The sequence below is a fragment of the Mus musculus genome, chromosome 1 (assembly GCF_000001635.26).
Source record: "Mus musculus strain C57BL/6J chromosome 1, GRCm38.p6 C57BL/6J".
Lineage (NCBI taxonomy): Eukaryota > Metazoa > Chordata > Mammalia > Rodentia > Muridae > Mus > Mus musculus.
In genome coordinates, this window is record NC_000067.6 from 107,470,125 (window position 1) to 107,578,180 (window position 108,056).

At 38.5% G+C, this 108,056-nt stretch overlaps 2 protein-coding genes and 1 pseudogene across 8 annotated transcripts; 2 read left to right on the top strand and 1 right to left on the bottom strand.

The window, feature by feature from the left end:
* The first annotated feature begins 30,767 nt into the window (after positions 1-30,767).
* Positions 30,768-55,476, top strand: Serpinb2 (serine (or cysteine) peptidase inhibitor, clade B, member 2). 3 transcript variants are annotated; one of them, XM_011247942.1, is made up of 8 exons: positions 30,768-30,949; positions 45,340-45,516; positions 49,528-49,647; positions 52,023-52,151; positions 52,568-52,685; positions 52,941-53,083; positions 53,673-53,837; positions 54,413-55,476. In XM_011247942.1, the coding sequence occupies exons 1-8, from the start codon at positions 30,914-30,916 to the stop codon at positions 54,815-54,817; spliced, it is 1,293 nt and encodes a 430-aa protein (XP_011246244.1). In that variant the 5' UTR covers positions 30,768-30,913; the 3' UTR covers positions 54,818-55,476. The 3 variants fall into 3 exon arrangements, with proteins under 3 accessions (XP_011246244.1, NP_001167641.1, NP_035241.1); NM_001174170.1 differs by lacking the exon at positions 30,768-30,949 and adding an exon at positions 41,299-41,354; NM_011111.4 differs by lacking the exon at positions 30,768-30,949 and adding an exon at positions 41,386-41,460.
* Positions 55,477-58,869: 3,393 nt separating this feature from the next.
* Positions 58,870-90,618, top strand: Serpinb10 (serine (or cysteine) peptidase inhibitor, clade B (ovalbumin), member 10). 5 transcript variants are annotated; one of them, XM_006529597.3, is made up of 9 exons: positions 58,870-58,967; positions 62,239-62,414; positions 65,321-65,386; positions 65,869-66,006; positions 68,303-68,420; positions 70,764-70,906; positions 72,068-72,223; positions 76,544-76,676; positions 88,799-90,618. In XM_006529597.3, exons 2-9 carry the CDS (start codon positions 62,367-62,369, stop codon positions 89,143-89,145), a joined length of 1,149 nt encoding a protein of 382 aa, XP_006529660.1. In that variant the 5' UTR covers positions 58,870-58,967; positions 62,239-62,366; the 3' UTR covers positions 89,146-90,618. The 5 variants fall into 5 exon arrangements, with proteins under 5 accessions (XP_006529660.1, XP_006529662.1, XP_006529661.1 ...); XM_006529599.1 differs by lacking the exon at positions 88,799-90,618 and adding an exon at positions 77,193-77,985; XM_006529598.3 differs by lacking the exon at positions 62,239-62,414.
* Gm18249 (predicted gene, 18249) lies at positions 88,775-90,549 on the bottom strand (annotated as a pseudogene).

Here is a 108,056-nt window from a genome sequence, read left to right on the forward strand (position 1 = left end):
CTGAGTCCCGCTGTTCCTGGGATTATGGACAGTTTTGGACTGACCAAGAAGAATGCTGCATAACTCCTGATGAAAAACATCTGAAGGTATTAACTGGCCACTTGACACAGTTTGGGAGCCAACAGTGATTTTGTGGCTTGTGTATGGCATTGGGGAAATATTTGCACGTAACCCAAATAGAAGATCCACGAAAGGCACAAGGGTGTGAAGATGGTGAGGGCCAGGAAGCTAAAACTGGTAATAAGGCAACATGATTCTCTTCCCAGTCATGACTTCTGAATGAGCCTTTCAAATGGATTCTTTCTAGTGTTACAGAGAACATGTCTATCATTGTCTATATTCCTAGAATAAAGCAAGGGTTCTATGGGGGCAGAACTAAGACCAGCTGAGGAACATGCAAGTACTGAAAGCACTTTCCACCTCTTCTTTTCAGGTTAGGTTTTGTCTAGTAAATTAGGAAGAATAACGCTAGGTAGTGAATCTGGAAATTAAGATTTTGATTCGGATTTGGGACTTTTCTAGCTGTCCAGACCCAAGCAACTCTGTAGTCCTGCCAATAACTAGTGCCATCTCTGTTTTTCCACTTGCAGAACATACATGGAGATAGATCTGAGACTAGATGACACAGAGACCAAGAGTAAAACCAAGTATTATTACTCAAAAAAAAAAAAAAACCCAGCAAATAAAGCATAGCAATAAAATGACCCTTAATGACATCCATCTACACATATAGATCAGTGCCTTGTTCAGGCATCACCAGAGGAGCTTCCTCCCATATCAGATCATAACAAATACAAATACCTTTGGCCAGGTATTATGTGAGAGTGACTTCCTTGTATGTTTCTCCAGCAGTAACTAGAGGCCCAGAAGTCAGAAAATACCAGCTTCAGCTTCTCCCCCATCTCAGACTGCATTTTCTCATCCCTGGAGCCATGTTTTGGCACTTCCCTGAAGCTCAGCTGCAGTGTGAGATAAGCGCAGTCAAACTCCCCATGTTTTTCCTCCCCAGTGGCCATGCTCAATGGAGAGGCAAACGTGGGTCCACATCCCATAACTTGTGTGCTTGTAGATCTCATCACTTTGTCAGGTGAGTCATTCCAAGGGTACCTGTTCCCTATAATGCAGTAATTTCTCAGTCTCCACCATCTCATAATTCAGATGTATTCATAATAACTTTAGGTAGGATACAGTAATAACATTTTGATAGAACTGAAAAATAGTGGTATAGAATAAAGTACATAGTGTGCAATTAAACACTTACTAGTCACTTGGAGATTTCCCATTCATTATTTTGCATGTTCTTTGTCTTACAAGGCACACCCAGAATTTATTATACATTCCTTCCATTGCCTTAGCTGACATCTGAGTCATTAGTTTCCAAATTAAGTAATGCTGAGAACAGCTAAAGAAGTACAGAAGACAAGAAATGCTGGTCCAGCCAAGGCATTAAAGATGAATGAATGAATGAATGAATGAATGAATGAATCGATGAACCAATGGAGTGAGGTGGGAAGCAGGGATGATGTACACTTTGTTGTACTAGTCTATGTTGTTCAAAGATTTAAACTCTCTGATTCTCATTTCAGCATTTAGCGTGTTTTTCCTCTTGGTCCTGTTTTAAAATCCTTTCACCTGGTAACCCTTAGTTGGTGGCAGAGGGGCAATAGAAGGAAGGGAGACATCCATTTACAAACTACTTTCCATAAGAGTAATATTTCAAGGTTCTAAGGTTATTTTTTTTAGATGGCACACACAGAAGCCATGCATCAAAGCACCCTGCTTCAATTCAAGTGGATCATACAAAAAAAACAGTCTCAGGAGCTGAAAGCTATTAGCAAGTTCCCCTCCCTAAGCTGTCCTTGCCAGGTACATACTTGTGGAGGGTGTGTCAATCAGAGCTGCTGAAGGGAAGATTGCTGGCCATGAAACGTCATCTCTGCTGCTTACCAACCAGTAAAATGATGAACTTTAATTCGCTTCAATGTTTTATGGTGCCTTGGGAATCACAAGGAACACATACTCTTGGTAAAAGAAACCTACTAGAATAATTTTTAAGTCTTTTCACAAATTAATTTAGTAAATGTATGGATTTGTCTCTGAGAAATTACATAGATTATGGTGTTTCTTGAAGTCAACAATGGATTATGCCAACATGTGTGTGGTCAACTTGTTTCTTCCACTAGGATTTTTTCTTCCTAAAATTCAATTCTGATTCTGACATTGTCCCTGTACTTGAAGTTCAGTGTTATTTGGACAATGTGGAGTTTTAATTTTGTCTAGCCACTTACTACTTTATTGCTCCAGTTCTGTATTGATACTCCAAACATTATGTCACCTTACCCTGTGATCATACTCAAGTCTGTCTTCTGACTGGGTCCCTCTGCCATGTATCACTTTCCTATTCTATTTCCTTCACCGGGGTTATTTCTGCTTCTCCTTGAAGGGAAAATGTGTTCTGAGCACAATCAAAATTTACTGTTTACACATACTGTTACACATCCGTTGAAATGTTGCTCAACTATACTGAGTAGCACTTAGCTTATTGAAGAATAAAGACACATTGTTTTTCCTATAATATGGTAGAGCCTAGCTTTAATTATAAAATGTTTGTTGGATATGTAAGCACACTAAAATCTATAAAATAGCTGCTAAATGTATGGCCACATTTGAATGTTTTGTTAATGTATTTTGTTTTAAAGAGCATAGAATCTGGCTTAATAGAAGAAAATACAATAGAATTAAAAATTGGGTTAGCATTTCTACTTCCTCAAAACTGATTCACATGTGAGCTGTATATAGATGAGCCAAAAGTCCAGTGTCTTAACCACCATCTACCACAATACAACATTTTCTAACATCCAAAGACTGACATTATAAATAGAATTATATTTGTCTAGTAAAGAAAAGGAAAATACCAAGTGAGGGAAAGTGATAAACAGAGGCTGGGAGACATGAATGAGAGAAAGAGTGAGATGGAAGATGGTAGGGAGGGTGGAAAGACAAGAAATAGTAATGTGTCTGTGTGAAACACAAAAGAATTTAGCCCCAAAACAATTGAAAAAGCAAAAAAGAAATTATAATTTTCAATAAGATTATAATTATCCCTAAAAAACTGTTTTTTTTTAAAACAGCAACAACAAAACAACAATAGATTCTAGGAGATAGCATAAAGACAGATATATTCATTTCAAATAAAAGTTATATATTTTAAAATTCTAAAATATATGGAGACTACATAGAGATGTACAAGCACCATAAAAAGAAATAATAGCATATTTTCATATTTTTTGCACGATTGGTTTCAAAATTTATTTCTTTTTACTTAAGAAATATTACTATTTACCAACATTTACATTTTGAATGCTAAATCTTGTACATCATTTACACTGCAAAGTGAATTTATTTTTATTTCTATCACCTATGTGTATCTGGTGTGTCTGCATATAGTTCTTGTGAGGGCCAGAAGGGGCTGCCAGATCTGTTGGTGCTGAATTCAGTCAGTAGTGAACCACCTGATGTGGGTGCTAGGACCCTGATTCAGGTCCTTTGAAAAAACAAGAAGTAATCTTTACTGAGCCACCACTTCTCCATTATTTATTTTAATTTGTCACATACCTGAATCATTACAAGAGTAAATGAAAGAATCCTGGAGTGATGGAAAACATCTGTAGTTCCAGGGGTGCAGAGGCAGGAAGATTGAGAACTCTAGGCCAGCCTTGAGCATATATTAAAACACCAAAACCAAATCCAACTCAACCCAATCAAATCAAACCACTAAGTATCAAACCAAATCAAACAAAACCAAATAAATAGATAAATAAGTAAATAGTTTAAAATATAGAAAACAAACAAATTAAACAAACCATAACCAAAGTAGAAAGCACACTGATAAAATCAGAAAGTTGATAAGCAGGATCCGCTCTCGGGGTGGAAAAAACCCAGCACCATCCACAGAGTCCAGCCTCCAACCCTACAGCGAAGAGTTCCATTGCTAAGGGGAGCTTGGCTCCCTTACCCAGCCATCATTACTCAGGAAATGTGGAGGCTGCCCCAGGCTGGTTCTGTACAGTCCTGTCCTGGCAGAGGTATGCTGAATCTCTGTTTTAAGAAAATGTTGGCAAAAGATGAAAATAAAATTTTGACATGAGATGTTATGAATTAATCTTTTTGATCTTCACATTTAAAAACTGACAAGGGGTGATGTAGAAAATATGCCAAAAATAATGAATAGAACATTAAATTGAACCCATAACGTTCCCACCTGGAGCTCTTTCAGATTGAAATACTTTAGAGACCAAAGGATCTGGAGAAAACCTTTCTAGTACATTTTTTTCTTTCCTGAATAACTAAGCGATCACAGCAAGAGAGAGGTAGGGTACAATACAGTCAGGACACAGTAGTAAAGTTTCCCTCTGGGATGGGTATTCTACTTAAGATGCTTTCATCATACTTCTCAATGATCAATCACCTTGTCTCATGAAGATGGCCATCACTCTACCTCATAATCAGAAAGATTGGGGAGAAAGATCATGATGCGTCTGAATAAACTGTGCATTTCTCCTGAGTAACATATTCTTATTGAGTCTATGTCAGAAAAAGAGGAGATTATTTGTGTGTGTGAGATATGTTTTGGCTTTCTTAGTCTCTAGTTACATCACCATGCACAGAAGTGAAGACTTTCTAAAGACCCAGCTATTTATTTATTTATTTATTTACATTCCAAATGTTGACCCCCTTTCCAGTCTAGAGGTGATACCTTCAGGTTTCATCTCCCTGTATTGGGCATTTGGGCTAAAGCCATCTCCATTGAGTCCTGTGGACCTCTTACATCCCAGGTCTCTGGGACTTTCTAGCAGCCTCTGTTCTCCCTCCCCCACAACTGTTCTCCCTCCCCCACAACTGCATATTTTCATTCATTCTCTTGGCCCTCTGGGCTTCTTTCCCATACCTGATCCTGCCAGAATCCTTTTGGATGATGCTGGCTTGTGTATTCCTTCTTCTTTTTTCTTTTTCTTTTTCTTTTTCTTTTTCTTTTTCTTTTTCTTTTTCTTTTTCTTTTTCTTTTTCTTTTTCTTTTTCTTTTTCTTTTTCTTTTTCTTTTTCTTTTTCTTTTTCTTTTTCTTTTCTTTTTCTTTTTCTTTTTCTTTTTCTTTTTCTTTTTCTTTTTCTTTTTCTTTTTCTTTTTCCCTTTCTCTTTTTCTTTCTTTTCTTTCTTTCTTTCTTTCTTTCTTTTTCTTCTTTTTTTCTTTCTTTTTTTTGTTTTTTTGTTTTTTGTTTTTTGTTTTTTGATACAGGATTTCTCTGTGTAGTCCTGGATGTCCTGGAACTTACTCTGTAGACCAAGCTGGCCTTGAACTCAGAAATCCACCTGCCTCTGCCTCCCAAGTGCTGGGATTAAAGGCATTTGCCACTTGTTAAGACAGTTGTACTATTTCTGATTTTTTTAACTGTAGGTATTTAGAGCTATAAGCAAGACAGCCATTGATTTACTAAATCAGAATAATCCCTACCAACAACCTAAAAATGTTTCTTCTCACACCCACAGATATATATAATGATCACCCTCACCATGAAAAATTCTCTTTTCAATAGAGACCACAGCAATCAAAATGCAGAGTTGTGGAGCCCAGTCCCTTTGGCTTCATCTTCAAAACACTTCCTCACATAAGGCTTAAGGATCACTGCAGGAGATGGCGCACAAAGATTGTAAGAGCCAGAGGATCATGTAGTTTGTTTGTTGAGATTGTGTCTCCTAGCAATGTCAGAAGCTACATCTATAAAGTCTCAACAACATGACTGCCCAAACATGAACTGAACAAGAATGAGAACAGGGGACATACGAAGGGAGATGGGGAAAAGTCTACAAGACTACATAAAGAACTATAGGAAACTGCATAAAGCTGGAGGAGAATCAGGGTCTTCCCTAGGGAAGAGCACACCAATTGGTTGTCTATTGCTAAATGGTCAGCCCTAAATGCCTTCATAAAATAACATTATATGAATTCAACAGATTATAGCAATATCTATGCATGTAACAACAACTAGTGAGAGAAGACCATTAATTTGTTGGAGAGAAAAGAAGGGTATATGAAAGTGTTTGAAGGGAACAAAGTTAAAGAGAGATATTGTAATTAAATTATAATTTCAAAAAGAAAAGGAAAAAGAAAAATGTTTGTTTGCTGGAAGATAGACAAATAGAAGAATAGAGACCAGAATCTTAAAATGTTTCTGTTGTGGGGAGAGCAAAAGGCAAAAGGACTTAATATTAGTAAACACCAACAGTTTCTGAGAATTAAATACTGCACTCAGGCTTCATGAAGTAAATGTTTAAACTCAAAAAAGACACATAGCACAAAACAAATGTCTCTGTTCTGAAAGAATATCCTTTTTCCAGTGTACTTTCTCTGCGGGCTTTTGTTAGAGACCCATGAAGGCTGTTCACCCTTCCCTATAAAGGACACACAGCACATACATACATGCATAAACACATATACACAGACACACATGCATGAATACACATGTACAAATATATACAGAGAAATACACATGCATGGATACATGTATGTACACATACATGTGCAAATGTGCGCCTAGGCACACGCACCTTTTCAGATTTTGACCTTCCATATATCTTTAAACTGCTCATGATTCCCAGTAGTAGTGGCTCTCAAACTTGTCCTAGTGTCAGGGCACCTGAACATGAAGATCTTCTGTGTAACATATCCTGTGTTTAATCCAGTATACACTCCAGGAAAACCAGATACAGAGGGATGTTTGTGCTTACCCAGATACCATACACCATATTTGTAAGGGGAGATTCTGTCGATAAGGTCTTGTTCCCCAGTTGATTCTTGACTTCTCAATAAATAAGGCCAGGGAGCAATTGCTGGACCGAAGGTACAGGTGGGATTTCCGGGTTTCAGGAGGCAAAGGAGATGCAGGGAGGGTGAGAGCCTTTCCTGTTATGCTTTGGACCGAGTAGAAAGCAGCAGTCATGCAAGGTTTCGGGCAGCTAGGTCCTAACCTCTGCTACAGGAGGAGGGCTAGGGATGTTGACAGAGGCTACCTGATGCAAGTCATTAAGTTTAGGATGGAGGGAGGAGAGACACAGGTGTAAATTGGTATGGCATGCCTTTCCAGGTGGGAGGTATCTGTGCCTAGAAATTGTGCCATGAAAGGTGAGCTATAAAGTGACTAGCTGAGTGTGTGCCCTTTATCTGCAGATTCAAGGGTCTCAGATAAGGCTGGTAACACAACAGCTCCCAGAGCAAGGGTCTCAGGAGTATGCTGGTGAATTGGTTAACTCGTGAAGCAAAGGCAGGTAGAAAGAAAGGCCAGGTTGGGTCTGGCAGCAGCTGATCCGGGAACCAAGCCTGAGCAATAAGCCAGGTGGAACAAAACGAAGCTGGGAGGGGCCAGAGCAGAGTAGCTTCTGGGCAAGGCTGTAGCATGAGTTTTAAAAATACAAACAACACATATTAGCATACATGACCAGCATGTATGGCATTACATACATTACATATGATATGGCTGTATTATATGACTATAGTATATGTAGTTATGTAATATGAAGATGTGTTGTGACTCTATACACCTTTGTCCTTTATTAAACAGCAATAGAGTTAAATATAATAAACTGCCCCACATCCCTCTCTTAGTACATATTGGATGCTTGTTTAGACTTTCAAAAAATGCTTAGAATATGTGTTGTTATATGAAAAAGATTAAGAGGATAGCTTTTATTTGTAATTTAGAGTGTTTACTAGTTTGTTTTCTGAAGTTTTGAAGAAAGAGTTTCAATTTCTGGCCAGCATGCTGGTCTAGTGTTAAGTGATACAGTTTGCGGGAGCCTGGCCGAGGGAAGGCTAACAAACGTGGAGTGGGCTCATGAGGAGGAACTGGTTAGAATGGCACATAAAATCATGTTATTTTGTTGTCCACCCTTGACTTTTAGCTGTTTTACCTGCTTCCAGTGGCTTAGTTACCTGACTGGGCTTCTCTATTTGGGAGTGTGTGTGTGTGTGTGTGTGTGTGTGTGAGAGAGAGAGAGAGAGAGAGAGAGAGAGAGAGAGAGAGAGAGAGAGAGAGAGATTGATTTGAGCATTGATCTCTTGTCACTTGGATCTGAGATGCAGAGCTTGCACTGGTTACAGCCAGCAGAAGGCTGCATCCCAGGCATTGTCTGGTACTGAACACAAAACCAAGCAGATCCAGCCCCTTCCTGGTGGAGCTCCAAACATAAAAGAAGCAAGTACAGAAGTGTGCACACAATTATGTATTTTTGAGGATGCCCGTGAAGTAAAATATGAGGAAATTTTCATTTGGTTAAAAAGCTCACTTTTAAATGTTAAAAAGTTTCACAAATGTGTAGAATAGGTGAAAGAACTATAAAGCTAACATCTGCACACACCACACAAATTGATCAATTACTAGTATTCATTAAATATGTTACTTGATCTATCTTTCATCTACCTACCTCTTACCTAACATTTTAATGTAAGATGCATATCTCAAGATATCTCTCTAAATGCCTTTACTTTATACTACTACCTTTTTACTTGAGAAAATAGATCTTATTTCTACATACATTATATGATACAGATTTTAAATTTGCAAAATAACTTAAGCTATCATTTGTAGCTATTTTGTGTGGACCCAGGACCCAACAAAAGTTTCCATGTTGCATTTGGCTACAGATTCCATCTGATCTCTTTGAACTAGATATTTTGGGTTTATTATTTGACCTTGACAATTGGATTTAATATGAATTTCTAACCTTGACTGGTTTATAGAGTCCAAGATAAAGTCTTGTACAAAGCCACAAATATCTTTAATGGTCAGAGGTTGTAGGACTAAGATATTTTGGTGATGATCATATGAGTGACATGTCTTTCTCAGAGTGTCACATGAGAGATAAGAGATTTTTTTTTCCTCCAGTGCTGCCTGAATTATGTGGCATTCTGTGTGCCAGCCAAGTATTCTGCCTGCCACTGAGTAACATCCTTAGCCCTTGGATTTTAGACACAAGATGGTGTGATGTAGCCCAGGCTGACCTGAAACTTCCTGCCCTCTCTGCATCCCCAAACACTGTTATTAGCCTACATAACACCTGACCGTGTGCTCTCCTTTCCAAGTACAGATGAGTTGGAGACCCTCCTACAGGATTGATTGGTACTTCTCTGTGTAGAATACATTTTATTTTTGCTGTGGTAATAAATCCTGAAGTTCTCTGAGATAGTACACATCTCTTCCCCAACGTTCTTTTATTAGTGCTTTTCCTATGTGGTGATGGTCTTTACTGGAAGAAACAGCCCTGTTTGGGATTAAAATTCTTCAAGTCATATGACAAATTCTTTGTTTATTTGACTAGCTTGCTCCAGCAAATAATGGCCTGTTTACTTCTCACTAATCTATACTTTTTATTAGATCAAGATTAACTTTGTTTTTGTGCATTGATTGTCTTTCTTAAATGGGGTCATTGAGAATTGTAGAACCAGATGGCCCATATGTGCTCAATACCTCCATATGGTTTTGTGGGTATTTCTATTCTTTGGTCCAGTACTTCTTTCTCATACTTGATATTGTGAAGTTCTTTGAGAAACCCTACTTTTATTTAATAGAGAAGGGGATTATGTAGAGAATAAAATTTAGATATCATTCTTTGTTATGGTTGTTTCTAGGCTTATTCTATGAGAAAAGACAGGAAGGTAACATACAATATCACAGTATTTGAAATGCTACATACTACAACATAAAATATACCTATGTGTTTAGACTCATCACCTGCAAATAAAATCTCACCTCACAGCTTTCTACTTACACTGCTGCTTTCAATTTTCTGTCATCCTTCTACAACAGTTACCACAACTATTCCTACTGTCAATATAGTTGTCTTGTCCTACAAGAGATACAGAGATTTGATAATCAATGATTTCTTTTGGACAGGTGTATGATAACCAGGGAAGTGACATTTCATGTTATCTTACTGACCTCTAGTGTTTTCTTGGTTGCTTTTGCTGTGTCCTAAAGGCCATCTCTATTAGGGCTGCTTGTTTCTCAGGTTTTCTCTGTGTCAACACAACCATGTTGTGTCAGGTTTTCAGATGTCCAGAGAACTGCATGATGCCTGGTAGCATCCTCAGAATGTCTCCATAGAGTTCCCCATGGGGTAAGAGTGGGGAGCAACTATCCCTGACTGAGTACCACTACTCAACCTAGACAGAGGAGACAAGAATTATTGGCTGAATGTTTTTAAAATATGACTATACAACTGTTCAAGGAAGAAAAGGCTCATTAGAATTTCTCATTTTGATTAATTTCTACTGTCTTTTGTTTCCTTAGGTTTGCAGGATTATAGGGGTTGTTACTGCTGAGTTTTGTTACTTGGCACACAATTTTCAGATTTGAAAAATTAAAATAGAAAAATATGTGCTTATATGAATATGCTTTGAAAATATTTTATCACCAGAATAAACAGGAAATATAGGTAGACCTGTATTTGGTTGTAAGGAAAATCAGATTGATCAATTATTATATTCTCCAGTGTGAGTCTGTTTGGCTAGTCTTTAAAGGATATGTCAAAACCCCTTGTTTAGTTTACAAAGTACACCATAGTTATACACCTGTTGAATTGATGCTGGGCACTGAACACAGAGCTTCATCCATCCTACATAAGTAAGCATGTTGCTTACTTATTGAGTTATACCCTTAACTAATCTTTTTACTTAAAAAATTTTTTTGAGATGAAAATCTCATTAATCCCAGGCTTACATCCAACTTGCTATTCCCTATAACAGCCATTCTAGTAGCTGATATTATAGGGCACCAGGCCTAGCTGCATCCTAATACTTTGTTGTAGCTATTCTGATATTCTAAAACCAGGCCAAACTTTTCAAGAATCTAAGCATACAATGCTATAGAGGACAAATTCAGGAGAAGGTATGAAGAGTCATGTCCACAACCTACAGAACTGAATAATACCTCCTAGACAGGCACGGAATACAAGCTCAGCTGAGGGAAGATTACTGCATGGCAGGGGACAGGACGGTGAAGCCACAAAGTTAGTCGGAGAAACATTAGGAAGTGCCTATGTGAAAAGCACCTTGGAGTCCAAAGGCGTGGAAGTGATCCTATTTCTAAAGAATGACTCTGTTTGGAGAAGCAAGTGTTCTGAAGTGCTGTCAAGTAAAATAACCGGGAAGGAGAGATCAGATCTAAGTTAAGGACGTAGAATGATGATGACTTCATGGAGAAATAAAGAGAGAGGCCATCAAAACAACAGGATTCAGCCGAACCTTGGTGGACAAGCAGAATTTGTAGAAGCAGATAAAAACTAACAAACCACACTCAGCATTGACCTATGGCTTCCGTGCTCACAAATGCCCATGTGGACTCATACCACAATCCCACCCACCCAATATGCACATGCACACGCACGCACGCACGCACGCACGCACGCACGCGCACACACACACAAGCAAACAAACAAGACTTCCTCAGAATAATAAAGGTTGTTTCCCAGAGTAAGCCTGAGTCTATTTCTAGCTTCCTGCACTCTTTTACTGGAGACGCCTGCCCTCTAGTGGAAACAACTTGCATGGCACCCAGCTGGTAGATGATGGTGTACAGGACATATATTGCCAGGGAAGAATTTATTGTACTCCTAATTTCAAATTGATATCCTGAAACTCTCTTAAGACATAGATTATATATAATAAGCTGTTTGTACTTGTATTGAACATTTTATCTAGTTGACAATTGAAAAATGAAGACTGTAAATGTAAAAACTTCCCATCTGCTCGTTACTTTCTAGATTGATCTGAATTTTATGATGTTTTATTGGTAATTTTACAGGATATGCTTTGATTGTCTCACCTTCTTTTATGGGTATGTATGCATATGTGTGCATGCACATGTGTGGAGCTCAGAGGCCAATGCCAAATGTCTTCCTCAACCACTCTCCATGTTAGCTTCTGAGGAAGACTTCCTCGATAAATCAGGAGTTCACCAGTTTGCCTAAACTGAGTTGACAGGAACCCCCAGTGCCCTTTCTGTCTCCACTGCTCTGGAACTGGGTTATAGGAATGTGTCCTTTAAAAGTGAGTTCTGGGAATCAAAGACGTTACCAGTTGAGCCATTCCCAGATCTTGTACCCAACTTTTTAAACTCAGCATAATAATTTTTAAATTAGTCTAAACTGCCTGCATCAGCGATTTATTTCTTTTTATTGCTGAGTAATATTCTATTGTCCAAGTAAAGCTTAAAGATTCATTGACTTACTTGAAGGAGATGTTAACAGCTTCAACTTCTAGGAGAAAAAACTGCAAGTTTGGGATAAGTAGGTTCCCTAGAACAGCAAGATCAGAGGTAAAAATGGGTGAGCAGTCTACACATTTGAGAGTTTATATAATGCGTACACACACACACACACACACACACACTTGATCATGTTTGCCCAGAATATTCCTTTTTTAGCCTCAACATTATGATCTGCTTTTAACTCTGCCAGACCAATATATGCTGCCCAGATATTCCTGTATGTGCAGTCTTCCACTAAAGCATGGTCTGATAATGCTCTCAAAGAAAGATTTCTTTCCCTTTCCTAGTAATGAACAAGTGAGATGTGCTCTGGGATTGGACGTTGAATCCTCCCCTCCGTCCTGGGATTTGGTCTGCCCTGCTTTTACATGTGCTCTGTGAATGTTGTGAGAAATTTTGTGAATTCCTATGTGCAGCTGCCCTGCTGTGTCTGGAAAATGGTGAATCTTCGTAGTCATTCACTGCTCTTGGCTAGATTACACTTTTGCCTTCTTTTCCAGAATGGTCCCATTGGGAATGGTGGTGTGGTATTTATGTTCCATTTGGGGCTGAGTATTCCAGCCTCTTATACTCTTGCCAAGCTGTGGGTCTCTGGGTAATCACCATGAACTATTGATAGAAGCTTTTCAGGTGATGAGTGAGAGATGCGTTTATCTGTGGGTACAAAAATTAGTCTCTATGGGTCAATTTAATCTATATCTACTTAGCAGCCTAATAGTAGTATATGATCCCTTAGGGTCTATGACTTCTCTAGGAATAGATTCTGGCACCAATAATGGTGCCAGGTACGGGTTTCATCCTGTGGAGGGAGACTTTAAATCCAATCAAAAATTGTTCTCTCACATTTTGTTTTGTCTGCTGTTGAACAGTGGGCAGGTATCAGATCAGTCACTAGAATAGCTTGAAGAAGTAACAGCTGAGTGTAGCTGATGATTCTTCTACTCCAGTAGCTTGCCTTACACCTTCCAGCACTATGAAAACTAGCCAGTAGGAATAAAAACTCCAGCTCAACAGCAGCTTGGTTTCGCTGTGATTTATGCCTGAAGTATGTAGTGTTTTCAACAATAGGGCCTTATCGTCTGTCTTTGACACTGTTTCTGGAAGACCAACAACAGACTAAAGTGTACATACCAACAAAGTCCAACTCAGTAAACCAATAAGATTTTTAGTCTTACTTATAGAGACCATACTTACATACAGATAAGCCAAGCACCTGGCAACATTAAAACATTCAATAACAACAACAACACCTTCAACAACTAGTGCTGGTCTAAGTGGGTGTCTGCATGTAGAAGAACGCAAATAGACCCATATTTATCACCCCACACAAACCCTAAGCCCAAGTACATCAAAGACCTCAACATAAAACAGAATACATTAAATCTGATAGAAGATAAACTGTAGAATAGCCTTGAACACATTGTTGCAGGAGGCAACTTCCTGAATAGAACATCAATAGCTCAGGCACTAAGATCACCAATTGATAAATGAGACCTCATGAACGTGAAGGAAAAAACAGCAGCCTATAGATTGGGAAAAGATCTTCACCAACCCTATATCCAAAAGAGGGCTAATGTCCACAATGTATAAAGAACTCAAGAGTTAGATACCAACAAATCAAATATCCCAATATTTAAAAAGGGGGCCCAGAGCTAAAAAGAATTCTCAACTGAAGAATCTCAAATGTCCTAGAAGCACTTAAAGTGCTCAACATCCTTATTCATCAAGGAAATGCAAATCAAAACAACTCTGAGATTCCACCTTACACTGATAAGAATGGCTAAGATCAGCCGGTCAATGGTAGCACACGCCTTTAATCCCAGCACTCAGGAGGCAGAGGTAGGAAGATTTCTGAGTTCGAGGCTAGGCTGGTCTACAGAGTGAGTTCCAGGAGAGCCAGGGCTACACAGAGAAACCCTGTCTTGAAAACCAATAAAATAAAATAAAATAAATAAAATAAAATAAAATAAAATAAATGGCTAAGATCAAAAACTCAAGAGACCACATATACAGGTGAGGATGTGGAGCAAGGGGAACATTCCTCCATTGCTTATGGGAGTGGAAACTTGTACAACCACTTTGGAACTCAATTTGGTGGTTTCTAAGAAAATTTGGATTGGTTCAACCTCAAGACCAGCTATACTACTTCTAGGGATATACACAATAGTTGCTCAACTATGCCACAGGGACACTTGATCAACTATGTTCATAGCAGCTTTATTTATAATAGCCAGAAACTGGAAACAACATAGATGTCCCTCAAATGAAGAATGGATAAAGAATATGTGATACCTCTACACAATAGAATACTACCTGGCTATTAAAAACAAAGACATCATGAAATTTGAAGTCAAATGGATGGAACTGGAGACTATCTATCATCCAGAGTGAGGTAACACAGATCCAGAAAGAAACATTGTATCTACTTTCTCATAATTGGATATTAGCCATAATGCGCAGGATAATTCCATTATGCTACGACCCACATACCCACAGAAACTGGGTTGTAAGGAGGGCCTAAGGGAGAGGTTGTGTGAATCTCACTCAGAAGGGGAAACAAAATAGTCACCAGAGGTGTATGGAAAGAAGGAACTGAGTGGCAGTTAGGGTGAGTATGGGGATGGTGATCAGGTTTGTGTGTGTGTGTGTGTGTGTGTGTGTGTGTGTGTGTGTGCACGCGTGCTCAAACAGGGTCATCAATAGGACAAAACAGCATCCTCCAGATTGGGAGAGAGAATGGAAATCAGTGAGGGGCATCTTTAGAACTAGCTGGAGCACTGGGATGGTGGTGATCTTAGCTAAGGTTTCTACCAGCAGGAGATATAGAGACTGAAGTTGCTACCTCCTGTAACCAGGCAGGAAGGAATGGGACATCAACTCACCCATAAAACCTTCAACCCTAATTTTATTCTTCCTACAAGATGCACAGAGATAAGGATGGATGGATCAGAGACTGGGGCTGGTATGTAGTATAACTGTCTCTTCATCCAGCAGTGGATAGAAACAGATGCAGAGAACCATTGCAGAACGTCATATGGAGCTCAGGGATTCTTCTGGAAGAGTCGGGGGTAGAATTGATTGTGCTGGAGGGGTCAAGGACACCACAAGAAGACCTACAGAGTTGAATAGCCTAGGCCCACATGGGCTCACCGAGACTGAACCACTAACCAAAAAGCATGTAGCAACTGAACATAGGTATCCCAAGTATTTGTAGCAGATATACAGCATGGTTTTCATATGTGTCTGTTGAGAGTTGTTCTTTTTCTATGTATTGTAATGCTAATTGTCTGCGTCCCCTATACCTGGTTGCCCAGAGAATAGAGAGTCCACATGTAGTCCCAAGTGACACTATACGTCCTTGCCCTAAACTCACTTCTGATTGGTAAATAAAGATGCCGACAGCCTATAGCTGGGCAGAATTGAGATAGGTGGGGCTTGGTGCTCCCAGGCTTGGTCTTTCCAGCCTTGGGGTTGGAGGAGACCATGATGGGGAGAAGAAAGTGAAGTGAGGAGTAAGATGCCATTGGTTAGGAGTTGAGAAAGCATGGCACAGAGGACTGGCCAGTTGAGAGTTAAGAGCAGCCCAGATGAAACATGGTAAGTAATAATGTGGTGTTATCAATAGGAAATGGATTTTAATAGCATAGAGGGTAGCTATCTGCCTAGCTCTAGTTCTGATTAAGGCTTATTGTAAATATAAAACTTGTGTATGAGTTTTATCTGGTGAAAGGTGGGGTAGAAACCCTGGGTTGTGATTAATTATTTCACAGCATGTGTTCACTAACACTGCCTGTGACTCTGTTGCCTGTCATTGGACTTCCTCTCCATACCTGGATTGCCTGAATTGACCTCAGTGGGAAAGGAGGTATTTAGACCTGCTGAGATTAGATGTCCCAGGGTAGGGCAGTACCGAAGGGGGCCTTCTACCTCTCTGAGGATAAGGGGAAGGGGTAATGGGAACTGAGACTTGTAAGGGTAGGATTGGAAAGAGAGAAAGGACAGAGCAGAATGCAATGTTGTTGAGGTTTTGTTTTTTACTGTTTATTGTAATGCTAAGTGTGGGTCCCCAAAACCTAGAGTCTGCATATAGTCCCTAGGACCCTTCCTCCAAGTTAATTCTGATTGGTGAATAAATATAACATCAGCCAACATAGGTGGGGAGAAGGTTTTTGTCAGGTTTAGAGAGAAGAGACCATAAGGAGGGGAGAAAAGAGGAAAGAAGCTGTCATGGAAGAGTGACCAGGAGGGATAGTAAAGAAAATGTGGCCATGTGGTCTGGCCAATTCGAACTAAGAGCAGCCCAGATTGAACATAGTAAACAGTGAGTGATGGCTTGGGATCATTGATGGGAAGAAAGATTCTAGCAGCATGGAAGGTAGGCAAGCTGCCCAGCTATTGTGATGTCTAAGGTATAGCTAAAAATATAAAGGTTGTGTGTGCGTGCTTTCCTCTTAAAACATAAATGGTTAAAGGTGAGTGGTAACCCCATGCCAGGATTTTAATATTTTTAGTATTTTTTTACTACAGATATAATATCAATAAAAGAATTATGGAAAGAAATGGTTGTTCTTCATAGTGATAAAATGACTTCTAATGATATTCTTCTATACTCAGATCAGTGTGGTTTTTAGTCATCATCACAGAAGCTTCTTTTTGCAATAGACAGAAACAATTACATAGACTTCCTGTGGCGTGTGTGTGTGTGTGTGTGTGCGTGTACTTTCAGTTTAATGTTTTTATGGGAATTCTGAGTGTGTGAGTGACTGAGTCTCTGATTTTTTCTCTTAAGCTTATTTCCTTCTGTTGGTTTTCTTTTATTATATTTCGTTTATTATTTTTAAAAGCATGTTCTTTTATAAAGAGAGGGGTAAAGAAATTGTATCTGGGTAGAAGGGGAGGTGGAGATGAACTTGGAGGAATAGAAGGAGGGGAAACCATAATCAGGATATATTTTGTGAGAAAGGAAAGTGTTTCATTTTCAGTAAAAGAAAAAAAGGTACTTAAAATGTTATATATCTTCCTTACTAAGAATAAAATTCATAGTTGCATTGCCAAAAAAATGGTTATCTTCCTGGGGTTGAAGGCAGGCCCTTTATTCATTCCTCATTCATTTTCTCCCCTTCTCTAAGGTAGGAGTGGTGTCTCTACTACACGTGTCACAAATAGAGACCTCTGAATCTCTCTGTCAGCTTGTATAGAAATGTTAGCCCCTCTCTACTTATCCAAAACCCCTTTATGACTACTCCATTTCCTTTGTGAGCAGCTCCTTCTCCAATTGATCCACATTCCAGGTGATGATTCTCTGTCTCTTACAATAAGAGTCAGGTACACTGTGACTCCAGAGTATTATCAGAATGAAAGACACACTATAAATGATATTCCAGCTATAAGAAAGACAGACAGACGGAAAGAATTAAAAACTAGCATGGTGGTGCAAGTCTTCAATCACAGCACTCTAGAGAATGAGGCAGGTGAATCTCTGTGAGCTTGAGACCATCCTGGTCTCTGTAGCCAGTTTGAGGCCAGCCATGGATATACAGTGAGACCCTGCCAAGAAAAGGAATAACGAAATGTTAACCCCCATCAGATATACACTGTAAGGAATGAGTGCAGCTGAAGGACAAAAGTTGATGTCAATCCCAGGAAGTGTCAGACAGGATCAAGGACTCAAGATAACAGGTCTGAGCCAAGAGTCTAGCAGTAGGGGAAAATAGGCAGAAATCATCACATTGAAGGAGCTATAGGGCTAATGTTGGGAGCCATTTCACACTTAATTTTTCTATTTTAAACTAATAAATAACTATTCTATAAAGTTTGGAAGTTTTAAAAACTTATGAAGAAAATAAAAATTTGTAGGGCTGGGGGGCCATGTTACCAGCCACACATAAGAGCTGGCTGGTAGAGGTTAAGTGAGCTCAGACCCTGGGAATCTGGGGCCCTGTACCAGGCAGACACTAGAGCTGCTGAGGTTGAGTGAGCTCAGATGCTGGGAATCTCAGAGATCTCAGGCTGAAAGGAGTGGAGCCACTCCCTACCTGTCTCTGTACCTGTTCTGGAATGTAACCACAACACCCCACTGAGAGCACTCTGGGCACTCAGTCAGGTAAACTAACACCTGGAGTTCTTCTTCATGCTAATGAGGTATCTAGGTAGCCCCAGGAGACTTCAGCCAATGAGTTTCCCTTCCTGGGCATTCCTTACTTAAGCAAGATGTATAATCCATGGCTCACCCCAAATAAAGTGTATACATTTACATCCTCCATCAAATACACCAGTATGAACAGCAAGGATCATCTCAGAGGCCTTCAACTAAAGAGCTGTCCTAAGACTGCTGAGGAAAGCTTTCTCCCCTCCAGACCCTCTGCTACTCTTGGCACTCTCCACTACTCTGACCAGATTCTGCTCACCTTAGGGGGAAAGGCAGACCTTGGACCTCCTGTTCCTGACTCCCCACCCCAGGCCTTATACCAGTGATACCCAGTTACCCATGGTGTGCTGGTGCACCCAAGACCTCCCCAGCTGAGAAGCAGGAAACAGTACTACAAAAGTTAGCCATCATCGTACATGAGTGTCCCCACCACATGGTGCACATACTTAAGGGTTCATATTTATCAGGTATTAGAGGTGGTCATATATAAATGAAAGACCAACCTGTAAAAGATGAAGATCAAGTAAAAGATGAAGCTTTTATTTGTGTTATTTCGTGTTCTGCCTTCCTATGAAAATTTTGCTTTCATTTTAGCAACTGAATTGCCACTCTCTTGTTCGTGATAATATTTTAGGTATTTAAGGGCAATTGATGTGACTTATCTGTCTTCCTTGCTAAATATTGGATTATATAATGAGATACACATCCCTCATAGCTTTCTCAGCCACACCTGTATTCTCATCCTCAAGTGCATCTGCTCATGCCCCAACCTGGCCCAGAGACCACATCCAGATCTGACCTACTATCCCATGGGCAACTATCAGGCTAGCACTGGTGTAACACATTTACCTTTGAGCTTCTAGAGTTTTCTTTTTTTTTTTTTCAATGTAATTCTTTAAAAGTCACTCAAAATCAGCCCAGTCACCAAAATAATTACCAAAAAGTCAAAGAGGTTAATGAAAAACATTGAGAAAGCCAATGGACTTCTAAGATCTGGGTGGGGCAGAGCTTTCCATGTCTCGTAATTAGCTTCAGCTGTCAGCTTGACACAGCTGGTCTGAAATTATCGAGAGAACCTCATTTGAGAAACAGCCTTGGCTGACTTGGGTTGGACCGTGGGAATGTCCACGAGGGCATTTTCTTGATTGTTGATTGCTGTGAAGGGCCTAACCTATGTGGGAAGTTCTGTCCTCGGCGGGTCAGTCTGAGTTGTGTAAGAAAGCTGTCTCTGCGAGTGTAGGAGAAAGCTGGCCAGTCCGCAGCTTTTCTCCACAGTTTTGATTTCAGTTTCTGCTTGAGCTCCTTTGATTGCTCTCAGTGGCTGATTGTGACATGGAAGTGTAAGCCAAATAATGCCCTTCCTCCCCAGGTTGCTTTTGGACATTGTGTTTATTTAAGCAATGGGGTGCAAACAAGAACACCACAAGAGCCTAGGAAATGTGAAAAGATAGAAGCTCAAGTCCCTACAATATTTGTCAGCTATACATCTGAGATAGGATTCATTTCTAGAATATAGAAAGAACTCAAGAACTCATCAAGAAAAACAAACAAACAAACAAACAAACAAACAACCTAGCCCAAAAATGGGGCTAAACAGTTGAACTGAGGACTCTCAGAAGAAGAAATACAATTGGTCATGCTTTAAACTGTGTTCAGCTTCTTTAGTTTTTGCAGAAATACAAATTGAAATTGTACTGAGAGTCTATCCCATGCTCCTAAGAATATCTATTATCAAGAAAACACTATGTGTGTGCGTGTGTGTGTTTGTGTGTGTGTACATGCATACATACATACATACATACATGGTGGCCTATGGAGATGGCTCAGCAATTAAACACATTGCCTCTTCTTCACAGGACCACCTTATAATCATCTGTTACCTTGGCACTAAGAACACATAAGGTACATAGATATGCATACCACAAAACATCACATACATGAAATAAGCAAAAAATTTAAAAAGGAAATGGATAAATGGAGCCAAGGTGGCTGAGGTACATAAGACTCCTGCAATAGACTAGAGACAGAGGTAGGGGCAGAGCCAAGTCTATTCCATACCTGGCAGCTACTCTATCCCTGTAACAGGCAGGGCTCTGTGCATGCATGAAAGATGCAGCCACCAAGCTGGAGATGTATCTGTATCTGTATCTGTATCTGTATCTGTATCTGTATCTGTATCTGTATCTGTATCTGTATCTGTATCTGTATCTGTATCTGTATCTATCTATCTGTACCTGTACCTGTACCTGTACCTGTACCTGTACCTGTACCTGTACCTGTACCTGTACCTGTACCTGTACCTGTACCTATCTGTAGGGTAGGCAAGGTAGTGAGTAGCACCCTAGCGCTCCTTCAGGCTCTGTCCCTGAATGTGTTACCTATTTTCATTATTGCTCTGGGTCTGAGCAACTGCAGGATGTGTAACATGGAGATGGGAGTCACATGATCATTGCTGTTCCCAGAGGAATGTTGCCACACATGGTCTGTGAGGGATGAGCAGGGCTAGGCTGTTGTTAGTGGACTGTGCTTCTGAACAAGACCATGTTAATATCCATGGACTGTACTGCCCACTGAGAATTTGGTAGTGTCCATGGTCTATCCTGCTGCTGGGGGCCATGTTGGTGTTTGTGGTTGTGTTGTCACCAGAGGCCATTTGGATGCCTGTGTTCCATGTTGTCCCTGGAGACCATGTTGATATCTCCGATCCATGCTGCAGCAGGGGCCTGTGTTGATGTCTGAAGTCTGTGCTAGACCTTGTAGACGCCCACGGGCATCTGTCACTGGCTGTTATGAGCAAAGGAAATTCTCTTTCGGTAGTATCAGTGACTCCAGACTCATGATTGGGACTGAGAGACATTGAAGGCCTTTACAATAATCCTCCCCCACATACTCATTGGAGTATGGTCAAATTTCCAGTGGCCAAGCTCCTTAAAGAAAATTGAGTCCTTCCCTACTCCATATCCACCAGAAACCATCAACCGTATGTATGTCACCGTTTCTAGACATGAAGCAACTGAAGGGAGTCCTTAAAAGCTATGATGGAAATAGTATATGGGCAACACAAATTGTACTTGGTATTTTTGGGGGGTAGGGGCACAAGTGTGGGAGAGTGAACCTGTGAGGAATGAGAAGTGAGGAGTGTGCTGTGGTGATTGTATGAAATTCCCAAGTAATAACACTACTCAATAAAATTTCTCAATAAAAACACTGCTTTGGAAAAAAATAAAGTAAAAAAGGAGTAAGTATGGAACTGAAAAATATATTAAGTGAGGTAACCCAGTTTCAGAAAGATAAATGCCACATCATCTCTCTCATGTATGATATCTACTTTTAGGTTTTGTATACCCATATGTTGAACTGAATCAGTATAGATGCCAAGAAACTAGAAGGGGGATGATAAAGGAAGAGATTTTAAGGAAGAAGGGTAGAGAGGGAATTAGAATTCATGCCATTTAACAGTGAAAGGGGGATGGCTGAAGGCAGCAAAGGAGCATAGTGGGGAGTGTGCGTACTTGAGACAGAGAGCCAAGAGGGTGGTGGGAAGGCCAGCCCCAAAATAGAAAGCATGCGAATACCTTCAGGAAGCTTGCTGCTTTCCATGCTACAAAATTATATATATATATATATATAACAAAATGTGTTAAATAGCTGAATGGAATGGTAGTTTCTATGGATAAAATATCAAGGGGAAGAAATAGTTACATACAGAAAACAAAATGGAAATTTCAGAGTATTTTGAAACAGCAAAGCAAAAATCACACTTGATCTTATCCAAAAGGCCAAGAAGTGATGCAAAAATGAAAAATCAAACCCAAGGAAATGTGTGCCATAAAATAGCAGACAAAAATCTCATGCATTTTCCCTGAAAAGAGTACATAAAAATTACTCTATTTTTGAAAATTCAAGGATACAAGATAAAAGCCTCCAACAGATAGAATGTACAAAAAACAAGCAAATGGTCAGTCTGCTGGCTGTTCTTCTCATGGTGCTACAAAATGTCTGACTAAAGCACTTAAGAGAGGGAGGGATGAACTGATTTTACAGCCGAGGAGATGTTGTCCATCTTGGCAATTGGTTACATCACAGCCAAAACAGGAACCTGCAAGCAACCAATGCTGGTACTCAGCCCACACTTTGTTTTTATGCATCCCTGAGATCCCTGTGGTTATAGAATGGCACTGGGCACATTTAGGGTGGTTTTTCTACTTCAATTAATCTAATCAAGACTTCCCCTCATATTCAGAAATAGGGCTCAGAGGCCCTTAAGCTAGAATCTACCTGGATGCCTCTTTGGGGACTAGTTTTATGGCACTAGAACATGTCAGACAAGCTTCTAAAGTATGGAATCAATCAACAGTCCTACCCAACTATGAAGCCTATGAATCACAATAGCCACTAGCATGGAATAATAACCCCAAGGGTACAGTAGTGGTATGCACACTTTGGCTATAACAAACAGCTCTGTTATTGGATTTAAGACCTGATCAACTTGGAAAATCATTCCTCATACTCAAAAAACCTAGCAACCTGTCTAGAGCTAAAGAATTTATATATCTTGGAAGAGAACCTACAACTACCAATTTTATTAAATCAGCATAACACCTAGATAAATTCTAAAGATTTGCCTTTATCCTCACAGAGACTACCAGAGAAAACCACAATCAATCTAAATCCAGAGTTGTAAAGCCAAGTCCCAATAGATATATCTATAAAACAGATCCCACCCTCAAGGCTCAAGGATTACTGCAAAAGAAGGCATGAAGAGATCATAAGAACCATGGAAGCAGACATTTGCTGTGAGATTGTGTCTCCTAGTAATGTCAGAAGCTATACGAGTAAAGTCTCCTCAATGCAAGTGCCTAAACAGGAGCTGAACAAGGGCCACAACAGGCATACTAGAGTGGATATGGGAAAGCCTGTGAAGTAAAACTTCAACCCCACACAAAGGGCTTCAGGCAATTGAGGAGTGCTAAGATCAGGAGCAATAGTCTTCTACAAAGAAGGGTACACCAACTGGCTATACAATATCAAATGGTTGGCCATAAACTCACATATGAGTAACTTTATACAGACTAAGCAGGCTATCTATAGGGATGTATAGGTAGATAGATAGATAGATAGATAGATAGATAGATAGATAGATAGGTGTGATAAAAAGTAATGAATTTGAAAGAGAACAAGGAGGAGTATGTGGAAGAGATTCAAGGGAGGAAAGGGTAAAAGGAAGTATTTCCTAACCCAAAAATTAAAAAAAAAAAATTGAAACTACATGGATACTCATTAAACTTTATTTTACAAACAAAGATATGGAAATAACTCTATAACTTTTCAGAGTTTATTCAAGTAGTGCAGGAAGGGCACTTAAACCTGTGTGGAGTTATTTCATGATGTCTGTTTGAGAACTAGATTTGAGGAATGGAGCTGCATTCTCAGGCTGACTTACACTAGCAGTCTTGCCTGAAGTAAATGTCACTGTCACTATGCTATTCAATTTCATTTCCTTTATTCTGAAATGGGGGTTATGATACTACAGTAATATGGTTACTGTGTAAATGGATTTAGATGATAAATGTAAAATACTATGTACATCATTACCATTGTATTAATTCAGTCAAAAGTTATATCTTGTTCTCAACATCTTTTAATTTGTCTGTATTTGAGTGTTTGCCTGCTTGTATACATGTATACCTTGTGAATGTAATACAAGAGAAATCCAGGAGATGTTGTTGAATGTCATGCAACTAGAATTATAGACTGCTGTGAGCCTCCATATCAATACTGGGAACTGAACCCAGATCCTCTCAAAGAATATGCTTTTAACCAATGAATCATCTTTTTGGACTGTATCATTTACCCTACTAAAATATGTTTTAGCATAAGTGCAAGCATAGAGGAACCCAGAGGTCTTTACTTACGAGTAGTCCTACTTGAACATGTTTCTTAGGGACAGGAGAAAGAAGGAGGAGACTAAGTGCTTCACAGAGTAGATTACTAGAATGGAGGTGTAAAGGATTAAGAAAAGTGGGAGTTGGGAATTGGGATGATCAGGAGGTTTACACATTACTGTGGAAATAACTCAGTTCAACCTGATTTCTGTAACATCTGTTAAATGCTTGCATTCCTTAAAAAAAAAAAAAAAGATAAATATGGTTTCTTGTCATGGCTCGGTGAGCAAGATAGGCATGCCGATAACGACCTGTTAAGACTTGGCAAGAAGAATATAGAAATTTGTGGTTATTGGCTTGGAGGAGTGTTTACTCTAGAACTGGTATGAAGAAGAAGAAGAAGAAGAAGAAGAAGAAGAAGAAGAAGGAGGAGGAGGAGGAGGAGGAGGAGGAGGAGGGAGAGGGGGGAGGGGGAGGGGGAAGAGGAGGAGGGTGAGAGGGAGGGGAGGGAGGAGGGGAGGGGGAGGGGGAAGAGAAAAGGGAGAGGGAAAAGGGGAGGGAGAGGGAGAGGGAGAGGGAGAAGAAGAAGGAGGAGAAGGAGGAGGAGGAGGAGGAGGAGGAGGAGAAGGAGAAGAAGAAGAAGAAGAAGAAGAAGAAGAAGAAGAAGAAGAAGAAGAAGAAGAAGAAGAAGAAGAAGAAGAAGAAGAAGAAAGAAGAAAGAAGAAAGAAGAAAATCAAATTATAAACAGAAGGAGAAGTTTAAGAACTGATAAAGTAAGAGGATAAAAAAGAAGCATCAAATCTCTGATTTCTAAGAAATTAGAAGTCTTTGAATAGAAGTATTTTGAAACATCTTGATGGCTTACTGGGTAGGGTACTGAGTAGTGAGCATGGTTATTTTGCATTGTAAATTATGTTTGTGGGTGGCTTTTTGACAGTAATGTAACATTTCCCAATGCAATGCACATTTTCACTTTAAGTTAAACTAAAATTATTAGAATTTTTTGGGTTAAATGAATAAATTGAAATGAGTGAATGATTCATGAACAGGTATTCACAATCTCTTTGTGACACCTTTGCCTCTTGCTAATCTTTATGCTTCTACCATGTGGGAAGTCTCTTGTTCATGGATAACCTTTCAGGAAGAAGATGCTGAGACATAGTGTGGCAGACAGAAACTGGGAATCATTGGGGAAAACTGATGTAATAAAGAGTCTGTAAGGATTATGTCAGAAGACAGGGAGGAGGAATTACGGAGCAAGTGATTCACCTTGTGAGAGGAGTGTGAAAGGCCAGAGGGCAGCAGAGGCCCTGGTGCTTAGATAGTTGGAGAATACTCCCAAAGGAATTCATACATAACTAGTTTTCTTAGTATCCAGTAAATGGGCATGAAGGGTGGAATTATTTAGGATTTGTCCATTCTTATCTTATTTGCTGTACTATCCAGACAAATTCGATATAGGTTACACATTTGCATGACTTTTGATAGTAGAACTCAGGTGGACTTTATTTACTGGGTACTAGGAGAATAGACATGAAAAAATAAGGAATAGAAATATTGAGGCAAAGAAAGAAGAGAATAACCTCTGACTTCAGAGGCACAAAAGTGCCAATTGTTCCAACTTACGGTCCAAATTACTCATGGTAATTAATATCTTCAGTATGGTGTGGGAGCTTTTTTGTTCCACTGTCAGATTCACAAGGGTCATAATATTGCTTCAAGTATCACTTTAGCAAATATCAAAACTACAGTTATTTCTGCTGATGAGTTTATTGGAAATTGTATCTTTAGACACTGCAAACTAAATCTAAAGAAAATGCTAATAATTACTTCAGTATGAAATTTTTTTTCTATCTGTACATACAAAATTTAATCATATTAAAAGATGTGTCTCTTTTTGTTACTACACTAACCATTTCATGGTTTACTATAAAGAATGAAATAAAAAATTATAACAAATCAATGCCAAAATAAATTAGGAGATGAAAGAAAATTGCATGAAAATCAATAATGAAAGCAGCAACTTAAAGCACAAAAGGCAGACTGACTTGATAGTCAAGCGTTTAGGAGAGTGTTGAGGAAGTAACTTTTTAAATATAATCAATTTCATTCTTCGAAAGACAAAATAAAATGCTGGAGATTTCTTCAGAAATAATCCTTGTTTTAGCTTTCTCTACTTTATATTTGTGTATTTCCAAAAGCAGCTGCATCTCCAATTGTGTCATTTTGTGTTTTAAAGTGACATGTGTTTAATATGAAATGTGCACACATCAATTTTCCTTCTGCTTTTGATGTAGTATACAATAATTTTAAATAATCATTAAAAAAGAATATTTTGTGGACATTTTCCTCAAAATGTTCTGTGCACACTCACCATTTTTAGAATGATGAAACTCTTCCTATCTGCTGGGCCCACATTTCAAAATGTGGTGCAGGAGTGTGTACATGGTTTAGTTGCCACATAGTGTGTCAGCTGCACGATATGCTGTCATGACAGAGGGAGGAAGCAGGGTGTGCGTGTGGAGTGGTCCTCCTGCCTGCCCTCATGATTATAGTGTTAGGGAGGAATGCTGGTACAGCAGTTATGATCTGATGTGGCAATGACTGCATGCTCTACTCTTCCTTCCTGGAGTAGGAGTAGAAGCCAAGCCACAGGAAAGAAGTGGCATGACTCTAGTTAATGTTGGCAGCTCAGATCTCATGGTTAAAGAAGTGAGACCTAGGGATATTTGCTGCTGATTATTCTGTACCTTCTGTTTATCCCACACTAATGCTGGGTGCTTCGACAGTGAAAGAGGAAATTGGTAGGCCCTTATTAGGTGATATTTATGTATGGGGAGGACTCATTTCTGCCATAATCTCATAAACAGGAAATTCAGCTAAGCTTTAAGTAAACTCTATCATGAAACTGGGCATCATTATTCAGTCAGCCCTTCAGCACCAATTGACAGAATACCTACTGTAACTCAGTAGCTAGTTTGAGGCTGGGGATCACACCCACTGTTCTTAACATGGGATATTCCTACTGTTGATGCCTTTCCGTCATTCTGTTTGAAGCTCAGAATCACTTTGAAGACCGCCTGATTTTGGTTCAGTTCTCTAAAAAATTAGAACATTGGGACATGTGGTTCAAACAGGAAGTGCCACCATGAGAAAGTAGATGGACAGAAGGTGTCAGAAGGTAGAAATGGAGCAGAATGGGCAAGGAGAGATGCTTTAAAAATTAGTCTTGATGTAGAAACAAACTTAACTGACGCTCAGAGAACTCCAGAGCAGAACTCTGGCATTTGTGCCACGTCAGTACTTAGAAACTGGCCCCGTGCATCCTTACAGCAACAGCTACGGGCCAGGGGCTTTCTGTGGGAATACAGTACTCCCAGGCACCTCTCATTCTCTTTTCTGGGCACATGGCTCCAGCATTTAGTGGGGATTCTGTGAGTGCTGTAAGTCAAGCCATCAGCATACAGACGCTGGTTGAGTATGTCTGTGAGACATCAGCAAGGCCACATTATTCTACGAACTTGGAGGTTAGAATAGGATACACAAAGGATAGCGCATAACCAGAGCCTTGCCACCCAGTGTTGGTTCTCAGACTAACAGTATCTAGTGCAATGGAGATCCATTTCAGTTTGCATTTGCTGCCATGCTGAAACACGGACCAGTGCCATCTTGGGAAGGAAAGAGTTCATTTAGCTTACAGGCTAAAGTAACTCTGACATTAAGGGAACCCAGATTAGAATTTCAAGGCAGGGATCTAGATGTAGGAACTGAAGGAGAAACCATGGTTATTGACTTGTGCACATTTCTTACAAAGTGTAAAGCTACCTGCTTAGTGATAGCACTACGCAGGGGTGGACCAGATCCCCTTGCATTAATTATCAACTAAGAAAATGTCCCTCAGAAATCCCCAAAGTTCACTCAGAAAGCAATTCCTAAGTTGAGTTTCCCTCTCTTTAGCTACATCCATATTTGTGTCAAGTTGATAAAAGATAACTTTGACAATTACCCAAGAGCTTTTAAAATCTTAGCTCATCAAAGACCTACTTATTCAGAATCTACATATTAATAAGATCTCTAGCACTTGGGAGGTAGAGGTAGGGCAAACAGGAGTTCAGTGTTAACCTTACCTACATAGCAAGTTTGAAGCCAACTAGGCTACAAGTATCACTGTTTTAAATAAGGAAGAACTTGCGACCTGAATACTTGTTGACTATTAAGAAACTTGACAATATTGTGTTAGACAATGATTTACTGACTTCTTGCATTGACAGGAATAAGTATTGAAATCTGGGATACAAAATAATGAACTTGAGCTTTGCAAGTTCAGTGTAAAGACTTTCTTGCCTATAAGGTGAAAGGTGAAACTGGGAAACAGAGAACACACTCCTAGATGAAGACAGGTCATTGCCCATTTTTCTATGCAGTGCTACCATTTAGGCTTACAAACCCTACTATTTCTAGACTCTGTTAGTTCCTCTGGAATATCTTTCAAGATGCTGAGAGGTGAACGTGAGGTTTCAAGACAGAGATGGTTGAAACTGTCAGTGGATATGTACCTAGGAAAGAACAAAAATTAAAGCGACATTAGGAGGTGACCCTAAAATTCATGCTTTCAAATTACTTTGAGAATTCATATATAGTTCACCCAATTCCGATGCACATCACCTCTGGAGTCATAGCATAACTTAGGAAGGAGTGGAAACCTCTAGGGTAAAATACATTGGTCACCAGAAGGCATCCAACAATACAACATTCCTTTCATTAGTCATGATGTGTCCAGTCAGCTAACGGGAACATCAATGTTTTAAGGAGGATGTTGTGGGAATTTTCGAAACAGATGATTAAAGATGGCAGACTAAACATGCTCATTATACCTTAGGTTTCTTTTGACATTACTCAAGACAATAGTGAGTTTTCTTACTGGCACGGATGTCTTAAAGTTTTAGATTCGAGAAACAGAGAAATGGGAGACAATACAGTAATAACTTTTGGATGGTAGAAAATAAATTTATTATAATGAGTGAGCTGGTGAGAATCAGCACGATCTTTTGATACTCTTCATCAGGTTATTTAATCTTTGAATGCATGTTGAGTTTGCCATTTCAGAAAGAGTCACTGCTTGCCTATCAGAATGGACATGAGCAGAGAGTAGCTGCCTTGACATTTTGAAACTGAGCTGTCTTCAAATCTAAGCAATGCTCTGCTCCTTCTGTATATAAAACAAGACACAGAAAACATAATGTAACACAGTTACTCTAGGACCACAACAGAATGGCATGTTACAAAATTATTTCCTAATCTTGTCTAAACAAAGATTACTGTCTTTTCCTAATATACAAACAACTTTTTCACTGTAAAAGGTTTTGATTTCTTCAGAACTGTTTACAACTTTATTTTCATTTTACATTATCTTCCCTGAAGGTTTAGTTGAATACTTTCCAAAGAATTTTCCCCACTTTTTGACAGTTCCCAATACAAAAGAACATTAACCATATCTATGGATAAGACATTAGGGAATGTCTTGTCTGAGGAAGCAAAGTCATATGAAGAGCCAACTACCATTGTTGAGGACTTCATACCTCCATGGCTCAGAACTGGCAATGTCAGCTATTGTTTGACTCACTGAGAACCTAACAGCTCCTTAAGCAACAACAGTACCCAAAACAATCATGTTCAAACAGGAAAGAATGGAAATTATCAGGGAAATGATCACTGACTTTGGGATTAACTTAATCCTTCACTATCTATTACCAAATCTCTTGATTGTTTTCTCATCTATAAATCTGTCCCTAAACTTTTTTGAATGTTTACCTCTGTATGTGTGTAACACACACATATATGTGCAGTGCTCATGCATAAGCTGTGTAGCAGATTCCCCTGAGATTAAGACCTTCCATTTTAGAGGGACTTTCATTAAGACAAAGGGTAAGGGAAGGTGAAATATTGCACCTCAAAAAGTACACAATTCAAGAAATCCTTGAAACTGACCAGATTCAGTAGTTCCTGTATTTCCAATCATACATAGGCTGTAAGGACTGCTGAGAGACACTCTTAGACAAGCTTAGGTGCCTAGAAGATGTAGAGACTAGCTGTGTTGTATGGAAGAGGCTAAAGCCTACGGAACTACCTGCAAAGAACACTCTCAAACCTGTTAAGCTGTCTTCAAACTGTGCAGTGTGCTCTGTGTTCCAGCTTTCATGAGCTCTCATTCATGTTGAGTTGGGCTTTAGAGTTGGAGCTGTATTTGAGTCATTCCTGCTTCTGCAAATGACCCCAGTGAAACACATTGGCTCCTAGATTAGACTTTGTGGTATCTTACTTTAGTCTGTCATGAACTTCCCATGTGAAGTGAGAATATATTTGTTCACATCTCTCCTGGACTAGTGTCACATAGCAGCATACCTCTGAAGGGCGAGGTGAACCTCAGGTGCCATTTCTCAGAGTGCTTACCACCTTGCTTTGTAGACAAGATATCCCATTTTTTCCGGGAACTTGATCTGCCTCTCCACCTCTTCGGCAATGAGATTACGAGCATGTGCCACTATTTTTCTTTCATCATGAATGCAAGTTGTCAAACTAGGTCTTCTTGCTTCTGCGGTGAGTACCTTTTCAAATTTCCTCATCTTACACATCATTTATCTTAAATAATTGTTGACACATGATAAGTTAGGGAAAGTATATTGAAGCTTGGTAAATTGTGTGAAACCTGTGATAGCTCATCTTGGTTGTCAATTTAACATATAGAAAAGAGGGAACCTCAATTGAGGAGTTAGTTACCTCTATTAGACTGGCCTTTGGGCATGTCTCTGAGACAGGTTTTGAGACTACTGACTGCTGTGTGAGGACCCAACCCACTGTGGGATGTGCCATCCCTGAGTGGCTGTACCTGAGCTGTAGAGAAAGGTAGCTGAATATAGCCTTGGAGTAGCCAGTGAACAGTGTTCGTCCATGGTTCTTATCTTTGCTCCTGGCCTCATTTCTCTTAACCATGGACAGTGATGGCCGAGTAGAAGCCAAATAAATGTTTTGTTCCTAACATGCTTTTCTGGTGGTGTTTGTCACATAGCACAAAAACAAACTAGGAGAGAACAAATGAGTTTTATGGACTCACTATGTAAAGAAAGAGAAATTCGAAGAAATGCGTACATGAGAGCCCACAGCTGTTATTAGATCAGAGTAGCACTCTAATGGAGGTATTTGCTAGGGTGCTTGTAACAAAAATAAAAATATCAAGTATACTTTATATCAGAAATTTTTCTAACAAGTCTCTATGTCATTTCATTTATAACGTCAATATTCTAGTTTTACACATATGGTATATAAATCTTTTCAAATTTTTCCTACTTCATAATTTCACCCAGAACTGTTGGAACTCATAAGCATTGCACACACACAGACACACACACACAGAGACACACATACAGACAGACTCACACACAGACATACACACACAGACACACATGAGAGAGAGTGTGTGTGTGTGTATGTGTGTGTGTGTGTGTGTGTGTGAGAGAGAGAGAGAGAGAGAGAGAGAGAGAGAGAGAGAGAGGTACAGATACATATGCATACACAGACAGAGAGGCACACTTATATACATATGCACACACATAATATATACATATGGCAGTGCTGGGCAGTGATGCCAAGGCACTGAGTACAGTGGACAGTGCTTTCCCACCAGCTGGCATTACTATAGCTCAAGATACTATTTTAGGACTTTTGAAATGTAGGACATTATGTTTCCACATCAATAAGATTAGAAGAAAAAGGATCTTACTTCAAGATTATGATGACACATTAGAAAATTATGCAATGTTATTTCAACATGAGTCACTGATACAGAGGAAGGGGTCATTACTCTTCTGTAGAAAAATGTGATGGCTAAAGGTTTTTTGTTTTGTTTTGTTTTGTTTTTTTAACTATTGCTGATGTTTTCAATTTTAGTTTGAAATAGGGCTTTTTAACTTCAGGTCCAGGCAAGCAAGAATTTGTTATAGATTAAGAGTAGTTAAGCATTCACAATTCTAAGATATATGTACTCGAACAGAGAGGAAAACTGTCTTGAGAAAAGGATGGAGTTTTACTTCCATCTCTAACCATCTCCACATTATGCTTATGGAGCCTGAGACTGATACTGGGCAGTTAGTTCTAATAAACCAAAAGCCTCTAATCACGAGGCTATCGCAAATCACCACACTTAAGTGTTATGCTTTGCCTGCTTGTGAAAAGAGAGACTCCCTCTACACAAAGGCACCAACTGTTTGTGGGGTTGAACACAAATCAGCAACTGACACAACAGAAATGCCATTGCAGCTGCAGTTAAAGCACAACTCACTGCAAAATAATATATGTACGGTTTTCACTCCCCTGTCTCAGACCATAAGTAAATAAACACCTTGGATATAAATATCTAGAAGCTAGTAACAGGGAAAAGTAGGGCATAGCAAGTTCTGACCCGATGGAAATCAGATGTTCTGATCTTTGCATGATTGTATTAGCCAATCCTGTGAATGCCAAGGGCAAAGATCATTTCAATAATTTTTCTGTAAAGCTAATGTTCTTAAAACCCCCACGTAATCTATTACCTAGAATATGATGCTTTTCAGCATCTTCAAAATTATATATATATATATATATATATATATATATATATATATAATTTTTTTTCTTGCATGTGTGGTCAAGTATTTAAAAACCTTAGCAAGGCTAAAAGGACAGGTTTTCTTTGGGATTCCTTGCTTCTATGTCATTGCTTGACACTTTCATACATTTATATAACAAATTGTGGTCATTTCCCTTCATTCCTCTGTCACACCTCTTCCCCCACCTCCTGCTTCACATTTCTACCTCTGTACCTTCCTTTTTGTCTTTTTGAATTTATAACTTAACTTAATTAGAATTTTCTGTCTGAAAGAGGGTGGGAAGTTACTGGAGCAGGGTGTCTTATCAGTCAGTGGTTACAACACTGAAGACTTCCCCTTGCCCCTGCTAGTAATCCTGCTGGGAAGAGTAAGGCCTCACTGACACGCATCCATCCATGACGAAGTGTTATGCAAGTCTTACTCAGATAACACAGCTGCAGTGAGACCAACCATGAGCACAACAGTGTGGTAGCTACACCATACGTAAAAGATGTCTGTGCTTCAATTTCAGCCATCCCTTGGATCTTATTCTTGCTTCTCCATATTCTTCAGTGTTCCCTAAGCCTTGCAGGAGGTGGTAGGTGATTTATTTGACCCATTTAAGAACTCCACCAGGACATATTCTTGAAACGTTGGCCACTTACAGACTTCTACATTACCCACTATGCTGTGCAGGAAGAAGCTTTGCAAATGAATGTTGTGTATGGCATTCATTTATAGATATAAGTACAAGGATTTAGAAGTGAGTTTACAACATGACCATTTAGAAAACAACAGAAACAAGTAATGGGCTTCATTCAAATGTCTGTGACTTCCCAGGCCCAGGATCCTAGCCAAATTTACAGAACCAGGTATCAATTCCCTTCTATGGATCTGGCTTCAAATCCAATGAGAAAGTGGTTGGATATCTGTGTACTGGTAATGACACTGTTTGCAGTTGAGTGTACTTCATGCCTGGGATGTTATTCCTATATATCACAATATTCACAACTGTGTACTTTTGGTGAGTTACTATGTTTCCCTCAACAGCCTGCATATCACCATTTGACATTGTGAACACCACGTGGTATGGATGAAGCTCTCAGCTCGATGTAACTTGGTTTCTCTTGGTTCTGTGACCAAAGTGTAAAGTCCTCTTCTTTCATTCTTTGATATTTTCTATCTGTTACTCTCACCCAGTACTTTTGTAATGTTTAGATTTCTGTGGACCAGCACCTATATGACCCTCGCTCAGACCCTGGAGCAGCACATATACTTCCTAGTGCCGTCAAAGCCTTTGTGCCCACTGTCACCGCTGAAGATCATGGTTTATGTTCCTCTCTTGATAAACTCCTATGCAAATCTGATCCTAAAGTTTCCAGAGCTTGTAGACTTAGGACTTCTTCTACTTTGCAGCTATTTTCTAGTATGCAACCTGGACTAGAGATATTTTTTCATTTGCGAAGGAGAAGTAGGAAAACAAAAAAAGCCACCCTTTCAGGCTCCCAATAGTATGAAAGACCCAATTAAGATACAGAAGTTTGCTCTCATTTTAGTTCAAAAACCCTGAGCATGTTCCACATAGTGTATTAAGTCTATTAGTATAAGCGCCAAAGTGCACAGATTCTTCTGTCAGAAGTCTTTCAGAGAAACAAATGTATAAAAACACATACATATAATGTATAAATACATAAAATAACTTAGGTACAATCTAAGTACACTAACAGGCATCAAATAATACTGTTCATTAATGCTATATGTGCCAGATATTATAGTAAATAAATTATAGCAATTAATATAATGTGATTAGAACTGTGCTAGTCTAGATGGCCTCCAACTTCTATAAGCCCAGGGTAGATGCTACCTAGCAGTTTATACATACAGAAAATCTTTAAGGAAAGCCATGGCTGAGTCAGATGTATGCTGCAAATTAATTAAACTTATCATTGGTTAAGGGATCATACAGTAAACATAAGGAGTTCAAGACTGGATAAATAATTTAAAGAGCATGGGGAGGAGAGACAAAATTAAAAACAAGAAAGAGGTGTTGTTTTGAATTTAACTTGATGATTGCTAGATAAAGAAGTAGACCAGAAGAAATAATGTCTGGGACAAAGGGACTTGATGTGTCAGTTTAGACAGGCGGACTTAGAAAGCTATAGGATGGTCAAATGGGGATGTCTATGAGGAGGATAGAAGTGCAATTCTCAAGATGAGGGCAGAGGTCAAGACCAGAAAGTCTCCTTGGAGTCATCAGGATCCGAATTCTTTCTTTCCCTACCCATCAATCCTCTTCCTGTCTCTTTAGTCAGTGCTTTATGACTAATGAGTGGGAATAATCTCTTTCCCCTCCTCTTCACTTTTACTCAGGTCTAAATAAGGCTGTGAGGAAGGAGATAAAAATTTCATCCCAGAGGTAAAATACATACATACATCTTGCCACTCATTTAAACTAAAGGGATTTGCCCTTGTGACTTTACAGAGGGCAGAATATAAATTCCATCTGAACATCATTTTTGTGCATTTGTAGCACTATTGGACAGCCTGATATTTTATCTACCCTTAAGAAGATAGATATAGAAATCTATGAGAGGATGAAAATAAAAGTAATTGATGTTAAGTTGTAGAAACACTGATTATTTGCTGGTAGTTCGTTTTCTAAATTTATTTTATAAAATTTAACATAAAAATGTATTGATCTCTGTAGGCATACAACAGTGATGGTGGCAGAGTAGAATTATGCAAGAGAAACAGAAACTAAATTAGTCTATAAATATAAATATAATGTGTTTACTCATAAATTATCCACAAGAATAATGTCGGTGGGATGATGAACACAGTTGAGTCTAGGTGAGTCTAGCATCATACCATTTGTCCCTCTAAGGAAATGCTAGATGGTAAGTATCCAGTTTCATCTGATATGTGTGATGAGTGACTCACAGGCAGATCTGCACTGTTCTGAAAGTGTCCTATGCATGCTTTTAGCATGACAAGTCTTAGGGCCTTCATTGGTTTTCTCAAGTAGCTGAATCATAGATATACTGGATCTTTGTTTCAACAGCTTCCCAACCAAGGCATCTGTGTTTGGGTTTTTACTTGGTAACAAGATAAATACTCTGTAAGAGGTGTTACACTGCCTAACAAAGCTTGTTTCTTACCTAAACATTCTCACACTCTGACCGGCCTGGGGCCATAGCTTAAAATATACAAGGTTTGCTGCGGTTCTTTTGGATTTAAAGAACTTCCTTTCAGTAGCACGGTCCACCCTCATTCAAAGCCTTCTCAGTTCCCTATTTATCGTCTTCACACACCCCGAAACTCCTTTCCTGCCTCCTCTCCTTTCACCTACCCTCTCTGCGGGAACGTAGATACAAGGCTCACTTCTTCCTGAGCCATTAGTGTGCTGTGTTTTACTTCTAACAGCAAAGTAGGTATTTTTGATGTTAAAGATATTTTAAGAAATGTTGAGTAGATTTTTTGTTGTTGTTCAAGATACTCCCAAACTCATACCATAGAGTCAACTGCTTTTACTGACTCTCAGTCTCCCAACTGACACTTAAAGGTTCAGAATAAATTATTTTATTTAAATACTATAGCTAGTTAATTGTTGAAGCTAGGTCTGGTTCTGCCTCCTAGCACCATGCTCTCAGAAATAAGACTCACACTCAAACTATATTTATGAATACCTTGGCTGTATAGCTAGGTTATTCTCTGACTCCACTCATAAGTTAAGATAACCCATTTATTTTAATCTACATTCTGCCACATGGCTGGTTACCTACGCTCAGGTACCATGTGTTTGTCTCCTCACATCTTCCTGGGTGGATGGATCTCCTGACTCTACCCCAGAATTCTTTCTGCCTTCCAGATGTCCCACCTCTACTTCCAGCCTAAGCCATAGGCCACAGGCTTTTTAATCGACAGGCAATGCGTCTATACAATACACAAAATATTCTCTCTACAGTTAATCTTGACTGTCAATTGTTTTAATATATCTTACTCCAAGATCAGTAAAATAAGATCACCTTGTGGAAAATTTTTTGTATTTCTTTTCTGACTTTCAACTAACTGGTAGGTAATTTCTATGTTGTTTCTGCTAATGTAGAGATAATGAGTGTTTCTAATTTGTATATTCCCCACCTATCAGAAAATAGTTTAGGTAATTCTGAAAGTGCTCATGAGTGTCCACTCAAAGTGCAGAGAGTACAAATTCATAGCCATTGCTATGCACTTACTAAACCATTGAACAATTAGTGAGCACCTACTGAGAGTCAAGTACCTCTCTCAACCATTGGTGATCTCACCGCTCAGGACCCCAACATCATTTCCATCTATCAAGGGAGACAAGCACTACACAGTTTGTTCTATCAACAAGCAGCTGACAGCATAGTACATGTAAACCTTCATATTAAAATATTAGAACTTGACTCAAAAATAATTTTTCTTTATACATAATTGTTTAGATATTGCTAGTCAAAGAGAAAGCACTAAAAACAGACTATTTGATGATATATTTCTGGTTTAAAATAGTACCTCTGGACTGGAGACACAGCCCAATAGTTGCACACATGCTTGGCATGTATGAAGTTCTAAGTTCACTACCCATTACCACAGAAAAGAAAGAAACAAATGAAAATTTCTCAACAAATGAAAAAACCTACCAAGAAAGTAATTCCCTAAGTGAAAGTAATGTCTATGTATAATGCAACTTGCAGAAATACTTTTAAGTATAAAAATGATAATTATCTAGAGTAAGATAAACATATTTGGCATTTTTTCTCAAGTCATATTTCTGTACATACCTTATTTATAAAGGCTAAGACATATATAAATTGACAACTTTTTTCTCTACTTTTGCTTATTTTATGCACATTTTCCGATAAGAGAAAATAAGAATGAAAACTCCTGTTCTACTGTTTTTAGCTTTCAAAGGAATGATCTATCCAAGAATTGTGATTTTAGGTTATGGAAACTTATTTAATAGTGGAAAGGGGCTTTTGTGGCTAAGGCCATATTAACCAGGCTACTGCTGCTGTGTTCCGGCTTGTCTCCTATGATTTGAATTCTCCATTCAGATTTACAGATTTTCTGGTATAAACGCCTTTGTAGTAGTGCTGTCTGTCTCTCAGAGTTTGGAGAAGACCCTCTTAGGTTGGATCTTAGTTCTTCTGTGAGTCCCAAACTTCTCTGCTTCTTCAGGCAGATGTCAGGACACTATTCAAGTCTTTACTTGCCATTTCTATATTTTTCCCTCTTTCCTTTCTATCCTTATGGGATTTTTTCTTCTGTGTGGTTTGTTTTCCTTCATCTCACCTTTTTCTCAAAGTATGTCTTATCCATCCCATTTTCTCCTCTATAGGACAATTTTGGTCTGAGTCAATTTCATTTTTTTTAATATTTTATTAGGTATTTTCCTCATTTACATTTCTAATGCTACCCCAAAAGTCCCCCATACCCTCCACCACCCACTCCCCTACCCACCCACTCCCACTTTTTGGCCCTGGCATTCCCCTGTACTGGAGCATATAAAGTTTGCAAGTCCAATGGGCCTCTTTCCAGTGATGGCCGACTAGGCCATCTTTTGATACATATGCAGCTAGAGTCAAGAGCTCCAGGGTACTGGTTAGTTCATATTGTTGTTCCACCTATAGGGTTGCAGATCCCTTTAGCTCCTTGGGTACTTTCTCTAGCTCCTCCATTGGGGGCCCTGTGATCCATCCAAAAGCTGACTGTGAGCATCCACTTCTGTGTTTGCTAGGCCCCTGCATAGTCTCACAAGAGACAGCTATATCTGGGTCCTTTGAGCAAAATCTTTTGTTTCTATATTATCTTTTACACTTTTCTAATTGTATGTTATGTGAAAGGTATTCTTTATTAAGCTAAATTTGTGAAATTGTACTAATGTAGATGAGAAGGCCACTTGTAAACCTAACCAACAGCCACACTGCTGGCTCATGCAATGGCACCCTTACTATACAAGGCATAGTATAGCAAATCCTGGGCAAGCATTGTCTCATCTGTCCTTCATAAAAGACTGTCATATGTATGTATGTATGTATGTATGTATGTATGTATATGTATGTATATATGAAATATTATATATATGAATGTATGTATGTATGTATATATGAAATATTATATGTATGTATATATGAAATATTATATATATGACATATATGTGTGTATAACAATGCTTAACATAAATGCATATAATATGACAATAATATGACAATAATAACAGAAATTGGAAGTTAAGTGGTTCAAGGTGCTCGTTTGGAGGAGCTCTGGTATCAAGGGTATGGTTTGCCATCTGAAAACAATTTCAGCCTTGCCCTCTGAATAACATGGCTGCAGCCCCTTCTGGTATCACATAGTCATAAAATCAAAGGCACTGACATGGCAGCAGATAGGTATAGGGCATAAACATTTTCCTTAAATATTCCCTTTTCATCTGGAACAATTTGTTTTTGTTTTGTTTTCTGAGAACATACCCATCCCCCAATTCTCCCAGAAGTCATAAAGTAGAACAGAGGTTATCCCTTGAGGTCAAGGTGTATCTGAATAATATACAGATGAAGTGAGGGTAATGGTTGCGGAAGAGGCTTGCTTGTCATCTAAGTAATTATCACTCCCATCTGTGTGGTATTGTTATGAAAGTAATGCTTATAGAAGGTGAGAGATAGATGCACGATTATACAACTAGAAAGTGGAGAAAGGGAAACTTGAAACAGATCTTTCACAATCTTTCATCATCCTTGTCCTTATGCACCACATAACCAGACCTTTCTAGAGAGATTCAGCACTGTCCTCAACTCGCCGAAAAATAATTTAGCAAGAAGCCACTTAAAGTGTTCTTATTGGTATAGGTTAATCAAATTACCTACCTAAGGATAAAAGCCCAAGTTTGAGGGAGCAGCTAGGACAAAATTAATTATTGTACTGCAGGCTCAATTCTAAATGTTGCAGTTGTAACTGGAAGTTCCCTGAGGCTTATAGGAATCAGAATGAGCGTCATCAAATCCTAAGATATAGAAGTCAGAGATTTGGACCAGTGGGAAAAACAATGATGTCTCCCTTGAGGGGAAGAACTTTAATTGAATAAATAAAGATGAGAAATAGCCTAATCTGAAAAAGAAGTGAAACAAAGTGTGGGCAAAGTCTAGGCTCATCTGACATGTTCAGGAAACAGAGCTGCTGATGTGGAGATGGGGAATGGTTGATAAAACATTTAGCTGGTCACATAAATACACCAGTGGGTGCTATCTAGGAGATGGAAACCAAAAAGAGAATGGGTTCAGCAGATAATAGCATCAACTGAGTATTTACAGGGAGAAAGAACAGAACACAGCTTGTAAAAGAGTACATATCAGCCCAAAATGCACCCCTTGGTTTAATGGAATGACATGACATTTGTGGTCTTCATCCCAGATCTCCAGTCAAAGGCATGGAGTACCCCATGAAGTGTGGCACTTTCCATGTTCTTATGTATGTGCTTCCATATAAATGTACAATTAAGAAATGAGAAGTGATCTGGTAGATGTGTTTCCAACTCTTCCTAATAAATTATGACAGTATGAAAATGTTTAGATTCATATCACATTTATTTATGTGTAATTTTTGTCTATTTTTAATTAACATTTTTAGTGTTTTTAGAAAATTGGAAATATTTCCAAAATGAGTGTTCAAGATTACAATTAGCATGTATAGGTTTCTGCCAATTATAAGTCAACATAAGCAGTAGGTTGTCATTGTTTAAAGTAGGTTAATACTGGCGGTGTGATCAAGGCCATATGAAAAGTTCTTTGGGTGTGTCTTGAGACAGTAGGTTAGAATTATTTCAGATTATTATTCCTGAGAGAATCATAGTTTAAAATAATTATTAAATTAGAAAAATCAAGTGTGTTTTTTTCTCTTTCCTCTTTTGTGTGGAGGTTCTTTTGATTCCCTGTAGATCCAAAGGGAAGAAAAGACAACATCCTTTATTGTAAAGACTCCCACAGATGGTGGCTGTCCAAAGGTGGATTGAGTATCATGAAATTCATGCTGTCATTGAATGCAGTGAGAAAGGAGGAGACATGAGTGTGAGTGGTGCAGATTACAGCTAATAGATTTAAAATTGGAAATTGCTAAATTCTTGAATTTTGAATGACATCACACTCTCTAGTTGTTTCTTAAACTGAGTATTACAAGCAAGCATTTCTTTTCTAATGATGTCTTTATGAGTAAAATGTTGAATCATACAAAGAATACAAATTAAAAAGTTTGAAAAAAGAGCTGTGTGGGAGGGGCAGAGTCTTATAAAACCAGTCATTACCTTGTCCACACAGTGCCAGCTTTCCAAGAAGCATTTCCTGTGTGTCAGCCGCTCAGAAGATAACGAGGTAATACAGTGTTTCAGCAATTCCCCCGAGCATCTCTAGTGAATCCAGGGCGTCTTTCTTCTCTCCTCCTTCATAGCAATAGTTACTATATTGAGCTGTGTAGAGGGTAAGTAAAGGAATTGAACCATATTTTCTTTTTCGCTTGTTTAACTAAAGATATTTTGGTTTAAGACTTGAATTAAATTTATGACTGCTTGACTTTGAGTCTTAGAAGTCAGCAAATGCCTGTGTATCACTAGCCAAACTGAAATTGAAATGTACATCTATTGCAGTTTCAATGATAATAGTACTGAGCAGATTATATAATATGTATGTTTTATATTACCTATTGGTTTGATATAAAATCAGGCATAAATAACTACAAATATTAAAATGTTTATACTTAAAATTGAAATTAAGCATTTCATTTTTATATAAAAATAATTTGTTGTAATGTATTTATATTTATAAATATGTGAAGTTCAATTTTCACCTAAAGTTAACAGCCTGAACCTATAAAAATTAAGGAAAAATTTGGGTCAGGACAATCCAGTATCACAATGTATTTATTTGACCTAGTTCTGTAATGGATCAATTCTGTGAAAGAGAAATATCAAGTAAATTAGCTGATGGATTAACCAAACTAACAATTTAACCTTTATCAAGCAGATAATTATTCATTATGGAAACTATCAACTAAAATACTGCTACCAGTTTTTGGAAAATTTGTTTTAGTTTTGATGGTATATTTCCATATCACTACTGCCTTATCTTAGTTTTTACTGAGTTTTGAAAACAATTTAAAAACATCTTTATTATGTGTTTACACACACTAAAATATGTTTGAAACGCTGCAGAAAAATCCAATTTAACATCCAGGTCTAATTCAGAGAGGGAGTGTAGCAGGTGGTGAGCCTATGGTACCTCCCAAATTCATCACCTCTGCCAAGTTTCACCAGTGCATTTGCCAAACTTGTATTGCAGGAACCAACAAAAAGAAGAGAGAGCCCCACCCAGCAGATAATTTCCATTTATTCATCCTAATGCTAATAATAGTGTCATATTTGGAAGCATATGGAATTGTATGGCTTATTATCCTGTCATCATGCTATAACCTCATCCTATCCAAGTGTAAGATGTGGTCTTGTCCAAGAGTCAGGGACCACTATGTGTATATATATATATACTAGTTTGAAGCTTTCAAATATTATTTGAAGAATTTATAGGAAAAGTCCAGATGCTGAAATTAATTAGCTCTGCACTAATTACCTCTTCACATTTTCATTATTATAGCAGAAATCCCAAAGGAGATGGGATATGTGATTATTCCCATTAAACAAAATGTGGCAGAAGTAATTAGGTGATTGCAGTAAAGACACTACCATTTTTATGTAAATGTAATTAACAACACATCATTTAAAAATAGAATTTGGGAACAAGGGTTGTTGTTCAGATGGTGAAGTGCTTTCCTAGCATGCATGATGTCCCAGATTCAATCCCCAGGACTACGTAGATCAGGCTGGGTTGCACACAGGTGTAATCTCAGCACTTGGGAGGCAGACAAAGGAGGATCTGAAGTTCTCCATCCTTCCTGGCTGCATGCTGAGTTCAAGGACCACCTCTCTAGTTCAGAATAATTCAGGTTGTTTAGTTCAATGTTTTTATTTATTGGTAAACTAGAGGTCTGAGCACAGGCCACAGCACAGCTAGCGCTCAGTCACATCCCCAGACTGAGATGACTTCATAAAGGAGTAAATAGATCTGGAAAAATTTCACTCAACTTAGCAATGTTTTTTTTTCTCTATCAAGTTACCTGAAGTCCTAGTTTAGTATTATCTGTCCCTTCTGTGGATTGTCTTGACACTTAAGCTTTTGTAGTGCTAAAGTTTGGCTATATAGATTGTTGCACGGATTTATGAATAGGAGACATCAGAATGTACTCTCCTGGAGTTGATATTCTCCTAGTGCTGATCCCTTACTTGAATTTTCACCTAGAAACAGAAGAACAATTTTAAAGAAATGTTTTAAGGAAGTCTATGTGTGAAGCCTTATTATAATTTTAAGTCACTGGAGGAGAATTTAATTTCTGAACTACCTGCCTTAATCTGGCATCTGAGGTAAAAACAAGTAGGAAAGCAAAACTGCTTTCTTTTACATTAATAAACTTTCAAGGGGGAAATGCAGATGTGCTTCTTTGCTGATTTCTTTTTAAACTTCCCTTTTCTAGTATTTCTCAATATATCAGTTCCATAAAGCTGAAAGCCATAGTGAAGGCTTGCATCAGCACTGGAAGGATTCAACCACCCAGAAGTCAGTGGCAGATGTTAGCCTGCATCTTTGTGATATTACGGTGAACTGTGGGGCCTCAGAAAAGCTGCTTAACCTCCAGGAGCTTTTGAATGTGGTCTGTAGAACAGTCAGTCATATCCACCCCATAGAGTCACAAAAAAGTTAAACAAAAGTATGGGTGCAACACACAAGCCTGGTGACCTGAGTTCTGTCCCCAGAACCCATGTAGACTTGGAAGGAGAAAGCTGGCTTCGTAACGTTGTCCTCTGACACTCATCTAATGACATGTGCACTCTTGCTCATACTTACGTGCCCCCTGCCCCAACACACACTCATAAATTAAGTGAAGAGACAAGGGAATGGAAAAGTGTTGAAGGAGCACAGTTTAATTTATTTAATTTGTCTTTACAAAATGCACTAGCATTTTGTTATAAATGACAACTTTTGGTGCAAATTCTTCTCTTTTCCACAGCACTTCTGTAGAAAGTCAAGACAGTAGCTACAGTCTTGCTTCATCCAGGGAACTCCCCACTACAGTTCTGGAAACTCTTTCTCCCAGAAAGTTTACAAAGACCTGAGTGTTGTCATTGTTTGGTATATTTATTTATTTCCATAATTATAGGTTATTTTATATGATGATGAAAGAAAAATAGACAGCTAGGAAAATGGTGTTGACCTAACATCCCTTTGCACACATACACCCTTTGGTGCGTCCAGGCATCCAGCTGTACACAGGGCCTTAAGTCATGAAAGGTGTGCCTGTCCTTTATTTTTAGATAGCTACAAATTAAGCATATTGTGTGTCTCCTATTGGATTATCCCTGAATTCCTGTGAGCGCTTGGGTTTGTATGACAGGAGAGGAGGTACTAAAGTGAACTTCCCAGTCCACAGGAAATCTATTTAAAGCAAGGCTGAGCATATTGTAGGGATTGTAGGCTCTGGGTGCCTATACCAACCCTCAAGCAAGTCTATATACTTTAAAAAATAGAGAAGTTAAAGGCTGATGGACTCACCTGAGCCCAACAAGAATGTGTACAAGTGGCATCCACTTGGATGTGTGGATAAGATTCTGTATATGTACATATTTGTGTGTTGTGTGGGTATGTGTGGTGTGAATATGTGTGAAACAATGGAGGTTGACAGTGACCCTGGATGTCAGCTTCCTGACTTTCATTTCCTATCCCACCCTTTGATATTGATGACATGGTCAACTAGATTTTGTGTAACAGCAGCTTCTTTTTACAGGAGTATAAGTTCTTTTTCTCACAGGATTTCAGTGAAGGTTAAATGATTATAGAAGTAGAATATCTAGTACAGTTTAGTGTCTATGATCTGCTGGGTCTCAACGTAGACAGTAAGAATTCACTGGGTGTTATTTTTATTACTGTTCTTATCATTATATGACTATCACAAAGTGTCATTCCTCATAACATTGATCATCACATCTCAGGATTGGCTACATAGTTTAGGAAGTCTGGGGAAAATGAAAGTGCTGGGTTTCCTGTTTAAAACGATTCATATTTCCAGATGGTAATGGGGAATGTTCTGTCAGGGTACAGTGATATGCACAGGATTGGTTACTGTAAGCTGTTTTACACTTTCTCTCATTTTGTTCCAAGAGGAAAGTCAGATAGGGAGCTTTAGGCAGGGCTCTGTGTATATACTCTGCTGACTTCAACATTATACAGAACTTTTCTCTCCTCATTTTCTTTCTAGATTGAAACAATGGAAGAACTTTCCATGGCAAACACCATGTTTGCCCTCAATCTCCTTAAGCAGATAGAAAAATCAAACTCTACCCAGAACATCTTTATCTCTCCATGGAGCATCTCATCAACATTGGCCATAGTTCTCCTCGGTGCTGGGGGTAACACTGAACAGCAGATGGCCAAAGTAAGTTTGCTTTAAACCTTGCATCAGAACCACGTTTTCAGAATTGAATGGTAGGCTTGCTCCTGTTTTCAGCTCACCTTGAGTCTAAGGAAACAGGAATGGTGGCATGATTATCATCACCAGCCATTACAACACGGACTCTGTATGTTTGAACCTATAAAATGTCCAAACCAGAAAACTATTCTACTGCAAACAGAAGAAAGCTAGCAGCATCTGTACAAGGATGAAAATAGCTATCAATAAAATATTTCTTTAAATCATATCACACTCAGACTTTGCAAAGCAAACAGTTCTTCAGTTGGTTTCAAGTCAAATATCATTGCACAGATGAGAATCCTGGCAATGTGGTCCCCAGAGCATTTATGGCTTCCTAACTTCCAGCTGAGGCTCTCTCTTAACACATTGCCACTGTGGGGAGGGTTTCTTCCTCTTTCTTATAAAAAATGTTTCCTGATCATTTCAAGCCAGGGTCACAAAGAAGAAAAGAGCACACAGAGAGATGCATAGTTAGATATAGCTTTAATGGATTTCCCTACATTTTCCAACTGTGAACTACGTTTACACAGTGGGGCTAGGATACTCTAGACACCCAGTCTTTGACATCAGTGTGGATAGCATGTGAAACATCATTGTCAGAGTTGTATGCGTCAAGTTTTCCATTTCCTTCCTTGATGAATGTCAGATTCACACAGCAGGCTGTTTCCTAGACCTTGGAACTACTTAAAATACATACTATAACACACCTGAGGATTCATAAGCAGTGTTTAAATTACTCACAATCCTGTTACTTGTTATATCAAAGACATGAAAATGGAAATCATATAATTAAATTTTCATTGCATTCACATGCATGCAAATAGTAACAATATATTTTTTGAGTACAAGCATGCATTGTGCTCTCAGTCACACCAAAATGCCACGGGCTCCTTCCTGCTTTCCCACGAGAATTTATGTGAGCATAAATACATTCTTCTCATGAACATAGTGAACCATCTTGAGTGTGCCTTTTTTTCAGCACAAAGTTTCACAGAGACAACACAATCATACTGCAGGTCTGAAGGTAGATATATTCTTCTCTATGCTTGTGGCCATTTAAACATCCTATCTCATAACAAAATTCAATTGTTCAACTCTGATGGTAGTAGATTTGTACAACATTTCTTCCTCATTTATTTTCTCTGCCTTGAGAAAACCTAGAAAAGCACATTTTACCTTAGGTACCATTAGTTATTTTAACTGTTAAGTGTGAAGGACCAGGAACAATATAGCTAGATCACACATCTCACATGAAGATCTGAGTTGCTCTGGGTTGCTAAAAATGATTTTGATCTACTAGAAGAAAAATTCATCTAGTGCTCACTCTGCACAGAGACGAACTTCCTAAACCAAGAAAGTTCTTCATGAATGTGGGACCATTCTTATAACTTTGCTGCATGAAGAGACTTTATAATTCAAGTGCTATCTTTTATTTAGTTTCTAAATAAGAAGAGACTTTCTTTAATTTAGTCAAGCAGCCCTATCTGGGTTTCCTGATTTCCTCCTAGATTAATTATCTAGATTAAGTAGGTCAATGACAGATGTGATTTATATTATAAATGTTACCATTGCCCTCAGCTAAGTGTATAAGGGCACTGGAATTCTCTCAATCTCAATTTTTCTCATCTATAAAGTGGGAAAGCAGTTAGAAACTAACTGTAGTAATAGATAAATCTTATTAATTCTAATTCTTATAAATGACCTTTCTGAATACTGCTCAGGAACTTACATAACTCAGCATCCAGTGACATTACTATCATACTTGTTTTACAGATAAGATAAGTAGGGCATCAATTTGGTAAACGGTGAGCTAGAAGATGTAATATTATTATTATTATACCAGAAATAAAAAACAGAATTGAGTGGGAAATCCCCTAGACACCACAGGGCTACAGGAGATCAGTTTGAAGGCAAGAGATGTTTGTCAGCTCGATGTTTAGAGTGAGTCTGTGATTATGTCCCAGACAGGTTACCTTTTTGAACCCCTGCATGTGCCAGAGTCACCTCACATTCATGTTTGTAAGAGACACTGTCCCCAGTGAGGCAGTGTCTCTTCTGGTATTCAGAGAAGCTCTCTTGCTCTCCAGGAAATCCCCAATTTAAGGGTTAATTGTTTTTGAAAGGAGGAAAACCAGAAAGTCTGTACAGGAAATAATCCTTCTTTGAAAGGGAGAAAGAGGGAGGGAGAGAGAAGTAGTGGCATATGACTCAGAGAGCAGAGGAAAAAAAAAAAACCCAAACACCAACATCTTTCCTTCTTGTCTAGTTGCCTATTTCATTACAAAGCTCTAATTACCAGCCTAATTTACAAGTTGGTTTCTTTTTCACTATGGGCCTCATGAAGATGTGTTTCGGGGTTAGAGATCCCCAAAGACATTAGAGGTAGGAGGCCCCGTGAATATAAGTCTGGAAGAGTAAGCTGGGTTGGTGACAGTTTTATGGATAAGGTCCTTGAACCTACTTTTGCAGAGGCCAGTCTACACCCCACCCCCATCTTCACAGGGCTGGGTCAACCTACCTACTTACAGTGAAAGAGATTCAGTGTATCAGGTACCTGTAAATTGCCTCCTGACACAGATATTAATTTCTGTCTATGTGTGCATGTAGTATATGGGAATAACTTATCTTGGGTAATCCTTGCTAATTATGTGGCCCATATTCATGTTAAAGCTCACTGTGGCTTCTAACTTTCTTCAGCTTAAAATGTATTCAGTAGGAGAAACCACTTCAGAAAAAACGTAGATGAGCTTTATTTAATTGCTTTATTTAAAAATTAAAAGCTATAATGTTGTTCCACCGATAGGGTTGCAGATCTCTTTAGCTCCTTGGATACTTTCTCTAGCTCCTCCATTGGGGGCCCTGTGATCCATCCAATAGTTGACTGTGAGCATCCACTTCTGTGTTTGCTAGGCCGCGGTCTAGTCTCACAAGAGACAGCTATATCACGGTCCTTACAACAAAGGCTTGCTAGTGTATGCAATGGTGTCATCCTTTGGAGGCTAATTATGGGATGGATCCCTGGATATGGCAGTCTCTAGATGGTCCATCCTTTCGTCACAGCTCCAAACTGTGTCTCTGTAACTCCTTCCATGGGTGTTTTGTTTCCAATTCTAAGAAAGAGCAAAGTGTCCATACTTTGGTCTTCGTTCTTCTTCAGTTTCATGTGTTTTGCATATTGTACAACAATATGAACTAACCAGTACCCCAGAGCTCTTGACTCTAGCTGCATATGTATCAAAAGATGACCTAGTCGGCCATCACTGGAAAGAGAGGCCCATTGGTCAGGCAAACTTTATATGCCCCAGTATAGGGGAACGCCAGGGCCAAAAAAAGGGAATGGGTGGGTAGGGGAGTTGGGGGGGGGGAGGGTGTGGGGGACCTTTGGGATAGCATGGGAAATGTAATTGAGGAAAATACGTAATAAAAAAAGGGAAAAAATTAAAAGCTGAAAGCTAAAAATACAATATTAAATATTGGTGTTTTTCAACATAATTTGTGAACTCCATAAAATTTGGATAATTCAGAGTAGACTTTATATATTATCTCATAATAAAATTTATTTCTACAATGCCCGCTATAGAAATAAGAATCAAGTACTTCATGAATTTTTACAATACAGAAGGACTGTCTGTGTTTCTTTTCTACATACAAAGGCAGAAAACCAGACATAGTAACATCTAGATTTGTGGCTCTCAATTTTCTTGCAATCCTTAATATAGTTCCTTATGTTGTGGTGACCCCAACTATAATTTTTTTCACTACTTGATAACTGTAATTTTACAAGTTATGAACTGTAATGAAAAATATCTGTGTTTTCTGATGGTCTTAGGTGATTCTTGTGAGAGGATTTTCAACCCCCAAGGGGGTCAAAACCCACAGGCTGAGAAATGCTAAATGAAAGGTACCCGAACCATTAGTTTGAAGTGACATAATTTTCTATGACTCTGTCATCATTCCTCCTGATTCTGATTGCAGGTGCTGCAGTTTAATGAAATTGGCAGTTATGGTATCACCACAAGAAACCCAGAGAACTTCAGTGGCTGTGATTTCGCACAACAGATACAGAAGGAAAATTATCCTAGTGCTATTTTACAGGTACCTGGCTTGGGTCTTCATATTTCTTTTGTATTCTATCTGTTACCTCAAAGTCATAGTGTTGAACTGAGAAGAAATGTAGCACAGTTCTCCCATCCATAGATACAACACTCAGACTTGGTGCTGTGATAAATATCCCTAGGACATCCAGTAATGAGGCACAAAGCTAGGACAGAATCCAGAAGAGTTGATAACTTTTCCATCATGGTTGTTTTCAGTTCTCTCACAATCTTCTGACATGTGTATGTCATATATATATATATATGTATATATATATATATATATATATATATATATATATACACAACTGCCATATATGTACAAAACTACATCTGTGTGCATGTGTGTATAAACTATACATATATGTGTATATATTATGTATTCTAAAAGTGTTGTTTGGCATGTTACAAGATTATTTGGGTTCTTATGCCCATAAGTATGGATAGGAATTTCAAAAGGTAAAGAGGACAATAAGAAATAATGAAGCATAACCTTAGTGACTGCATGAGAGTCCACTGACAACACCATCTACTTATAATCTATTATCATCTACCATCCATCTATTCATCCACCCACCCACATATCTATGAATAATCTGTCATCTATCTAGCTACTTATCATTTGTTTTTTACATTCATCTACCTACTCTATATCTATCATCTATTTTCATCTACCTAATGACAATCATTATCATCTATTTATCTGCCTGTATCTACATACCTGTTACTTCACTCTATCAATAAATTATCTATCTATCTATCTATCTATCTATCTATCCATCCACCTATCTATCTATCTATCTATCTATCTACCTATCTATCTATTATCTATCATCTACCTACCTATCTACCTATTACATACCTACTACCAACTTATCTATCCATCCATCTTTCTAATTTATTACAGATAGTATATTTATTTGTCCAATTATTATCTATTATATGAAGTAATACCTTTTTCATATCCTATGTCCTTAAAAATCAACAGCCTAGTTACATTAGAGAAACTTGTCTAAGAATAAACTTTCAGTAACTAATTCACACAACCAGGCCCATGATTAGATTATAAGAATATGTCACCTTAATTTTCTTTCCTGGATATCTTGGTGCACCCTCTACCTGGTATTCTGTGGGATAGATTAGGTAGGGAAAGCCTCCATGTTGTCTTCTGAAACATTGTAGACCTCAGGCTTGCATTCTAGCTCAGTTGATGTTGTGAGCCAGTCTATCACACCATTCATAGACTACAAGTTGAGCATCCGATTTCTCATTTATTTTGTGAATTTCTAAAGCTCTGGTTATTCTATTGTGGAAGCTACCTTGTAAAATGGGAACCTATTAAGGCTATATACATTTTGGTAACTTTTCACTATGGTTTCATTGAGAACTTCATAACTGGAAAGTAAAATTATACATATGTTGTGAACTTGAGGATATATGTGTATGTGTTTGTATGTATGTGTGTAATATATTTCACTATATATAGTGAAATAATTATCATAACATAAAACATCAACCACACATGAAATCTATGTTTGTGTTTGTGTATGTGTGTATAACACCACTGAAACATATCTTTATCACAAACCTCAAAATAGTACAGTCTCACTAACTATAGTTACAATAATATACTTTAGATCTTCTGAGTGTGTCTATCTTGTAATATAATAAACATTTTTTAGAAACATTGTAGTTTACAAACTTCAAAGGAACCTATATATCTTTGGGGCAGTGGAGTTTCTTATTTCTAATGGACATAGTAGAATTCTAAACCAATTAAAATGTACCTTTAGAGCCTTACGTCATCACATCTGTATACACATAGTAAAATTCTAAATGAATTAAAATGTGTCTTTAAAGCCTTAATGCATGACATCTGTATACACATAGTAGAATTCTAAATGAATTAAAATGTACCTTTAGAGACTTAACTCATCATATCTATATACATATTTCTGTTTCTGTTTTGTTGCTGTTGGTAGTGGGTTTTTGTTTGTTTTACTTGTTGGATTTGTGTTTTGTTTTGCTTTGTTTTTTGTTTGTTTTAGCTGTTGGGTTTTTGTTTTGCTTTGGTTTTTGTTTGTTTGTTTTCTTTGTTTTTGATGAGGTATTCAAACAAGTTTACTTTGAACTCATTGTGTTGCTATGATGGGCCTTGTACTCAGTTTTTGTGTCTCTGACTCTGCTGGGATCAAAGATGGGAGCCATCACTGAAGTCTTTTTGAACAGCATTCTTATAAAAATCTTAACTCTGGTGGACTAGAAAACCACCCATGAGTACAGGACTTTATTGTTGTGTTGAGACAATGTTATTCCTTTAGGATACTTTTGTTAATAGTACTGTGTTATAAATGAACAATTCTTCCTTTTGTTAAGGCACAAGCAGGAGATAAAATCCATTCAGCCTTCTCCTCTCTCAGCTCAACAATCAACACACCACAGGGGGATTATTTGTTAGAAAGTGCAAACAAGCTGTTTGGAGAGAAGTCTGCAAGATTCAAAGAAGTAAGTGAAGCTCTTCCAAAGTCAGCAGGTATCTCAGTTTCAAAGAACTGCTCCACCATTCCTGGGAGCAGAGTCAGAACTGTGAGTGGGCTTTTAAGGGATGAGCTGACTCTTGCATCCGTTTCTTGCACCCCTGTTGAGGATGTTCCATGAAAAAAAAGCAGCAGATGATGTGACTGCTGTTCTCCTCTATTCCCTAGGCTATCCCTTTGTCCTTAGTCTTTAATGCAATGGGCAGCTGGAGCTGGGCCTGGAGTGTCAGCTGAAGACACTGTTTCATTGTTCTACACCTGGTTCTGCCATCTCAACTCCCATTTCTCCATGTCTCACTAGTTTGGTTGGAGCTTGTAATATGTCACTCTATCCCTTATCCACATTATACTGTATATAACTTTTGGTGTTTTCTTGCTTTAAAGGAATACATCCAACTCTCTAAGAAATATTACTCAACAGAACCAGAAGCAGTGGACTTCCTTGAATGTGCTGAAGAAGCTAGGGAAAAGATTAATTCTTGGGTCAAGACTCAAACCAAAGGTAAAGCTTTGGAATTTTTCTTTTTCTTTTTTCTACATAGAAAACTTTGATTTTTCTTATTAAGCCATTATTAAATTCACCCTCATTCCCTTAAAATTTGTCAAGTCAATGTTCCTTCACCTTCTTACTGAGAAAAACTTTGGAAAATAATATAAAAGGAAGTAAAAATCTTTCCAGATACTATAAAAGTTACACTTTAAATATATGTCTACAGTTTTTATTATAAAATGTAAACATGTGTTGTGCTTTCTGAAGGTGAAATCCCAAACCTGCTACCCGAAGGTTCTGTAGATGAAGACACCAAGATGGTGCTGGTGAATGCTGTCTACTTCAAAGGAAAGTGGAAAACTCCATTTGAGAAGAAACTTAATGGGCTTTATCCTTTCCGTGTGAACTCGGTATGAGACAAGATGCATTTTCCTAACATGTATTTAAGTTTTTACAAAGATACAGAAAACATTAGAGTCTGTTCATTAATTTTCTTACAACTTACTAGTTACAGCTTATGAATGTTTGGCATTGACTCTTTCATGCTACGGAGTATATTCAGTAGTTTCCTAAGAGTTGATGTGAATAGATGTGAAGTCCACATTTTTATAATTTTAAGCCTGGACTTACATGTTAGTTCTACATTTATATCATGAACAACATCCATGAGTTATGTTTTATATCTTTAAATCTAGAATAATACCTACTTCAAAAGACTGTTGTAAATATTCAATAAGATTTATCTAAGTTCTTGGCTCATTTTAGGTACAATTATTGTTATTATTATTATCTTATAAATCATTGCTTATAAAGTTAAAAAATCCATTAAGTTCAAGTAGTTGAGAAGTCAACAATATACAAATAATTTGCTTTGTTGATTGAAGATAACACATTTCCTCATTAGCATTGAAACAGAAATAATTTAGTATTTTAGTCTTGGTGTAAAAATCTCAAACATCTGAGAATTGACTTTCATATTTTACTCCATAACAATAATAGCATGAGAGCATACCTGTCCAGATGATGTTCCTCCATGCAAAGCTGAACATTGGATACATAAAGGACCTGAAGACTCAGATCCTAGAACTTCCGCATACTGGAAACATCAGCATGCTCCTGTTGCTTCCCGATGAGATTGAGGACGCATCCACTGGCTTGGAATTGGTACTGCATTACAGTCTCATATGTGCCATCAAACTTTCCTTTGTTCAAAACAAGTATCTGTGACTTGGAAATAGGATGTAATTTGTTATAGAAATCGATGAGTCAACTGATATGCTATGTCACAAACTTTCAAAAAACTGAAATTTACATCGTTCGTGCTACTATCTTACAAAATTTGTCCAGCTGATTAAATTTTAAACATAGTAACTTCATTTAATTATTACTTTTTTATGTTTTGAGATTATAATTGCAACATTTCTTTCTATTTCCTCTCTTCAACCCTTCCTTATTCCCTTATTTGCTGTCTTTCAAACCTTTCAAGGCCTAATTTTTCATTTATTGTTGTTTCATGTATTCTCTCTCTCTCTCTCTCTCTCTATATATATATATATATATATATATATATATATATATATATATCCATATCATCTATATTGTATCTATATACTTAGATAGATATCAACACACATAATCTTAAATACAGCTTGCTCACTCAGCAACTGATTTTTAATGTTAGACTTTGGGCTTTTTCTCTCTCTCAAGTTCCCCTTTTGTTTGTTCTTTATGCTTTGCAGCTGGAAAGTGAAATAAACTTTGCCAACTTCAACAAGTGGATCAGCAAAGACACACTGGATGAAGATGATGTTGTGGTCTACATTCCCAAGTTCAAACTGGCACAAAGCTACGAACTCAAGTCCATTCTTCAAAGCATGGGCATGGAGGATGCCTTCAACAAGGGCAAGGCCAACTTCTCAGGAATGTCTGAGAGGAATGACCTTTTTCTTTCTGAGGTGTTCCATCAAGCCAGCGTGGATGTCACCGAGGAGGGCACTGTGGCAGCTGGTGGGACTGGGGCAGTTATGACAGGAAGAACTGGCCATGGTGGCCCACAGTTTGTGGCCGATCATCCCTTTCTTTTCTTTATCATGGACAAAATTACCCACACGATACTATTTGTTGGTAGATTCTCCTCACCCTAAAAGGGGAAGACCTATTTCCACATGAGGTTTTGTAGCATGAACTATAAGCCTCAGAATTGCATCTTCAAGTGCCAAAAGTTTAAATACTTTCTTACACATTTTTATACTTCTGCTATACACTAAATATAACCTAAAAGCAATTGTATAGCAGTCTTCAGTGCTTACAGTATAACTCTATTAATGATTTTGTTTCCTAAAGTCAGATGATGTCTATTTAGTTCATCCTTATTACTGCTTTGTCTTTATAACTTTAGTTTTTACAGTGTTATTTATTGTTTATATAATGGTTGTTTTACAAATTGTTGTCCTCTGTTTAATGAAACTGTAACACTACAGAAGCAGAAAATTAGATAATTTTCTATTTAAAGAAAATCAGCCATTTAATTTAATAATGAAGGAAAAATATGAGTCTTCCATACTTTCCCATGATATTCACCCAGAAAAAATGTACTTAACAAAAGACATGTTATATCTCTATCATTATATATCATATGTACGTATCTGCAACTCATCTATAATTAGGACTACATCATAAGTAAGCATGCTTACTTACACACTGCTATCTGTTGTATAAAACTTAGCAATCCTTATTTGTTAGTTATCTTTCTATCACTGTAACAAAATACCTGAGATAATAAAGTTCAAAGATTTATTTTGGATTTTTGTTTTAGAAACGTTTGTCCAAGTTTGATAGGCGGGTTGTTTCTCTGTGCATTGAGACCTGCCCTGGCTTGGCGTGGTTTGTCCAGGAGTGCACCCCTTCATCTAACAATCCCCTTGATTGATGATTGATGTGGAAGGGTCTAAACCACAGTGGATGAAGTCACTCCTGAACAGGGGATCCTGGCTTCTCTAAAAAAGCAGAACAAGCAAGGCAGGAAGCAGCCCTCCTCTATGGCTTCTGCTTCTGCCTGTCTTGAGGTTTTTGCCCTGCTTTAGTACCTTTCCTAGACTGTGCTATGGAATTATAAGCTGAAGCCAACCCTTTTTTCCCCGAGTTGCTTTGGTTTATAGGGTTTTATCATACAAAGAGAAACCCTAAGTAAGACAAGTGATGTCTCATTCACTGTTCTATTTTTTATTGGTCACCATGACCAAGGGAACTCCTATAAAGGAAAGCATTTAATCAGGCTTGCTTATAGTTTCAAAGACTTAGTCCATTATCATCATAGAGGGAGCATGGTGACAAGCATGCTGGCATTCTGCTGGAGTGGAAGCTGAGAGCTTTACATCTTGATCCACAGAACAGATAGAGAGCAAGAGATACACTGATCTTCAAAGCCCATCCCCAGTCCCATATCTCCTCCTCCAAGGTCATACCTCTTAATCCTTCATCAATGAGGGACTAAGCATGCAGATATATGAGCCCTTGGGGCCAATTTATTTAAACCACCACAGACTGGCTGTAGACAAATTGACCAGAGCCTCTTTCTCATAGTAAGAAAGACGCATATCAATTCGGAACAGTTTATGTCAGTCCTTTGAGGCATCCTTTGAAGGAAACAGAATTTTTGGAAGACAATGCAATGTACGTAAACAGGGTAGAGACCTAATGATCAGAGTAGGTTCCCTTGTAGGGAGATAAAAGAGCAGAGCTCCTATTTCTGGACCAAGGAAAAGTAAAATGAGAAGGTAGCCAGCTGAAGAACAGGAGAAAGACACCCGACAGAAGCTGAGCATGCTAGTAGTCAAGTGAGGATCTATGTCCTTGTTTTCCCAATTTATGGTATTTAGATAGCTTCACCTCAGGGACTATGATGCCATTGGATGTGGAAAGCCGGTATGAGCAATCGCGTGCGTGCCGCCAGTAATCTCTGAGGAGAGCCGTGTGTGCCGCGAGCAATCGCCTCCGCTGTGCCTAACTAGTAAGCAAGCCTTGTACGCAGGTGCGAGAGTGAATTCTCTCCTAGTCACTCCCATTCTTGGGGTGTAATAGTGGGGTGATGGGCAAGCAACGAATCAGGAGCTGTCACGCCATATCAGGTGCTGAAACGTCATGCTGCTGGTTATAAAAGCAGCGCCATTTTCCCGGTTCGGAATCTTCCTGAGAAGCAAGCAAGAAAGCTCTTGCCGCGGAAGATTCTGGTTTGTTGCGTCTTTCTTGCCGGTCGAGCGGGACGCAATAATTTGAATTGGTTAATTCTCCCTATTTCCTTCTGGGTTTCTACTGAAATGATTTTTTTTTTTTTGGTACATACATATTTTCTGTTTCTAAAAGTTTTGGAATACCTAATAATTTGTCTAAACATAACTATTGTGTGACTCAAAGGTGTGGCTCTACTTACACTCCTACTTCTTTTTGTTCCTATTCTTCTTCCTTACTAGTGACATGTGTGCATAATGTGATATGTACATACACAATAAACAGCAGTAACAAAAACAAAATTATCACAATAAAGTCAATGTACTATATTACTTCACATTCTCTACCTTTCTCCTTCCCTCTCCCTCTCTCTTTCCTACTCTCTCTCTCTCTCCTTCTCTCTCTTTCACTCTCTCTCTCCGTCTCCCTGTCCCTGTCCCTCTCCATCCCCCTCTCTCTTTCTCCTTCTACTCTTGTTCCTTTGTCTTTTATGTATTTGTGGTATTAGCTATTGAACCTGTTACCTCACATATGCTAAGGAAGCATTCTACCACTGAGCTTCAAACCCAGTCTATGTATTTTTGAAACAGAGACTAATTAAGTTGCCCAGGCTGGCCTTGCACATATAATCCTTCCGCTTTGGCCACCTGAATAGTTAGCATTAGGGGTCTATACTACCAGGTTCCATTACTTGCTCTTTTTTTGCCCTAATAAGAAACAAATTAACACACAAGCACGATTCAATTGATATAGACAGTACATTTTTAAATAAGAATTTTAATTAAGTAGGAAAGAAGAGGTTTATGGAGAAGAATAAGAACACCTTTGTCTCATGACTTTGGAAAAGATGAGCAAATTGGTTCCTTCAGCAGAATCTAGATATAAATGTATTCAGATATCTAGATATCACTGGATAACTAGTATCAAGATAGCAAAATAAGCAGCATAAACTACCAGAACAAGCCTCTCCCTAAACAGGGATGCATCCCTAGTTAGCCTGCTGAGCTGTTGTCAGTCAATGTCAGTGGTCTGTCTATCTGGAGCCTCTGTCTGATGCATTCAGCTAAAAATACAGCTGGAAATGAATAATCATATCTGCTCTTTACAGGCTCAGTAGGCACATCAAATTTCCTACCACAAGCTTCATTCACTTGTGCAATCCAGAGTTCCACTTCACCATGGCCTCCATAGCGGTCGTCAGTTTACCAGAAAAACTGTATATATATGAAAAGTGGAACCATCAGTGCATGGAAAGGGCTCTCGGTCCTCTGGGCTTTTATGGCATTCCTATAACTCTCTTCATTCTCATCACCATTGCTCTACATGCCTGACAGTGACACTGGTGTTCTCTTGCTTTTTCCTATGTGATAAAGAAGAATGGCCACTGAAGGCCAGTGGGGAAAACCAAGAAAAGCAGAAAATGGTGAGCAATGTCCCACATAACAAAGGTATCCAAAACAGTAACGGAAGTCTTGTTCCTGTTGATAGAGGAACTGACCCGGATCCAAGTCACACCCTAGGTTCTATTCTAGTGTTGCAAGAGAGAGCAGAACTAAGCCTATGTGTTTCTCACAGAACACTTTAAAGGATACCTTAACAGATCAGCAACAAATCATGCATTGATAATGTTTTCCATTTTATGTCCCGTTATTATTCCATTTGAAACTGTTCTTTTTTTTTTTTTCTTAGAAACATACCAGTGGAAACCATAATAATTGCTGTTACTTGGCAACCTACAGAAGGGATTTAACTTGGAATGTATGAGTTACAATTTGTCAGAATTCAGGTCTCTGCATGCAGTCCTGCATGGAAAATGCTAGTAATTAATAATTCAGGCAAGAACTCTGCTGTCTACCTCTCTGAGTTATTTGAAGTTTTGGCCAAGATAAGCCTGGAAAAGGAAGAGTGTTCTGGCTTGTGAAAGTGAATCAAGGGTGGGGCTCAGAAGAAGGAGGGGCTACATTTTTTTCTTTTAAGTTTCTTCAGTTAAAAGTTACCTAACTTTTCAGCCACAGTCTTTTCCTAAAAGCACAATTTGTCAAGTTTGCTCCAGGAGAGGAAAATAAGGTACTGTAAATATTTCTTCAATTAAAAAAAATGTTTATATTTTTGTTATTTTAGTACCTAACAAATTACCAAGACCTCTACTTGAAACTTGTGATAACAGGTGAGGTTCTGCTCTTTTATCATTTTTCTGAACAAGTCAGATATTTCAGATTGAGGTGGTGTAAAGTTTGATTGACTGAGAGGAAGATATCATTAATATCAAGTTTGATTGACTGAGAGGAGATATCATTAATATCAAGGAAGCTTTGACTGCTCTCCTTTGAAATCCACACGTGAAAAACACGTGTGGATTTCGCTCCCTCAGTCATGTCTGGATTTGCCAGTTTCTGAGTTGTATCTGCCAATTTAACAAAGGGAAATAAAGCATTCTTAAAATAATTGAATCCCACTCCTTCTAACCGTTCATACAGGGCAGCTTGACAGTGTGACTTTTATAGGTGGAACTAATCATTTGGTTATGCCCTCTCTATAACCCGTTCTCCTGCCTGTCAGCATGCCATGTGCCTTTAGCTCCTTTCTCTGCTGTGGGACACAGAGTCTCTGAGCACACCTTACTCTTCAGAACCCCTCCGACATAACAACTGCCTCAGAAAAGGATTCTGGCAAGAAAAGAAATGCTGGGAGACAATGACATTCTCATATTCTATTTCCAGCAGTTTCATAATGTAAGATTCAGAACTGTCATCAGAGAGGACTAGCAAGGGATCTTAGGTACTTTTCATAGGACAAAGAACAATGGTGTTCCCCTCTTGTCACATCCACTACTTCTTCCTCATCCATCTTTTATACTTCTTTTGTTGGTCCTATATTATTCAATCTTGCTCTTACCATCAAAATTCTACAGACCATTAGCTACACTGACCATGAAATTTGTATTCATAATAAAGAGAACAGGGTTAAACTTCTCACTGTTCATTAGCTGTGCATCCTTAGACAGCCCATCTAATTTCTCTGGTCCTGAGCTTTTAGGAGATTAAATTGGTGTATTGGACTATGGTGATTCTAAGGTTCTGTCCAAGCTGTTATGCTAGAGGTGTGCTTATTTATAATGGTGGATTTTAAGATTTTTTTTTACTTTCTTCACACTCTTTTCAGTGTGTGTAGCTAATATTATGTATACTGTATTCTATATATTCAGTTTACACTTCTAAAATTTTCAAAATAGCAATTCATTTTGTAAATGATGCAGTAGGGGGATGGGCAGATAGTTAAATCAATAAAGTGCTTGCATCATAAGCATAAAGACCTGAGGTTGGTCTCCAGAACTCATGTAAAAAGGTAGGCATGGTACTTCCCATTTCTGATCTCAGTGCTAGGGAGGTAGAGACAGGTAGATCCTTGAGACTTGCTAGTCAGCCAGCCTACCTTACTCCATAATCTCAGCCCAGTGGCATACCTTGTCTCAAAAAAGAATGGCAGGTATCTCATGAGAAACAATTGAAGATTGTCCTATGTCTCAACATGTATGTATACCCACACATACATGCACACATATGTATGAATAACATACACACACACACACACACACACGGGAGAGAAAGACAGACACAGACACAAACGTAAACGCAGATACAGAGGGAAAGAGACTATGATACAGTAAGCTCCTGATTACTCAATATTTATATCTAAATTATTTCCAATAAAATATCATCTTAGAGTTGTGTACCTTGCAGGAATTTCTGACTGTTGGGCTAGGTGGTAGTTTAATAGCTCCTTATAGTTGTTTTATAAAATGGGCATTACCAGAGAGGCTTCTTGCTTGTATATTCTAGGCTATACTTTATACATGACTGCTGATGTTAATAAGACTGAAGATAAGTACATATTAACTATTTTCAAGAGGATATTTCTTTTGTTAGAGAAAAATTATATTTTCAGGAACTTAGTCTGAATAAATAAGTTCCATGTTTAGCTTAATCTACATGTTGAGATATAAAATGCCCAGGCCCTAAGATGTTGCTTGCTCTCTGACCTTGCAGGTTTGTCACAGAGCCAAACATTTTTTCTGTGACTACACCTCACAGGTTTTACAAATATAAATTGTTTAGTCAAAGTGTGAGCTGAATAAATATGGTCTTGAAGGAAGTAGAGTTCCTTATAAGATGGTATCCCATGAAGTGGGAGTACTAGCAAATTTCCAAGGCTTTATGAAAGTGTAGAGTACCATACAACAGGAAAGGGTTTTATTTCTTCAAAGAAAATTCACCTAGGCTCTGCAGGAGACTTCACCATGGGTATAAACCACGCCTTGGGTGTGACCCTGAGTCTGGAAAGCTGTATAATCAAGTATACCTTAATGGGTGGAAAGTATTTCAACAGAATCACTGTAAATCAACACTACTGTACACACCTGGTCTTGATTCCAGTTTTGACCACAGAAAAAACTTTTGACTTTCCTGTAGCCTTTGATGTAGGTTTCTTAGTAAGAAATGGGATGTTGGGACAGGACTCAACTCCTTACTACATGAGTACCTACAGAAGGTCTTAGAAGGCTCAGGCATTCATCAAATCAGTATTAGTCATTTAATAAATTGGAAAATTATTTGACTATAGAACAACAGACATTAAGTTATTTTAAATTCAAAATCCAGAGCAATTAAAGGTGAAAGTCAGAAGATGAATATAATATAGCAAAATAGAAAATTTTGAGTTCTCTTGTTAAAGAAATGTGAATAACAAAAAAGGTAGAAATTACTCAGCTTCTTAAAAGAATTTTCAACTTAATTGTGCATAATATTAAGTTAAAGTAAATAATACATAGTGTATCCCAAACAGTATAGATTATATGTAGGTAATGAAAAAGTAGTTATAAAGAACTATTTGGGGGCAAAGTGCTGAACAATATGCTTTTGGGAATATAAGGCGATATAGGTATATAAGGGAATATATGAAAAAATATTTCCAAGGAGCTTGGAAATGCTATGCAGAGGCATAAGGGTAATAAATGTCCAGAAAATGGAAAAACTATGGAATTGCACTTATCTGTCAACTGCTCAGAATCTAGTTCTTTTCTGTGGTGCATAGCATAAAACTTTGAAGAAAGCCTCTTACAGTCTTTGTTTTCTTTTTGTTTTTTGTTTTTTGGTTTTTTTTTTTAATTTTAGAATGCATAAAACGGTAGTGATGGGTGGATTAGAATTTTGTTAAAATAAACTCAGTTCTTATGAATAGTTGCACATATAGCTAAATCTCTGGACAGATATATTTACAAAAATAAATTAAATGGAAAAGCTTTAATATTTATATGTTCTCTGTCTTATCATCTTTATAGGTTGCCCAATGGCCTCACTAGCAGTATCTATCAACCAGTTTGCTCTGGAGTTTAGCAAAAAGCTAGCTTAGTCTGCTGAGGGTAGAAACATCTTCTTTTCCCCCTGGGGCATCTCAACTGCTTTGGCTATGGTATATTTGGGTACCAAAGGGACTACTGCAGACCAGATGGCCCAGGTGAGTGGAAAATCCCATCACCCCCCAATATGTAAGAGTTAAATGGTATTTTGTGGGTTAGTTTTATTTTTAGTTTGTTTGTTTAATTTCAGTCCGGTCCTGTTTACAACAATATCTCTCAAAACACTTAGAAAATACTATACCATAAAAGGAAGACCAGAGAAATCCATTTGAAATTGTTGGGGCAGATCTCTGTAAGTTAAAGGCAAACCTGGTCTAAATAGCAAGTTAGAACTGCATGGTGGCATCCTGTCTCAGCAAGAAAGCTGTTCTTTGAAAATTTCTTTCAAAAGAGAGAGAGAAGAATCTGTCTCCTCCAGAGAAAATGCTAAATGATGAGGTCAGACATTTTAGTTTAGCACCAACCAGTTTTATTTTGATGATAACCTGTTTTTAAAACTAATATGTGAACTTTAAGTAGTAGAACTACTCAGCTTCCTTTTGATAGAGAAAATTCAAGAAGTCTAGCTGTGTGTAGTGGTGCACTCCTATAATCCCATCCTTTGAGATATCCCAGCAGAACAATAGCCATGAGTTCTAGACCAGTCTGTAGAACATATCCCAATCCAGAAATACAGTATCTTGAACAAAAATACCAACTGAATTCTGTTTCCATGCTTTGTTTGGTCATATCTTTATTTAAGCCACAGTTGCCTGCTTGAATCTAAAGAGTTAAGAGATTATATTAAAACCTGAAAGTGCTATTGTTCTGGGCGGTGGTGGCACATGCCTTTAATCCCAGCACTTGGAAGGCAGAGACAGGTGGATTTCTGAGTTCAAGGCCAGCCTGTTCTACAAAGCAAGTTCCAGGACAGCCAGGGCTATACAGAGAAACCCTGTCTCGATAAAAAAACAAAACAAACAAACAAAAAAGAAACCAAACCAAAAAAAAAAAAAAAAAAAAAAACCAACCAACCAACCAAAAAACCCCAAAAGAAAATGCTATTGTATAAAATTGTTTGTTATAAGCATCCCCAAAGTGTATTGTACAACACACACACACACACACACACACACACCACACACACACACACACACACACACGCACACACACACACACACAGAGAGAGAGAGAGAGAGAGAGAGAGAGAGAGAGAGAGAGCAAAACAGCCATATGTATGTACATGTATAATCACCTATGTGAATGCATACAACTACATAATGATTGTTAATAGGCTTACCCATAGATGTGTTCTTAGGTGTATTCCACTTTGAGTCTATTTCACATGAAATGTATGTCTGGGTAATACATGTCCCTGTTGTAACTGTTACTGACTTCAGTTGCAGTGAGTCTAATGAACTTGCTATGCACCTAATGACCCTAGGGGAGGTAGCCTTTACTCTGTTATTACGAGTCAATACATCTTGTGGCAGGATGTACTTACTGCTCTTGCAGTCTGAGTCCAGGATGTTACACCGTGGAATACTTTAGGGGCAACAGAAGAACCACATCCTTCCTGCTAGCTTCCAAGTGAAATGCTGACATAAACATGAGGATAACTAAATGTCTAGAAGTGTTATACATAGGGTGTATGCATATTCACTAAACTCTGATACTTTGTACACACAAATATCATTAGATCGATCCCATAGCTGGAGACTGGGTCCCCAAGGTTTCTTTTCTATTTCAGGCACAGTCATAGCTCTTGGCTATTTTACCTGTGCTTCTGACCAAATAGCTATAAAGCAAAGTTCCTATAACACTTTCTAATTTTAATTAATGTTCCAGTGTGGCTCACAAAACTCTGGGAGATTCTTCTATATTGGCTCATCATAAAGAATACTACAAAGGATGCAGATGAAGAAGTGGGTAGAGTGCTGTATGGAGGACAGAGGCTGACATGACCTTTCCTAGAGCAGTAGCCTTTGGGACTCTGGATGTTCATCTACTTTCTGTACCCTATCATCTGACATTTTAGGGAGGCTTCATTGTGTTTTTGAAAGATGATGGTCATATTGCAAGATAACCAGGCAAGAGCATGATCTGCTGCTAACAAACTGACACTTAGAAAACCCAGAAATCCTGGCTACTCCAAATTTTCTTCATCCCTTTCTGCATTATTCTTTCTGTAGCTATGGAGCAAGAGGTTCTTTTCTAAGAACTACTATCAAACAAGAAAGTTCATAGAATATCTTGATGACACCACTAAAGATAGACGGATGGGGAAGGTTATATTTTCAGTTTCTGTGATCCATCTTGAGGAAGAGAAACAAGTATCTGTGGCCTAGGTTTTAAAAGGAAGCAGGTAAAAAGAGGCCAAGAGAAAGATCATGCATGGTTCAAAAGCATTGTTCCACTGTGCACCCTAATGTTATTCTAACTACTTGGGAAATAATAAAGATCATAGAAATTAGGATCAATACCTAATTATATGAATTAGAGATGAGATATTATATATCACAAATCATACTACTTCTAAATTTCTATGGGCTAAACTTTTTAAGTTTCCAAATGTGGCCTTCCTAGTTCTATCCTTGTCACCACAAACCTCAGGATCTACTTCCTTTACGATACATGAGTGTTGTCCCATGTGTAGGGCACATTCTTTTTTCTCTGCATTTAGTTGTGGATTTTTTTAGTGGACTTTTTATTTTGACACTTACCTTTCTTTTCAAAATATCATGGAGCAACAGATGGAAAAACCAGAGAATTTTACCTCAGGATATTTTTAACATTGCCTCAATAAAGCTGTGAGCCACTTAAAGTCAATTTTTCAAAAAGCTTCCTTTAAAGAGCTTTTAAGTCACTCTGCTGGCATTATATGAGCTCAGTCAGGGCGCCCTGGTTTAACTATTTATGTGTTCTGTGGTTGTAATAATTAGTGATTCATATTTACAAATATGTCATTTCATGTGTGTACTTCTCTGTAAAGTATATTCACTTGCGTTTTTTATTGAAATTACAGGTACTTCAATTTAGCAGTGTTGAAGACTTCAAATCTTGTCCTGATAGTGAAAAGAAAAGGAAAATGGTATTTACATATTTTGTATCCACTTGTCAGTTGTGAATGGAATTATTTTTAACAGATTATTTTGTGGCCAGTTCAAGCAATTCACTTCTTAGAACTTTTATTGGAAACATGAAATATAGCAGAGTACATTTCAGAATCCAGAGTGCCTATGCTTTGTCAGAGTTGTGTTTCCTGCTTGTCTTATCTCCCTTCTCATCCCTTTCAAGGTTTTCTTTTACTTTCTAAGTTCTTCTTGTCTGTTCTTGTAAGCTATGAATGAAAGGTTCATTATATATAAAATCTTATATTAATCACATAGAAGAAAATACTTTTATCTATTTTAAATAAATCATTTTCACCTGTTGCTTGCTATACATCAAATGATTTCATTAAATTCCAGGGAGATATATATATATATATATATATATATATATATATATATATATATATATAATTTGCTTTTTGTTCAACACTTTTTTTTTCTAACCCCTGCTCCTTTAAAGGAATTTAACTCAGGCAAATTTGAAGAAATACAGTCCGACTTCCAGACCCTTGCTGCTGAAATCCTCAAACCTGGAAATTCTTACGTTCTTAAAACAGCTAACAGGATATATGGAGAGAAAACATATCCATTTCATAATGTAAGTGCAAATGTCTTTTGTTGATTAATGGGGAAAAAAGAGGCAGACATGGACCAGCAAGAAAACACACATTTCTCTAGGGTCCCCAGAAAAATCTCAATGTGACCAGTATTTCCTGGTAAGCAACCACTTTACAGTAGCCTGTGAATACCAAGTTCTGAAGAAAACTGTAATGGGTCTGACACCGGACTGGCTCATGACCTCACAGATATGGGTACCTGGAGCTACTGTGTTTCACAAGAAAACACAGTGTGAGAAAGCATATAGTCATGTAATAGTAGGGTAGGTCTGAAGGAGCCAAAGATGGTGTCCATCCCAGGACTGTGGTTAGAAACTGTTCCTGAGAACAAAGCAGACTTTGAGATGAGAATTGAGATAAGAATAGAGGGATGTTCTCCTGTCTTCCATCACCACCAAGATTTTAGAGATTTTGTCAAAAGGACCCTGATATAGCTGTCTCTGTTGAGGTTATGGCAGTGCGTGGCAAACACAGAAGTGGATGCTCAGAGTCATCTATTGGATAGAACACAGGGCCCCCAATGGCGGAGCTAGAGAAAGTACCCAAGGAGCTAAAGGGAACAATATGAACTAACCAGTACCCACAGAGCTCCTTTTTCTAGCTGCATATGTAGCAGAAGATGGCCTAGTCCGCCATCATTGGGAAGAGAGGCCCCTTGGTCTTGCAAACTTTGTATGACCCAGTACAGGGGAAAGCCAGGGCCAAGAAGTGGGAGTGGGTGGGTAGGGAAGCAGGGCGGGGGGGGGGGTACAGGGAACTTTCGGGATAGCATTTGAAATGTAAATGAAGAAAATATCTAATAAAAAAATGAAAAAAAGAAAATGATAATGGTTGACATTTGACTAATAGAAACATCAGTGCCCGTCTTATTAAGACTAAAGAGCTCCTCAGAGAACAGTCAGTCATTTTTCTATTTTAAGTTTGTGCATCACATCCTTTGAAAAAAATCAAAATGAGTAGTGAACTCAAGCATGGAAAGGTTAAAGAGCAAGGGAGTTAGATAGGAAGTATGAGAAGTAGGTATCCTGTAGCTTCAAGCATCTTATGGCTGCTCACATCAGTGAGTTCTTGGGAATTCAGAGCCTTGGGCTGTGTTAATCCTGAATCTACAAAACCATCCATTACTGTCAGGCTTTTGGACTCCTACTTGACTCATATCCAAGAAACTTGAGCTCAGTAGCACTTGGCTCAAAACAAAGGGAGGGAGTAATGCCTCATATTGGGGGCATGGGCATAATGCCTCATATGTTTTTGTTTTTGTTTTGCTGGATTATAAATTCCAATGTATACCTCACAGCCTTTTTTTGGGACTAGGATTAACTCTTGACTCTTTACTTCTTACAGACCTCCAAGAAGTAGGCAAACTAAAGGACTAACACACTGCACCTCCTGGGGAAAGAAATTATATTCCCAGGCAACAGCTGCAACCTCAGTTACTGCCAGCTGTGATGAGACCCATGGGGTATAACACCAAAGTTCCAAAGGCAGAGGCCAGGCTTTTGACCTCACTTTTGGCTCAATTGCCAGGCAGAATGTAATTTGCTTCAGGCTGCTCTAAATCCCTGGGGGATTGTGGACCACCTCAGTCAACTTGTAGACCCAGAGTTCTCACTGTACTCTCACGCCTCCTACAGAAAGCCACTCCCAGCTCTGAGTATTCTTTGTGACTTATAATCTTTTTATTCTACAGTAAGTTCCACACCTGAAGAAAACAAAAAACAAAAAACAAAAAACAAAACAAAACAAAAAAAAAACATACATGCAAGTCACCTTATATAGTCTGAGCAGGATGTGTTTATATATTTAAGAATATATATGTATATACATATACCTAGATGTACATAAAAAAACATTTAAAAATACAGGTCATGAGTTTTAAAGAGATCAAGAAGAAATATATGGGAAGGCTTGGAACAAGGAAAAGAAAGGAGTAAATACTGCAAATATATATATATATATATATATATATATATATATATATATATGTGTGTGTGTGTGTGTGTGTGTGTGTGTGTGTGTATAAAAAAAGGAGTCAAGAAGCAGTTACCAAAGCCACAGAACCATGGGTAGGCAGATTATCCTTCTGAGCCTGTAGGTCTGTATGGCTAGTTGGTTTTGAAGGGGACTACATTTTCATTTAGACCCATACCAGGAATGAAGAAGTAGAGAAGGTATGGATGGGGTGCTAGCTTGCAGTTGTTCTCCTTATTGATATTTGTTTAAAATAATGTATTCAAAATGAATTTCTCAGTTTGGGATTTTACCTGTATCCTTCAGAAATATTTGGAGGACATGAAAACGTACTTTGGGGCAGAACCACAATCTGTTAACTTTGTTGAAGCTTCTGGACAGATCAGGAAGGAGATCAACTCCTGGGTTGGAAGCCAGACTGGAGGTAAGCTGTTGCCCAGGGCAGAGCCAGCAGCTCGCTCTAAGCTTCAACTTATTCATATGAAATTGTGCCATGCATGCTTATGTATTTTCTTAGTAGAACTGTGGGACACAAGCTAAATATCCAGAACCTTTATTTCTATTTATACCTCTAAGTTTTAGATTGGTAGTCTTCTCAGTATGTCCTGTCTGAAAGGCAGAATTCAAACTTTGATGTGTATGTAAATGCACAGAGTGTTTTATTCTTCATGCTGGGGTCTCCCATTACCAAGATAGACAACCAGGTGAGCTTGCAGGCTCAATTTAAAGCACATTGGAATTCCAGGGTAGATGAGCTTTACCTTACTCCATCTTTAGGAGTTCCAGAACCTTTACAAGGGCATGAAGGCTGGAATCTGAGGCTGTTTCTGTTAGTAGTTGACTTGCCTTGACTTGCCCAGTACTTAGTTCTAGTCTTCTTAATTGGCAGTCTGAAATCTGTCATGGAGACAGATTCTAGCCTTCTCAATGTCTGTGTCTAAATTTCCTTCTTCCTATGAGGGCAGGAGTCACTAGCCCGGGGTTTATTTACTCTAGCTCAGTATGACACGATCTTAACTTGATCAAATCTGCAGAAATTCTCTTTCCAAATAAAGGCACATAATATCCTGGGAGTTAGAATGTAAACATTTTGGAGGCATGAAAAATTAGACATTCAGAGGTTTCCTTACAAAACTGGATATTCTTAGTATTATTTTGAGGAACAATCAGATAAATTCAAATTGAGAATTTGAGGACATTCTGCATAACAAAGGGCATTTTTTCAAAAGTATCCAAGTCAACAAAAACAATGAATGAAGGATAGACTCACTGTTCAGAGTAAAAGAAACTACAAAGAAATTATAGCTAAGTGTAGCTTCAGATCCTGTCTTGATTTCTGTTGTGGGGGGTGGGGTGGGGATTTGGAGGGTTATGGGGGAGGGGCTGGGCTGTTTTAATTAGAATTGGTGATGTTGAATGTAGCTTGTTAAGAGGATTTTATTGAAGCTAACTGTCTGTTTTGGTTCCTTGGCAGACACCAGTTTCTATGATTTAATAATAATGTAGTAAGCTGGGCTCATAAACTCTTCCCACTGGAGACTGAGTCAGAGAGATAATGAATCTAGGGCCTGCTTAGGCTGTGTTGAGTTCTCCACATTTGCTTTCGGCTGAGTAAAAGGGCTTTTTGTCAAACACACAAACAAACAAGCTAGCTAACTAAATCAATATTTGTCATCAAGAATTGTATAAATGTGGCATATCATGTAGATGCAACTGTCCCTCTCCTGTTATCTATTGCTAGGAGAAAAGTATATGGAACAAGAAGCAGTGTAATTCAACATTTATACAAAGTTTACATTTTATTATCCTTGTTACCCATATTATCTGCAAATAATAACTTTGTGTATCCATAATTAGCAATCAACACACTCCATATTCTTGCTCTGATTCATGAATTCGCATTTTGAGGAAAGGTTAGTGACAGTAACCCTCAAAGCCTACAGATATTATCATATATTTGTTTACTGTGGCTGTGAAACGACTAGTGCCACAGAAGTTAGGGTGTTTTTATCCAGCAATTCTCCATAGCTATTGAGAAAAAGTGTGCTGTTGTGGATTGGTTCTAAAGCTATTTGTGTTAATTTGGCTCCCCAAATTACATGAGAACCAGCATGTAGGCCTGTGAGATGCTCAGGGTCTCTACCCACAGTTGCCCTTGATTGATGGAAAAAAGTTGCCTATGGCTGAAAAAAAATGGCTGAGCAGAGAGACAGAGGCAGGACATTAGATTTCCTGGGCAAGGGAGCAGGAGAGAAAGCTGTTTATAGAATAGCCATGATAGGAAACAGAGGGAGCAGGAGAGAAAGCATCCAGCCAAGTAAGTCATGGAAGTGGACTTCCCGGATTCAGTCTGGGGTAGCAAAGTGGCCCAGCCTTTGAGCTACTTGGGGCAAATTAAACAAAATGCAGTGTGTGTATCTCTCTCTCTCTCTCTCTCTCTCTCTCTCTCTCTCTCTCTCTCTCTCTCTCTGTGTGTGTGTGTGTGTGTGTGTGTGTGTGTGTGTGTGTCTTTCACTCAGGAATCCAGAACATTTTGGTGGGCTGTAGCAAGAAGCCTGAAGCCTGCTAGAGTTCAGAGCAGATTAACAATTTACTGCTTCATGCTACTTAATTATAAATTGTTCTATTTCTGGAATATCTGCAAAGAAAATGTTTTGTTTCTAAAAAAAAAATAAAAGTCTGGCTATCTAATTAATCTAATGTAAATTAAACCTAACTAAGCATACATATTCCAATAGCCATTTTGAGACCTGTCCTGCTCTTGTAGGTAAAATTCCAAATCTCCTCCCAGATGACTCAGTCGACACCAAGACTAAAATGGTTCTGGTGAATGCCCTTTATTTTAAAGGAACCTGGGAGCATCAGTTCTCAGTGAAAAGCACCACCGAAAGGCCTTTCAGAGTAAACAAGGTATGAGTTGGTTAAAAAGCACTTTGAATTTTCACATGACCTTGCAAAAACAACATATCCTATATTAAATCTATTCTCTTTTCTAATATCTTCCTGTATCCTAGCTCTAATTAGGGAAGGAAAGACTGGGGTCAGAGCTATTTCATTGTTTTTCTCTGAATCTAGTTTATTTGCATAATATATCAGTTCATGCTGCTGAACACTTGAGAGCTGGGTAGAGTGGCTTTCTATTTATTTCCCAGCTGAGAAATAGAGGTAGGTAAGGATGTGGAGGTATGTCTGAATTAAACTTCCAGAACCAAAGATTACTGCACTATAATAAATTCTACTGTTTCTATTGATAAAATTTTAGCAGAGTATATGTGTGGAGGTAGGGGGCTGTGCTGATATAGAGTTAGAGATAGATCTGAGAGATTCCAAGGGGCATCAGTTTGCCATCACCAAGACAAAATCCTTCAGATAAACAATTTGAAAGAAGGAAAGATGGTAACTTGTGATTTTAGAGCTTTAGTCCATGGTACCCTGTCCCAGTAAAACATTAACGCACAAAATCAATCACAAAACAACGTTTGTGACTTTATGGTAGGGGTGAGGTAGGGAGACATAGACAAAGGGAAAGAAGAAGGAAAAGAGAGAGAGAGGTGTCTTAGAAAAACTCAAAACTATCTGTAACTCCACCTCCAAGGGATCTGATGCCTTTTTTGGTCTCTGTAGTTAGTTCTACACATAACAGAAGTTGTTTAACTGATAATATTTTACAAGTATTTCTTCCAAATCTATTACTCACTTTTAATTTTTTAATGCACTTCAGTTTTTACAATAGATACTGAAAATACTTCCTAGGTTTCTCAAATGTTTGTATGTAAAATGGCCCATAGTTTCTGGGAGTCATTAGCATATTTTATGGTTTTCACACATTGCTTCTTTTAAGTGCTTAGTAGAATCCACTTACTGTAGCATAAACACATTCCCTAGTAGATGTTTGAGACAAGAGCTTTTATGTTTTACTTCCACTGTTATTGTTAGTAGAATTTTCCAGAAGCTATATTGGGAAAAGTTTAGTGTTTATTGGAAGATCACTAGTTTTGCTAAAGTACAAGGTGAAGGGAAACCAATGGTGACCGGATGAAGAATCTGTGATTTAATTGTTCCTTTTTACAGACCACAAGCAAACCAGTGCAAATGATGTCAATGAAACAGAGTCTTCAAGTCTTCCACATTGAGGAGCTGCAAACCATAGGCCTTCAACTCCACTATCAGAACCGTGACCTCAGCCTGCTTCTACTGCTTCCAGAAGCAATAGATGGCCTGGAACAGGTAGATTTATCAGTCTGTCTGGTATAAAATAGGTTCTGTGTTTGCTGCTATGATTTAGAGAGAAAAACATGAAGACTTTTCTTCCCTGATGTTAAATTTCTGCATGGGAAGGCATCCTTTGGGCCTGATATATTTTGGGTCCTGACTACTTTGTCTTCTAACATTTCTCATACTTTATGAAACTCTATAAAGTTAATATTATTACTTATTTTAGAAAGGTTAGGTAACTGTCTTAGTCAGGGTTTCTATTCCTGCACAAACATCATGACCAAGAAGCAAGTTGGGAAGGAAAGGGTTTATTCAGCTTACACTTACATATGGCTGTTCATCACCAAGGAAGTCAGGACTGGAACTCAAGCAGGTCCTGAAGCAGGAGCTGATGCAGAAGCCATGGAGGGATGTTTTTTACTGGCTTGATTCCCCTGGCTTGCTCAGCCTGCTCTCTTATAGAACCAAGACTACCAGCTCAGAGATGGTACCACCCACAAGGGGCCTTTCCCCCTTGATCAGTAATTGAGAAAATGCCTTACAGTTGGATCTCATGGAGGCATTTCCTCAACTGAAGCTCCTTTCTCTGTGGTAACTCCAGCTGTGTCAAGTTGACACAAAACTAGCCAGTACAATTGACCCCTTGTCAACTTGACACACAAACACATCACTAGTAAGCCTCAACTCGTACATTCTTACTCATCCCCAAGATCTAAATAACTTTAAAAGTCCCACAGTCTTTACATATTCTTAAAATTTCAATCTCTTTGGAATATCCATCTCTTTTAAAACCCAAAGCCTTTTTACAATTAAAAGTCTCTTAACTGTGGGTTACACTAAAATAGTTTCTTCCTTCAAGAGGGAAAAATATCAGGGCACAGTCACAATCAAAAGCAAAAATCAATCTCTAACCATCCAATATCTGGGATCCAGCTCATGAACTTCTGGGCTCCTCCAAGGGCTTGGGTCACTTCTCCAGCCATGCCCTTTGTAGCACACACATTGTCTTCTATGCTCCATCTGCCTGTAGTCCACTGCTGCTGCTGTTCTTAGTGGCCATCTCATGGTACTGGCATCTCCAAAATGCTGCTGACTTCCACCGTGACTAGGCTTCACCAATAGCCTCTCATAGGCCTTCTTCATGGTGCCAAGCCTCAACTCCTTTGCATGACCCCTTCAGTCCTGGGCCATCAATTGCAACTGAGGCTTCACCTTCACCAATGGCCTTCCATGGCCTCTCACAGTGTGGAGCCTAAGCTGCTCTGCAATGAATTCCCTTCATGCCTTCAAAACCAGTACCACCTGGGTAACTCTTAGACATTACCAAGTCCAGCCACAGCACAAGGCACAACTTTGGCTATCTCTGGAACACAGCCTCTGTGTTCTTAGAAAACACTTCCAGATGTCACCTCAATGGTGCTGGTCTCTTCTTAATCACCACTAATTTCTTAGCTCCAGCTAACCAGCATCAATAATCCCAGTAATGCAAAGTTTTTTGCTTTAGTAGTTCTGGTATCTTGTTAATCACAGTTTATTCTTCAGCCCCCGCTAACCAGAACCACAGAATCTTCACAGTCAAAATAGCAACAGCCCTGATAAGAATCTTTAATCTTCCCTCTGAAATTTCACAAGCCAGGCCTCCATCTTCTGCACTGTTCTCAACATTATCTTCCAAGCTCCTACACAACATCCGACAGAGCTCTTAACAGTGCTAGATTAAGGACTCTAGTTCTGGCAGCGGTGTGGTAGAAAGCTCTGCATGATGTGGTTGAGGTAAAAGGGTAACTTGGATGACAGCTCCTTGTGGAAATAAGGTGTTTGCCTACAGAAGAAATACTTCATGGGAACCTGGAAGCTGTACTAACTGAATATAAGGCTTTCATGTTCAATAACCCTAGTTTGTGTCAGAGGTCAAGACTACATATGTTTATGGAAGTCACTTGCAGACCCTCTTCAGATTAATATATAAAAAGCTTTTGCGGAGGATTAACTTCCATTCTGGTGCCTTAAATCACATTGGGCTCTTGTGTGCTAAGCAGGCTTTCTAGGGTAGAACTAGTTTTCAGACCAAAATAAATCTCTTTCATTTATTTTATTATTTTATGTGTTTTTATGTGTAAAAAAGTACTCACTTTTTTAAAACCTGTAATAATTAAATTTATTTATTTATTTATTTATTTATTATTTATTTATTTATATTTAGTTAATTAGTTAGTTATTTTGTTGGATATTTTCTTTATTCACATTTCAAATGCTGTCCCCTTTCCAGGTTTCCCTATCTCACAAAAACCCCCTATCCCATCCTCCCTCCCCCTGCTTCTAACAAGGTGCTGCTATGCTCACCCACCCACTCCTACCTCCCCACCCTTGATTCCCTTTCACTGGGTATATGCCCAGGAGTAGTATATGTGGGTTTATAAAATTCTCAAATAAACAAAAGCCTTCATAGAACCAAGGACCTCTCCTCTCATTGATGCCACCATCTGCTACATATGCAGCTAGAGCCATGTGTACTCTGGTTGATGGCTTTGTTCCTGGAAGCTCAGGGAGATCTGGTTGGTTGATATTGTTGTTCTTCCTATGGGGTTCCAAACCCATTTTAACTCCTTCAGTCTTTTCTCTAACTCCTCCATTGGGGACCCTACACTCAGTCCAATGGTTGGCTGCAAGTGTCCACCTCTGTATTTGTAAAGCTCTGGCATGGCTGCTTAGGAGACTGTTATATCAGGCTCCTGTCAGCATGCATTTCTTAGCACCCACAATAGTGTCTGGGTTTGGTAACTGTATATGGGGTGAATCCCCAAGTGGGACAGTCTCCCGATGGCCTTTTCTTCAGATTCTGCTCTACACTTTATCTCCATATTTGCTCCTGTATTTTATTTTCCTTCTAAGAAGGACCGAAGCACCCACACTTTAGTCTTCCTTCTTCTGGAGCTTCATGTGGTCTGTGAATTGTATCTTGAGTATTTGGAGCTTTTGGGCTAATATCTACTTATCAGTGAGTATATACCATGTGTGTTCTTTTGTGATTGGGTTACCTCACTCAGGATGATATTTTCTAGTTTCATCCATTTGCCTAAGAATTTCATGAATTCATCGTTTTTAATAGCTGAGTAGTACTCCATTTTGTAAATATACCACATTTTCTGTATTCATTCCTCTATTGAAGGATGTCTGTACTCTTTCCAGCTTCTGGTTATTATAAATAGGGCTGCTATGAACATAGTGGAACATGTGTCTTTATTACATATTGGAGCATCTTCTGGGTATATGCCCAGGAGTGGTATATCTGGGTTTATAAAACTCTCCAATGAATAAAAGTATATGCTTTGGTGCAAAAAAATTAATAAAATGTCAAGTCTATACTCATATACAAGTAGACCTATGCACACATTAATACATTATTCTTGGAACTTACAAATTATAAAAGGGAGGTGAGGTATCTGATGCCCAATATAAAAATGTACTCATAAGATTTGGAGATTTTCTTTTCCCCCTTTTCATTCTTTCTTGACATCATTTATAATATTTGATTATAAAATATAAGCTTTTTATTTTCTCTGAGATTTTGTTTTCAATGAACTGTTTCCAATGTTAAGAAAATGAGGTGTTTGTGCCCTGTATCACTGAAATTTTCTCCAAAAAGAAATCTCTTATGGGAGGAGATGTTGATTTTGGTCTTGATTTAAGTCCATGCTGGCAGAGTAGCTTACATCATAGTGGGCAGGAAACAGTAGCTATAAGGAATCAGAGAAAGATATAGCCATCAAGGACATGCTTCTCTCCTCCAGCCAGGCACTACTTTCCACAGTTCTGTAACCTCTCAGTAGTCTATTCAGAGTTATTCATCAGCAGATTAACATGTTTATTATGTTAGAGTCCTCATGATCTAATTTTCTAAAGAAATTCTCTCACTGACACAATTAACAGTATGCTTAACTAATCTGTTAGTAGCGTCTAATAGAATCAAGTTGACAGTAAAGACTCATACATGTCTTAACATACAACTTAAACTACAGTATATGCTTTGTGTAAAAAAAATAAAAAACATCAAGTGCTTGATTACATTAGGATATTTTAGTACAGTTGACACCTTACTGTGGTAAGAATATTTCCCTTTCAAAACAAAGTCTAATTCTTCTATTTCCTAGGAGCTATTATCTGCAAAACGGAATCTTAGTTGTTCAACAGTATAAAGTTCTCAACACTTAACCAGTGAACTTCCAAACGTGTGCTTTGCTGCTGCCCTAGGCAGAGGGAGTGATGGTACTTTCTTTAACGGTCTATTTTGCTCTCTGATTTACTGACTCTTTGTGGGTTCTGATCCTGCAGCTGGAGAGAGCCATTACCTATGAGAAACTAGATAAGTGGACCAGTGCAGACATGATGGACACATACGAAGTGCAGCTGTACCTCCCCAAGTTCAAGATGGAGGAGAGTTATGACCTCAAGTCAGCCCTGAGAGGTATGGGAATGACCGACGTTTTCAGCCAGAGTAAAGCTGATTTCTCAAACATGACTTCAGAGAGAAATCTATTTTTGTCCAATGTTTTCCATAAGACTTTTCTGGAAATAAATGAAGAAGGTACAGAAGCTGCAGCTGGCACTGGAAGTGAAATCAGTGTTCGAATTAAGGCACCTTCCATTGAATTAAATGTAGATCATCCATTTCTATTTTTCATCAGGCACAACAAAACCAAAAGCATTCTTTTTTGTGGAAGATTCTGCTCCCCCTAAACTCTGCATCTCTCATTTAATGAAAACATTTTATAGTATAAAACAAACAAACACACAAAAACCCATATTATGAGACGGAAAATCAGACATCACAAAATCAGCCCATAGCCTATACACATTTCATGCTTGTATATTAATAAATGAACCTTCAGAGAATGTGTTCTTGTGATCCTCTCAAGTATATCTGTTTGTTTGTTTACATATTTATTTATTTATTACCATCGTGCATACCATTTTGTTTTAGGGTGAATTTTATTTATGTTGCAAAAGTGATGTTTGTAAATACCAGAGCTTACTTACTGACCCAGGATCTCCAGATGTGGTTGATGACAATGAAAACCAGGCCATGTTGGAGGTGTCTCAGCAAGACTGAGGTGGAAGCAAATTTATCAAAAGCAATCACACTTTTTATATCCTTATCAGAAAATGAATACAATAGTGATTTCCAGTAAGAATACAATTGTAGTTGTCTGGATACAATAATTTTTACAAGCTATGTGGGTATACCAGATTAATGTCTAAGACTAATTGTTCTTCCAAACTTCTATATACTTTGATGATTTTTGGGGAATGCAGAGATATATGAGGTTGGGGAGGTGGGTTTGGAATGTTTCACTGCCCGAGGGAGTGCCTCAGTTCTCAGGAACTGAAAGGTATATAGTGCCCCTGAGAAACCTGTGACACATACCTCTTAAGGCTGCTGGACCAGGCCATCTTCATGACTCCTTGCAGTCCCCTAGTTTTTGTTTGTTTATTTGTTTGTTTTTTAATTTTAAGGCATGAAAGTCATTCTTCAAAACAAATATGGAGTAGGAAAACAACCTCAATAGTCAATCTCAAGGCAATAATGGCTCCCAATACAATCAACAACAAAATTCCCAGAGACACTCCTAGTGACTACAATTTAGAAGTCCAAAAAATAAAGACCAAAACCCTTTGGTAGACTTTTCATAGGATTAGAGGAGGATAATTCATTTAACTTTGAATTTATATTTTATCCATATGTATAAATGTAAATAAATTTATTTGTATTTATATCATTCTATTTTTTTATTCAAGGCCTGAACAGCAATACTCAAATTGTCATGTGACCAGCTTTGCCTGGAAAACAGTATGTTCTGCATTGGGGGCACCCAAGAATTTAGAATAGTTAACATAAATAGTAAAGTTATTCTTTTCCCAGCTAACAAAGTAAAATGCAGGAAGACCAGGAACATAAACCCAACACGTCTCAGCAGTCACAGACACATTCACCAGAGACAATATATCAAGGAACAGAAATTCTACAGCCACACGTTTTTTTTGAGATTTCACCAACTTTGACCCTTCCATCACTAGTTTCTTTGAGTCATTGTTGGGATGCAGACTCTATTCTTGGCTCTAAGACTCTGACGCCATATTATTTTCTTTTTCTTCTGGTGAAGCCTTTGAAGACCCTTTGGAAGCTCTTTGTCCATCTTAACGATGATTCTCAGGTTGGATCAGTCCTTTTTCTTTCTCAGGTCTGCTCAGTCCTTCGTGTATCCACAACCAATTCTCAGTACCTTGAGGATAAAACTCAAACATAACCTTAGCTCCAGTGAATTACTAGATCATGACCATTCCACTGGCCAGACATCTCTCTATGACCTTGAATTGCTTTGGAGGGTGCCCCCTCCAAAATATTGGGTATCAGGAAGGCCATCCTTACCCAAATTTTAACATTTTGAAATATAACTAGAAGGTAAATTATTGTGAGGAATTGCCATACCTGTCTCCCTTACTTTATGTTTGAATAATATTTAGGTTGCAGATTAGCTCTTTTCACAAAAGATTGCCTGTGAGGGTTCTGTTGTTACAACAAATGTTACATTTTGTTGGCAAAATTCTTGAAAGCCTTGGCAGTATATGTAGTTGAATGCCAGTTTTTAATACTTAACAGGGGGTTAACATAGTAAAAGCCTTGAGTCAAAAAGTGATAGCACCTTTATCTGTCTTTCCTGACAGGGGAACAGCAAAAATGAGCAATGAGTGGGTGTCCACAGTGACACAAATATATTGTAACTTCCTAAAACTGGTGACATTAGTAACATTCATGTGGCAATACAATTTGGAAATAATCCTTGGGGAGTTACAGTTTAAAAGGGAAAAGAAATGATATTGATTTTTATGCATGAATGGCATTCCTTAATTACCAAATAAACCTGCTCCTTTGTTAGTGAAAAGTGTTTTTTCATTGCTGTAGCATTTTGAAGAAACTTGTGTGAGATTGTCATGTGTCCTTTAGGCTGTTAATTGCTAAGAAAAGAGACAGTGCTAAAAGAGAATGTGCCTTTGCATTTCCTTCAGACACAAGTCCTGAAAGATTAGAATATGACCTAATAGGACCAGAAAAAAACTGGATTTTTCTACATCTCCAATTTCTGTTAAATTGATTGCAATACATTTTGAATAGAGGTGATTGATGAAGTGATCCATCTTGTTTCTAGATGTTGCACTGCAAAGACTATATACTGTGACTCAGAATATACATTTCAAAATTAAGAGTAGTATTACAAAACGACATAAATCATATGTAGTTCTATCTGTTGTACAAAGGCACCTGGGGAAGTGAATATGTGTGAAGCATGTTCAGAAACCAGGGCACAGTATCATCTTCTATGGCATCTATAAATACTACTTGTGCAGAGGTTGGCAAGCTTAGTGTACTTTCAGGAAACAAACTAGCATCTTTTTATGCAAAAATCAGTGTTTACTGGATGGAAAATAATGATTAATTTGAAAAAGATACAAAGGTAAAACCTGTAATAATTAATCTTAAGTATTCATCGAAAATCCCCACTCTTTTATTATAAGGAGTACACATTCTTATTGGCTCTTTTCTGAATAATCGCTCTATGTGAGACCTTTCTAGAGTTACAATTCAGCAGCCATAAATCAGTATGGAGTAATTAGCCTTTGGGAGCTGCGAGGTTATGTGTCCATTCTAGAGCAATCTTGTGAGGATGTTGGGAAAATGGAAATGTAACAACACATGAACAGTACAAAGATTTGAGACACATGGAAGTTGAGCATTTCTAAGTATCGTTCCTACAGGTTGTAGTGCTATGATTGCAAGCTCAGTCCATTCTCTAGGAGATTAAGGATCAGGATTCCCCTGAAGGATATTAAATAAAGGCTGCAGTTGGGGTGTGGGAATTTTCAGTGTAAGTCTAATTGAATCTATGTCCCCTAGCAGTTTTTGGAAAACTTAGAATTTTTAAGATGTCCTTCCTAATTTTCACCCTTTGAGGAATGATTACAAAAGACTTTATGAAATTTGCTAAATGTTGGGGATTGATTCTAATGCTTTGTCTTATTTTGGCTCCTAAAAAGCTGTGCTTCCAGACCTGAGAGTCCATGCCCCCAGACAATAAAGAATTTTCATATAGCCAATGACTATATGAAAGACAGAGGTAGGACTTTTAGATTGTGTGAGTGAGGGGTTGAGAGAGAAAGTGGAAAGACAAAGAGACACCATAATGGGGAAGCAGAAAGATAAAAGTTAAAGGTCTGAACTGTCATGTAAGGTTCCAGGAAAATGGCCTAAGGGGCCACTCCCCTAATTGGGTCTGGGGTAGCAGAGATGAAACGTTGATTTAGCAAGTTGACTTAGGAAAGTTGGAGGGGAGATGCTGCAGGGAGATTTAGAAGTGCCAAACCAATGGGCTAGTAAAGTCATATCAAAATTAACTTCTCTCTCTCTCTCTCTCTCTCTCTCTCTCTCTCTCTCTCTCTCTCTCTCTCTCTCTCTCTCTCTCTCTCTCCCTCTCTCTCTCTCTCTCTCTGTGTGTGTGTGAGTGTATTTCACAAATCCAGAGAGCTTTTGGGTGGGTGCAATGTGTGAGTGACCCACTGGGGACCTTTCTCAATTTTCCATGAAACCACGGAATTGATTTTCAGAGTGGATATACAAGTTTATACACCCATAAACAATGGAGGAGTGTTCCCTTTGCTCCACAGTCTTGCCATCATGTGCTGCCCCTTGAGTTTCTGCTCTTAGCCATTCTGATGGGTATAAGGTAGACTCTCAGAGTTGTTTATTTACCTTTCCCTGATGACTAAGGATTTTTAACATTTCTTTGAGTGCTTCTAGGTCATCCTCTGTTGAGAATCCTTTGTTTAGCTCTGTACCCCATTTTTAATTGGGTTATTTGGTTTGTTGGTTTCTGACTTCTTGAATTCTATGTATATTTTGGATATTAGTCCTCTGTCAGATGTATGGTTGGTTAAGATCATTTCCCAAACTGAAGGCTATTGGGCTTTCCTAATGATAGTGTCCTTTGATTTATTGAAGCTTTTTAGCTTCATGAGGTTCCATTTATTAATTGTTGAACTTAGTGCCTGAGCCATTGGTATTCTGTTCAGGAAGTTGTCTTCTGTACAGGAGACTTCAAGGCTATTTCAAACTTTCTGTTCTATTAGATTTAGTGTGTCTGGTTTTAGGTTGAGGTTTTTGATCCTTTTGGACTTGAGTTTTTTGTAGGGTAATAAATGTGAATCTACTTTTATTCTTCTATGTGAAGACATCCTGTTAGACCATCATCATTTATTGAAGATATTCTCCCTTTTCCATGGTATGATTGTGGCCTCTTAATTAAAAATGAATTAGCTGCAGGTGTCTGGCATTATTTCTGCATCTTTGACTCAATTCCATTGATCAACCTGTATTTTTTTATACCAATACCAAGCAGTTTTTATTACTTTTGCTCTGTAGTACAGATTGAAGTAAGAGATATTGGTAACTCCAGAAGTTATTTATTGTTCAGGATTGTTTTAGCTTTCCTGCTTTTTTTTCCTATGTGAATTTGAAAATTGTTCTTTTAATAACTAAAAAAATATGTTAGAATTTTGATGAGATTTCAATAAATCTGTAGATTGCTTTTGGTAAGATAGCCATTTTTACTGTTAATCCTACTGACCCTTGAGCATGGGAGATCTTTTCATCTTCTGATATCTGCTTCAATTTCTTTCTTCAGAGACTTAAAGTTCTTGTCATACAGGTCTTTCCCTTGCTTGGTAAGAGTTACACCAAGACAGTTTATATTATTTGTAGCTATTGTGAAGAATATTGTCTCCCCAAGTTCTTTCTCAACGCTATTATTGCTTGTATAAAAGAGGACTACTGATTTCTTTGAGTTAATTTTTTTTTTAATCCTGCTACATTTTGTCACAAAATTTTTAGGTTTTATTTATATCCTTCTCCTGTTTGATTGCATTTTCCTGTATTTCTTTATATTTATTTGTTTCCTCTTTTAGTGCTTCTCTATATTTGAATGTAATTTCCTGTATTTTTATAAAGGGTTCATTAATTTTTTTCTCTTTAAAGACTTCTACCATATTTATGAGATTGGATTTATGATCATCTTTTGGTGTTTCAGTTTTGTTAGAATATCAAGGTGATGCCATACTGTCCCAGGTCTTGATGATTGTATTCTTATGCTGTCTTTTACTTATCTGGTTTTCTCTGGTGTTGACTAAATGAACCTGATGGAAATGGGTCTTCTTGGGAATGTGGGACAAGCTGTGGATCAGGGTAAGCAAAATTCTGGCTGTGCTTTGAGTGAACCCCTCTGGCAAGGGATTGGTGGGGCAATATTGTAAGCTGACAATTCCTTGGGTCTCTTCAGACCCCCATGGGGAAGCAGGATACTTTTGAGGTCTTGCAAGGCTCTTTGGAACAAAAGAGGAAACCTTGAGATAGATAGTGAGTTCAGGGTAACATGCATAACTCACCTCTGCTCTCTGTGTCTCCATCTCATTTCTTTTGAAAGGGATGGGTGATCTGCTGGTATATAACATTATCATTCTCATATATCAGTTGTTTGATAATAAGCATCTCTGCATCTCCATCCACCAGAAGGGCACAGACCACTTACAAAAGACAAGAAGCAAAAGCATGATATGGTTTATTGTGGGGCAAATGGACCATGCCACTAGACAGAAGAACTGGTAAGATTGACCAGACCCAAACACCAGGGAATCTCCAAATTGAGAATGACAGGTGTGAGGCAAGTTCCCTGCCAAAGTACCTGATCTGGAACATGTAACCATGACATCCCACTGAAAGGAGCATGACAATTGGTCACATCCATAAAAACCTGGAATTCTCCATGGTAATGAGGCATTTAGATAGGCTCTGAGTGTTTAGCCAATGAGGTTCACTTTCTGGGCATTCTTTTCTGAAAAAGGTATTTAATCCCTCGTTCACTTAGGAAAATGTATGCATTCACATCTGACATCAAATAAAGCAGTTTGGACAAGCAAGGCCTGTCTCCTTTATGAAGGATCTTCAAACAGGGTTGCAAAGGGAAGCCTTTATCATAAAGAGCCAAGTCTAAATCTGGAGAAGGCCTCTCTTCCAGCTCCTCTGTATTCTCTGCACTCACTCAAAACCAAATAGATTCCTGCCTCTGTTCTTCTAGAGTTTCATGCGTTTAGCAAATTGTATCTTATATCTTGGGTATCCTAAGTTTTGGGCTAATAAAGACCAAAGTGTGGACACTGTGCCCCTTCTTAGAATTGGGAACAAAACACCCATGGGAGGAGTTACAGAGACAAAGTTTGGAGCTGTGACAAAAGGATGGACCATCTAGAGACTGCCATATCCAGGGATTCACCCCATAATCAGCTTCCAAACGCTGACACCATTGCATACACTAGCAAGATTTTGCTGAAAGGACCCTGATATAGCTGTCTCTTGTGAGACTATACCGGGGTCTAGCAAACACAGAAGTGGATGATCACAGTCAGCTATTGGATGGATCACAGGGCTCTCAATGGAGGAGCTAGAGAAAGTACCCAAGGAGCTAAAGGGATCTGCAACCCTATAGGTGGAACAACAGTATGAACTAACCAGTACCCCGGAGCTCTTGACTCTAGCTGCATATGTATCAAAAGATGGCCTAGTCGGCCATCACTGGAAAGAGAGGCCCATTGGACACACAAACTTTATATGCCCCAGTACAGGGGAACGCCAGGGCCAAAAAAATGGGAATGGGTGGGTAGCGAAGTGGGCAGGAGGGTATGGGGGACTTTTGGGATAGCATTGGAAATGTAATTGAGAAAAATACGTATTTAAAAAAAAAAAAAAAAAAAAAGAATCCTGCCTCTGTCCCCAGGCTCTGCCTTTCCCTTCCTGCCTGCCACATAATTGCTGTGAGGTAAGGGTAAACCCTTAGACCCCAGTTTCCAACTCCCAGCAGTACCCCTAGTGGTGTCTGGGTGCACAACAGACTGAGAACCACAACATCCATCCCAGCCCCCACTGTTTCTCACCTGGGGAAACACAGGTTGTGCCTCCCCTGATCAGCTTGATGGCAGTGCTCAGGCAACCCCTGTGTCAAGGCAGAGGCAGACATGCCGTCCGACAATTTCTCAGGCCCCTGTCTAATTTTAGAAAGTTCCTCTGTCTTTGTTCTGCAGAAGGATATGCAATTTGTTGTTGAGCATCACTGTACATGCCTTCTCACATTTCAAGAGTTGTAGGCACATTATTTTACTGATTCTAGTAGCTTGATTTTGACATGATTCTGAATAACCAGCCCTCCACAGTAAATGCCCCAACCCCTCAGTTAGCATTTGCTAAGATCTTCCAATCAGAGGGAACAAAAACATTTTCAGGGACAGAATCAAGGAAAGATGACGTAAAAGAAGCAGTGGATCTTATTAAGCACAAGCCTGCTTAATATCCTTAACAATCTTAAATGAAATGGGTAGATAATTTCTTCTAAAAAAAAAAAGTTCTTATTTGTTCTTCGTGAATTTCATACTATGAACCCTAATCCCACTTATCTCTCTCCCTCCTCTTCCTTTGCACCCTCCCCTCAACAGGACAAAAATCACTTGTGGAAGCTGTACTGTGTTACAGTACATCCTAGAGTAAACCCTTTTGTCTACACTCCTTTGTTTGCAAATGGTCATTGCAAGGAGTCACTGATCTGGTTTGAGGCTGCTGGCTTCTGCTACACGATCAGCACTGGAACCTCACTGGGACTCCTCTCCAATATCTGAATGATGCCCTGTGTCATGGAGATCCTGTCCTTTTGGATTTGTAAGACAGGCTGCTTCACACACTTCAGAAGTTCATTGATTGATGCAGTAGAGTTTGGGTGGGCCAACTTAAAGCCCTGGATCTGGGCCTGAGTTATTGAGTTGGTCAGTCTGCCAGCTCTGCCACATTCACAGTACACAGTTGAACTCTCCTGCCTTGCCCAGGCGGACCCTTCCATTGTCATAGCCAGCAAGGGGTAGAAACAGCTTTCCTGTTCTCATGCCCATGAGACTGGTTCATCCATCCCCATACCACTAGAACCAGCTCTAGTGTTTTGCCCAGGTGAGGTGAGGGGACCACTCTCTGGAGTTTTACAGCTTGTAAGGGACAAGGCCTATTCTTCCACTCTCATTATCCTGGGTCCAGCTCTTCCACCTACCATAGGTGGCAAGGGCAAAAGGGAAGGGAGGGAATCTCTCCGTTGCTGATGCCACCACAAAGTAAATAAGAGGCAGGCCTGGACTTCCCATGGTCATGCTTTAGGTGTGAGGCGGAAGCTCAATAGCAACCCTCATATTCAGGGCCAGCTCTACTATGTGCCCAGGCAAAGTGCAAGGTCTGCTCTCCTGAGCGTTACAGTAGGTGAAAAGCAGGGGTATCTCTTCTACTCTGATGCCCTCAAGACCATCTCTCCTGTCTGTCACAGGTGACAAAGGGTCAGGAAGCATCTCTGCTTTGCCCATAGGGCAGATAAGTGGTAGGGCCATATCTCCCATATTCACATCCTCATCTCTGGCTTGCCTTTGTCCCCTGAACCATGGCTCTCTCTCCTGAGTGCTGCTGCAGCTGTTGAAGAGCAGGGCAAGCTCTACTGTACATAGGACCCCAGGGCTAGGTCTCCTGTCTGATGCGGGTGGAAAGGGACTAGAGGGGAGGATAGAATCTCTCTCATCTGTGTCAGCTTACCCATGATACCCAGGTGAGAGTTGGGGCCAGTTCTGCATAGCCCTCAGAAATCAACATGTCCCTGGCCAGCAGCCCCAAACAAGGAATTCTGCCTACCCTTTGGTGGTAACAGACCCCCTACTGCTGCAGGGCCACAGACCCAGGCTTAGCTCCAGGTCAGTCTTCCACCATGGCCTCAGATGTTATAACCAGCTGCTCACATTAATAGTGTTCCTCACTACCCCCAACTCTACAATTCTACCTCTCTTCATTGTCCTCTCATTCTTTTGTTTCTCTTTCTCTTCCATATCTCCACCACTTCCTTGCCCCTCTTAGTTGCACCCTGGGTCTATGAGTGTCTGAGGTCATCTCAGAAGTGGTGATTGGCACTGGATAGGGGTCATCTCAGGCATGGTCTGCCACATCATCCTCCATGCCCTTGAAGCACAGACCTGGTGATCATCTCATTGTGGCTGCCTGTCTGGACCTCATGGCACTGGACTGATGGTCATCCCATATGCATGGCCCCATGTAGGGGTCATATGTCTTTGGTGCACTCTTGCCTATACCTTGTGGTCCCTGGTGGGATTCTTCTAGTCTCAGGCTTGCTCCTCTGGGATGTCTTTCCACCAGCAACAAACTGTGCAGAACTTCTCCAAACAAATGCCACTTCCTTATCTGTGCCATCCCACACTTATCTCCAATTTATTAAATCTCCCGCTTATTATATTTGTGTGTATGCCACAATCAGGAGTGCTTCACCTTATTTTTTTTTTTTCTTTTTCTTAAATCCCCATATTTGTGGCCCCTGTTGAAGGCACCACCTATAGGCGCCAGCACCTCCTTACTGCACCAGGGTCTTCTGATATGGTTTGTGAAAATGAAAACTGGGACAGATTGGAGAGGTCTCCACAAGAGTGGACTGAAACATGTTTACTAAAAACAATGGCTCTGCCAAACTTCTATATACTTCGATGACGTCAGTGGAACACAGAGATACACAGGCGGCCAGAATGCTTAGTTGCCTGACGGAGTACCTCAGTTTTTTGAAAACTGAAAGGTACACAGTGCCCATGGAGCTATGGTCTCTAACCTTAAAAACCTATGACACATGCCTCTCAAGATAGCTTGACCAGGAACTCCATGAATTCCTGTGTGTGTTAACTGAATGCTTTACAATTCCTGAGTTAACTGATCATTGAGTTGTCCCTTATATTACACATTTGTTGATTAGTGTAGAAAATTCTTTAAAATGCAATAGGATATTTATAAAAAAATTTATATCTTATTATTTAATAACTCTTGAAACATATATTTTCTTCTATAAATGCTTATATTGACAAGTATGAGATATGTACTTTAGTGTGTATGGGCAAGTGTAGATTACACTAGTAGTGATGTGTCTATTGCTGGTTTGTCCCCTCAGTGCAACATATGTCAGCATTAGGAGAAAAACTGTTTTAACACATATGAAAATCCTCTGTATAACTTTTTAACTATTCTTTGAGTCCAAAATAATTGATAATTGGATATATATATATATATATATGTGTGTGTGTGTGTGTGTGTGTGCGTGTGTATAAATATATATATGTATATATATTTGAAAAAGAATAAGTAATACATCTTCTGTTAAAATTTTTATGAATAAGAAAAGTAACTTTATTATTTATATAAGCATATTCTGTTACATCTAAAACATCTTTTTAATAATGCTAAGATCAAGAAATATAAAATGGTCATGTTTTATAACTTCTTTTTGATACTAAGGCTTGGATCTGCAACCTTTTGCATGCTTGGTAAGCACTCTACAACTAAGCTACATCTTCAGCCCTATCATTTTATTATACCTTAATATTCTCTAATACATTTGTTTTATAATCATAGTCTATCAACTTCATATTTTTCCCAAGCCATAAAAAAATACTGTTTTAAGAAAAATAAAACCTAAACTGGTTCATTTTCTGGAGTGGATTATTTATTCATTTTCAGACATCCTTTTATTCAAAATCTAAAGATTTAATTAAAATAGGGCAATTTTACATAAACACATTTTCACATGCATAAAAGAACAGCAGAGGAAGGAGTCAATTTCACTCCCTACTTTCTATAGTTCTGAAACCTTTGATTCTGTTACATTGACTGAAGTTGCACTTCATCAGAAGGGTGCAGTAGAAGTAATTGGGCTTTGATATGCCACAAAGACCTGATGACAGCCATCAATTGTGGCTGGGTCTTTTCACTTCTCTCCTGCACCAGCTCATGAGAAGTGTGGCCAGTGCTGAATGTTTTTAAGGCTTTGACATCTGTTAGACTAAACGTAGCTTAAGGCTTATGACCACCCAGAAGGCTGAATATTGTCCACATTCACCTGTGAAAGCATCAGAAAGAAAGTTGCACCATCGGTTATATGCATTGCATTAGCTCTGCAGGAGGGGCTTTGAATGTAACTTTCCAGACACCCAGGTACACCCATAAAGTTCCCTCCAGGATTCTTTAATTCAGTGGTTTCTCAATCTTCCTAATGTTACAACCATTTAATCCAGCTCCTTATATTGTGGTGATGCTGATAAGATTATTTTTGTTACAACTTCATAACTGTAATTTTGCTACATTAAGAACTGTAATGCAAATATCTGATATGCAGGATATATTGTCATTGTTATAAACTGAATATAATTAAAACTCAGTGATTAATTGCAAAACAATATGTAATTATATATCTAAAATGTTTATTGCTAATTACAAATAAATGAAATTTTGGCTTTAATTATGGTGTAGCATGGGTAATAGTCTTAATATAACTGCAATAAACCACATGGCGAGATTTTTGTAGCAGTTTGTGTGAAAAGCTAAAGCCACTGCAAAGATTGAGACTGCTTTTTTCTCACCAGGTCAGAAATTCTCAGGTCCATATTCGAAAGAGAACAATGAAGATCATCTTCCACACATCTACTCTGCAACACTTGACAATCAGCAAAATGGACACCCTGTTTCACCAAGACATGTCTTTGGAAATGGAAAAAGAAAGCACAGCACAGTCTCAGGCAGGTGTGACTGCAAAAGCTTGATCCAGACTTTTGTAGTTGACATTGTAGAAAATTCAGCTCTTGCTACATCACTGTTAATAAGTCCAATAAACTCCTCTTGTGCTGACTCAGGAACATCTTCAACTTTGACTGTCAATGGGTGTCAGGCAAATGCAAATGGGATGCCAGGTAGATTTGGAAAGTTCCATTAAATTTCACCTGCAAGCAAGTAGAAGTGTTCTTTCAATGAAGATATCATCACAATCCTTTTGTCTGGTCTGTGTCGTATTCCTCAAAAAGAACCAAATGTGGGAGGCAACATGCAAGATTTATTTTCATCCTCTCTTTTCTTTTTTCAAAGCTGAAGTTTTATTTGGAATGAGCATATCATTTTAGTCAAAGTGAGGCACATTGCCTTTGATTCTGGCAGTGATAAATTTAACTCATACAAGATGGCAAAGATGGCTCTTTTTATCTCTGAAAAGTGCTTCAAACTGCAGTTTTGCCTTCTGATTAAGAAGAGATTTGAGTTCATTGAGAAGATCAAAAAACACCTCTAAAACTTGTCCTCTTGACAACCATCTCCCTTCGATGTGAAATAGCCGAGCTTTGCTTGGCACAAACTCATAGTTGCGAAACAGTTGACTGTCTAAAGTGCTGGCCATTACAAAACTGACAGACCTTAAGCCATCTTGTGATTCTTGTGGCAATGGCTGCATTGCTAATATTTGCAATGGATCATGAAGGGAAATCAGATCACTTTTGGTGACACATTCACTACCAAACACCTAAATCCAAGTGGACATCCTGGCACAGATGAGCACCATTTGTGCTAACACCTCTAGTCTTTTCTCAAGAGATCTTAATGCTGCTTCAGAAACAAACCAACTGCATCAAATACATCATGTGGAGTAATATTTCAAGAGCTTTGCAAAAACAAAACAAAACAAGACAAAAACCCCATCTTTAAAATTGCCATCATTAAAATGTCACATGTAAATCAGTAATTGTGAACAATTAGCAACATCTGTAGATTCATCAAGATGAATATTAGAAGTGAAGCAGACTTAATTTTCTGGATTACCTGATCAAGAATAACAAGAGACATGCCGTCTACGCTTCTGTAGACATTGTTCTTAGATGAGGAAACTGTACTCTGTTGTGTGATGAATTTGTCTTCTATCATAACTAGAACAAGGTCTTCGGCTGCTGACAGTAGTAAATCCCCATCAAAGATGTGGTTTCATAGCTCTGGCAATTCTCAGTGCCACGAAATATGAAGGTTCCACATCTGAGACATTTTGTTTGTGATACTTGCTACCAGTTGTCAAGTTTGGCTTCTTGATTCTATCAGCTTTGGTTACAAAGTAGTTGATATCTTTGCTGGCAAAGCTTCGATGCTTGCAATCAAAATGGTGTTTTAGTTTGCTCAGCTTCATAGATTCTTGGGACAGAACTTTACAACAAAAACAAGAGCAACAAAAAACAAAAACAAAAGAACCATTGTTGTTTCTCAGTTCCTGCTCTAATTACTGATGTAAAACCACACTGAAAAAGTTATTACTATATTTTCTTTTCTTAAGATCCTTCTCTTCATGATCCACTGCCATGGGATAGTTTTCTAATAAAAACAATATAGAGGGGCTGGTGAGATGGCTCAGTGGGTAAGAGCACCCGACTGCTCTTCCAAAGGTCTGGAGTTCAAATCCCAGCAACCACATGGTGGCTCACAACCATCCGTAACGAGATCTGACTCCCTCTTCTGGTGTGTCTGAAGACAGCTACAGTGTACTTACATATAATAAAATAAATAAATCTTTAAAAAAAAACAATATAGAGCAATAGCTTTACTAATGTAAAAGATTATACATAGCATATTTTAGACAATACATTTCTTTCAATTTTCCTATAATTTACCATGCTTTATATACCTGTTTATTATTCACAGCAGAATAAAAAAAGACCAATCAGCATCCAGATTAAGCTTCCATGATATATACATATATGTGTGTGTATTGATTTGTACATATATACCTATATATGTATATATATATGTAACAATAACAAAAAAAATCATCAGTTACTGATTATATATGCTATTAAAAAGTTATATATATTATATATACTATATAAAGTTAATATATATTACATATACTATATCTAATCAGGTTATAATATATAATATGATATTATATTATATATAATTAGTATATATGCTATATACAACAGCTTCTATATAATACATAATCAGTATATATAATATATTACATATTATCAGTAACTAATGATTTCACAGTACATTATGTTACATTTACACAGTAATTATAATTCACAAAATATTGTTTTACCCCCAATTTTGCTGTTTTCACCATAGTAGCTGCTCCTTATACATGTGTGACTGGGTCATATAAGTACATCATGGCACCAATGTTATGACATTATATCACACACACCTGTAGCTTCTTGGAGTATATATGAAAAGTTTGGTAGGATGATGTCATCATGCTCTGTGCTCACATGTGGCCATATCTGCATGTGGATACACTGCCTGGAGATGGATATAGGAATGACATCATTGGAAATATATATCTTCCAGTGGTCTTAGGAGAGCCCTGTGAAAGGGTCAATTGATTCTTAAAGGGTTGTTACCCACAGGTTGACAACCAATCAATTTGTGTGTGTGTGTGTGTGTGTGTGTGTGTTGTGTGTTGTTATTATTTATTTATTCTTTCTTCATGCAATACATCACAACTACAGCTTACCTTCCTTCCATTCTTACGAATCCCTCTAATGATTCCCTCCCCCCCAGATCTACTCCATGTTTTCCTCTCTCTGTTCCTGTGCCCCCAGAAAAGAGCAGGCCTCCCAGGAACATCACTGAGCACAGTAAAAAAATGATACAATAAGATCAGGCACAAACAAGGCACGGGGAGATAACCCAGCAGGAGGAAAAGGGTGCCAAGGGTAGGCAAAAGAAACAGAAACACTATGACTCCTACTGTCAGGAGTCACCCCCAAATACCAAGCCAAAAACCAGAATATATGTACAGAAGACCCAGCACAGACTCGTGAATGTTCTACAGTTGCTGCTTCAGTCTCTGTGAGCCCTCTGAGTCCCTGGTTAGTTGATTCCTCTGGCCATCCTCTTCAATTCAACTCCTTTGGCTCTTACAATTTTACCTCTCCCTCTTCCTCAGGAGAGGAACATCTTAAGAAATATATTATGCCAGGATCTGAAGCAACTTAGGCTTGGGGTACCATCTGGTGGCATAAGATAGCATTGCTTCTGAGTTGGGAATCCATCATTTAAAAAAAAAATCACAAAGCAAGCTAGATAGCAAAAACTAGAGTAACTATCAGACTGTTTAATGCTAAAGCACAGATCTCAGACTATGAGGGTAGAATTTTTGCTTTGCCACTGCTGTGTAGGACACTCCACTGAGGTGGCAAAATGCTGGGAGTGCTTGGCTAAGTCTCCCTGTATTGCCTCTGTTGGGTCCTGGGCTTTAGAGAAGTACTTAGGGGGTGAGGAAACACAGTCTAAGATGAAAGAGGCTGAAATTGGGGTTCCGTAACATTTGAGAACCCAGTTGCCACTGTGGTGTCACACAGATGAGTCAGGAATGAAGGATTAGGGGTCCATGGGCCCAGAGCAAAGCCAGAACCATTGAGGCCCTACAGACTGAGGATGATGATGAAACTAAGCCAGGACAATAGGGAGCTCCAGCTTAGCCCATCAGTGATGGTAGCTGCAGCTGTCTGGAAACACAGAGAGGCAGGCCTTCTATGGGAGACAGACTATGGTTCTGTGGGCAAAGGCCTTCTCCAGGCTCCCTATGGTGGTTTCAATGGAAGAGACAGTCCATGTCTATCCATACCACTTATTGACTGTTCATCATGGAAAATGGATACATAACAACTTCTCAGGGTGGATGAGAGATTAAACACCTTTTGCAGGGAATAATGTCCAGGAAGGCAAGCTTATTGGCTAAAACCTCAGGATTTCTAGGTACCTCATTAGCATAGAGAACTCTGTTTTGGGCCACCTAACCAATGTGGGATGTGTGGACATTGTTCCAGGCCAGGAATCTGACAGGGAGCAGGGAGTTACCTCCTGGCTCAGGGTACCAGAGTACTGGGGTTTCAAACACACTCTCTCTTACCAAGTTCCTGGCATGGTTCACCATTCTACAAACCTATCGGAATTAAGAGAAAATTGAGAACAATGAAATCATCAAATGCGACAAAGAGGATGTCAGGTACTGATGCAAGATGGGAGGACATTCAAATCAAGAACTGAGAACAGTTGTCTTGAAATGAAGTCAACTCTTAGGTAATACCAACACACAGCTCAGATTCATCAGGGAAATTTAACAGAGATGAAAACAGTATCTGCAAATCTCAAAGAGAAATTGTAGAAGAGGGAACCAGAATGAATGAGCATTTGGAGATCCATAATAGCAAAATAAAAGAAGTAAAAACTCTCAACATGATTGAAGCCACTCCTGGTATAGAAACCTACCCCCAGGTTATGGTGGTTTGAAAGCAAATAGCCCTATAGTCTCAAAAGAGTGTCACATTTGGAGATGTGGCCTTGTTGGGATAGATGTGGCTTGTTGGAAGATGTATTTCATAGTTTGCTTCCTGCTGCTTGCCAATCCAGAGGTAGAACTCTCAGCTCCTTCTGTAGCACCATGTCTGACTACATGGTGCCATTCTACCTGCCATGATAATGATGGACTGAACCTCCGCAACTGTAGCCAGCCTCAATTAAATGTTGCCCTTTATAAGAGTTGATGTGGTCATGTGGTCATGGTGTCTTTTCACTGCAATGAAATCCTAAGTAAGACACAAGGCTAGTGAAGTCATGGATCTTGGAGGAGAACCTACAACTACCACATTATAAACCTGTATCCTTCCTGACTATATTGTAAATATCTGTTCTTATATCTACAGATAAATGTAGTCCACACTTCTCATTAAGGAAACTTTTCATTGTAACAGCTACAGAGGAGTACAGAAAACCAAAATCAACCAAAATCCAAAATTGTAGAGCCCAGTCACAAAACAACTCCTGCACTCAGGAGACATTGCAGGAGACAGAGTGTAAAGATTATGAGTTAGAGATGCTCATGGAGTTTGATGTGACACTACTTTTCTAGTAATGTCAGAAGCTACAACCATCATGTTTCACCAACATGACTGTCAAAATATGCACTGAACTAGAACAAGCTAGAGATATGCCAAAGTAGAAGGGAGAGACATCATGAAACCTCCAACAAATACAAAGAAGTATAAGGGACGAATGAATGCTATGAGCAGGAGAAATGGTCTTCTCCAGGAAGGAACACACTAGGTGATTATGCAACATGGTCAGCCTTGAAAGTATACAAACAAGTATCATTATAGACACTAGGCAGGTTATACTTAGAAATATGACTGTATAAACATGTATGCACTTGGTAACAGTTTTTAAAAAGTCCATGAATTTGAAAGGAAAAAAAAAGAGTTTGGAGGGGTAAAAGTAAAATGGAGAGTGATATAATTACATTTTAATCTCAAAAACTAAAAGAGGTAATAATAAAATCTGTGCCTTGGAAAAGGCAAAGTATTTAGAAATAGAGTTGAAAGAAGAAGAAATAAAAGGAACTGATACCATTTGAGACAGTAACAAACAATTTACAAAACAACTACAACGTAAGCAACAAAAATTACACTAGTAAGTCCTCACTCATCATTGATTATCTTGAATATAAATAGATTAGATTCCCTGTTGTGGGTTGCCCTGGTGTTGTTTATATTCTGTTGTTATTTCTGCTTCCTCAAGAGGGACTGCCCTCATGAGGAGTGGTTACATACTTAGGTGATTTCATGTGAACATTCTCCCTATTCTAACTGTTCAAATAAAGGAACCTTTATTTGAGCCTGTGATTGGGCAGTGAAAGGAAAAGGTGAGACTAGAGGTCTTAGAGAGTGAAGGAAGAGAAAGGGAAGGACAGAGGAAGAAGGAAAGAGGAAAATGAGGTGGAAGGTAGATGGAGCAGAGCCACATGGCATGGAGAGGCCACAAGTAACAAGGGATCTCATAGCTGGGGAATAAATTAGTATAGTAGCAGATCTGCCCAATCTAGGCATACAGTTTATAAATATAATCATAGGGTTGTGTGCTTTTTTACATGGTCTTTTGGGGTTGGAGATTTACTGCAACAAATTTGCACCCATGGTATGGCTTAGAACCCAACTAACTTGAGATAAACATCCACTGCCCCCTGACCTCCATAAAAGACTGACATTGCAATCTAAGGCTCCTGGCAGTATGTGGATTGAAAGCTGACTGGGTCTGGGGGGTCTACAGAGAGCTGCTGAGAGGTTCCCTCCACAAGCCCTAGGCAGACAGCTACAGCCAGAGGCAGCATCCCATCCCTGAGCCTAGGGAGGGATAGGGGATCTTGGAGCACAACTGCCTGTGAGGTAGTTCCCTGGCAGACAGAGAAAGCTGATTGTGGCATCTATGCCTGAGGGAGCCTTTCTGTGCTTGCTCCCCAGTATCCTCCATGTCTAAACAGGATTTGGGACAGTAGAGCCACTCTCTGGCTTCCTGACCACTCCCTGCTTCCTGAGATCAGTGCACACACTGCCTACTGCAACCCACAAAAAAAGACAGAGATCTGACTCAGAAACACAGAAGCTGTGGATCTTTCTACAGTCAGCCCCTCCTTGTGAATAAAAGAATTAGAAAGGACTTCTAATTCTTTGATTAGAAGTGTCCTGAATCAATTGAACAGCAGAGGGAGACAAAGGTACAAAAAACTCCAGATCTGGTAATAAGAATTAAGCATTGATTAAACACACACACACACACACACACACACACACACACACACACACACACACACTTTGGGTTTCATTGGATGATATTTTGAACAGTTTGACAAGGATGGATTTAAAGGAAATAAACACCTGGCCATTTACCATTATTACAATATTAATTATTTTGATTTACTATGTCTTCTCTAAAGACAGGGCCTTAGATTGAAAAAAAAAAATTACATGCCTTAGACGCTTAAGACTTGGCAACATGGCCTAGAGGAAACACTAGAACTAAAAGTTCAGGCTTTTATAGTTCAAGATAAGCAACAGAAACAGGAGAATAAAGGTTGGAAACAGGAGCTGGAAAAGATACTAGATCAAAAGATGCTGAAGTTCATAGATGAGACTGAGCAACAGAGAGATAAACTTAAGACTTGGCAACATGGCCTAGAGGAAACACTAGAACTAAAGGTTCTGGATTTTATAGATCATGATAAGCAATAGAAAGAGGAGAATAAAGGTTGGAAACAGGAGCTGGAAAAGATGCTACAACAAAAGATGCAGAATTTCAGAGATCAGACTGAACACCAAAGAGATAGAGATAAAATTTCAAAGCAGAGTCTAGAGTATAATTTATTAAAGCTAGTAAATCAAAATAAGGTACATGCTAAAACATTAGTATTACAACATAAAGAAAAAAATTAAATGTGGAAGCAGAATCTTGAACAGAGAATACAGGAACTCAAGGAACAAGAGGAGCAACAAAAAGAGAGATGAAGCATGGGCACAGACCTTAAAGAGGAACTTAACATTACAACTAGGGAAAATATTCAGATAGAGACAGAAGATAATGTTAGAGAAAACTAGCCAAAGGTTATTAGAAAACAAACTTTAGTTTATCCAGTGAGTATACAATAAAAACCTCCAGACAATGATCATCCACAGGGTTATCAGGAATTGAATGGCAACCCATAGATGGGTTAGAACTAAGAAAATTTAAGGAAAGTGTCACTAATTTAGGAGTGTATTCACCTTTTGTAAAACAAATTACATCACCTTGGGCTATTAAAAATAGAATAATCATCCAAGCCTGGAAGGATATGGGCAAAATCAATACTAAGGCCTGCATCACATTTACACGAGTTCTCAGGGTGGAAAGAAGAGGTGAAGGAGATAGCATGATAAAATAGAGCCAGTGGTAGAGATATTTCCAAAGATCAGCTGCTTGGTGAAGGTTGCTTTGCTGAGATAGAGGTACAAGCTGTAAGTGATGAAGAAATCTTGGCATTGTTTCTCTCTGCAGCCGTAAATGCCTGGGACAAATTTGCAGAATCGGGGAAAAGACTTGAACCATTTCATCAAGTCACGCAAGTCCAAAGGAAACCTTTCGTGACTTTTTGCAAAGGTTGACCTCAGCTGTGGAAAGGAGTGTATCAGATCCATCAGCAAGAAAAGACAAAGGCTGAAGACTTTGAAAGTGCTAATGCTGAATGCAAGGAAGTAATCAGACCACCGAGGGCAAGGTCAACATCAATAGATGAGTGGATTAGACACACAGCTGATGTTAGATCTCATTTGCCTGATATGACCTTAATAGGAGAAGCTGCCACTAGAGGCCTTGAGATGACCCAAATTTTCAAATGTTTTTGTTGTGGTGAGCAGTGTTATCTCAGATTAAACTAAAGGAAACCAAACTAATCCCAAAAGGGAGCCTATGCCTTCTGGAATATGTAAAAGATGTGGCAAAGGCTGACATTTGTCTAGGGAATGTAGGGCAATAATAGACAAGTGGGAAAACACCTTACCCCCCCCCAAAAAAAAAACTACCAGGGGGACCTCTTTCAGGCCCCAGTCCCAGACAGGGAGAGTTCTCTTCCTCAGGACAGTTAAATACCACTGCTCTAAAAACAGATGTCCTGAGACCAGATAACAAGGCTGAGACAAATTCTACAGGCAATTCAAAAGGGGGAGCAAAAATGAATATGTTGGCATACATCTATAGAGAATCAAAGACCAAAACTAAGACTACTAGTAAACAATATTGAGATTGAAGGAACGGTTGACACTGGAGCAGATGTCACCATCATCTCTCCAAAATCTTGGCCTGTAAGTTGGGAACTTCAAGAAGGAGATGTCCAATTTCAAAGAGTTGGGACTTTATCCCAAATAAACCAAAGCATTAGATGGCTTAAATTTACAGGACCTGGAGGTCAGATAGGAAAATTAAGGCCATATGTGGCTGATATTGCTGTTAAATTATGGGGAAGATATCTGCTACAGCAACGGAAAACACAAATTAATAGCCGTTCAGTTTTAGAGGCTGGCCACAAATATGGTCAGGCTCCTAAAAAAAAAAATAAATTAGTTAATGAATGTTATCAAAGAAAGTTACAGACTGACCAGGCTGTCCATAAGGAAGATATAGCAGAGACTGACAATTTAGTTTTACCTCAAGGAGCGATTGCTAACAAGACACCAACAGCTTTACCACTAAGGTGGTTGAATGACCAACCCATTTGGATTGATCGAAGGTCTAGGACAAATGTAAAAGCTGCTAGAACAGCTAGTCCTGGAGAAGCTGGAGGCTCAGCATATAGAGGTGTCCACCAGCACTTGGAATTCTTGGGTATTTGTCATTTAAAAAACAAAATCTGGCAAATGGAGAATGTTGACAGATCTCAGAGCAATTAATAAGATTATTCAGCCAATGGGTTCCTTGCAGCTTGAATACCATTGCCTTCCTTGTTGCTCTAGGAATGGCCTATCATAGTGATTGATCTAAAAGATTTCTTTTTCACAATTTGCCATGGACTGGCCCCAGTTGGCCTCTCTTAATCTGTGGGGAATGAGGGGTTCTGGCAGGTGGACATGGAGTCAGCAAAAATTGACAGACAGACTAGGACTATGGTGGCGCACATCTTTAATCCCAGCACTTGGGAGGCAGAGGCAGGCGGATTTCTGAGTTCGAGGCCGGCCTGAAACTCTACAAAGTGAGTTCCAGGACAGCCAGGACTACATAGAGAAACCCTGTCTCGAAAACAAAACAAAACAAAACAAAAAAAAACAAAAATAACCCCCCCCAAAAATAGAAAAAAAAGAGAGAGAGCTGAATCTGAATGTGTTTTGTCCAAAGGAACACCAGACTTTTAATACAGAAGAAAAACAAGAAAATCCAGGGAACACATATGCTAAGTTACATTGACACAAAACAAAAAGTAATGCATACATAAAAAGATGGTGGGAGCCAGGCCCTGTTTACCCCTTAGAATGGAGCCAGGTGAATGCACTGATGCAATGCTAGTCTATTGTTAAACCCACCACCAAGGGTTCTTAGTAAATACCTGATTTTGTTATTCTTCTGGGCCTAGTGAAGAAACCTGCAACAAACCCACCTATATCCTAGGCCAATGTGTATTCCTGTGTTTGGGTGTGACTCAGCTATTGTCCTAAATAATTACTACGTAAACTACCCCTGAGCTTTTCTAGTTCTGTTTCAAGTAAATTGTACTGCCTAACTAGTTTCACTGTCTCTACTAGAAGTGAATTTGAATGTTACTGAATAGGTAACATTCTGACTGAATTCCAAGCTCACTGTCAGCTTCAAGGATTTTCTAGGAACCATTGGAACTCGTGGAGACTTAGCTATGTCAAAATTAATCCTTAAAGGCACTTATAATAAAACAATACTGACAGAGAGCATTCGATCCAAATACCAGACTAATACAGGGACAGGTTTTGTGTATATGGGCTACGGGAATGTTAAGGTTCCAGGAGGCTGTTTCCATGAAACTCTTTGCCTCATGACTGCTTTCAGGCTTTAGGCCTACCAAGCGGACTGCACTGGAGTGAACGTAGCACCAATTCACATGAACATGATAAGGAAAGAGTTCCTTTCTCATAATGTTAATTATATCAATAGAAGCTGTTCAATAAAAGGATATAATTGGAAAGTCCTGCAAAAAGGAATGTTAAATAGACCTTGTATAAATATTTTGTACAACAGCCATTGGAGATGATTTGAAAACAATTTTCCCAATCTATTATTTATCATTATATGGACTGTGTTCTATTGGCTGATTCAGATATGAATATATTGGAAAGAATGTTTGATGAACTTAAAACAAACAAACAAACAAACAAACAAACAAAACCAAAACCTTGCCTTGCAGGAGATTGAAAATCACCCCTGAAAAAAATGCAAAGAAGAGATTATGTTAATTAGCTAGGATATAGAAGAAGCCTATAGGTGAGGCCACAAAAGGTGCAAATTAAAGGCTCTTAATAATTGTCAGAAGTTACTGGAAGATATTAACTGGCTACAGCTTGCAATTATCTTGGCTACTCAAGAACTAAGCAGTTTATTTCAAACCTTACAAGATGTTAAAGATTTAAATAGTCCGAGGCAATTTTGAGTATATTATCAACAAAGGCTGAGAAAGAATTAGCTCTGGTAGAAAGGAAATTGCAGGATACACATCTAGATTGTATCTATCTAAAGATGACTACACCTTAGTTATCTTACCTTCTACTCATTCCCCTACAAGAATTCTCATGCAGAGGGAAGATTGTATCTTAGAATGGATATTTTTAAGCACATCAGGAGAGTAAGAAATTAAAAATCTACATGGAAAAAGTCTCTGAAATGACATTAAACGGAAAATTGAGACTGACAATTAGCTGGAATGGATCCAGCTGAAATTGAGGTCCCTTTTACTAATGCAGAGATTACCTTGTTATGGGCACAGGATGAACATTGGCAAGGAGGATGCAATAATTTCTTGGGTGAGATTAACAACAATTTCCCCAAAAGCCAGTAACTTCAGTTCATAAAAAGAATTAATTTGATTGTCTCTTGTATAATAAAAAGAATTCCAAATTTTGGACCCCCTACATTTTACACTGATGCTAATAAATCAGGAAAGGCAGGATTTAAATCAGAAAATGTAAGTAAGGTGACTGAGAGTCCCTATAAATTGGTTCACAAATCTGAATTATATATAATAATCATGGTATTGTCAGATTTCTAAGAGTCTTTAATATAGTAACTGACTCTCAATATGTAGAAAGGTTTTGCACAATGAGACTGCTGGACTTATTCAGGATGATTCTGAATTGATTTCAGCATTTACTCAGCTACAATGAGTGATCAGAAATTAGAGTCATCCACTGTATATAACACACATAAGATCACATACAGGTCTGCCAGACCCTCTGGCACAAGGTAATAATAAAATTGACCAGCTTTTGATAGAAAGTATACTAGAGTCTTCAGAATTCAAACAACAACAAAACAAACAAACAAACAAAAAAACAAAACAAAACAAACAAAAAAACCCAACTTCATGTTAGCAGCAAAAGTTTAAAGAAATAATTCTCTATCACTTGGCAGCAAGACGAGGAAATCGTGAAGCAATATCTTACTTGCTCATTATATAACCAAACCTACAGGAAGTAACCCAAAAAGTACCCAAGGAAATGATATTTGGCAAATGGATGTCTTCCATTTTACAGAGTTTGGTAAACTGAAATATGTACATCATACTATAGATACATATTCAGGATTTCAATGGGCAACAGCCTTAGAAAAGGCTGATTCTTTGATTACAGATTTGTAAGAACTTATGTCCATTATGGGAATACCCATACAAATTAAAACAGAAAACAGTCAGGCGTATTTCTTTAATAAGGTTAATCAGCTTTTAACATACTATAATATAAAACATGTTACAAACATATCATATAGTCCTATAGGACAAGCAATTGTGGAGATACATAATCGAACTCTAAAAGTAAAGCTTTATAGGCAAAAGGGGACACCCCCCCCCATACAGATTACATAGTGTTTTATTAACCCTACATTTTAAAAATACCAAGGAACAAAAAACTACAGCTGCTAAAAAACATTGAATTGTGGGATGTTCTGAAATCAGAATGAAAAGGGGGAAATGTGTTATGGTTGGGGAGACATTATGCCTATATTATCACAAGAAAAGAAAATCTATGGGTTCCTTTCAAGATGATAAAAATCCTTTGACATGACAAAGGGAGACTCCTTGAAGACTTTGGTTATGGGCAAGAAGAAAGAGACTAACAAGACCAACAAGACAAGTGATATATGTAGTGATGTCTATTTCTCTGTACACAGAGACAGCTCTGGAATCAGCTAAGACTTAAGTGGTCATATACAGCCAATAACACTACTGGGTACATGAATTTTTTATTATATATCATCCTTTAAGATGACATGAATGGAAATTTATATTGTAATTTGATTATGTGATCAAACTAACCTCTAAAAAAGGGAGTTGTCTTTCTTTTGTGGGTTTTTTTTTTCTTTTTCTTTTTTTCTATTTTTTTCCTTGGATATTTTCTTTATTTACATTTCAAATGTTTTCCCTTTCCAGGTCTCCTCTTTGGTTCCTCCCATTCCCTCCCCTCCCCCTGCCTCTATGAGGGTACTCCTCCAGCCACCCACTCCCATCTTCCTGCCCTGGCATTCCCCTACACTGGGGCATCAAACACCCTCAGGCCCAAGGGTCCCTCCTCCCACTGATGTCCAACAAGGCAGTTCTCTTTCTTTATTGATCTTCTGTAACCAATCTGGGCACCCTGCATGTTCTCTATGAATGTCTTTACAGATCAAAGGAGGCAAAGGACAACCTTGACAAGATTCACACTCTGGGATGCTGAGATTCTGAGACCTTCCGTTCCAGCTCCATGTGTGATTCTACCTTAACTACACCAAAGCTGTTTCCTCTGAAGACTTGCTTCCAGGACATTTCAAGAACAGTTAGCTTGCCCATCCAACCTTTCAGACTGTTATAGTCAGTATGTCAGCTAATCCATAAACCTTCTCAGACACTGGAAGTCAAATGATACTAGATAGATCTCCTTTGGCAAAACCAATTTTCTTAGTTCCCTTTGGGCACTCAGAAGGGAGTTCTTCATCCCAATTCACCAAAACCAAGCAAAAGATTGTTGTCCCATCCCCTTAGGTTGGGGTGGATAGTTCTGCTTATTTTATGAATTATAGATATGTTGTCATTTTAAGGGATACTTTACAATTGTTGTAGTTTTGGGCAGGGAGGAAACTAGAGAGCTTAGACTTAGGTATTTCTACTTTTCCTTCCCTCTTCTCTATCCTTCCTTCTAAGGTAAAAGAAAGGGGGGTTGGAAGAGAAAATGGGGGATATAGTAATATCATAGAAATTAGAGGAATAGACAAATAGGGATAGGTTATCAAATTTACTCTTAAAATATTTTATAGCCATATCTTACATTTTTAGAACTCTTTATAATTAATGAAAATTGAAGTTGAAATTTTACATTGGTACAGACTTTATAGATTGGTGCAGATATAATGTTTTCATTAGTGTGAATTTCTTATATTGATTCAAAATTTGAAGTTAATATTGTTACTCTTTGATAGGCATTGTGCCTATGCAATTGATCTAAGAGGCTTAGACCCAGTCCTTCTAGTAACTGGCATTACAAACTGTTTAGGCTGATTAAATAACACAATTCAAGGGGCAGATAGTAAACTCATGGTTATATTAGATTCTGATTTAATTATAGCAAAGTTCTTTTCGTTTTTGCTTTTGTTTTGTTTTGTTTTGTTTTTCGAGACAGGGTTTCTTTGGATAGCCCTGGCTGTCCTGGAACTCACTTTGTAGACCAGGTTGGCCTCGAACTCAGAAATCCGCCTGCCTCTGCCTCCTGAATGCTGGGATTAAAGGCATGCACCACCACGCCTGGCTATAGCAAAGTGTTCTTAATTTACTTAAATAGAGGAGGGAAAATCAGTTTTCTTTAATTTTGTGATATGTGGTATATTGACCACACTTCAGAACAGACACCATGCTCAAGAGTAATTGACCAACACAAAGTGGACTTGATGAGAAGAAAGAGAGTGGGGGAGGAGGGTGAAAGGGAAAAGAAGAGAGGGGGAGGGTATGGAGTAGAGAGAGAGAGAGAGAAGATGTGTGGGTAGAGAGGTAGAAGGGGATACAGGAAAAGTCAGAGGAGAAACATGAAGGTGATCTAAAGATGGCCTCCCCCCCCCCAGTGGCTTTTCAAGAGGTATTTGAGATTTTTACAAACTGTCCTGGTCTCCAGAATATGGTATTTTACAGAACTTTTGAGATCTTTCAAAGATTTTGCAAAGATTGTATGAATTATTCTTAAAAATCATTGTAAACAAGCTATTTCAAGACTTGTTGCCCATAGGTTAAGAGAAGGTGATGATATTTCAATAATATTTCATTTTGGTTGTTAGAAATATTGTCATTAGTTTCATTTCTTCTTCCTTTCTACTCATCTTCCCACATTAAAGCTTAGTCTTTTAAAGCAAAGGTTGTAAGAAATTCATTGATACAGGAAATTTGGGTCAAGTATTGATATTGTTGTTTCTGAGACTAGGCTGTTTTTTGCTGACAAAAGTGTGATTCAAGTGTCTTCCTATCGTGGTGTAGAAGGGTAATATGATATGATAAGTATCACTTTTAGAAGGCTTGATAATATGTGCTGTGATAAAAAGAAAAAAATATTTCTGCAGAGTTAAATGGAAGCAGATAGAGCAGTAGACCTGGAGGAAGATCTACTCCCTGCTATTCAGGGAAAACACAGGACCTGGACAAGTATGAGTCAAACATTGCATGGAAACGGGGACTTCAATGAACATCTCAACATAGAATCAATTCTACAAATCAACCACCATCCATTGCTATCTTTCCCTTCTTAGCCACTCAGTGGGGTTGCCTGCTTGTTTTCCTCCATACAGGATTTGATACACAGACTAGAGATCAACGTTTATGACCTGAATGCTACTGCTGGAGTAGGGCTAGGGTGGAGCTTTGGTGGAGAATCAGCCACATGATCATCACAAAAGTGAGAAGTTTCTTCCTTCTAAGCTTCCAGTAAAATAATTTATGAAAAGAACACAGTGTGAAGAGAGTTGGAAAAAAAATCAACCCAAGTGTAGAACACACAAAACACACACACACACACACACACACACACACACACACACACACACACACACAAATCAGAATGGACTTTAGAAAATTAGCAAATAAGTATCAGAGGAGGACACGCTGAACAGCTGAACTAAAAGAGCTCAACAAGGTCTCAAAAAGTCGGTTTATCAGACTCACAGAAAGGCATATTCTTTGTGACACTGAAGGATATTAGGGATAATGGTAAGATCTTATGAGCTTCCAAAGAGTGGCAGGAGGTGAAGATGGATGGAATTTGAAACTGAATGTTGTCAGATTAAAGAGATAAAACTGAAGGTTGAAAAATAGTAAATCAGTGTTTCAAGGCTGAATGTATAATACATTGAAAGGATAGATTATAGACCCAACCAAATGTACAGTCATGTGTGCTGCAATAACTGTTTTTAGATATGTAAGATATCAAAATATCTCTTTTTCTACTCTTCCTCCCTTTTCTCCTTCCTCTATCCTTTTTGCCTACATAATGCTAACTGCTGTACTCTACCACACTCCTACCACAGTGGTCTGAAACCTCAGAAATCCTTCCATTCCAAATATATCTGTCTTGGCTTCCCACAGTTTCTTGCATGTGTTTACCACAGAGATGAGAAACTAACACAGTATAGTCAACATTTTCTAGTTATTTCAAGGTGGTCATTAAAAAAGTCACTAAATGAATGGATTGCCAAATAGATTTCTTTCTCACAGTTCAGGAAGTTAGATATCACAAGTAGTATGTTAACAAGATTGGTTCCTTCTTGAGATTCTGAGAGATGACCCTATTTTCTGGTGTTATCTGAAATTCATAGCATTTTTTGTGTCATAGATAGATCACTCCATTTTCTGAATCTTTACATGCTTCTTATACAGAGAAGCATGTATTTTAACTTAAAATGACACTAATCATAGAGTTAAGGCCTTGTGGTGTTTGGATATGGTTAGCCCATGGGACATGACCCTATTAGGAGGTATGACTTTGTTTGAACATGTGTGGCCTTTTTAGAAGAAGTACTAGGGTTTACTGGACCATTCTAGAAGGAATACAGAAGATATTGGTGCTGAAGGTGATTTGAACTGTGCAGAGATTGCTCAAGTGGTTTCAGTGGAGAAGAATTTTAGTATGTGGTCTCCAGACTGTTCTTTGATATTTTGGTGAAGAGTGTGACTACTTTTTGCCCTTGTCTGAAGAGTTTATCTGAAGCCACATGATAAATTCCTTTGACAAAGGAAGTCTGAAAACAGCTTGGTTTAAATTCTGTTGTTTGGTTACTACAGTTCAGTCTTATGAAGAACATTTTGATGAAAAGAAGCAAGCTGAGCAAGAAAAAATACAAAATATATGGTTCGAGTATTAAAGAGGAACTTGGAAATGGAAAGGACCTAAATTCTGTTTTCAAGGAGATTAATGGAGTGTTGACAGGGCAAGATTCCAGCCAGCTAAGCGTATTGTTTATAGGTTGGCAGTTGAACAATGAACAGTTATATTAAGTTAGACATTATTTCTTCATTATTATTTTCATTTGCTCTTTTAATATAGTTGACCTAAAATACAGAAATGGAGAAGAGAGGATCAGGATCTTGAGAAATAGGGGCTATGAAAGCTTAGGTCCCAGCATGGTAGTATACACCTTTAATCCCAGCATTGAAGACAGAGTCATGCAAATCTCTGACTTCAAGGTCAACCTACAAAGCAAGTTCACAAGCAGTGAAGGAATTGGAAAACAGAAAGCTGGTGATAATGTAATAAAACAAAGAGAGGCTTGTTCTAGGTCCAGCAAGCAGTAGAACTAGGCAGTTTCAGCCATGGGGGTCTTGGCTTAGGGTCAAGAATAGAAGGGACTAGTGAAAAAATTTATTCTGGTTAGCTAGAGCAAATAAATTAATAAGGATTCAGAAGAGACCAGCATCACTTCAGTGAAATCTTCTAGGAAGTGTTTTTTAAGAATGCAATGAAGCTGTGTTCCAGCTGGACTTGGAAATGTGTAAGAATCACCTAGGTGGTACTTGTTCATGGAGTGCAGATGAGTCTTGGCACTGTGAGAGGCTAAGCAAGGCCACTGGCGAAGGTGCAGTCTCAGTTGCAGTTGAGGTTTGGCATCATGGAAGAAGCCTATGAGAGGCTATTGGTGAATCCTAGTTGCAGCAGACAACTAAAGGGTATTGAGGATGCTGGTACCGTGGGATAATCAACAAGAATAGTAACAGCAATGGGGTTGAATCAATCAGACCAAGGAGTGCTGGAGAGGGCAGAGCTGGTGATGTGACCCAAGCTTTCTGAAGGAGTCCAGAAGATCACACATCATATGTGGATCCTAGATACTAGAATAAGAACCTGTGAAGCTGAAGTACCTAAGATGTTAGAGTTGCCAGAGCCATGGAATACCTGCTAAGGAAAACTGCTAACAGGGAGTGGAAACTGCCCAAGAGAAAGAATTGTGTCCCAGTCAACAAAGCTTAGAGGAGTTAGATACCAGTCTTGGTAATCCAGAGTTTGGAGTTTGCACATTTGAATTTTGGTCTTGCTTTGACCCAGTATTTCCTCACTATGATGTTTTTGAATATATCCTAACATATATCCTTTGATGTGGTAAGTATGTGATCTGAATTTTTTTATTTTGATGTTACAGGGAATTATAATTAACAGACTGCATTAATTTCTGGTACATGAGTTTTTACCTATTCCACTTTATGCTTGTGGCAGGTCCTGGTGTCTCTTTACAGCAATGGAAAATCTAACTGCAGAATCCTATATGGCCATGTAGAAGGGATGGCATGACATGATTTCCTGTCCCTGAAGCAGAGCCAGCAGGGTATGGGCCCCCACAAGTGCTGATAGTTGCTAGGCATGAGACTTGTTTGTATAATGCTACATAATTTATTTTACACTCTTCCTCTGGGAAATATTTTCCCTGCTAAGGTTATCAGGGAATTTCCTTTTTGCTATGGTCAATGACTCCATGACAATCATAAATAACATGAGTCTGTGAGCAAGGGTGTGTCTATATCCTTAGCAAATTGATAAACACTGGGTTCGCACCTTAAGGTTGTGGGAAACGACTCTGAAAATATCAGTTGAAATATGTGTAAACAGGAGTTTTCAACTATGTAAAATATTAGGATAAAATATGAAGTGTATGAGAAGTTTCACAGACCTAAAAGAATAAAGGCAGTTGCACTGTGAGTCAGCTTGTCAGCAAAATGTTAAGAAAGGAAACAAAGAGATCTGAAGAGTTGTGATCACAAGGTAATATCCCATCCAGATAAATTAATTGTTTGTGATTACAAAGGCAGGCAGATTTCTGAGTTCAAGGTCAGCCTGG

Excerpts from the sequence above, each read along its gene's own strand:
- Serpinb2 (XM_011247942.1), top strand. The coding sequence starts at position 30,914 with ATGCAAGTTGTCAAACTAGGTCTTCTTGCTTCTGCG. Across the intron at positions 45,517-49,527 it reads CTGAACAGCAGATGGCCAAA|GTGCTGCAGTTTAATGAAAT; the intron begins GTAAGTTTGCTT and ends TTCTGATTGCAG. Across the intron at positions 53,838-54,412 it reads CATCCACTGGCTTGGAATTG|CTGGAAAGTGAAATAAACTT; the intron begins GTACTGCATTAC and ends TATGCTTTGCAG.
- Serpinb10 (XM_006529597.3), top strand. The coding sequence starts at position 62,367 with ATGGTATATTTGGGTACCAAAGGGACTACTGCAGACCAGATGGCCCAG. Across the intron at positions 70,907-72,067 it reads GGCCTTTCAGAGTAAACAAG|ACCACAAGCAAACCAGTGCA; the intron begins GTATGAGTTGGT and ends TCCTTTTTACAG. Across the intron at positions 72,224-76,543 it reads CAATAGATGGCCTGGAACAG|CTGGAGAGAGCCATTACCTA; the intron begins GTAGATTTATCA and ends CTGATCCTGCAG.